The sequence below is a fragment of the Vipera ursinii genome, assembly GCF_947247035.1.
Source record: "Vipera ursinii genome assembly, chromosome: 1".
Classification (NCBI taxonomy): Eukaryota; Metazoa; Chordata; class Lepidosauria; order Squamata; family Viperidae; genus Vipera; species Vipera ursinii.
The window spans coordinates 200766379-200910557 of NC_139512.1; the positions used below are offsets into that span (position 1 = coordinate 200766379).

The following is a 144179-nucleotide window of genomic DNA, read 5'->3' on the forward strand; positions in this document are numbered from 1 at the left end:
ACAGTCAGAATTGGAGGGAAACTTGCTGCTTACAGGCTAATTCTTTCTATGGTTGTTGGCCAGATTTGCTGACATCCTCAGAGATAAAATCAAGACAGTTTATAAACATGGAGCAGAACCAGATTATTTCAACTGCAATGTGCCCAGTTAAACTTCACTTTGTAGTGGAGGAAGAACAAATTGTTCTGATGGTTTCAGTGATTTACAGTTGTGATTCAGGTTCTCATGTTTCTAAAACACAAAATCTAAACTAGACTTCCTCATCTTGGCACCCATCAAACATACTGAGACCACTCTCAGATTCTTACCCCATATGGTCCAGCAGGCTGAGAATTCTGGTGCTTGTAGTTGTAACTCTAATCCCAGTCCTGATTGTTCTAAACCAGGAGCAGTCCACCTTTTGGTATCCAGTACACCTTTTTTGTAAGCCAGGGGGTAAGGGCAAGGACAGGCTTGTGTTTGTTTGTTTGTTTGTTTATGAAGAGTGCTCTATTTTGCAACATGGCAGGGTGAGAAATTGAGGGGTTGGTGTGTTTTTTTGCTTTTAAAAGTGCAAGAACTCAAATTAGAACTTAATTTCATTTTGAGCTTTTTTTCCTCAAAACTAGGAGAAATTGGTGAGCTTCTGGAGAAGGTATGGTGAACTGAAGGTGGCTCTGCAAAACTGAGTTGATGACCACAGCAAAGCCCAAGGAACCAGTGAGTAGACTGGTTCCTTGGAATGAAATGAGAAGACGGGAGATCACTCACAAGTGCTCCAGATGGCTGTTTCTCATGAGGAGACCACAGGACAGCAGTTTTCCGTGGATTGGAGTGCCAGGAGAGAATGGGAGTAATCATCTTGCTGGCAGCTGCAACACAGACTTTTAAAGGATGCTAGGTTCGCAAACTTACACTTTCCACTCACTTTCAGAAATTGCTAATTAACTACTTCTAAGCTATTAAAATAAGGGATGCGGTGGCTCAGTGGGTTAGGACGCTGAGCTTGTCGATCAGAAGGTCGGCAGTTTGGTGGGTCAAATCCTGAGTGCCGTGTAACAGAGTGAGCGCCTGTTACTCGTCCCAGCTTCTGCCAACCTAGCAGTTCAAAAGCACGTAAAAATGCAAGTAGAAAAATAGGGACCACTACGGTGGGAAGGTAACAGCGCTCCGTGCGCCTTTGGCGTCTAGTCATGCCGGCCACATGACCACGGAGACGTCCTCGGACAAGCGCTGGCTCTTCGGCTTTGAAACGGAGATGAGCACCGACCCCTAGAGTTGAAAACGACTAGCACGCATGTGCGGGGGAACCTTTACCTTTACCTTAAGCTATTAGAGATGTTCAGAATGACAAGTTTGAAAATGCTTGGCGAGTCTGCCTTGGATGAACATTTTTTTTAATTTTAAGAATAAGAATATGAGAATACTGAAATATAACAGCAAAAAGCTAAATAAGATTCTGATCTTAGAAAGTTATAAACCGACTAAGCGCCGAGATAGAATTGGAACATTGAAACTTTTGCAATGAGATTTTGGAATCATAAAAATAACCAGCTTCTCTTAGGAAATAATTTTTGTTTTAGTGTTTTGAGAAACACAGAAAAACAATTTCATGATTTCAAAACTGGACACTAGAGTGGACTACCATTTTTATGTAGAGGAAAGATTTACAAATCTGTTGCAAAACATTGTAGCAATGAAAATATTGAAGGAGTCTTTTGAAGAATGGAATCAGAAAATAGTATATCCACATTATCCGTAACTATGTCTGCTTCTATGCATAGAACATTTATTTATTTATTTATTTATTATTTTATTTATTTAATTTATATACCGCCCTTCTCCCTAGGGACTCAGGGCGGTTCACAGGGCATATAAATTACGATACAAAAGTTAAAATATGATTAAACCAATGCCCAAATAAAAAACAATAATACAATAATAAAAACAACACTTTTAAAAGCCCATATTCCCCCATCAGGCCAGACCAGCTAGTTCGAATAAATGGGTCTTCAGGCCGCGACGGAAGGTTCGGAGGTCTGATGTCATCCGGAGCTCCACCGGCAGTTGATTCCATAGTGCCGGAGCGCCCACAGAGAAGGCCCTCCCCCTGGGGGCCACCAGTCGGCATTCCCTTACCGGAGGCACCCTGAGGAGGCCCTCTCTGTGGAAACGCACAGGGCGGAGGGGAGTTGACGCCGGCAGCAGGTGGTTCCTGAGGTAACCCGGACCCATGCCATGTAAGGACTTAAAGTTCATAACCAAGACCTTGAACCTCACCCGGAAGACAACTGGCAACCAATGCAGCTCGCGGAGCAAAGGTGTAACATGGGAGTACCGGGAAACTCCCAAGACAACTCTCGCGGCCGCATTCTGTACCAGTTGGAGCCTCCGAGTGGTCTTCAAGGGAAGCCCCATGTAGAGAGCATTACAGTAGTCAAGGCGAGAGGTCACGAGCACATGAGTGACCGTGCACAGGGCATCCCGGTCCAGATAGGGCCGCAACTGGCGCACCAGGCGAACCTGGGCGAAAGCCCCCCTAGTCACGGCCACTATATGGTCTTCCAGGGTAATCTAGGAGGACTCCCAAGTTGCGAGCCCTATCCACGGGGGGTAAGAGCTCACCCCCCATTGAAAGAGATGGAACATTTTGTGCCGGAATGCACAGCCACTCAGTCTTGTCAGGGTTGAGTTGAAGTCTGTTCCTCCCCATCCAGACCCGAACCGCCTCCAGGCAACGGGACATCACAGCGAGGGCATCACTGGGGTGGTTTGGGGTCGAAAAGAAAAGTTGGGTATCATCAGCATATTGATGATACCCAACTCCAAAACCACGAATGATCTCACCCAGCGGTTTCATGTAGATGTTGAACAGGAGAGGCGAGAGAACCGACCCCTGAGGAACTCCACAAACGAGAGACCTAGGGGCCGATCTCTGCCCCCCTGCCAACACCGACTGCGAGCGTCCCAGGAGATAGGAGGAGAACCACTGAAGAACTGTGCCTCCCACTCCCAATCCCCTAAGACGCCGCAGCAAGATACCATGGTCGATGGTATCGAAAGCCGCCGAGAGGTCTAATAGGACTAGGACAGAGGAATATCCCCTGTCCCGCGCCCTCCAGAGATCATTCACCAGAGCGACCAATGCCGTCTCCGTGCTGTACCCGGGCCTGAAACCCGATTGGTAGGGGTCCAGAAAATCCGCTTCATCCAGGACCAGAGGGAGCTGATGCGCCACCACACTCTCAACAACCTTCGCAAGAAAGCGAAGGTTGGAGACTGGACGAAAGTTGTTCAATACAGCTGGGTCCAAGGCAGGCTTCTTGAGGAGAGGTCTCACCACCGCCTCCTTCAAGACGGTGGGGAAATAACCCTCACTCAAAGAAGCAGATATGACCGCCTGGAGCCAGCCTCGTGTCCTCTCCCTGGCTGCATAAACCAGCCAGGAAGGGCACGGGTCCAACAAACATGTGGAGGAGCTCAGCCTCCCCATAATCCTGTCCACTTCATCAGGGGTCACAGAATCAAACTCTTCCCAGGTAACATTGACAAGACCGCCCGTGTCCTGATCGCCTGACTTTGCCCAGTTGGAGTCCAAACCGGTCCGAATCCGAGCGATTTTATCCGACAGATGTTGACTAAATTCCTCGGCACGACCCTGCAAGGGATCCTCCCTCACTTCCTCATTAAGAAGTGAGCGAGTCACCCTAAACAGGGCGGCCGGGCGATTATCTGCGGGCACGATGAGGGTGGAGAAGTAATTACACCTCGCCACCCTCATCGCTGCGAGATAAGACCTAATATAGGTTCTTAACCGCAACCGGTCGGGTTCGGATCGGCTAGACCTCCAACGGCTCTCTAGGCCCCGTTTCCGACGCTTCATCTCCTGGAGCTCCGTGGAGAACCATGGAGCTCGCTGGGATCTGCGCCGGGTCAGGGGCCGCAAGGGTACAACCCGGTCAAGTGCCTCAGTGGCTGCCCTTTCCCAGGCTTCCACTAAGGCATCCGCCGAGCTGTGAACAATGGAGGCAGGTGGGGACCCCAGCGCCGCTTGGAATCTATCAGGATCCATTAGGCGTCTGGGGCGGTACCATCTAATTGGCTCCGTACCCCCACGGCAGGGGGTGGCAAAGCGGAAGACCAGCCGCAGGAGATGATGATCGGTCCATGACAGGGGCATAATAAATGGAGAGCCCCCACCAAGATCATCCAACCACCGTCTAGATAAAAAAATCAGGTCAAGGGTGTGGCCTCCCTCATGAGTTGGTTCAGAAATTACTTGCGTCAGGTCCATGGCCGTCATGGAAGCCATGAACTCCCGAGCTAGCTCAGATGAACCTCCCAGGGATGGTAGATTGAAGTCTCCCAAAACTATAAGTTTGGGAAACTCAACCACCAACCCCGAGAGGATATCGAGCAGCTTGGGCAGGGCTGCTGCTGCGCGACTAGGCGAAATGTACACCAGCAGCAAGCCCAACTGCGCCCCAGAACCAAATCTCACAAAGAGAGACTCACACCCGACTATCTGAGAAACGGTGGTCTCCCGCAGACATAAGGTCTCCCCAATAGTAACCGCCACTCCCCCACCCCTACCATGAGCTCGTGGCCGGTGTAGCACCCGGAAGCCTGGTGGGCAGAGGTCAACCAAAGGGACCCCACCCTCTGGGCCCAACCAAGTCTCCGTGATGCAAGCCAGGTCCGCATGCTCACCCTCAACTAAATCCCTGACGAGGGGAGCTTTGTTAACCACAGACCTGGCATTCAGGTACACCAGCCGGAGCTCAGGAGGCTGCACATCCTCGCTCCCAGGACCTCGGGGAAGAAGCAGAGGGTCGGAGTGCCTCACCGCTTGCAAATAGCGGAGACGGCCCTCCCGGTAGCGATACGGCCCCCTGTCTATCCGCCTGCTGCCATTCCCCGTCGTGGGAATTGGTAGTCCCACGACCCGCTCATGAGCCCCGGAGTCAACGACACCCCGTTCTCCCCCCGCGCGGTTAGACCCAAGTCTGGCCTGAACTATGGTTGATTGGCCACCCCCCATAGCCAGACAACCCCCCTCTCCCACCCCTCTCCCCAACCCCATAAAAAATTTTGATAAAAAAAATAATCAGGGGCCTCTTATTAAATTTGTGTTGACGGCCCCTGCCCCTGCCCAGCCATCTCTCAGGGTCCCAACACTCGGGCCCTTCATCGAGGTTAGGAGGATTTAAAAAGGCGGGTCGCAGCCAGGCGAGGGGGGGCACCCCTGAGGGCGAACAAGTCCGTGCTAGTGTATTGTAGCATGTTGGTCCAGCAAGTCCAGGATAGGCAGTCCCAAGAATGATCATGTCCATAGGAGGGTCGAAGGCCGGAAAAGAAAATATCTGGATCCACACCCAACTGCACTGCCACTCAGTTGGGTGCCCCAGTAAACAGGCCACCCCCGCCCTCTCACGGCAGGTCCAAAAGAAGTTATTGATAGAACAAATTTTATCTGACAAGGTAGAGATGATTTTGAGAGAAGATTTACAATTGAAAGGCCAAGAGAATAACTTTAAAAAGGATGTTTCACTGGATCTGGTTTGCAGATAATACAGCAAGCCCTTCCTTAGAAAACAGATTTCTTCCTTTGTGTAAAGTGGGTGAACAGCATTCCTACGTACTGCCTATTTTCTATTTAATTTTTTTCTTTTTAAATAAATATAGTTGGACACAACAGCAGTTGCACCATTTTAATCCAAGCTATGCCTTTCAGGTAAGGAAGTGCTCTTTTCCTTACAAATAACTCTCTTTGCCACTCTCTGACCATGTTGCTCCTATTAGATACATGAACGGCAGTTAATTTATGCTCAAACGCTCACAGTTTGCCTCAGCAACTGGGATATAACATTACTCTAACGAGGTGCCTTGTAAAAGAAGTCTGTTCCTGCTGAATCCTCTTGAACCAAGAGCTCCCTTCCAGGTAATGGTGAGAAAGGAAAATTGGACAAGCTAATACCCACTTTATTGAGATCCTTAACAGAGAAGAGGGTTGTATTGAGATTCATGAATATTTTAAGAGAAATTCAAGCTGTTTTTATTAAGTTTCATTGAAGAATTTTGCATAATAAATAAATAAATAAATAAGTAATAAAGGAAATTATCCAAGTGTAAGGAAAAAAAAGAATAAATAAAAGTGGTGAACAGGTAGAAAAGAAAAAGAAAAAAAAGTGTAATGAAGTGCATTTCACCTGATAACCTTCATTATACCAAAAGTATAGCAAAGTGGATCTCACCAGAGGAGAAATAAATTTATCCTTTGCCCTCCCTCTTTTAAGATTCCATCATGATTCCCTTCTTTCCGTATCTTACCCTTTTTAATCATCAAACCCATAAACCACCAGGAGGAGCCAAGATGGCACCTTGGCTCAAGAAGGAGCCAAGATGGCAACAAACTAGCAGCTCCTGAAATAAGCTCCCACCCTCTCACTTCTCTGATTCAGTCCTATGGCCTAAAAACGTAACCAAGAGGCAAGTAAAGAACTTGGGCCAGCTCCAGTAATGATACCATGGGTCCATAAATCCAATAAAGCAGAGAAACAGATGAGGATTGACTCCTATCTCCACACCACGAAAAAATGTAAGTAACGGAACTATAGCTTCAGGATTCCCTTTATCCCTAAAGAGTATGACAACACAGGAGCCAGTAATAAGATGGGTTTCCCACCTGATCATCCTAAGCTTTGGTCCAAGTTACTTCTTGGAGCAGGATGGTAGCAGAGATAACCTTCTGGAACAAGTCTCCTGTATCCCCCACAACTACATTATTCATTCCATGAGCTCTGCCTTTTGCCTGCAGAAAACGTGATCCTCATTCTTCAATGATTAAGTGACATTTCAATCAAGGTGGACAGCTGCAAAATCTCCATGGCAATCGGGGTGGGGTGGGGGTTAAAATGGCAGCAGAAGCAGCCTTTCCCATGTCAATAGTGCACCCAGAAGCAGCCAACCACCACCATGTGCTCTAAAAGAGGCAATTCCTCTTAGAAATCCATCAGAAGGTGCATAGATGGAACAGCTGAGATAATTGTAACCTCCCTATTGCAGCTCCAAAATTGCCAAAACAGAACAACTGATTTAAAAGATTTTCACTACTGACCCAATTCAAGAAATTTTAAGTGCATATTCCTGGATTTCAAATAATCACCTCTGCCCACCAGATTCACACAAATGAGTGTGAGTTCCTGTGGCAGACTCAGCACGTCCAAACTGTCAAAATCCCTAAAGCTGACTTAGTTCACAACCTCATAACTAGGAAAGTGACAAATGATTGTAACACTGCAGACAATAGCCATAAAAATGGACAGCTAAAAGGGAGTAAATCTGCCAGATTTTGTCAAAACTAAGGGAGCTAAGCAAACTCCAAGGAGGGAGGAAGCTAAATCTATAAACCTGGAACTCATTAATTTGAGGAAGAGAGTAGCAGACATCCAAACAATTCTGACGTACCCTCCCATTGCTGGTAAGTGATATGGAAATCCAGCATTAACAATATATCTGCCCCATTGATGTGCTCATCTCACATTGCTGCCTCTGCCTTGGACACCAAAAGCTGTCAGCACACTACTATGCGTTCTTCACCAGTGATAAGGATACTGACAATGACTTCTTTGAGATCTTCAGCAATATCCAGGGATACCCCAAAGACTGCCTTGCAAACAAAACAATCCTCAGCCAAGAACTACAGGAACTGTCAGGCTCCCAAAACCGAGAAAGACACATGGTGATTCTTCCAAGTAGATTTCTTTATTGTTCCACACCAATAGACAGAATCTTGCTGAACAGAAGCACCCTACAATCTATAGGAAGCATATACTCTGAGAACTGCCATCACCTGTTTTCTTTCGCACAAATTATCTGAACTGAGCTGCCTCTTATTCCTTTAGAATGCCCTCCCTCCCTCCTGGGAATTCAGACTGCATTCCATCACACAAACCCAACTGGAGATACATCTTCATCTGCTCTCAAAATTCAGGAGCCTCTCTTGACCCTATGGGAACTCAACTCTCAGGATAAACAGATTGCCCCATCGCTTCTCTCACTGGACAAGCCAGAGAATGCTCCCCTTGCTAAAGGGTTGGGGTCCCTGCTTGACTGACTCACATTTTGCTGTCCGTGATGTTCTGATTTTTTCTGGTCTCTTTGCCAAAACTACACACCCTCCTGCCCATTCACAAGAAGGGAGTCTTGACAGACAAAGAGATGGCAGAGAAGGTAGAGCCAGAATATGATGATACCACCTTCCACCCCTGTGCGCAAGCTACTGCCACTACAAAAATTACCCACCCAGCTGCTGGCTCACAGTGCACCTCCTTGACGCCCAAGTGACCAGTCACACTTCTAACCTAGAATGTGATTGGGTGGTTTGCGTTATTGACTTCCTCTCCCGCCATGCCACCATATTGATTTAGGAAACATGGACTGCTAACTGCTATTAAATGGTTTCATTCATTCATTTTCAATCTAGACCAGCAAGAATGAGGAATGAGGCCGATACAGGAAAATGCCCCACTTGGAGAGACAATGCCTCTGTGATTCTATATGCCTAGAAAAAACAGAACATGTGTTCCTCCAATACATTTGTACTAGTCTTATTTTACCATTACTATATAAATACCCAGGGTGCCCAAGACAATTCTACACCCTGTGCTGCTTGCAGACATTCAGTCTTGGTATAATTGCCAGGTTCTGTGCAGCATCATTCAAGATGAGGATGACCTGTGCCATAAATTAGTCTTTGTACTTTGATGGATTTAGTTTCCATATACTTTTATGCTCCTCTATATCCATCTACACTCCCTGTAGTTTTTTGGGAATCTTGTTTTTATATATCCTTTTAATATTTTTAGCACTTTAAAAATTACTTGTTTGTACCCCACTTTCTATTTGATTTGAATCACCAGGTTTGGTTCCCCCCCCATTTTCAGCAAAAATCCATAAAGGATTTCCAGTTACAAATGAAAATAGCTGTTGCTTCTTCCCTAATTAAACAAGTCAGTTTTTCAATTTTTGAAAATTCTGTCATTTTCACCAATTCCTCTGCAATAGATATTTCTGAATATTTTTGTAGATGTCTTATAATGTGCAGCTTTGACCTATCAGGTTTTTAAGCAGTTTCATTGGACTTTCATTTTAACCTATTTATTTTTATGGAGTTTATTTTTTTAAATATTGCTCTCCTTGAACTTCTTTGGAGTGTTTGTAAACCCTATGAAAACGTGGCACATTTTAGGGTCCAAGTATATTAAACAGAGATCTTTGTTTCCAGCTTTGGAAACTGTTAGACAAATATTAAAATTCTGAGCACTGAACTCTTGTCCTTAATATTCTCATCTGCTGAAACTGCTTTGGTTTAACCATTATGGTCCTCCGATGCTTTCTTAAGTGAGACAAGTGAATGAATGAACTTTATTGTCAAAGTATAACCATGTATACATTGAGATTGGCTGAGCCTCCCTTCGTGCCCCCACCCACAACTCACAGACAACAAACCCATTTTGTTACACCATGTGAGCTAATTGCACAATACACCAGCCTCGCAAGTCAATCATACATAAAGTTTATAAAATTATTTCCCGTTCAAGACCCTAACAGCCCATGGATAAAAGCTGTTTTTCAGCCTGTTGGTACGGTTGGCTATATTCCTATATCTCCTACCGGATGGTAGGAGAGTTAAAAGATACCGACCAGAGTGTGAGTCATCCCTGAGAATTTTCCTCACTCTTCCAAGGCAGCAAGCCCTGGTGATGTCATCCAGTGGTGTCAGGGGACAGCCCACAATGTCTTGTGCTGTGCTCGCCACCCTCTAGACAGAAATGTCTTAGCTATGGCCAATCATTAATTTTCCCCAATAGGTTTTCTGGCCAGTTTTCTTCTTTTTCACCAAATAATGCTCTTTTGATCTGATTTTATAATTGCTGTATTTTGACATTTTAAATATTATTTCCCTGCTTTCAAAACATTGGAGCCAAGGAGCAAAGTAAAAGATTTTAGGGAGGTTGGCCAAAGTCCTCACAGTGCATTTCAGATGGCCTTGACAGATTTCTTTATCCTGGAAGAATAGTAGTAGTAGACTTTATTGTCATTTCAACAATATACAGTACAGTACACAGTGAAACGAAACAACGTTTCCCCAGGACCAAGGTGCTACATCAGATGACACAAATCAAAAAAGAACAGAACACAACTACACATAACTCTAAAAACTTTTAAAAAACTACAAATACAAGTATTTATAGTTCCAGTTTCTTTGTATTGAGAATTCTAATGGCTTGTAGGAAGAAACTGTTACACAATCTGGATGTCCGAGCCCGAATGCTCCTATATCTCTTTCCAGATGGCAAGAGTAAAAAGTGTGTATGAGGGGTGTGTGTAATCAGCCACAATGTTTCTGGCTTTATGGATGCAATGAGTGATGTAAATATCCATGACAGAGAGAAGAGCAACCCCAATGATCTTCTCTGCCATCCTCACTATTCACTGTAGGGTTTTGTGATCCAAAACGGTGCATTTTCCAAACCAGGCAGTAATGCAACTGCTCAGGGTGCTCTCAATAGTCCCTCTGTAGAAGATTGTGAGGATGTGTGGTGGAAGCTGTGACTTCCTCAGTTTCCTCAGAAACTAAAGACGCTGGTGGGCCTTCCTTGTTATGGAACAGGTTTTGAGGGACCAAGTGAGATTCTCCGCCAAGTGAACTCCAAGAAATTTGGTGCTCCTTACAATCTCCACAAAGGAGCCATCGATGTTCAGTGGAGAGCGGTCATATTTTGTCCTCCTGAAGTCAACCATCTCTTTTGTTTTTTCTACATTCAGAGACAGGTTGTTGGCTTTGCACCAGTCTATTAGCTTCTCCACCTCCTCTCTATATGCTGACTCATCGTTCTTGCTGATGAGACCCACCATGGTCGTGTCATCAGCGAACTTAATGATGTGGTTTGAACTGTGCATTGCTATACAGTCGTGTCAGCAAGGTGAACAACAGGGGACTGAACACACAGCCCTGAGGGGCCCCAGTGTTCAGTATGATGGTGTTATGAGGTCTTCCAGTCAAAAAGTCCAGGATCAAGTTACAGAGGGAGGTGTTCAGGCCCAACAGGGCCAGCTTCCCCATCAGGTGTTGGGGAATAATAGTGTTGAATGCTGAACTAAAGTCTATTAACAGCATACGTACATATCAGTCCTTGTTTTCTAGATGACTGAGAGCTAGATGGAGTGTAGTAGAGATGGCGTCATTGGTAGAATGATTTGAGCGGTATGCAAACTGCAGTGGATCCAATGTTACGGGTAGCAGGGTCTTTATGTGTCTTATGACAAGCCTCTAGAAGCACTTCATGATGATGGGAGTAAGTGCAATGGGACAGTAGTCATTGAGGCAAGACACAGATGGTTTCTTCGGCACGGGAACGATGATTGTTGTCTTGAAGCACTTTAGGACAACAGTGGTGCTCAGAGAAATGTTAAAGATGTCGGTGAAAACATCTGCCAGTTGGTCTGCACATCCTCTGAGCACTCTGCCAGAAATATTGTCTGGTCCCGCAGCTTTCCGTGGGTCAACTCGACTTAAGGCTTTCCTCACGTCAGCAGTGGAGAGACAAAATATTTGGTCATTGGAAGGAGATGTGGTCTTCCTTGCTGTCACGTTGTTCTGTGCTTCAAAACGGGCGTAGAAACTGTTCAACACATCTGGAAGTGAGCCATCGTTGTCACAGGCAGATGGTAATATTCTGTAATTAGTGATGGCTTGGATGCCCTGCCACATATGCCGTGTGTCACCACTGTCCGTGAAGTATTGGTGCATGTGCACGCTTTGCTCCTTTGATGGCCCGGGACAATTTGGCTCTCGCTATTCTTAGGGCTGCTTTATCACCTGCCCTGAATGCAGAGTCTTGAGTTTTCAATAGAGCACACACCTCTCCAGTTATCCATGGCTTATTGGGGTGTAAAATAATTTTCCTGGAGACTGTAACATCATCAATGCACTTGCTGAAATAGCTGTATACTCCTCCAAGTCAATGGAGTCACTGTTGGTTGCAGCCTCCCTAAACTTGTCCCAGTCAGTGCATTCAAAGCAGTCCTGAAGAGCAGAGATGGCTCCTGCTGGCCAGGTCCTCACCTGCTTCCATACTAGCCTTGAACGCCTGATGAGTGGTGCTGTATGCTGGAATTAGCATAACAGAGATGGGGTCTAAATAACCGAGGTGGGGGCGGGGCTTCGCCCGATATGCACCCGGGATGTTTGTATAAACAACATCCAGCATGTTTTCCCCTCTGGTTGCAAAGTCCACATTTTGATGAAATTTAGGGAGCACAGTTCTGAGATTTGCATGATTGAAATCTCTGGCAACAATAAATAATCTGTCAGGGTGTGTGTTCTGCAGTTCGTCGATAGTCTGGTAAAGTACAGAGTGCTTCCTTAGCATTAGCGCTAGGTGGAATATACAGTGAGTATAAAAGCAGTGGTAAATTCCCTGGGTAAATAAATAAAAAGGTCTACATCTCACAACCATAAACTCCACAAGTGGTGAGCAGTAGGTGGAAATGAGGACAAAGTTTATACACCATTCTGTGTTGATGTAAACACACAGTCCACCACCACGGGTCTTACCACACAGAGCTTCGTTCCTATCGGCACGAAACGCGTCTAACCCATCCAACTGAATAGTAGCATCTTGAACTCTTATCACTCAGCCATGTCTCCATAAAAACAAAGACACAGCAATGTCTGTATTCACGCCGTGTAGCTTGCTGGTGTCTGATGTAATCTAATTTATTGTCCAGGGAACAGACATTTGCTAGCAAGATAGATGGTAAAGCAGGCCAACTAAAGTTAGCCTTTAACCTAGCATTTACCCCTGCTCATTTTCCGCGCTTCCGCTTCCTCTTGCACTGCTTCCGATCCCCCCTCCTCCATCCATCGGCTTCTGGTGACGCCGGGGTCTGAAGGCCTGCGCTTTGGAGCAAGCCGAGGTTACACAGCTTTCTCTGCAAATCTTCGGTAATAAAGTTATTGAAGTTGTTGGAGTTGCTTCTGAGTTTCCATAATGTCTGACGATGGTACACGTAAACACCAGTTGCTCTGACATCCATATGTTGTGTAAGACAGCTACCACGTAAAAAAGATAGCACCACTTTGGTTCTGCAGTGGCCGCTGCGAGCTACTGCTGTGCCACCAGATTTAAGGAAACTTATCAAGGAATAATTTTGTTTTAGATAGTAGTTCATATAATTTGATGTTGGAATAATATAACTGATCTGTCCAACTTTCACTGTATCAGTACCATCTTTCATGTCACCCTATGATTAGGATGGGGACCCTTCTATAATTCTCTGCACCAGGGTGGGATTCAGCCGGTTCGCACCACTTCGGCAGAACCGGTAGCTAATTTTTTTGTGGCCCAAGTCCAGAATGGACTTCCAGAAGCGGCATCCACACAGAGAACCGGTTGTTCACATATTTGAATCCTACCACTGTGCCACACTTTTATTTATGGCTCTCTAGTCCTCTTGAGACCATGCTACTGAAAATCTTGAGAAAGAGGCAGATTTTCTTTCATGTGATTCCCCCCACCTCTTGTTCTTGGTCTTATCGGGCAAAATACATTGATTTCCACTTCTGAGTATGTTAACTCGAGCAAAGAAAAAAAATTGAAGTCACTGCATTTGTAAAACCTCTTTAGTGCTTTCAACAGGTCAGAAAACTAGATTGTTGTTACAAGCAGAAGAAGCTGCCCTATGTCCTAATTTCCAGAGGCAGTGAGAAGCATTTGATTCTGCTGTTAAATTACGGATGTGAAAATTAGTGCAAGTCAGGAGAAATTAAGGTGAAAACAGCAAAACCAGATAAGATGACTGCTTTTCTTTAAGTTCACCATTACAGTTATCATGGGACTGGCCATCCTGCACATGGGAACAAAAAAAAATGAAGACAGCTTTAACAACAAACTTCAGAATTCATTCAACACCCATTTCTTCTGCTTCAGGCAGCATAACTATGTACTGCATTAAGCCAGAGTCCTGCTTTCTTTGATCATGATCAGAGCAGCTTGCTCTTTCCAGCATCTGCTGTTACTAGACTGTTCCAAGCATAGAAATAGAGTGAAAAAGGCAAAAGCAATTGCTAGTGGTTGAAGAGAATTATGGAGGAAAAGACAGTGGGAACAGGGACTTCTGGAAATTTTGTAACACTTGTAAAACACAGTTTCTTTGTAACATATGGCCATTCATCAGGGGCGGATTGTTCCTGAGTCATTGTGCCAATTTTTTTTATGACCAAGAAATGAACCAATTTCAAATATTTTTAAAAACACACAAAAACATCCTTTATTTTTATACAGTAGTTTTAGTATAGTGCACAAACATGGGCCCGTTTAGTGTTTCTCAAGTTCATTCGCCAACGTGAACAATCATACAACACTGTACAATTCACTCCTTTTGCCCTCCTATAGTTCTGAAGCAGAGACCCGATATTCTGGAATGCACAGTGGTCCATTTTTAACATTATATTTTATGGAATTTTATTAAATTGAATAACAAAAAGAGACCTCAAAACTAGCCTTGTTTTATCCTCAAAGCTGCTTTAACAAGCATGGGAATCCCATACTGTAATTGGTATTCCACAATTTAATTGTTCAGTTCTTAAATCTAATTTTGCAGCTGTGTGTTAAGTGGATACCACAGCTTTTCAAGAACATGAAAGTGAAATACATCTGTGAAACAGAAAGCTATGCCATCTCTTCATCAGACATGTTTACAGTACCGTGAAACTTTCAGAATGGTTTGTATCTCTCTCAAAAGTGATAGAAATGCCTTTCACCTAGTTATCTTAGAGTACGTGTGTGCATATAGCTATCTGAGACCTTAATTGTTGAGGCTGGACAATAGTCTGAAGACAGTGGTATATTCTCATTAGTCTTGGTCTTATTCATTTGGTGAAACAGAAATGGAATTATATCCACTTGTTCCTTTAATCTCCAAATGCTGTTTTCAAATCAACCGGTCAGGTTTTAAGAGCAGTTAATAATTTTAACCTCAAGAAAAAGATGGGTATATCAACCTTCCAGAAAAGAACATTCACTGTGGTCTCCTTTATTAAGTATATCTCATTGAAGCAATAAAGTAAAAGGGCTAGTTCTTTCAGCCTGAAGATGTCAGTCACAAATGGTAAAATCTTTTGAGGATTATATTTTGTAAATAGCCTGAGTATTTTAATTCAGCAGTATGCTTGTGGAGCAAATAAATATTCTTGGAGAAAGAAGTCTTACAAATGACATCTACTTTTTTCATATTGAAAAGCTTAACACATTGCAAATAGGAAAGTGAAATGATTATTAAAACTGTGTGTGACAACTCTAAAAACCTACCTGAAAATTAAATAAGTAATCCTCCTTTAAATTATGAAATAATTCAAACAAATCAACAATGTTGAATCTGAATTAACATTGTTTTGGCTTATCCTTGGTTATCAATTGAAATATAAAAAGATTTTTTAAAAAATACCAAGCAGCAAAGATGAATTGGTTTTTTTTCTTTACTCAAAACTTTCTAACAATAATACTTAGTTACACAAAACCATGAAAGACCATTGACTACCCCTGAATCTGGCTCCTGTTTACTCAGTATGTCAAAGTATTTCTACTTGATGGAGATTTTTTGCCTAAATCCTGGTAAGCTGCAACGGAGATATACCTCTTCTATAAAGAAGAGGCAATTTAACAAGATAACTTTTGTTCAGCTAATATATTATATTCCAATTCACTTTAAAAAGTGTTATCATAATTAAATTTTTCCAAACTCTGCTCCTAAAACAGCAACAAGAGCTGTGTAATAGCAACCAATTTAGCAGTTAAAGTCTTTGGGGGGAGTCTAATAATAATAACAATAACAATAATACTTGTATTTCCTGGTGAGAGAACTGCAACCATGTTCTAGTCCTTTGCAGAGAGAATCCAATTTGGTAAAAACAGACATAAAATGCTTCTCTTGGATCAGTTTAACTGTGAAGCAAAACCATTGTTGGGAAAACAGAAATGCATTCTTGTTGTTGAGATCCCCATCTCCTCCTTGTATCATCATTATACGGTTTCTCTGTAATGGGAGGGAAACTTAATTTTCAAGTTCAAAGCTTGTTTCATCATACAGTTCAGGACGAGATGACCTAGCATGCCGGGAATATTTCAGATACAAAAAATCACCCAGTTCATCTAGAGTGTTCAGGACCTGAAATGCAATTTCAATATATTAGAGGAGACATGCTCAGCATTTTTAAAAAGACACAAAAAGTCATGCCTGTTTCTAGTCTGGCATTCAACGTTGAACTGTTATGAATAATTCATTCAATTTTTTTTCAGAACTTCTACAGAAATCCATGTATTTGCAAGTTTCTTGTGGTTTCTGAGAACTGCTTGATGAGGTCTGACAAGATCCCCTGGGTTACTAGAATTTTGCCTGGTTCTGATCTTGATGAAAAGGCATTGTTTTGAAAAGGGTAATACGGACCCTGTAGGGGCATAACACGTATTCAGTATACTCTTTGTGTGGGTATGCTACTTTCATAACTTTTTCTTTACCTGCCTTTTAAGCAGCAATAACATGTTTGGGGGAAGAAACATTGCACATGAGTATGTGTTTAACATTAGTATTAAACTAAATTAAATACATCTGAAAAAAATATTACAGCACTACACCATTATAAGTCAAATTATGTGGAGATACTACGTACATCCCTGCATCTTCCTTGCACCATCTTGAAGATGGCTTATTGAGTTATTGAGGATTTTTTCCTTACAGCGAACCTTCTACCATATTGCTAGGCTATAGCCAAGGTTGGCTGAATCTGGATCAAGGTCATCTAATAGGGGACGTGGTATTTTCCATATGGAAACTTTTTATGGACATTCTATATTGCAAGGAGGAGGAATACTGGAGGATCAGCACCCTTGCTTGGCTCCACCTGGCTTCCTACAGGATTGGTGCTTTCGTTCCAAAACTGGTGATTCAAATCAAATAAGAAAAAGGAAACAGCTGTACTGTGTCCAAACACTTTGGAAGAATTATATGGTTATAACACCGATTTTTTAAAACTTACTAATCCTTTTTTGTGGCCAAAGTATGTGCTTGCCTTCCACACAAAACTAACAGCCAAGTGAGGTAACTCCTATTAATTTTAAGATTAATTCACAGCATAAAATTTAGGGTTTTATTTTCAAATTACTGCAGAGAACAGGTCCTGAATGTCTCTAGCATTGTATTTTTATCAGTTGTCCATAATGTTGTGAATATCTATCCTAATGGGATTTCAGGATTTCTAAAGGGTATGACTCCCATCATTCATAAAATTATATATACGTTTATAATTCCGCTCCCTTTCCACTTTGACAATTTAAGAATTCTATAAAAACTCAAAACCTAATACAAGCGGGTTCAATGAAATACACTGCTTAATCTGTACTTCCTATCTTTTTAGCAGCAGTGTGTTCTGATGTTTCTAATTATCTAACTTAAAAGCTCCAAAGGCTCTGTGATCAAATGAAGCTTAAACAAGGAAGACAAAATTACAGCAAAGAAGAGAAATCTAGTGAGGCTTCTCCCAAGTCCATCCAGGAAGTGAAGTTCGCTTTGTAAGTCTATCCCTCTGTGCTTACCGTGTCTAGCATCTCCCGCGTGTGAGCAGTGGACACACAAAACCGAGCCCTGGATTCTGTGATTGGGGTAGCTGGGAAGCCAACTACAACCACACCAATGTTTTTGGCTAACAAGAGCCTTGCAAAAGCCCTGAGTAAAGAAACAAGGTGAAACAGAGCTTATTTTCTTAAAACGGCATTATATTTAAAAGAACAAAGAATAAGAATTGCAAAATAATACCCAAAACATGTACACATTCTGATGGTATATAAGAATCAATGTTAATTTTTTTTTAAAAAAAATCCTTCCAACAGGATTACAGCTACGCTTAGTTCTTTCTTATGGTATGTTACTGTGTATGTATGATAAGGACATTCAAAAACATTTATTTGGTACATTTAGTATACTTTAACAATTCAGTGGCATATGAATAAACAATAAGGGGCTTCAGGTCTCGCTTTCCTTCTCTGTGCTTGCTTTTGGCAAACCAGACTTGATAGGTTTTAATTAAATTGTCTAATTGTGGCTTCCATATGCAGTTAACTAATCATTTCTGAATCCTCTCCAAAGGATCCTTTAACAAATGCACCAAATTGGAAGCTAGATTACATTATCATCTGTCTGTCTGTCCTATCTATCTATCTATCTATCTATCTATCTATCTATCTATCTATCTATCTATCTATCTATCTCTATCTATCTATCTATCTATCTATCTATCTATCTATCTATCTATCTATCTATCTATCTATCTATCTATCTATCTATCATCTCCTTCTTTCCCTACCATCTCCCACTCCCTTGGGTGTAACCTTATTGATGTGCCAAGTTCCTGAGCATATACTCTTACATCGTGTAAATCTTTAAAAGGCTACTGATAAGCTTAGTAAAAAAAGGCCTGTCCTTTTTTTGGAAATTCATCTCCGTTAGGATGAGATTTTTATTCTGGCTGAAGGTGTGAGTCTCTTTGTGAGATTTGGTTCTGAGGCGCAGTTGGGCTTGCTGCTGGTGTACATTTCGCCTAGTCGCGCAGCGGCAGCCCTGCCCGAGCTGCTCGATATCCTCTCGGGGTTGGTGGTTGAGTTTCCCAAACTTATTGTTTTGGGAGACTTCAATCTACCATCCCTGGGCGGTTCATCTGAGCTAGCTCGGGAGTTCATGGCTTCCATGACGGCCATGGACCTGACGCAAGTAAATTCTGAACCTACTCATGAGGGAGGCCACACCCTTGACTGATTTTTTTATCTGGACGGTGGTTGGATGATCTTGGTGGGGGCTCTCCATTTATTATGCCCCTGTCATGGACCGATCATCACCTCCTGCGGCTGGTCTTCCATTTTGCCACCCCCCGCCGTGGGGGTACGGAGCCAACTAGATGGTACCGCCCCAGACGCCTAATGGATCCTGAGAGATTCCAAGCGGCGCTGGGGTCCCCACCTGCCTCCATTGCTCACAACTCGGCGGATGCCTTAGTGGAAGCCTGGGAAAGGGCAGCCACTGAGGCACTTGACCGGGTTGTACCCTTGCGGCCCCTGACCCGGTGCAGATCCCAGTGAGCTCCATGGTTCTCCGCGGAGCTCCGGGAGATGAAGCGTCGGAAACGGGGCCTAGAGAGCTGTTGGAGGTCTAGCCGATCCGAACCTGACCGGTTGCGGTTAAGAACCCATATTAGGTCTTATCTCGCAGCGATGAGGGTGGCGAGGTGTAATTACTTCTCCACCCTCATCGCGTCCGCAGATTAATCGCCCGGCCGCCCTGTTTAGGGTGACTCGCTCACTTCTTAATCAGGAGGTGAGGGAGGATCCCTTGCAGGGTCGTGCCGAGGAATTTAGTCAACATCTGTCGGATAAAATCGCTCGGATTCGGACCGGTTTGGACTCCAGCTGGGCAGAGTCTGGCGATCAGGACACGGGCGGTCTTGTCAATGTTATCTGGGAAGAGTTTGATTCTGTGACCCCTGATGAAGTGGACAGGATTATGGGGAGGCTGAGCTCCACCACATGTTTATTGGACCCGTGCCCTTCCTGGCTGGTTTATGCAGCTAGGGAGAGGACACGAGGCTGGCTCCAGGCGGTTATATCTGCTTCTTTGAGTGAGGGTTATTTCCCCACCATCTTGAAGGAGGCGGTGGTGAGACCTCTCCTCAAGAAGCCTGCCTTGGACCCAGCTGTATTGAACAACTTTCGTCCAGTCTCCAACCTTCGCTTTCTTGCGAAGGTTGTTGAGAGTGTGGTGGCGCATCAGCTCCCTCTGGTCCTGGATGAAGCGGATTATTTGGACCCCTACCAATCGGGTTTCAGGCCCGGGTACAGCACGGAGACGGCATTGGTCGCTCTGGTGAATGATCTCTGGAGGGCTCGGGATAGGGGATATTCCTCTGTCCTCGTCCTATTAGACCTCTCGGCGGCTTTCGATACCATCGACCATGGTATCTTGCTGCGGCGTATCAGGGGATTGGGAGTGGGAGGCACAGTTCTTCAGTGGTTCTCCTATCTCCTGGGACGCTCGCAGTCGGTGTTGGCAGGGGGGCAGAGGTCGACCCCTAGGTCTCTCGTTTGTGGAGTTCCTCAGAGGTCGGTTCTCTCCTGTTCAACATCTACATGAAACCGCTGGGTGAGATCATTCGTGGTTTTGGAGTTGGGTATCATCAATACGCCGATGATACCCAACTTTTCCTTTCGACCCCAAACCACCCCAGTGATGCCCTCGCTGTGATGTCCCGTTGCCTGGAGGCGGTTCGGGTCTGGATGGGGAGGAACAGACTTCAACTCAACCCTGACAAGACTGAGTGGCTGTACATTCCGGCATCCCGGGACATTCAAAATGTTCCATCTCTTTCTATGGGGGGTGAGCTCTTACCCCCCGTGGATAGGGCTCGCAACTTGGGAGTCCTCCTAGATTCACGGCTTACTCTGGAAGATCATATAGTGGCCGTGACTAGGGGGGCTTTCGCCCAGGTTCGCCTGGTGCGCCAGTTGCGGCCCTATCTGGACCGGGATGCCCTGTGTACGGTCACTCATGCGCTCGTGACCTCTCGCCTTGACTACTGTAATGCTCTCTACATGGGGCTTCCCTTGAAGACCACTCGGAGGCTCCAACTGGTACAGAATGCGGCCGCGAGAGTTGTCTTGGGAGTTTCCCGGTACTCCCATGTTACACCTTTGCTCCGCGAGCTGCATTGGCTACCAGTTGTCTTCCGGGTGAGGTTCAAGGTCCTGGTTATGATCTTTAAGTCCTTACATGGCATGGGTCCGGGTTACCTCGGGGACCACCTGCTGCCGGCGTCAACTTCCCTCCGCCCAGTACGTGCCCACAGAGAGGGCCTCCTCAGGGTGCCTCCGGTCAGGGAATGTCGACTGGTGGCCCCCAGGGGGAGGGCCTTCTCTGTGGGCGCTCCGGCATTATGGAACCAACTGCCGGTTGAGCTCCGGATGGCATCAGACCTCCGATCCTTCCGCCGCGGGCTGAAGACCCACTTATTTGAATTAGCTGGTCTGGCCTGATGGGGGAATATGGGTTTTTAAATTGGTTTTTTAGTACTTTATTATTGTTGTTTTTTAACTGGGCACTGGTTTAATTTCCTTTTAACTTTTGTATCATTATTTATATATGCCCTGTGAACCGCCCTGAGTCCCTAGGGAGAAGGGCGGTATAGAAATCAAATAAAACTAAAACTAAACTAAACTATTCATTATTTTTAATCACATAACAAGTGAGAGTTTACCCACTGCTGAAGTAACATAACAAAGAGAACTTGCAGCCTATTCTTCCTCACAAGATTGCATGGACGAAGGGGAGGGAAAAGCCCCAGTTTGCTAAGGGTGACTACCTATGTTCCTCTTAACAGCTTTTAAAAATAATTACAAAATGAAACCTGAGTTTAAAAATTATATTCTGAAAATTTTGTACAGTTTTTTGTGAAGCAGGAATTAACTTACCCAACTTTGCCAGGTAAATAAAGAAGTAAAGGCACAACTGGAGAATCGTCATTGCCATAAATAATGAATCCTAATTCATGTAATCTTCTTCTGAAGTACCTCGTATTTTCTGCTAGCTGACGGATTCGCTGACGTCCTGAAAGAATGAATGAATTACAGAATTCAGAAAAATCACGTGCTTTACTTGCTACCTAAAGACAAAAACAGAATAGATATTTACATTATAAAAGGACTAATGAACAATTTGTTTGAAACAAATGAGGAGCTCACCACTTCTCAGACAAACGGTGTAAACTGTAAAACGGATTTGTGTAATTATTTCCAACAAATAAGTTTTGCCTAAAATTAGTAGACAAAATAGCAATAATGATGAGACCGAGTGAGGTAGACATTCTACCTGTTGGCTTTTTAAGAGGATTCCGCAGTAACATAAGCAGGCAGAAGAACAACACATTTTTCTCCTCAGGACTAATTTTCCCTTTTGTCCAATCATTTTTCTGCATCTAGGCAACGTGTGCTGAAACCATTTTAGGGAAGAAAAAGAGTGGTACTAATGGAGAGGTTCCAAGCTCTGTTGACAGACTTCTTTTAATAGAACAATTCTCTTTGTTGCTTTATATTTGAAAGAAAGGGGTGTGAAGTGATCGCCTCGTTTCAAAGCATACTTTCTTTTTTTCCAGAAAACAGAGAACGCTTTTCAACTCCATTGAAAAGCCCCTTAGAAATATTTAGCCATTCAGAAAATTATGATCTACCTCTATACTGCTTGAATACAATAACCTTGGATATGTCAGGATATGCAAATCTATCTAAATCTGATCTCAGAACCCTTACCAGGTCCACCGACACCCTTAAATTCCTGTGCTGCCCTTTTGGAATATGAAAAAAGAATTTGAAGGTGCACACAAGATGTCATCTTATTCAATATAACTTTCAATGCAGCTGAAATCAGCTAGCTGAACATGTTTTTCAGGACCACACTGCCTCTTACGGATGAAAGTACTGATCTGACGGAATCATTATTCAGTCCGCTTCAACTTTTTGGGACCTAGTGAACATCATTTCACCAAGACTGTCTGTCAATAGCTGCTTTCTCTAGGTTCTTGTACACTCATATTTCATCCCTGATAGTATCTAGCCACCTGGTTTTCTGTCGGTCTCCTTCTGATTGCCTTCCATTTTTTGCCAGCATCAGGCTCTTCCAATGACTTTGCCTTTTATGTGTTCAAAATAGTTTGAGTTTTGGCTTACTATTGTTCACGAACTGCTTTCAATGAGTAGTTGGGAGGGGCAATTTTATCCCGTGGATCCAGATGGTTGTGAATGCCTTATGTGAGAACGGGTTGCCTTCCACTGTGAAAGAAGTGTTGGTTCTTCCAGGTTCTACAGGTGTTGGACAATTACTATGCGGTGTTCAATCTTACCTTAGTTGGGTAAAGGTAAAGGTTGTGGTGACAGTGATTCAGGACCAATTTGGGGCACCCTAGAACAGACATGTCAAACTTGCGACATCACGTGATGTCGCGCAAAGTATTGGGACGGTTTTGCCATTGCCGGCAATGGGGTGGGTGCAGCTTCCGGATGACACATCCGGGCCCACGGGCCGGCAGTCTGACACCCCTGCCCTAGAATGAATTATCTAGACCTTATCACCCAGACTTCAGGCCGAGGTAAAGGACAGTGATAGCATTTGTAACATTGTGAGATTCCTGAATAGGGATAACAGGACTTGCTAGTACTGCTTCTTAATCAGCAAATGTCTTTTAGAGGTTAGGTTTATCTATTCTGTTAGTTTAATTGTACAGAATTGTCACTGTTATTATTTTGAGCTGCTGGGAGTCTATGTACAGTTGTAATAAGATATAAATATGATAAATAAACACTTTAATTAATGTTGACACCCTCGTTTACCAATTTTGAACCATTTAGTTGCTCTCTATTTCATTAACTGTTGCTTCCTGGTCATCAAGTAAATTACTCAATCGGCAGATGAGATAGCCTGATACATATTTTAGGGTTAACTACAGGTTGTGGTGAACACAGTAGGAAGTATTTGAATAAGCAATAAATCAAAAGTAGCCATTTACAAAGACTTGCTTCCCTTTTCCATTATTCCTGAGATGTGTACAGGCTGTCCTTGAGTTATGATGGTAATTGGGATTGGGATTGTCATTGCTAAGTTATGTGGTCCTAAAGTTTGACATCACGTGAATGCATTGCTTAGCGAGGGCAGTTCAGGCAGTCCCAATTGGTGTGGTAACCCCAAGGTATGTGGGTTGTTAAGTGGAAAGCAAAGAGAGTTCCAGGTAAGGAGCTGGGGGATACTGCAGGGAAGTGGAGGAGGCCTATGCAGGCCACATGTGAGTTGGGGGGGGTGCCTAGAGTGTGGCAAATGCTCAGGGAGGCAGTGGAAAAGTATGCAGGATAGGTGCATGCGTGTATATGACTGCAGGGAGGCCAGGAAAAGTGGGTGCACGGTATGTGTATATGAGCACAAGGAGACAGGGGAAATAGGGTACAGGACACACGTATGTGTGTGAGCACAAGGAGGCCAGGGAAACAGGGTGTGCGAGCACAGAGAGGTCCTGGGAAAAGGGGGTACTGATGAATGCATGCATGTGAATGCAGGGAGGCTGAGAAAAGAGGTACAGACAGCCGGTTTGCACCACTTTGGCAGAACCGGTCGCTAATTTTTTGTTGTCCAGGCTCAGAATGGCATCCACACAGAGAACCGGTTGTTCACACATCTGAATCCCATCACTGGGTACAGGTGCGTGCAAGTGAAGAAAGGTCAGGAGAGGGAAGACTTATTCAAGTGACTTTTGATCTTCAATGCCAGCTTCCGCGTTGACTTTATTTGTGGGAAGCTGGCAGGAAGGTCCAAAATTATGTGGCCACGGGATGCTGCAACCAGTGATTAGTGCAAGTGGGTTGCTAAGCACCTAAATGTTGTTTACGTGACTGCGGGGGTGCTGGAACTTTTGAGGACTGGTCATAATTCCCGTTCACTGCCATCATAATACTGAACGGTCAAATAAATGATCCTAACCTGAGGGCTACTTGTGTAAGTATTAGGGTTGCACGAAGCATTTTTTCTGTGAAGTGGCTCTATGTGCACATGTATGTCAGGAAGCAGCCCTCAGGAAGCAGAATGTGACGTGTCGCAGCGGCGTGAACTTTGCAGAAGATAGGGCTGATTTAAGGATATAAAGAGAACAGCTCTACAGTATTTGTGCACTGGGGTGCAGCACCTTATTCTAATGTTTTTCATGGTCATTTTAGCTACACCTGGCTCAGCGTGTGTCTATCTAATGCCGACATGTCCTGCTGACCACTATGCCTGATTAGGATCAAGGATTGTAACTATTTTCCTTGATTAAGGAATTTTGGTTTTAGTTAAGTGATTATAAGCCAGTAATTAAGCCCCTGCCTTTTCTACAGTATATGGTGTTGCACATGCGCTACACTGACAGTAACTATATAACTATATATAACAAAATCAGCACAGAGAAATGATTTGTGGAACTAAGCTTGTGAGAACAATGTCTTAGTTCATGCGCTAGGACAGTGATGGCAAACCTTTTGGAGACCAAGTGCCCAAACTGAAACCCAAAACCCACTTATGTATCGGCGGGTGCCGGGTGGGTGTGGACAATTGGGTGGGTGTGGCCAAATGGGTGGGCGTGGCCCATTAGGTGGGTGTGGCTGCGGTGGTAACGGCAGACTGGGTGGGACTAAAAAGTTCAATCAATCAATTCTAACTTTGCAAGATCTTTTTTTTTTCCTGTGAGAAGTTGAAATTGATTGATTGATTAACTTTTTTTTTTTTTGCACACAGCAGCAGAGGCCTAAAGCGAAAAGGTATTATAAAACCCAGCTGAAGGGCTAGGTCTGGGGCAATGGCTCATGTGCCCACAGAGAGGGCTCTGTGTGCCACCTGTGGCACGCGTGCCATAGGTTTGCCACCACGGTGCTAGGATTTTATAGGATACCATCAGAGTGATGATAGTCAGAGCTGAAGCTATCTCCTAAAATTATTGTGAAAGTAAAGCACAATTAACCCATATAAGTTTGTCTTGGACATCTCAGAATGTGCAGGATAAAAATGTGACAGACATAGATATGCTCTATATGATTAGTGGCATATGTGTCTTACGCAGTAGACCAGGGGTGTCAAACTCAATTTCATTGACGGCCGCATCAGCATTGCGGTTGCCCTCAGGGGGCCGGGTGGGTATGGCCAGGGTGGGCGTGGCCTACTGGGTGGGCGTGGCTAGAGTGCGTATGGCCTACTGGGTGGGCGTGGCCAGCTCTACATCGTTCGCATCAAGGGGGCCTGGGCAGGAGTGGGACAGATCTGGCAGAAGGAGGGTCTCTGGGCCAGGGCCAAGGCAGTGGGGGCCGTTCCCTCACTGTTTCCAGGATGGCTTCGCGGGGCGCATGAAACCACTTTGCGGGCCAGATCCAGCCCCCGGGCCTTGTGTCTGACATGTCTGCAGTAGACTAAAGCACTCTTGAATTTTTCTGTAAAGCTGTCTAAACATGAGTAAGATGAGAACAAGAAATACACAGCACTATTCTGATTGGTTCTGAGTTTTTCTGTTCTTTAATCTTGAAGTTAAGTTCTCCATGTCATATGACACCTATAAGTTTTTATTAAAACTGATGATGATGATCCCACCAGAAAATACACATTCTAGAATCCAGGAGCAACACAAATGGACAAAGTTAGTGTTGGGATAAATGAAGGCCATTTATTTAAAAAAACAATATAACATGTATTTCACCTTCACTTGCCAATGTGGTATTCCTGCTAGCATTTTCATCCTCTAGGAGACAAGAATACCTTTTCTGGATTACTTTTAGTGCTAGCTACTAAACTGACAGACCTAAGCATGTTTGCAAGAGCTTACAGGCATTGTCTTTGCACATCACACAACAGTTCCTGTGGCATCTCTGAACTTTTTAAACAGCCTTGACTGAACATTTCTCTGTAAGGATGTCTCTTTGACAATTGCCATTATAGGAATTCATTCTTTCTAGAGAAGCAATCCACAGGCACATCCTGCTCCACCCTGGCAAGTATTATTATTATTTTACAATGTCTCTGTTGTTCTTTGTAATTAGCACTTCTCTTAGGCACAGTGTCAAGCCAGACTATTTGGCATTTCTTTATATTTCATTTTTGATGTTGTTATTTAAAAATCAGTAATTACTGCAATCTTGATCAAACTTCCTTTCATCTACTTTGGGTTGAGAAATAAGGTACTTAACATCCTGATTTTCAAAGCACTTATATGCCACTAACCATATAAACTTAATTAAGAGACAACAGTTAACTGGGACAGTTATGAAACAAAAATTTTGGTACTTATTTCTGTCCTTTAAGTTTGTGTTACCTTGGTCAGTGCATATAGTTGTTGCTATATGATCAAGGAACCCCTCATTTCAACCCTGAGCTACAAATAATTCTCCTCTATCAGAAAAATGATCGTATAATTTGGGAAGAATGTTTAAAACTCCATTTCCCCAAAATAAATCAATATGCAGCACCTTTTTAGATATTGCTGAAATCTAATTCCAATTTTCTTTTACCACAAACTTTATTAGCTAGAACAGGGGTCCCCAACCTCCGGTCCTTGGACCTGTACCAGACTGCGGCATGCCAGCAACCGGTCTGCACAAAGAAGCGAAGCCCCATTTGCAGGTTGTGGACAGCACACAAAACCACACACTCTCTGGTCCATGGAAAAACCTTCCTTCATGGAACCGGTCCCTGGTGCCCAAAAGGTTGGGGACTTCTGAGCTAGAGGCTGTTTCTAGGTGCTGCAATTCAACAACATCTAGAACCATGTTTTCCATACCTGGCAACTTTAAGATGTGGGACTTTAACTCTAGACTCTTATAAAGTTGCTGCGTTTGAAAAACATTGCTCTAGAGCACTGCATATGCATTCTTTCCACTATTGAACTACTCCTTGTAGGAGTCTTACTCATAGAGAACTGGCATGTTATGGATAAAGTTAAGCTGGAGCCTGCATTCTCAATGTGGAAATCCTCATCTTGGGTTGTATTCTGTCATATCATTATTGGCTGGGGTAAGTTGAAAGTATAATTTAGATACTTGATAGCAACTGGTAAGACTGAGATAAGAATAGTTTAAAGTCAGAAAAGTCTATCCTTAAGCAGTAACTACCATCACATACAAATTATATTAAATAGATCAGAAGGTTATTTTCCATGCAGACGATGATATATACCTAAACTGAAAGAAGGAAAAAAGCTACTGGTTTTTATCAAAAGATAACCAATACAATTACCCTAAAATTATCAGAAGTTAAAAAAAAATCTTACCAGTTGAAGTGACATGATGCTGGTATCTAACTGGTACATGGTATCTAACAACACAACCCCAAATATACCTACTCAGGAGTAACTCCTACCGAATTCAAAAAACTTTCTTTTTTTTTTATTGAAAAGTTTTGAAATACAATTTTCCTTTAAAAAAAACCCCTTCCCCCTCCCTCCTCCCCCCCTACCTCCCCTCCTCCCCCCCTACCTCCCCCCTCCCCCCCTACTTCCCAGAGCTGAATACAAGGTATATATATATATATAAAAAAAGCAAACCTAAGCAACCATATACTAACAACTATAAATTCTAAAATCCATCACTCTCTAGCTTATATAGGATAAAACAAACCTTAACAATATTAAATATATGTATAAAAAAAACTAGAATAAGAAAAGGACACTCTCTAGCTTATATAGAATGGAACAAACCTTAATAGTATTAAATATATATTAAAGACAAAAAAAAAGGAAAAAGAAGAAAAAAACCCCTTCTCAACCCTATACTTATCCTAAATAAACTCCATCCATTTTATCCATTCCATGATATAACATTCTTACAAATAATTTTCCAAATTAACCAAGGATCCCAAATCAAAAAACTTTAAAGTCAACTCTTCTGTAATCGGCCGTTCCTCTTCCAGTACCACAATCCAAAAAAGCTCACCCTTTCCACAGAACCACCAAATATAAAAATATATTGCGTCTACACCCAAATCTTTTCCCCCCTCCCCTACTTGACTACTTGACTATATCGTAAAAGTTCCATAGACTTCTGCAATTCCTGCTACTTTCTCTTCTTAGATCGTTTTGCAGCAGCACGCGTCACCCTCTGTTTTATAGATTCATCCGACGAGGTTGTATCTTGATCTCCTCCAACACCGTTGTCTTCTATCTGACCATCTTCGGCCTCTTGATGCACTCCTTCTCCAGATCCCTTTCCAGCTTCCAAAAGTGTTAATGGCGTTGCATTTAAAACATTATTGTAGAAATCACGCGCTTGCATCACAGTAACCAAACGGTACTTTTTACCTTCGTGCGTCACCATCAACCCCACTGGGATCTCCCATCTGAACCTTATATCTCGCTGCTTGAGCTCTTGCACAAGAAATGTAAAATCCTTCCTTCTCCTTAGAATCTTTGGAGGAATTTCTTTTAAGACCAAAACTTCTTGATTAGCAATCATAACTTTAGTATCATAAGCAGCTTGTATAACTTCATCTCTAGTTTCCCTTTTTGCAAAATATACCACCACATCTCTAGGCAACTTTCTCTGTCTGGCAATCCATGAATTCACACGAAACACTTTGTCCATGCCTCCTTTTATTTCAGATGCTGGCTGTTTCAACACTATTTCAAAAGCCTCAGAAACCAGCTGCTTTAGATCTTCCTTAGTATTCTCCTTTAAGCCTCTAATTCTAATGGCAAACTGCATCTGGAAATATTGAGCAAGACACAGTTCCTTTTCCATTTTATTTTCATTCTCCAATAGTTTTGCTTCTAATATAGCATTCTTTTGAGACAAGTCTTCTAGCTTTTCCTCCAATTCTTCCACACACCGAGCCACTTTAAACACTGAAGTCAAGATGTCTACCCTCATCGCTTTGAGCTTCTGTTCCATCCTCTCCTCCATTCTCTCCTCCAATTTCTCCAATTTCTCCTCCATCTGTGCAAATCTAATATTAATTGATTCCAAAATTACCTGGGTATGTTTTTCAAGAGCATCTTGTAAGTCCTTTGATGTCAATACATCAGGAGGATGCAGCGCCTGCAATAATGATTGTTGCACGGGAGAAGTTCCAGCACTCCGAAGAGTTTTAGGGGGTGGTTTAGCCGCCATCTTTTACCAAATATGACGCACTTTCACTTCAGATTTGTAATCCAAAAAAGTCCATCAAGCTGGAGAGTAAAACTTTCTTTTAAGTCAGGGGTGTCAAACTCGCAATGTCATGTGACGTGTCGCGATGTATCGCGACTTTTCCCCATTGCCAGAGCTGGGGTGGGCACGGTTTCAGCATGACGCATCTGGCCCGTGGGCTGGCAGTTTGACAACCCTGTTTTAAGTAAAAGGGCACAGAACTGCAGCCTCAATTCTTGTAAATGTATCATGCACAAGCGATGTATCTATTGACATCATCCAGATAGCCACATTCTGTAGCAGCCTTCTTTAATTAGTTTCCCTTGGATGGGCTGAACTTCAGCTCTCTTCAGCACAGCTAAATAATGTGCTAGTTAACGATGACAAACGTTGGGGAATGCTCTTCTAAAAATCCCTAAGAAGCTCAGTTCTGAAAGATGGTAACTCAAGCAACTCATACAACATTTTAATCATACATTCCCCAAATGAAAAAAGTAAAGACAAATTTGGGCAATGATTTAACCAAGAATTAATACCAGTCTAGGGTCTTTATAATAAAGAGAATAGCAATAAAAGCCTGTAAGGAACATATGGAATAAAGGAGCAAGACAGCTGCCATGATGTTACAGCGCTTGACCCTAGTAGTTAGCATGTGCAAGGATGTGGTCAAAAATAAGTCTTCTGAAGTATGAATCTAGGGCAACCACAAAAGAACCAAGGAGCCCAAATGTCACATATAGTACCATAAGGGGCTTCTTAACCACAAGTTCCCCTCTTCCAGGAAAAGATCTTAATCTTAGAAAACCACTGGTTTTACTAGCATGAAAGCTGTAGATGCTTGGAAATTTCCAGTTACCTATTGAATGCTGTCACAGCAATGTTCACTTTGCAACATCTTTATGGTCCTGGCTTACTTCCTTGCTGCTATCCATGAACTGAATTGAGAACCTTATATTTGCTAGATGCTGTGCTTGTGGAGTGATGATATTTGTAATATTGCCACTCGTTATTCAATTCTTATATTATGTTTTTTGCCTCCAGACTTACTACCTACATACCCCCCCATAATCATAAACAGCTACAGTAGCTCATAATAGAATCAACTATTGGAAGCCTGTGGTAGAAATGGATGAGTAGCAGAATGGGTAGCAGAACGGCCTTCCAGCCTTTCAACTGCTGTGCTAGCTTTAAAAAAATATAACCTGCAGAAAAAGGAACTGATCTTCACGCTATATGAAGATTATGGGAAAAATTAAAATTATGTAAAGATTAATAGCAGTTTTTAGTATAGAGTTTCTGAGTATAGCAACGGTCATAATTTAGCCAGAGAGTAAGCAGATAGAATAACTTCAACTCTGTATTATGAATTAGGCTCAAGAGGAAGACAACTAAAGTTAACTGAAGGCTATGATTTTGCAGTTAACAGATACAATATAGTGTGTCCATTTTTGCCTTTGGTCTTCTTGATAACCAAATTTTTTTTACACTTCTAACGTTCTTTGGTGTTTGATAATAAATGTGTCCCATTTTCTCCATTTTGGGAGTCTTCAACATAGAATGTTATTAACATGGCTATATATGCTTGGCCTGGCTTTGCAAATTCTTAATAATTTTGGAGACTCAAGTAGTTTGTGTTGTCCTGATTCAACAGACAAAATGAAGTTCATTCACTGACCCGGTGGTAGAGGAGGAAGAAGAAAATGGAATTGGGGTAAAGCAAATTCTGAAGTTCCCATTTACAGATTTTACTTCCACAAGTTATAGAATTAAAGCATATTTAACATTTGCTGCCATATAACAAAATGGGCAGAACTATACTCCGATATGCATTTTTGCTTGTATCAACCTACTACCCACTATTATTGTATTAGCATTTGTGCATCTACTTTCATGACCATTTCCCCCAAGATTTACTCCTGAAACTATCAAAAAGGTCTGTCCCATTTTCAGAACCTCTCATCACAGTTGCATCCTTTACTAATTTCCTCGGATTATTACTAGTAATTGTATTGCCTGATTCATTACTTTGCCATGTAGGCCAATGTTTAAATCATATATTCAAAACTAAAAAGGCAAATTTTTCTAGGCAGGTAGTCCACTGATCACCCTTTTAATTAATTTTGTTCTCCAAATGGCTTGACCATTTTTTCATCTTATTCCCATAGCATCCAACAATAACCATCCATGCATCCATCCATCCATCATTCTGGAGTATAAATTGGAATTACCGTCAACCTATGGATTCCTATTTGCATGCATCTAACTATAGATGCCACCAATTAATATTTTATGAAATATAATTTAGTTCTTTCTTTCACTCACACCATCACTCACCTTATATATTTGTCGATTGCACAAGATCTGATGCTAACAGATCTGAATGAAGGCTAAATCCCTTGCTTTTTTCATAGTTTCTCAAACACTGCACATATCTACTTTATTCCATTTAAGTAATTCTTAAGTAATTAATGCTTTTTGTCTAATTCTTCCATGTTGCAATCTCCACATGCCAGATGGACATGTGGTGATGACCTATAAAGCCCTAAATGGCATGGGCCTGGATTATTTACGGGAGTACCTTTTGCCGGCATTAACTTCCCATCGTCCTGTGTGCTCCCACAGAGAGGGCCTCCTCAGGGGGCCGTTGGCCAGGGAATGCCGACTGGCGGCCCCCAGGGGGAGAGCATTCTCTGTGAGCGCTCCTGCCCTCTGGAATCAGCTCTCTGTTGAGCTCCGGATGGCTCCCGACCTTCGCTCTTTTCACCGTGACCTGAAAACCTGGTTATTCAAGCTTGCCGGCCTGGACTGAGGGATTGGGATTTTAAATTTTAGAATTTGATTTACTTGGTTTGGGGCTAAATTTAATTTAATTTATTTTTAACTTTGTATGCAATGTTTTAATTGCCCTGTACAATGCCCCAAGTCCTTTGGGAGAAGGGCGGTATATAAATCTAATAAAATAAATAAATAAATAAATAAATAAATAAATACTGACATCTGCTACCTAACATAGTTTTAATTTTTTGAGGCTTTTACATAATGCTTTCTACTAATATAAAGACAATGTAGACTAGGTTATATTTGTGCCATATCTACATTCTCTGGTAACAGTAAAAGCAATACTGGTCAGTTTTGATCAATTCTGACCAGTATACCACCACAAGCACAAGCAAGCATGCTCACTGCCGATGCAATCTAGGATTTCTACATTACAAGTCATCTTACGGTTGCTTGCGTCCCTCTAACTAGGAGGTACTTGCACTGTCTGTACACACACACACACACACACACACACACACACACACACACACGGATTATTATTTAGAGTTGCTATTCAGCATCATTGTGACAAATTCCTTAAATTATGCAAACTGCAGATATCTTAGCCATTTCTGCAACAGGTCCAGAATAAATGCAGTTGTACCAGAGTAACCCCAATCAAATTCCCCCCACTCCTAATTTTCCTGCTACTAATGCAAATAACAGACTGGGGTTACTCCCCCAAAAATCATCTGCTATAGCATGTACTTAACATGCTTAAAAGACAGTGAAATGCTTAAAAATTTCAAGAATTTTTTATAAGCTTAAACAGTATTTAGCAAAATTAAATACTTAAAACTGCATTTTCTCTTAGGAGATCTTCAGAGAAAATAGAGAATAATGGCAAAGCTTGGGAATATACCATGCATAAGAGATCCATGTTCCTGCTGGCTATACAAATTGCCCAAGTTGATCTGCATTTACAAAGAGGCAATTGTCCAACATTCTTTCTTTTAAGTTGTTTTTCTTGCTATACTGTATGTCAAAGCCTTACTTTCTATTGTGAGCCTGACTAAATGTTGCCTTTGACTGTTGGACAGAGGAAATGTTTCAAGATTTGTTAGTGAATCAATGTGTTTGAGGCTATGGAGGTACAGTACCAAACTGCAGTGTGTACGTATGTGCATGTGTGTTTATGTGAATGAGTATATATTTATTTATTCATTTAAAATCTCTGGAAACAGTTGGCTTGCGAATCCACAGCCATTCTTCCTTGCTGGGATCGCATCTCAGCCTGTTTTTCCCCATCCAGACCTGAACAGCCTCCAGGCATAAGGCATAAGGCCAGGTCAGCCATTTCATCTCCTGCCTGAATTAATGCTAGCTGTACTCCCACGACTATTTTCTGGTTTGCTCTGTTAATTTGTTATGAAGGGAACAGCGTCCATGTGTCCCTGCACTGTCAACATTAAAAAAAAGCCAATAAAAATCCTGTCATCATATGTCCCTGATTTAAACCAACATGAACGGAATGGCCTATGGCAAAAGTAGCTTTAAACAGGAAAAATTGTGGGCAGGCAATGGGAAATAGCTCAACAGGGAAAAATTGTTTTCATTGCAAGATCAAAGATGTGACTTTTCACCCAAGCTTTATAGGGTCTCAATCTTAGGGCTGTTGGGCTGTAACTGCCCCTTCAGGTCACATTGTGCAATCCTGGTCCTTTCACAGCTAAGTTCAGGGCCTGCTTGCACCACCCCTGCTGTAGCTTCTCCTCGCTACAGCTTTAGGATGATGGCTGCAGCGTTAGTCCCTTGTTGAGGTACTACTGCAGTTAGGACTAGGGCTTGTCAGCTTGCTTGGTCTTAAGTAGTTTCATTTTTTACTTTTCTACTGATGTAGAAAGTCAGCACCCACCCACCCTCCTAGAGGAGGAAATATTTGGGGGGGATATTAAAAAAAGCAGAATATTACATTTCCCCAAAGGAACAATGGAGGAAACATCTTAGGGGAGGCAGAAACCAATCCACATTTCCCCAAGCAGAAACCTGAGGAGGAGACCAGTTTAAGAAATGCAGATTTGGTAATCCATTCAGGAAGACTTAATCTATGCATAAGCAAAATGCCTTCAACCACAGCTCCCACAGAAGACTGGAGCTGATGGGATTAGAAAAACAAAGACTCCTAGAATCTAGATCTCCCACCCAGGACATGATCTCCAAGCCACAATGGAGTCAGGCAACAATAATTAGAATACCAAAAGGGCACAGGTCAAAGTACATTGCACAGGAACTGGCACCTCAAAAACAACCCCCCCAAAAATATAAAAACCCACCCACTCTCAACTTTTGTCACCTGTCCCCAGAACCACATGCTGCTGGTGGTTCTGCTCATCATTAAACCTTCTTTCCAAATAGCCAGCCTCCATTTTATTTCCAGCGTCTTAAGACTCCATCTTGTTTACTCCCAGCTTGGAACTGGACCTGATGGTTTTTCTTTCAACACTGATGTATAAAAAGACTACATTGTTGTTGCCCTCAAGATAATGGATTAAATCTCATGTGGCACTTAGAGCTAAGTCCACTGCACTCGAATGAAACTGCATATAACCTAATTCTAACCCTTTCATAGGAGGGAAAATTTTATCTTAGGGTAGACATTTAATGATGCCCGAAGTTTTCAGATTATATATTATTATTTCTCAAATATATGTACTTAGAAACTTGGATATTAGCCCTTTGAGGAAACAAATGAAAAATTGTAGCATAAACTCTGAGATGTATTTACCCAATTTTTAAATGATCAAAGGGAAATTGCAGAAGAAAATTGAACGCTTTAGTTCCACTGTTATGTGTGATGTCACCCCATTTATTCTGCAACATTTTTCCACCTACTGTGGTCAATTCACCAGTAATATGTGTTACATATTCCCAAATAGCAAGAAGGACATTGGCACTTCTATCAATGGAGGAGAGTAGAGTGGAAAAAAGAGAAGAAGATCTCTTTTGGAGAAGACCTCATTAAAGAAGTGGGATTTAATATAATTAAACTTTACTTATGTTTATTTAATTAATTTATGTTGCATTTCAGAACAGACTATTTTTTTGAAGTAACCTACCTAAGCATTTAAAAATCAGTATATCAAAGAACCTTGAAATATGTCTGCCACAAGTTTAATAATGCCTCATTCCTATTTCATGACTTTAATGTGTGCTTTAATTGTAATGACATAAGTAGAGAGTAATATTAATATGCAGGCTGTATGCAGTTATCCAGCGTGAGATGCCTTTATGTTGTCAACCAAAAATACTTCAACTTCCATCTTACTTCTTTACTCCTTCCCTCCACGTTCAAATTCAAAGCTCCCAACTCTGATGTATTTCACTCAAGCTCCTCTCTTAAGACTGAATAATCATTCAAGAAACATCTATGACCAAGACAAAACATCAGATGGGTGTATACAAATCCATACTTCCAGAAATAGTCTTCTCCTTGGTTAAACAATTCCCTAAGATGTCTGTTTGTTATCTACTTTAGTATAGTTTTGGCACGTAAACTTGTGGGATTTGAAAACTACCTGTGTTATAGCACAGAATTGTTTCAATATGAGATGGGCAGAAATAAATTTAATGAATGAATGAATGAATACATTTTTTTAAAAAACCTTTACAAGTAGTTTCAACTTATGGCATGACTGGGACTTTGGTCACGAAGTGATATGGTTGTAAAGATAGTTGTTACATGACCACATCACTTTAACTATCACAATTCCAGCACTTCCTGTTCTTGTTGTTAACTGAGAATCATGGGTCATTTAAGTATTGTAATTCTGAACAGTCACTGAACAAATGGTCATAAATCAAGGACTATCTGCAATTCTTTGAGGTTTATTTCAAATTGTAGAAAATAATTGTTCCATTATGCATTAAGATCTGGGTTATTAATGGTCATCATACTTTAAGAAGGATTCAGAGAGTGAAAAACTGCAAAGAAAAAAACAGTGAGAAAGATCACAGGACACTAAATCCTGTGAGGAGAGTTTGAAGGAACTTAACATGGTTAGATTTAACAAAAGATACCAGAGACAAATATGAACAAATTCTTCAAGCAACTGAAGGATATGAACTGTCTTGTATTGACCCAGGGCATAATATATGGCAGTCTTCAATACAATATTAGGAAGTTTTCTAATAGTAAGAGCAGCTTGACAGTAGAGCCAAATAATCTGAGAAATGGATATATCCCAATTTGCTAGACAGATGTAAGTAGAGACTGGATTTCTTGGAGAAACATTAGCTTGGATTCCTGCACTGAAGAAAAGGTCAAACCTGATTGCATGAACGGCCCCTTCCAACTGGTTCCATATTGCTGGTTATTATAAGATTATGCTTCATTTTAAATTAATTATGTTATTGCCATGGTCTTGACTGAATTTATGCACAAGAATATTTGGATTTTCCTTGCGCAGTTCTTTGTACATATGCCAAAAATCTCTGCTAGAGAGCAAAAAAAGCATAGCAAAACAGCAGAAATCTGAAATGACATTCCTGAAACATGTTACATTTTTATGGAAAAACATTCAAGCAAGTCTTTTGTCTATTTGAGACATAAACAAAACACACACTATCCTTTCTTACACCAATACCATTGTGAACAGACATGGAGGAATTATGAAGGGATAATGTGTGTGTTTGACAAGCAAGCGGAGAAGGAAAGAGGAACTTCTGAACCAGATGATAAAAAGGATGTAAGTTGCTCCTTCCTCAGCCTTGCCACTTTCATCTCATTTTTGTTTGTGTGTTTTGCGGTCAGAGACCACACACACTTAACTGAAAACCTTCCCCACCCCCCATATACATGTTTTGCTGAGCTATTTTAACACACAAGAACAGATATTACAGTGATAGGTACTTTGGAAAAACCTCAGGGCTCGAACACAATTACAGACTCGCAGCCAGATGCAGCTCAACATTAAATCAAGGTAACTTAGCAAGGGGATGACATGAAGCTGAAATGGTGAGTGTATTTTGCCTAAAGCAGGTTTCAATGTGTCACTTTTACAAGTTCAAACTGTAGCTGGGATACTTAGGTTTTCATTTCTTAGTGTTCTATCTAAAGACTCAAGAGCACATCTGGTTTGAAGTCAAAGGAAGGGCTCATTATTGCCTCCACACCTCCTCCTTCCCCAAATATATTTTTGAAACGAGTGATTCTTTCTTGGTGCCTATAAACAGATGGCTTCATGCAAAGTCACTAGAAGAAGTAAGTATGTCTCGATATTTACCTACAGCGCCTGTCTAAAAAGCCTGTTCTTTCTATTAGAGGAAGAAAGATAAATTCTGTTGTGATTCCATCACATACATGATTTTTGAGTGGAGTCTGTTTAGGAAACCTACTTTTATGAAAACACTTGGTGAGCAAGAAAATGAAAGCGTGTTCAGCTGCAGGTGTAGTAGCAATTCTAGGCAAAGGCTAATTTGATCCTCTATACCAGGGGTGTCAAACTCACAATGTCACGTGACGTGTCACGACGTACAGCGACTTTTTTTGACATTGCCGGCAATGGGGTGGGCATGGTTTCGCTATGATGCATTCGGCCTATGGGCCGGCAGTTTGACACCCCTGCTCTGTGCTTTTCCTTGGAAGAGAGCTGGCTTGCTGGCTTCTTCGTGTTCCTTCAATTGCCTTTAACAAATGGGCTACTAAGTTCTACATGGCTTGAACACCAACTGAAACATCAACTGGTCCGGAAAACAGCAGCATGCACAGTTATTGGGGGTGGGGGGTGGGGGAAGAAGAGGTTTGTCCATGCACTGGCTCCCAGATTCTTTCTGGGTACAATTCAAAGTGCTGCTCATCACCATTAAAACCTTATCTGGCACAGGGTCAGGTTATCTACGGGACCAACTTCTCTAAGAACATCTACCCATCCCATCAGATCAAATGGGATGTGCATACTCCTGGTTCCTTCCCCTAAATATTGTCATCTTATGGGAATTAGGAAATGTGCTGTTCCTGAAGCCGCCCCTGACCTATGGAAGACTCATCCCCTGGCAGGCCTCCGTAGCCTTCCGTAAAGTTTTGAAGACCTGGCTTTTACTCCCAAACACTGGGATAAAATGAAGGTTTTTGTTTTCAATGTGCTTACTTTTTATAGATTTAATATGGCTTTTATGCTGTTTTCACTTTTGATTGTGAGCTGCCCAGAGCTGCTTATAAGATGGGTGGCTATAAAAATATTTTAAATAAACATCTGTACATACTTTGTAGATGTTTGTGCTCTGCGACAGGCAGATATTCTACATAAATACGATATCTTGCCTGTAATAAAACAGATTTTCTATGAAGCTTCTGCATTTAGCTGTTAACTGGATGCAAAGAAACTTCCAGACAGTAATATATTTTTTTCCATATCTGGATAAAGCCTGACACTTGACGTATGATGCAGTCAATGAGGAGAATCAGGGAATGTAATTCTTCCAAATCTGAGACAGATACAGAAAGAGGAGACATACAGGCTGTCACGTAAAAATCTAATAAGCAAATAATTTGCTCCCAAGATGATGCACTACTGAATTTGGTAAGTGGGTGTTTATGGGCTCTGAGTCTATTTCATGAACATCATGAAAACATGTAGTGGGACAAAGCAAGAACTTTTTGTCCATCTTAGTTATCTATGACAAAGTTTTAAAGAAATGAAAAATGAGCCAGACAAAATCTGAAAAGTACTGAGTTTTGCCTGAATGTTAAGAAATATACTGAGAACGTGTGCTCTGCCTTGATAACATGCAGATTATATTTACAACAGTTTTTTTAAAAAAAATAAAAAATAAAAACTGGTTTGGCGGAACTCAAGCCTTTAGTGTGCCAGAGATTAAATAAACTTCTGGTCTCACTGTTAAACCGAAGACAGATTACTACCCCACCAAACATTATTGTTAACAGCAAATGAGAGCAAGAGCAATCCAAAAGTTTCTCTTCTTCATTGTAAGGCGGCCCTCACACTTAATAAAAGCTACATCCACAGAAAAAAGTCAATTTAGTAGAGTGGTTAAAGACATCAACCTATAAATGGAAGATGGTGAGTTCTGGTCCTGGCTTACACACAGAGTCAGTTGGGTGCCTTTGAGCCAGTCACTCCCTCTCTCAGCCCTAGGGAGAAAGCAATGGCCAATCATTTCCAGAAAGGTTGCAAAATACTTATCAACAAGAGTTGCTCTAGTCTGGGCTCCATGCATCTGCAAATGCTGATCTGATCCAACGGAGGGGCGGTGCTCCCCTCTGCACAATATATATAGGGTGTAGGGTTCTCTGCCCGAGCAAGGGACTGGACTAGAAGATCTCCAAGGTCCCTTTTCAACTCTGTTATTTTGTTATTCCTATGAAGTTTGCAGAACTCTTCATAAGTTGAGCTGAGCTAAAGCGATTAACTTCGAGAAGAAGCCCAAGGAAACACTTTACATATCTCGTTGCAGCATTTCCTTTGGGACTGTGGTGCAGGTGTTTTTCATTTGCCTCCCAGATCCTCAATATCCCCCTTCTTCCTTGAAGTCGAGACACTGTAGTTGCATCTCCTCATCACAACCAAATTATCTGAGCGGTGACGAACATGTAAGAAAAGAGTACTACTTGGAATTATGCTATTTTGATTTTCCCATTGGCCAGTTGGAGGGTGAGCAGATTTGCTTGTGGGTCAGGGCAAATGCAACGATAAGAATTTGTTGGAAAAAGGTGGTGTACAGCCTCACAACCCCACCCCCACCCCCCCTACCCCTAAACTAGCTTTTTACATTTAGGAATCTTATTTTCCCATGCTTGCAATGCTAAGTAAGGCACTTTTAAATAAGATAACCACACCTTATTCAAACAACAAAAAGGAGCAGGTACATTCTAAACATTCTTAGCATTTAAGCAAATACAAGATGCCTGTGCACACACACACAAATGTACACTATACAAATTACCACTTGGTGTTGTAATGTGAATTAGAGCCACTGCATTTGTTCCAATGAGTATGCAGTAACAGCACAGATGTTATAGGAGAGCATTTTTGTCAAAAAATAGTGCTGAAATATAAAAAAAACCCTGTAATTTACTTCTCAAGCTTGGGAAGATACTGGAAAAATCAGGACAATATTGCCCTCCATTGGCAAGAATGCTTATATACAAACACACTTTGACCAGTCTATTTTTTATGATGTCAATTGCAAACTCTACCTATAAATTAAGTGTCCATGGCTTGGTGCCACTTTAGAAATGGTACAATAATTCTGCTCACAGCAGACACTCTGCTGTATGTCCATGGAGATTCTCAGTCATCCAGGTCACAGTTATCCCAAAGATGCTTTTTTCACGAGGCAACTGGACTTCCTTGTTTTTCTTTGAGGACGTTTCGCTTCTCATCCAAGAAGCTTCTTCAGCTCTGACGGGATGGTAGGAGTGGTGGGAAATTCCCCACCATCCAGTCAGAGCTGAAGACGCTTCTTGGATGAGAAGCGAAACGTCTTCAAAGAAAAAGAAGAAAGTCCAGTTGCCTCGTGAAAAATGCATCTTTGGGGTGTTACTTCTGTAATTGTTCCATGCTGGCACTTCATACAACTTACACTTAAATGTTATAATGGTTTCATGCAGATGTGGGAAGTAAAGCCTTGAGGTATGCTACCTTAGCAGGAGCCTGGAGCTAGACTCCTCCCCTCCCGCTAACACTGACAGGAGCTGAACATGGAGGAAGAAAGAACTACTGTAATACTATGTGTCCCGCCTCTAATTCCTAGAGCCAGTCCAGAAGTAACCTAGGGATTGATAGGATGAGAAGCCACTAAAAGATCAAAGAGAGCTAGGACGGATGTACGCCCCATTCCCATGAGGGTCATTGTCAAGGCTGTCCTTCTACTATGTCCTTCTCTTAAGCCAGATTTAATGGGTCCAATAACCATCCTCCAGAGGTCTCTGGAGCTCTAATGTGAGACAACCCCCGCCCCCAACATCCTTCCCTGAAATGAGGAATTTGAAGACAGCACAAAAAAACCAGGCTGAGGAGGATGTGTGAGAATCGGCAGGGTCTGTGAATGGCTGTTGCACTGTGAGTGCAGAGGGGATGGGGGAGAGTGCACAGGCGGAAGACATATATCCCAGCAATCGATGACCTTCTCTGCCGGCTTCCCCATTAACTCTCTAGGGATCCTGGCAGGAAAGATTGCAAATGATGGTCACAGGATTGTGGAGTGCTGCAATCGGTCATAAGCATAAACCAGCTGCCGAGCATCCAGATTGCGATCATGTGACTGTGGGGGGGGGCACTGGAATGGTTGGAGTGCTAAAGACCGGTTGTAATTGCCATTTGTTTAGTGTCATCATAACTTGAAATGGTCACTGAATGAATAGTTGTAAATCAACGACGGTCTGTATATTTAAATGTAAATCAGATAATAAAACACGGAACGAGGAGGGGACAAGGTAAAGCACGAAACATCCTTCAAGGCAGAGCATGCATCGTCCTCCAAGGAGAATTTTGTGAGTCAGATATCTTGGTCTGAAAATGAGCCTCTTGCTCATACTTGGACCATAGAAAAATCCAGTTGCACTCATTCATGATGCCAAATACGTTTACAGTATATGCTGTTATGACGATAATTCCATACATTTTCAATACAAATAAGACCAGGTTAGTGAAATATCCTACCTTGTGTGGTCCCATCTAGTCCCATGAGGCATTTCATTGCTCTTATAATTTGTTCTGCTACAGGAGGAGCCATAGATGTGGCATAAATTGCACTATGTGAATGAATTCGTAGGTAGTCCACTAATTCCTTAAATCAAAAGAACAATATTTCAGATTGGTCATCAAAAACCCTCTTCTGCTAGAATAAAAGTTTGGCAAATGAGATAAATAGCCTTGATCCTGTGCATAAAATTGCGGCTGGCATGATTTAATTTATTACCACATAATAATTAATTTTTTGTCGCCTTATCATTGAATTTTTCTCCAAACGTTGTTTAATAGTCAAGACAAATAAAGAAACAAAATCAGCACATGGCAAGAAAAATGTATTTCCAAATTATCTTGAAAAAACATAAAATGCCGTATCCAGCTCTCGTATTCGCTTCAAAACAATATAGGAATTGAAAGTTCAGAACGCCAACTTTACTATTTAGGCAAAATACTAGTTTGGCAAGCTCAGCAGGTATACTAAAAGAGACGGGTTCATTTGTTGGTACGGCTAATTAAACAGGGCAGTTTTCCTAGCAAGTTTTTAGGACACTTATACACTTGCATTTATTTTCATGATTAAATCTATCAAAGCATTTTGAAAGCGCTTGAGAATATGCAAATAGTTGCTGATTTTTCAACTTACAACAGGCTTTGACAACTTTAATTAGAAAAAACCTTACTGTGTGGAATGAAATCCTGACAGAGCTAACTACACAGAAGACAGGTTTATTCTTACCATCCTTAGGAATGACTAAAAATCCCTGCATTCTATGCCCGATGAGCACTCTGAAACCATTTGTCAGTCTTCAAAGGTGATTGAACTCTTAGCAGGGTGTAACCCAATGGTGTCACAAATGGCTAGTATGAGTTGTATGCGGAGAGACAGAGATCCCCATCCCCAACAGAGGGAAAGAAGGCATTCTGAGGTTGGAGTACTGATTCTGCTCCACAGCAGGGGTCTTCAGACTTGACCCTTTTATGACTTGTGTTGGACTTCCAATTCCCAGAATTCCTCAGCCAGGCACGCTAGCTGAGTGTTTCTGGGAGTTGAAGTCCACAAGTCATGAAAGAGCCAAGTTTGAAGACCCCTGCTCCACAGCGTATCACTTGAGATGGTATCTATGCACGTTGGTCCAGATAAAGATCTTTAGAGACAGAGCAGTAAGATATTCAAGGCTACAGGTCAGCATTTATTTATTTTTTGCTTTGGACCAACCTCCCACCCTACCCCCCAAAAAAACCTAAGAACTGCGTTAAGAATATCTTGATCGGAACAGCAAGATCATTTTGGACTATTTTCCTACGTTTAAAGATGAAAATGGATGCATGAAGCATCACGGAGAATTACAATTGCTCTGACCTTTAGTGGTAGTGCTTGCTTAATGGCCACTCCTTCAGTGACCCGACAAACTAGTATTTATGACCAGTCCTTGGACTTATGTTGGTTGTAATGTCCCCGCTGTCATAACATCACGATTAGGGTGTTTGGAACCCATCGTGCAATTATGTTGAAGCATCTCACGATCATGTGATTGAACTGGGACCTTCTTTGCTGGCTTCCTACAAATAAAAGCAATGAGGAAGCTGGCAGGAGGTTGCAAGTGGTGACCACGTGATTTCCTCACTTAACAACTCTTGAGGATTTGCTTAACAACAACAACCGGAAGTGCCAGAATTTCCATCCCTAAGTGATGCAGTCATGTGACATCTTACATTTCTGACAGTGATAGAAATTCCAGTCCCAATTCATGTAGTTAAGTGAAGACTACCTGTAATTTCCTTAAATCGGTAAAACCGAGCTACCAAAAACTGGCCATTTTGTCGTCAGCTTTTGGCAGTGTAATCTCAAGATGCTTGGAGATTTTCACAATGAAGCGGAGGGCTGCAAACCCATCCCAGCTGAGAGGGAAAACGTCTTGCAAAGTTTGAAAATTACTAAGATTTACAAAAGTTCAGGCCACTCTTGTTTCCTGACTCAATCCACAATTTGTGATGGAGCCATTTATAATGGTTTGGATATTGTTGAATGCCAATGGTTGCTGCTGTTACCTTTTTGCCAGCAATATAACCTCCGGCTGCTCCAAAACTTTTTGTGAATGTTCCCATCAATACATCAATATCACTAGGATCCATTCCAAAGTATTCCACAACTCCTCTTCCTGTGGGACCAACAGCACCTATGCTGTGGGCTTCGTCCAAGTAGATGTAGGCTTTGTATTTTCTCTTTAAGGAAACAACTTCTGGCAAGCGTACAATAGAGCCTTCCATGCTGGAAGAACAAGAAAGCTAATGAGAACTGAGTACATGTAATGCCTGAAACTGTATGAATTGATATAACGCCAATATTATGCCAACTGTTCCCTATCCAAGTATTTCCCCAAAGCAAATAAAAATTCTAAAACAGAATCATACAAGCAATAGAAGAAATAAATGAAGAAAAATCCAGTTTGTGGAGTATAATGTATGGCTTTCTGGTTACTGTGCTTAACGTATGCACAATATTGGAGTATTTTATATGGATTTTCTAGAATCTGCATACCCAGTTGAAATTATATATTTTACATACCTATAAATGCCCTCTACTAGAATAAGAATTTTTTTCCATGCTCTTCGGCTTCGAGGTTGTCCCTGTATTACTGCATCCTTCAAAAGCTTTTCTAAGCTCTGCATATCTAATTTCAAAAATACAAGGTAATGTGAAATATTGTATCAAATATATATATCTAAATTATATTTCTACAAACCGCAAATGCATTTTGTAAAAAAATTAAACCGAGTGTGAGATGCTTAGGAAAACAAACCAAGCTTCTGTATAAAATACTACTACTGTAACTTTTAGTATATGGACTGAATCTAGTGAAATATAAACAACAATGTTTTCTCACAATCTATTTTAGGGGGAAAAAACTTCATTAAACTTGACAGAAATATTAATGTGATACGCTTTAGGGTTATTGGTATTTTATCCCTGCTCAGCCATATAGTCTACCAAGTTTCCCGATATAAAGCAAGATACTTCAAATTAGTGTATTATAGAAAAATTCAAAATATAATGCTGTTTCAGCTTGGAGGGACAAAGAAACCAAATAGTGAAATAATAAATTTTAATTCACATTCTGTTTGCTTTTAAAAATTAATGGAGTTCCATTCATTGAATCTACATACTCTTACTCTGATACAGGAAAAGGTCAAAAGCATCTCAGAATCTATGCCAGAAATTTAGTTTTTGAAGTTTGATGACATCAAAAGCACCATTCCGATCTGATGCATTCATCATCTCCACCATCAGAAAAAACCTGCTGGATACAAAGCTACGAATAGTCTTTGAAAAAGTCTCTTTGCAGAACCTGAGGCGCACAGTTGTGGTTTATGCATAAAAAATACATATCTACACGGTTATCTCTAGCTACATACCGTATTTTCCAGCATATAAGATGACTTTTTAACCCATGAAAATCTTCTCAAAAGTCAGGGGTCGTCTTATACGCCGGGTGCTGAAACTTTAGGGACAGGGCTGGCTGGAAAACCTGGAGCGGATCTCCCATTTTGTCTGCGCAGGGAAAGTGGGACCAATTGAAGAAGAAGCTGCAGTCTGTGATTTTTTACAGGCTGGGGTCTGGGCATCTTTCCTTCTAAAGTTGAAGAGCAGCTGTAGTCTATCCCAACTTGAAAGGGAGGTGGGGAATGCAGCAGTCAGAGCAGCTGCTTAGCTCTAAGGACACATTTGACTCAGGAACTGGGCGGGCTGGCTGGAAAACCTGGAGCGGATCTCCCATTTGGTCTATTTTTTTTAATCCCATTTATATCCCGCCCTTCTCTGAAGACTCTTACAATTTAAAGCACAAATCAATGTGCTTAGCAATAGCCTTCATTCTATGTATATGCCTGCTTATTAGGGCTTTCGGGGGGCCCCCAAGTGGCATTATTACAAAGTCAGCTTATTGCCCCCAACAATCTGGGTCCTCATTTTACCTACCTTGGAAGGATGGAAGGCTGAGTCAACCTTGAGCCTGGTGGGATGCGAACCTGCACTAATTGCAGGCAGCTGGTGTTACTTAAGGCTCTACGCAGGGAAAGCTTTAGAGTGAATTAGGAAAAGTTTAATCCACTTGCACTGTTTTATGTTTACATGTTTGATGACAAACAGCCTTATGTTTATAAGTGACAGTTTTCCTACTAAGTACCTGCATGTATAATAATAATAATAATAATAATAATAATAATAATAATAATAATAATAATAATAATAATAATAATAAGTTGGAAGGGACCTTGGAGCTCATCTAGTCCAACCCCCTGCTAAGGCAGGAAACCCTATACCATTTCAGACAAATGGCTGTCCAGTCTCTTTTTAAAAACTTCCAGTGTTGGAGCATTCACCACTTCTGGAGGCAGGTTGTTCCACTGATTAATTGTTCTAACTGTCAGGAAATTTCTCCTTAGTTCTAGGTTGCTTCTCTCCTTGACTAGTTTCCATCCATTGCTTCTTGCCCTGCTTTCAGGTGCTTTGGAGAATAGCTTGGCTCCCTCTTCTTTGTGGCAGCCCCTGAGATATTGGAACACTGCTATCATGTCACCCCTCACCCTTCTCTTCATTAAACTACACATACCCAATTCCAGCAACCGTTCCCTATATGTTTTAGCCTCCAGTCCCCCAATCATCTTTGTTGGTAATTTGAATTAAAATTACCATATTAAAATAAAATCTGATGTTTTTTAACTTTTATTTGGTGTGCTTTGGAAGAGGGGTAGTCTTATACAGCGAGTATAGCCCAAACCCTATAATTTAACAGGAAATGTAGGGGGTCGTCTTATACACTGTCGTCTTATACGCCGGAAAATACGGTAGTTCACTTGGATTTCTGGTTACAAAATTGTTTTATATCAACACAGTTGTAAAGGAGAACTTTACACTTTTGTTTGTTAAAACCTGTTTTAATTATCTGATGGTGTACCGGCAATAAATGTAAACAGGTTAGGAAGAAGTTAAATCAGGTGAAAAATTATCTTTAAGCACTCATATTTTTATCATCCACACTCAAGAGATGTCAAGCTATTTCTCTTTACGTATTCAAAAAAAAGCAACCAAATTTTCAAAATTTCTATTATCAATTATTACCATTCAGCTTAAAGGGAATTCTCTATATGGATGATGTTTCCTGTCATCCTTAACATTGCAAAAAACACCGTATTTCTTTTCTTTTTTTAAAAAATAAACTTTATTAGATTTTTTTTTAAAAAAAACTGACAAGGACTAATACTTAGAATGAATAAAGAGGAAAAAAGAGAGAACAGTCCAAAACCAAAAGTACAGGAAATCAAAATAAAGAAAAAAGATTATAAAAAAGTAACTTTTAATTATCAAAGGCGTGGAGATTAAAACATATGAAGAACGGTTACGGGACTTGGGTTTGGCTAGTCTAAAGAAAAGAAGAAATAGGGGAGACATGATAGCACTATTCCAGTATCTGAGGGGCTGCCACAAGGCAGAGGGGGCCAGGTTGTTCATCAGAGCACCAGAGGGAAGGACGAGAAACAATGGTTGGAAACTGATCAAAGAGAGAAGTAACTTCGAATTAAGGAGAAACTTCCTGACAGTGAGGACAATCAACCAGTGGAACAGCTTACTCCCAGAAATCATGGGTGCTCCATCACTGGAGATTTTTAAGAAGAGACCAGACAATCATTTGTCTGAGATGGTATAGGTTCTTCTGCTTGAGCAGGGTGCTGGACTAGAAGACTTCCAAGGTCCCTTCCAGCTCTATTTTATTCTAGAAATCTATTCAGACATATTTAAGGGAAGAAGAAAAGGGCAGAAGGCATGGACAATTATTTGAAAAGCAGGTAGATGCATTCATGAGCAAAGATTCTGAGGAAGCCCCAGAGTGTGGAACAAAATTGTGGTTCACATCCAAAGGATCTTGAATAGTTACAACAACTGTAACTTGAATACTTACAACAACTGTAAAAGAAAACTGGAAGTCACTTCTTCAGTAACCGAAGTTGGCTAGCATATCTACTACTCCTTCCTCCTATTTTCCCCCACAAAAACAAACCTCTGAGGCGAGTTGGGCTGAGAGAAAGTGACTAGCCCAAGGTCACCCAGCTGGCTTTCAGGGTTAAAGTGGGACTTGAAGTCATGGGTCTCCTGCTTTCTAGCCTGTGACTTAACCACTAGACCAAACTGGCTATTTTATGGTTGTAGCATTGTTTGCATTTTCCTGTAATCTATCGTTTTTATTCTAATCATCAAAACCGTATACTATGTTTTCATTTCCCTCCACAAAAAGTCAATAATGGGTTTCCAGTCCTCCTCCTCCTCCTCCTCCATGGTTTTAAACTGATGCCATTTGTGAAATCAAGGCAAAGAGGAAGGTTAGTTCTATTTTTAAATAGGAAAGTACTACAGAGGGTGGTGAGCACAGCACAAGACATTGTGGGCTGTCCCCTGACACCACTGGATGACATCGCCAGGGCTCGCTGCCTTGGAAGAGTGAGGAAAATTCTCAGGGATGACTCACACCCTGGTCGGTATCTCTTTGGATGGATCAGATAGGAGATACAGGAGTATAGCCAGCCATACCAACAGGCTGAAGAACAGCTTCTATCCATGGACTGTCAGGCTCTTGAACGAGAAATAACTTGTGTGAATTTTATGCAGAATTGACTTGGGAGGCCGGTGTTTGGTGTAGTTGGTTCACATGGTGTAGTAAGATGGAGGGCTTGTTGTCACTGTGTGTTGGGCGGTGGGAGCACAAAGGGAGGCTCAGCTAATCTCAATGTATACATAGTTGTACTTTGACAATAAAGATTCATTCATTCATTCTGGTCAAAAGACCACAATATTTGAATACTCATGTTCGATTGGTTTTGCTGTGACTTGTGTTATTTTTTTGTTGAAACGAACAGCTTAAAAAAAGAGTCCTGTCTGTTGCTTCAATATGTCTCATTTTGGTTAATATAATGGAATTACCATCAGAACTATTTGTTGCCTAATTTAAATAGTATCCCTAGATTAGTTTATTGCAGTTCAGTAATGCAGTCCAGTCAATGTCACAGAAGTCACAGAAATAATATTGCATAATAATAAAAAATATGTATTCCGCAGCCACTATATATTGCTGAAAACACTGCTCACTTGACTCTTCAGATTTAGAATAGAAGGTTCAGTTCGAATGTATGCCAACATGTTTAAGCATTTAAATGAAAAAGGACTTTGATATAAACCTTTCTTGACTAGAAACTAACCAGCACCTTAAGGGTGAAAATACATAAAAACTCCACTAAGATTTTACAAAGGCAATTGTTTAACCAATTTTCCATCCAGTGAAGTGGTTTCTGTTGAACTAGGAAGAAGTTTTTGGTTTTAGTTCAATATTTACCACATTTATAGTTAGGCTTACCAGACATTGTCCGGACCTCTGATAAGATAATAGCTAGGTGGGGAAAATGGGTAAAAGTAACAGCGGTATCTGTATCTGAAGTGATATCTCTAGCATTTGTTCAATCTTGAAAACAGTGGTCTGATTTGATTCCAAAGTTAAATAATAATTTAATGCTATAAAAATTTGCTTTAGCCTCAGATAGCTTTTTCTATATTAACGTTATCCTTCTTAACTGTTGGTTATACTTTAAATTTCTTTAAAGATAAAGAAAAACTAAGGGCAATAAACATGAAATTAATTAGCATTTGGAGTCTCCCACCAAAAGATGACAGAAAAGGATCCCTGTCTCAAATTTTAGAGACATCTCTAAGGTTAGTCTTTTGTATCTTTTCTCTATCAACATGAGAATAAAAAAAAAATTCTGTAATACAGACAAGATTAATTAGTCTTATCCAAATATAGCATATGCTACAAACGCGAATCAAATTTAAACAACGTAACAGTTTTGGCAATTTCACTGTGATAACTTGAGGCCTTTCCATGAAAATAATAAAAAAGTTTTCTTACATATTAAAAGTGTGAACACATCATTTCCAAAGAGAGACAGCTACGGACATGAATGTCATTTTTTCATCAGTTAGCTAAAGCTGCCTCATTAATACTCACTGTTGTGCTTAAAGACTCTAACAGTAGCACCAGACAGCCTTGCACCAAGAACAAGTGAAGTATGGTTCAACTCATCACTTAAAATTAGACAACCCTGTGGAAATATATAGCAAAGAATTACAATAAACATTTAACTAACATAAATTAAACAAACAAACAATATTATTTGCCTTATTTAACCTTTAAACAAGATGGCTATTGCTGTCATCTCCCAGCATCCAAACCAGTACAAGACAACTGTCTTAATTCTTGTTTTAAGAGTGGCTGTCTGAGGTACACATAGGTTATCTGCCAACCTCCCTTTGTCCAGAAAGGTTCTGGAGACTTTAGAAAGGGCTGCACAGTACTGTGAAGCGGTATATAAGTCTAAGTGCTATTGCTATTGCTACTCATCAGCTCTTTATTCTTAATGTCAGTCATCAGCTCCATTTTTGTAGAGACATTTTTAATCCCCCATTCCTCCCTGGAAGCCAAGTTTTTTAAGCTGGCATGCAGTTTATTAACTATTAGCTAATGACAGATTTTGACATATTACTGTAATATTTACTATTTTAGAGATTGTTTTGGTAAAACTGTTAAATATGAAGGAGTGATTTAATTTGGTACCTGAAAAGAAGTTAATAGTAGGGAAGCCAGATTTGTTCCCATTTAAATTAAAGTTCCTATGCCGACTATGTTAATAATGTAAGGTTTTTTTTTGATCCTGACACTGTTACTGCTACTTGTAAAATTCCGTTACAGGTAGTCCTCGACTTATGATCACAACTGAACTCAAACTTTATGTTATTCAGCAAGACAGTCGTTAAGTGAGTTTTGCCCCATTTTATGACCTTTCTTGCTATGGTTGTTAAGTGAATGGCTGCAATTAGTAACACAGTTTTTACGTGAATCTGGCTTCCTAACTGACGAGATACTGCAACTTCATGAATATGAACCAGTTGCCAAGCATCTGAATTTCGATCACGCAACTATGGGGGGTTTTGCAATGGTTATAAGTGTGAAAATGGTCATAAGTCACTTTTTCAGTGCCACTGTAACTTTGAGTGAACTGCTATAAGTTGAGGACTACCTGTATTTATTACTGGTTGGAAAAGAATTAACTGAAGCTTCAGAATCAAAATCCTATATTCATAAAAGTAGTTGAAGAAAGTGGATGAAATCTGTATTAATTAGTACTAATTTAGGAATTAGAACATTCATTAATATATTTCGGATTTCTTCTACTATGGGCATATTTTGGTCTGAAATGCATCAGATATCTTTAGCATGATCAATATTTATTAAAACCCATATTTTCTTTTTTTGCTACATCCCTACATTTGGAATTTATCAAGGCATCAAGAGTGCTGGATTGTTCTTGCAGAGGAGTAGTAAAACAACAGCAGCATAACGCTAAAAAACCCTGATTTGCAGCAACGGAGTACTGAGAATGTACTATTTATCAACACAAATTAGTCTTTTTTGGTTTTGACAGAGATAAGAAAGAAGACTCAGCAAATGTATCTCTTGTTTTTGTGGACTTAAGACAAAAGCAGAAGCATCAACAGGTTGGGAATGAAAAACAACATGAATGTTTCAGTATCATAATCCTTGCTTGGTCATTTTGATTGTGTGGATGCCTCTGAATGAATGCAAATTCAAGTAGCATAGTTTCATATTTTCCTAATTATATAATCCTAAACAGACTTACAAAAATAATTTCAGCAACAATATACAAGAAACACATAGATTTTATTTAAAAAATGAAGTCCCTTGATTGAACAATAGGCACTATGATTTTTTTTAACAACTATACTTACCATCACCATTATGAGTTAATGCTTATTGACCACTGTATTGCCTCATCAATAAAAAATTAAGAATGGATAGGTCTATTTTCTAATGACCTGATCCCTGAATCATATAAATTCCCCATGAAAGCAAATAAACATTTTGACAAAACTATTCTACTATGTATAATTAAAAATTATAACACACCAATGGTTTCATTTATGTTAAACCCTAGAAACCTCTCTTAAACACTGCCCAAATGAAATTAGTCTGTTGTTGTATAATTGTGTTTAGTTCAGCCGTATTTAAGTAGAAGAAAAAGTTCCTAGTGGTTATTCTAATACGTGCTCCTTCAACATAGCAGTGTCAGAAGCACGAGTCAATTATTCAATCAACTAAGTTTAATGCAAAATATGTGGAGAAGTAAAATAAATAGGAAACATATATATTTCTATATACTTTAAGAACATTAAGGAGAATGTGGCTTACAAAGGGCTGATTGCAATTTATGATACCCTTGCTAAAGATTACCACCACAGCTTGCCTTGCCTTCTAAAAGAAATGAGGCAGCTTTACAATGATCTTAAATTTCCTGTATTTGGAAGGATATTCACTTACCTTCCCTACTAATGCTGGAATATTCATAGAATTTGTAGCAAATCCCATACCAAATGCCAGAGCTGCTTCAACACCAAGGAATTGTGCTACCGTATTTTCTAACTCTATATGTTTATCAAAGTTTCCTGTTACAAACAACAAAAATATTTTAAAGGATCTCATTAGTATCATTCATGAACATCTAAACTGTAATACAAACTTATTTACCTTCACATATTAACACCGATAATTTTTTAAATTCTTCATTCTAGAAATTATAATAAAACATGCTTTGTTTTTTATAGCAAAAATATGAATCGTATTACAATTAAAGCACTTGTATTCCAATCTCTAATTTAAGATAAATAGTAAAGTGATAGAAATACAAACAAAACTGGAAATGCATTGAGGACTTGAAGAGAAACAAACAAACAAACATCCTCTACAAAAAGCGGAAGTGTGCCACAAAATGAAAATTCCACAGAAACAATACAGCTTCATTGGATAATCTCAGCTATAATGCAGGTTTAAAATCCTTTGAAAAATAAGCAGTCTTTACTTGAGGCTGAGCAGAGCATTAGTTGTAACACGAAGGAAGCTTCCCGTGAGGATGAGCTTTCCATATCAGCTGAGAAAATCCTTTCTTCTGGGGAATAGTTGGACTTTTCATGAACAAGTACAAAAAGGCATATTTTGTTTCTTAATCAAATTAAACAATACTGGCTCGTTTCAATTTTGCCCTTTATTTTGCACATATATTTAAAATTTTAATTAGAGATAATACAATATTATTTGCATTTATTTAGTTTTGCTTACCTCTCTCGATTTTTCTATTGCAAAGCCCAACTATAATTAGATAATTTGAAGTATCATAGCTTTTGAATGTCCTCCCCCCAACATATTTTAAATTCTGAAAATATAGCAAATAATATAATCACTATATCTGCATGTATCTATTCTGCCCCCCAAATAAGAAAGGGAGCAAAGTATTTTTCATTTATTTCTTTATTCACGTGAGAAGAATAAGGGAACTTTCCTAAGCATCATATAAGAACATGTCAGGAGAAACTTTACAAAAATCTACTCAGAGTAGGAGTTTTTACTAGAGAGTAGCCATGATCTTGAAGATATATATATATATATATATATAAAGGGGTTTATATCCAAAGCTCCCCTTGAAAGTTTCTCATTTTTGGATTATATTTTGCTTCTGTTGCCTCCTATTAAATTAGAAACCCTAATACATGCACTGAATAATAATGAGCTGCCCCAATAAATTCACCCGTTCCGTTTATTTATTTATTTATTTATTTATTTATTTATTTATTTATTTGTTTGTTTGTTTGTTTGTTTTTATAAACCGCCCTTCTTCTGAGGGACTCGGGGCGGTGTACAGAGTAAGTTGGATATACAGATTGAAACAATACTGAAAAACAATAGTCAAAACAAACTGGGACCCCAATTAGAGCTATCAGGCCAGGCCGGACTGCTGGAACAGGTAAGTCTTTAAGTCGCGCCGGAAGGTGCGGAGGTCGGGGGCCATCCGGATTTCAGTTGGCAAGCAGTTCCAGAGGGCTGGCGCACCCACTGAGAATGCCCTCCCCCTGGGGGCCACCAGCCGACATTCCTTGAGCGGTGGCACCCTGAGGAGGCCCTCCCTGTGGGAGCGCACAGGACGGTGGGATGTTGACATTGGCAGAAGGTGCTCCCGTAGGTAGTCCGGACCCATGCCATGTAGGGCTTTGTATGTCATTGTTAGCACCTTGAATTTCCTTCAATTAGCAATAAAAGGGCCAAGTTTGAAGACCCCTGACCAAAACTCTTCTGTCATAAAATTCAACGTAACAAGCTGAAGATATTGTAGCAACGTATTTTGGAAAATGCCAACATGCAGCCTTATTTGTATGGCAATGGCTCACATAAACTACAGTGAGAATTGTTTCAACATTGCAGGCACCCAACCTGACCAACAAGGATTAGTAAGACTAGCCCTACTGATTTGCATATTTCTAATCAAAACGGAACTTCTGTGGGTGCAAGGGTGAGGTGAATGTTTGTGACAAAGAGATTCTGGGTGGGAATGAAAAGCCCAGTTCCGTTGCATTAAATTTCTCTTTTAATGCAGGAGGATAAGGCAAAGTTAAATATGGCTATCAGCAGTTCTGTCTCCCAAGGCTCACTGAATTAGGATAAATTTACATACGTGGACTGAAATAGCCACAGTATGTTCCACTCATTCATGTGGATTAAATCAAGGAATTGTGTCTTGATTGAAGAACACAGGTAGGCCTTGACTTATGAACATAACTGAGCCCAGAATTTATGTTGCGAAGTGAGAAATTTGTTGTCAGTTTTGCCCCATTTTACAACTTTTCTCGCCAGAGTTGTTAACTGAATCAATGCAGCCAGTGGTGGGATTCAGCTGGTTCGCACCAGTTTGGCAGAACCGGTAGCTAATTTTTTGTTGCCCAGGCCCAGAATGGGCTTCTGGAAGCGGCATCCACACAGAGAACCGGTTGTTCACATATTTGAATCCCACCACTGACCGCAGCTGTTAAATTAGTAACACAGTTGTTAAGTTGAATATGGCTCTGCTTGTCAGAAGGTCACAAAAGACAATCACATTACCTTGGGACCCTTCAACCGTCATAAATATGAACCAGTTGTCAAGTATCTGAATGTAAATCACAGGACCCTGGTGACTGGTGTGAAAGATGGTCATAAGTCACTTTTTTTAGTGCCGTTGTAACTTCAAATGGTCACTAAATGAACTGTTGTAGGTCAAGGACCACCTGTACACACTTTGCTTGCAAAAGGTCTCAGGTTCAGTCCTTGTGTTCTTGGGCTGGGCTGGGCTGGGAAAAGATATTTTGTCTGAGGAAAGGATCGCTATAAGTATAGTTTATGCTAAATGAAATGGGTGAATGGTCTGCCTTAATATAAGGCAATTTTCTCTGGCATTTTCACTGCTGAGACTCAGGGGAAAAATTTGCAACAAGCTAGGAGGCATTTGAAAATTTTGGTCATGTCAGAAGTTACAAAAAGATAACATGTTGTCTGATCTTTCATGTCTCAGATAATTTTCAAACTCTCCATGGTTTCTAATCTGCTTTACTTAAAAAGAAAATAAACACATCCAGAATAGTGGTTTTGCACCGAATGACAAATCGCTCCTCAAGCTTGAGACATTGACAAAGGAAGAGCTACACAAGCTAACTTTCCCACAAGGATAAATTACCTCTGAAACATCCAGAAGGTTCACGAGCCATTAGAATTTCTCTTATGGTGAAAAAAAAACACACACAAAGAAAGTTTGATCTTGAGAGCTCAGCTACTCTCGCTTTTGTGATATCTATTCTGCAGGGACTTCAGCAAAACCATTGCTAATGCTAACCAAAATTCATATTTCGCTTTAAGCTCAGGGGAGAGGGACTCTTGATTAACATTAGCTAAATACCAAAGAGAACAGAGGGACGCGGTGGTTCAGTGGGTTAGGACGCTGAGCTTGTCGATCAGAAGGTCGGCAGTTTGGCGGGTCGAATCCCGAGTGCCGCATAACAGAGTGAGCGCCTGTTACTCGTCCCAGCTTCTGCCAACCTAGCAGTTCGAAAGCACGTAAAAATGCAAGTAGAAAAATAGGGACCACTACGGTGGGAAGGTAACAGCGCTCCGTGCGCCTTTGGCGTCTAGTTATGCTGGCCACATGACCACGGAGACGTCCTCGGACAAGCGCTGGCTCTTCGGCTTTGAAACGGAGATGAGCACCGGCCCCTAGAGTTGGAAATGACTAGCACACATGTGCGGGGGAACCTTTACCTTTAAAGAGAACAGACCTTCCACTAGAGTAATATGTTCAGGTCTTACAATTGTACATACTGGATTAATTCTTAGGCTATTAAAACTACTTGGTGCTCTCCAGATACTTTGAGATTACAACTCCCACATTCCATTGCTATTGGCCACGTTGAAGCTGAAACATCTGGAGGACAACAGCTTGCTTATCATTACCCTGAGTGTCTAGCATATCATGTAACTGTCATCTTGGGAACATTAAAGGTAAACAACAATTGCTAAAATTCAACATATGGAGGGACATTACATTGATTATGTAGCCTTTGCATAGATCAATAGGCAAGCCAGTTGCTTTGATTATGCTACTAATTATGGGCATTTATCTATGTGGTTATATTCATATACATTTGTAATCACTCATAAACTATGTTAATCTGTAATCACTCATTAACTGTGTTAATCATCCAAATTATATATATTCGTATATAATTACATATTTCTCTAGTATAGGCATGTTAGGGATTACCAGTTGAATTCTTGCCAACAGCTTTTTTTCCACTGCTGTTCTCCATAAACTGCTACCTCTTAGAACTAAAACTGCTTTTGTTTGTCACTATGGAAAAGCTGCCACTAGTGAAGAAGAAGCATATTTGGGCAACGTAACTGCAAAATCAAAAACATTCAGGTGTGGGAAATGATTGCAGTGTCAAAACAATACTTAGGTACCAATTGGATCTTCTGGGAGAAATGCTTATTGCTGAGGGATGAAAAGTGTTACTCTGATAACAACAGCTGCTCAGAATTCTTTGATGACAAAGAGGCTATTCTTTAAATCACATGTGTAACACACTTTTGGATCTCTACTTACAACAATGCCTCTGCCTAAAAAAATTGCTGCTGTCTTCATAAATACAGTATAGTAGCTATGAACTACAACTGAGCACAGCTTGACATAGAATTCTTCATTCACTTATGTGCATGTTAATAGATGATGGACTTCCAGGCTGATGGAAAATATCCTTGAAATAAATGAATAGATATGCAAGGGTTCTACAACTATTCTCCCACTTCGTCTGTTTTCAGCTATTATAATAATCTGTTTGGGGGGAAATCTGCAACTGCATAACTTGACAGGATCACGATGCTACATCATGATATAATACGTCATATTTAAGGGAGCACCGGGAAAACAGCCATACAGAGTTTTAACTTCATTTGAACAAAAATGAAATTAACGTCTGGTATTAATAACTCTTCATGCCAATGTTATAATAAGGCAGGAAACCCTGTACCATTTCAGATGGCTGTCCAGTCTCTTCTTAAAAACTTCCAGTGTTGGAGCATTCACCACTTCTGGAGGCAGGTTGTTCCACTGGTTAGTTGTTCTAACTGTCAGGAAGTTTCTCCTCAGTTCTAGGTTGCTTCTCTCCTTGACTAGTTTCCATCCGTTGCTTCTTGTCCTGCTTTCAGGTGCTTTGGAGAATAGCTTGACTCCCTCTTCTTTGTGGCAGCCCCTGAGATATTGGAACACTGCTACCATGTTCCCCCCTCGCCCTTCTCTTCATTAAACCACACATACCCAATTCCTGCAACTGTCCCTTATATGTTTTAGCCTCCAGTCCCCTAATCATCTTTGTTGCTCTTCTCTGTACTCTTTCCAGAGTCTCAACATTTTTTTTTACATCGTGGTGACCAAACTGGATGCAGTATTCCACGTGTGGCCTTACCAAGGCATTGTAAAGTGGTATTAACACTTCACATGATCTTGACTGTATCCCTCTATTAATGCAATCCAGCACTGTACTGTGTTGGCTTTTTTGGCAGCTGTAGCACACTCCTGGCTCATATATAAGAGATTGTCCACTAGGACTCCGAGATCCCTCTCACAGATGCTACTATTGAGCAAGGTACTACCTATACCAGCCAGGGGTGAGCAACCTTGGCTCTTTTATGACTCGTGGACTTCAACTCCCAGAATTCCTGAGCCAACATGGATAGCACAGGAATTCTGGGAGTTGAAGTCCATGACTCATAAAAGAGCCAAGGTTGCCTACCCCTGATCTATACTATACCTGTGCATTTGGTTTTTCTTGCCTAAATGTGGAACCTTATTTTTTTCACCACTGAATTTCATTTTGTGAGATAGCGCCCAGTGTTCAAGTCTGTCCAGATCCTCCTGTATCTTAAGCCTATCTTCTGGTGGGTTGGCTATTCCTGTCAGCTTGGTGTCGTAAATGAAGTTAATTGAAATGCAATTTTAAAGCTGAATAAGTAAAACCACTCTCCTATTCTTGAAAGCTTTAAAGTGAATTCAAAGATTATAATCCAGGCAATCCTATACATGAGTTGTTTCAGCTGAGCAATATTTACTCATAGTTTAAGAGTTTCTGGTTAGGCAACAGGTAGTTACTATGGGGGTGGTTGGGTATCTAGGTAAATAAATATAAGAGCTGCCACCCAAGTGAATTGCTTTAAGATGATGTGTTAATGAATAACACATGAATGAAGTCAAATCTACACATGAATCGAGTGAAATATGCAGTATACTTCTAAATAAGATTTCTGGACTCAGATTTTAATAATAATAATAATAATAATAATAATAATAATAATAATAATAATAATAATAATAATAATAATAATAATAATAATAATTTTAACTTACCCATTTCCTGCCTGGTGCTACATACTCCTGTGCCATAATTATTTAACACTGAATTCACTGTTTTCAAAGCATTGTGGTCAGTTTCTGCAAAGCCAAGGTAATTATATGAACCCATATTGATTACATTCTTGATTATCCTTCCAGTGAACCTATAATAGTCAAGAAAATACAAGATAAAATCTAATTATTACTAAAAGTCGTGAATTAACCAAACCCTTTTTAAAATTCAGTTAATACCAGGAGACAGGAATCCTCCTTCCTTCCTGAATCAACTCAGGTAATCTTTTCTTCAGCCAAGGCTGAAGGAGGTTTTTCCATTTCAGGAAAGTATGAAGTAACAAATATTATCCAATAAAACTGCTTTCTATGATACCTCTAACTTTTCCCCTCCCCTCCCTTTTTTCCACTTTAACTTCTTTTAATTGCCATTTTTAAATTTATACTGAATGTATTTTATGTATATATGTTTGTGTACATGTGCGCAAACACACATGCAAACACAAACATATTCATCAGAGACCACAATAAAGGTTTATATCTTACTTTATATTTCAGGAAAGAATATAGCTATATTTTTTTATAGAAATAAGCTATATAAGACAACCACAACTTTCTACATAAATCCAGACCGCCTGAATATGCCTTTATGGTTGTCAGCACAAGACGTATTTTATAGAATGCTTAAAGTGCCTTTGTAATAAAATATTTACAGCAAGCTGAGTGGCAACACTGAGATAAACCAGACAGGAAGCAGTACCCCAAATGGTGGTAACCTTTCACCTACTGCTATTGGAAGATTCCTTGAACTACCTTTCTTCTTCTGTGCCTTTTTATGAGTACAGAGGTTATACAACATTCAACAATCCTTCAGCTCATCACTTCTCACTAAGTTACTATGAGTTCCAGGTCCTATCGGTCATAGTTTCAGAGATATTTCCTTACCAAATTCATTTTCTGACCAATGCACGCATTTACAAGCAGTTTTTGAATATCTGATGTGAAAGTAATGCGGGCATAGTTGTCTGAGAAAACTTTACCTGAATGAGATGGTAGCAACTAGTGATCTTTGTGGCAAAGATCTCTCTCTCTCTCTCTCTCAGTCATGTGTTCACTTAGTGACAATTTTGCTTAACAATCAGGTCGTTGGCATGGAACTCGGTCACTAAGCAAGGAGTGGGAGTATTGTGCTCACCATCAGAAAAAAAACCACCTGGCTTTTCATAGTAGTTAATATGGGGCAGCTTAGGAGTGGCATAATGACAACTTCAATATACAGACATTCTTCCATTCCTCTTTTGCCTTTCTCTACCTTCCTGTCTTCCTTGGAAAAAACGACGGTCTACAAATGCCACAGACTGGAGAAGAGGAAAGGGATAAAAGATCCTCTTTTTCCTAAGAACTTTTTTTAAATAAAAAAGAATGGAAAGCCACCTATTGTTAAGTTTGGAGAAAATGAAAGTCAACAGCAAACGTCAATTTCACCAAGTAAATTGACATCAGTCATGAGGAAGAAGGCAACAACAGTAATTTTTGGCCAAGAGTATAAAAAGAGTAGGTTCTAACTTTGAAACTGATGCAAACTCAGGACTACAAATATAATGTTTTGCTGTTAAGGTCTAAAAAATGAACACAGTTTTATTCGTATAATTAAAAACACTTTGTAGACTGACCCACCTAAATGTCCAGTTGTTGTCATCGGAAACACGCTCCAACAGGTCAATTTTTGGTCCGGGAGCACTGCAGATAGGGCGGTTCCAGTTATCTCTTATTCTCATATAGAAGTTTCTTGTAAAAAAGTTTTCAAAATCTTGATAAAGTGGGACAAAATCCTAAAGGTTTTTTTTTAAGAAAGAAAAATATCTGCCATGTTACATTTTTAGTATTTGCTTACTTTTTCTTAAAATTAAATAACTATTAAAAGTTGATAACTGTTATGTGTAACAGATCCCTTACAGCCAACCTTAGTTCAATTCTTACATTTTCATCTTTTGGGAAAATTAATATAATACAAGGCAACATAAACACATAGGGCATGGTATGCTTATGTGTCTTTCAATCCCTATGCTGTCATAATTAGATCTGAAAATTCTGAGTTCATACTCCTACTTAGCTATCAAACTGAGCAATCTCAGGCTTTAACTTAATTCATTTAACTTAAATAATTCTTGTCATTCTGCATAATGCCTAGACATTATATACAATGCCTAGTAAATAGCATATTAAAATGACAGATATTTTATCCTTTGCCTAAAAACATCACACATTCTATAGATTTCCTAGACATTCTGTACAACGCCAGCTTTCACACATTGCCGGTAACATATATATATGTATATGTCCACTATCCAGCAAATGAGGAAAGACTGAAAAGCACTTTACAAAATTTGAAAGTTCACCTCTGTCAAACTTCCACCCTGTTTGTTAAAAAATAGTGAAAGAAGAAATCTATTAGATCAATGGAATAACTCTTTTTTTCATAGGAAGGTGATCTGAAGATCGGGACCCAAATTAATATATATACATTTCTGATTTCACATAAGATACTCTTATTTTCCTGCAATTATTATGCACAAATATAATATCCATCCCTGAACTCTGAATGTCAGATTAGATGTTTCTTTATTACAGTACTTCCCCTCCTGTCTGTTTATGGTGCCAGAAAACCAAATCACATTTAGGGAAGGTACATTTGCTATAAGAAACAAAAACAATATAAATATATACTATGTATTTTTTGTGCCCATTATTAATGAGACCTGGGACAGAAAGGAACAGACTGAGACTCAACCTCAACAAAATGGAGTGGCTTTGGTTTCAAAAGAATTTTAATGAGAATCCATCGTAAACTTTGAGTGTAGTTGCTGATTCACAATTTGAAGAATTGTCTTGGATCTATAGTTCCTGCTTCAGGAGCAAAGAACACTGCACATCAATACGCCAATTGCAATCTTTTCTGAAATAGAATTACTCATTGTTGCTCATGCCTCAGTTAACTGGACTACTGCAAGGAGTTTACACAGCGCTGCCTGAAGAGCGTTCAGAAGCCACAGAGGGTCCAGAATGTAGTGGCTTAGGTAGCAACAGGTACAACTTCAGGCACTCATATAATCTCTGGGGTCTACGACAATTCGCCACAACCAACTCGCCATGGCCAACTCATCAAGGCCAACTCTCTGGAGGACAACTTGCCACAGCCAGCTCACCACAGGACAACTCGCTGTGGGACGAGATTTACACTAATATCAAAAATAAATAAATGGTGGAATAGAATCATTAAAGAAAGGATGCAAAAGGAGGGACAGAATGAAATGTGAATGGGAAAAATTAAAATATTTTTTATTTATTTTAAATAATTAAACAGAATTGTTAAATTGTCCTGCAGTGAGTTGTCTCGTGGCAAATTGGCTTTGGTGAGTTGTCTGTCAACGTTGCTAACATTGAATGTTATTGCTTGACAAGAGATGAAGAAATAGACATTTCATATGTTAAACTTGTGTATTGCTTTAAGAGATTGAGTTTAAGGTTGGGAGGGGGGAAGAGAACAATTGTACCTTCAAGGCCATCTCTAACTAAAGAAGATAAGACCTTGGCAGGTTTCCTAACGGAAGGGAAACTGATTCTTTAAATTAATTGGAGAATATGATTAATGACAAAATTAGAAAGGCGGAGAATTGTGTTTTAATATATTGTGCAAGGGGCGGAGATTTCAGATTCCAGCTTCCTTCGAGCAAGCATTTGCCGTTGTATTAGGCTAATAAAGGACTTTTAAGGTAAAAATGCCTCAGAGTCACTTGAAAAGCCCATACGTCGGAAACTTGACATTGTCCTGTGACTAGTTGGATGCAGCGAGTTGGCTTTGGCAACTTGGCTTTGGCAAGTTGTCCCATTCCCTAATCTCTGTATTATTGGTTACAGATGGCTTCCAAATGCAATTCAAGGTGCTAGTTGTCTTCCTACACACACTCACAAGTAGCAAATATCACCTTTAGGGCCCATGTAAACATTGCTTTTCTATCACTGCCCTCTCCTTTGGAGCAACATTGTTTTTGATGTGCAGTCAGCTCATTCTTTTCTGGCTTTTTAGGAAACAGGTAAAAACGGCCAGGGAGGTTGGATTGTTGTAATTGCCTGTTGGATTGTGAGATCATATCGATATTATTACTGTTAATACTTTATCTTCCTTTTCATGTTTCCCTAGAAGCATTATGTAGTTTTGAAACTGATTGTATGGTCATAATACAACTACCTACTGGGGAGTTATATGCCACTCAGTATTGGTAGACTGGAATGGCCTGTGGGTTCTATAAATAAAAGAAAACATATGTAGTTCATCAAGACTTATGTTTTTGAAGGTAAAAACATATCATTGCTTAAATCAAATTCATTACTGGACTGAATGATATTCTCAAAATAAAATTATGAGCTGTCTTTATTGTAAACATATTGTGGGAAATGTTAAAGCTCTTGTAATAGAAGTTAAACTGGACGTATATCGAAACCAACAAATTAACAATCTACAAATATCCACGCATATTTGCTCAATAGTGGATGATATTTGAACAGAAGCTAATAAGACAGAGTTATATTTTGTGAGGACAGGCTGAGATATATTTGATCTTATGGATTGTGAGGATCTGGAGAGGATTCTCTGTAGTATGAAATCTGCCACCTTCAAACTAGGAATATGTCCTGCTGGGCTGCCTATTCTGGGCAGTCTCACAGATTGAGTGGTGTGCAGCTGGATTTCAGAGATATTTTTTTTTAAAGTCACTCTTGTTCATTATAATTCTCAATTGAGATGTGGAAGCAAATAATTTGCTCCCCTTCCAGCCAGCCACATAAAACTCCCTTTTTATGACTCTGTAGTCCCTGTTTGGGGTAGAATTGGGGTGACTAGATGGAACTGAGCATTTATTGGTCAGATGCCCTTCCTGATACCTACGTGGAGTTAGCAGCAGATTTTTTTTGTGTGCCCTAGGAGAGAAACATCTGCTGTTACCTAGGATTGAACTCTCAACCTTCCAAGTGGGAGGAGAACACCTTCCCCTCTAGACTACCATGCTGCTCCCTCCCAGCCACATAGGAGGTAGTAAATAAATAAGACAGGGAAGTGTATGTGTTTTAAAGGAATTGGCACAGCTTGTCTTAGTGCATAACACCCAAAAACTGCGCTAAGCAAATAATCATATTTTGTTCATCTGTAGCTGAGCAGCTACATTACCTAAGAGAATCATGAAAACACGGTAAATTTGTTCCTCCCTATTAATTGCATTGAAGAGCTATTCATATCAGCTTTCAGAAGGTTTTGTACTACAACTGTTGTCTTCCTAAACACTGACATACAGGTTTGGGCTGATGAGTGTGAATCCTAAATAGTACTGTGCTGTTTGTTTTTAAAACTTGGGACAAAAAAAAATCTTATAATTGCCACAAACACTGTCAGGAAATACGCCATATTTACATATTTCAGCGTCCATTTTGTCCAAGCCATCCATAGGAGAAGCAATAGGCCTAATGCCTTTACTTGCCCGCTTGTTTCAGTCTTTTGTCCTTTCCATTCTGCTATGCTTTTTGAGAAGTAACTGGGATTGTTCAGATAGGTCAAATCTTACGTACCATTTGTTCCTCCCGTTCGAGAGTGCCAACCTTTTTGTGTATTCCGTGGTCTCTTAAGAAATCTCGCAAGTAGCCAAACAACGTTGCAAATAGAAAACCGAGAAATGTAAGCACAGAAATACACATGGATGGTTGTTCAAAGGATTCATTAAATGGCCGTTTATAGACAGTTCCATTTGCTACACCATTTTCCTAAAACAAACAAACAAAAACAAATAAAGTTAGAGTAATAAACATTCATCCACTTAAACGTATAGTGATTTTAGTGTATTTCATTACTACCATCTGTCCATTTTTTTTAAAAAAAACGTTTCACACAAAAGAACATACCGTATATACTTGAGTATAAGCCGAATTTTTCAGCCCACTTTTTGGGCTGAAAAATTCCACTTCGGCTTATACTCCAGTCAACAAAAAAAACTTACCGAGGACTTGTGCGCGGCCGAGGCTTTGGTGCTTCCGGGATCGCCCGCACCTCTCCCAAGCCACCGCCGTCCGAGACCTGCCGAAGTTTGGGGAGGTTTGGGGAGGTGCGCGCGCACCTCCCCAAACTCCGCGCCTTGCCTGCCTGCTTCTTTCCGCAGCGGAAAGAAGCAGGCAGGCAGGGCGCGGAGGAACGGAGACTTGCCGACGTTTGGGGAGGTTTGGGCGCCTCCCCAAACCTCGGCAGGTCTCCGTTCCTCCGCGCAGACCTGCCGACGTTTGGGGAGGTTTGGGCGTCTCCCCAAACCTCCCCAAACCTCGGCAGGTCTCCGTTCCTCCTGCCGACCTTTGGGGAGGTTTGGGCGCCTCCCCAAACGTCCCCAAACCTCGGCAGGTCTCCGTTCCTGTTTGGGGAGGTTTGGGCGCCTCCCCAAACGTCCCCAAACCTCGGCAGGTCTCCGTTCCTGTTTGGGGAGGTTTGGGCGCCTCCCCAAACGTCCCCAAACCTCGGCAGGTCTCCGTTCCTCCGCGCAGACCTGCCGAGGTTTGGGGAGGTTTGGGGAGGCGCCCAAACCTCCCCAAAGGTCGGCAGGTCTGCGCGGAGGAACGGAGACCTGCCGAGGTTTGGGGAGGTTTGGGGAGGCGCCCAAACCTCCCCAAACAGGAACGGAGACCTGCCGAGGTTTGGGGAGGTTTGGGGAGGCGCCCAAACCTCCCCAAACGTCGGCAGGTCTGCGCGGAGGAACGGAGACCTGCCGAGGTTTGGGGACGTTTGGGGAGGCGCCCAAACCTCCCCAAACAGGAACGGAGACCTGCCGAGGTTTGGGGACGTTTGGGGAGGCGCCCAAACCTCCCCAAAGGTCGGCAGGTCTGCGCGGAGGAACGGAGACCTGCCGAGGTTTGGGGAGGTTTGGGGAGGCGCCCAAACCTCCCCAAACAGGAACGGAGACCTGCCGAGGTTTGGGGACGTTTGGGGAGGCGCCCAAACCTCCCCAAAGGTCGGCAGGTCTGCGCGGAGGAACGGAGACCTGCCGAGGTTTGGGGAGGTTTGGGGAGGCGCCCAAACCTCCCCAAACAGGAACGGAGACCTGCCGAGTTTTGGGGACGTTTGGGGAGGCGCCCAAACCTCCCCAAAGGTCGGCAGGTCTGCGCGGAGGAACGGAGACCTGCCGAGGTTTGGGGAGGTTTGGGGAGGCGCCCAAACCTCCCCAAACAGGAACGGAGACCTGCCGAGGTTTGGGGAGGTTTGGGGAGGCGCCCAAACCTCCCCAAAGGTCGGCAGGTCTGCGCGGAGGAACGGAGACCTGCCGAGGTTTGGGGAGGCGCCCAAAGCTCCCCAAACAGGAACGGAGACCTGCCGAGGTTTGGGGACGTTTGGGGAGGCGCCCAAACCTCCCCAAAGGTCGGCAGGTCTGCGCGGAGGAACGGAGACCTGCCGAGGTTTGGGGACGTTTGGGGAGGCGCCCAAACCTCCCCAAACGTCGGCAGGTCTGCGCGGAGGAACGGAGACCTGCCGAGGTTTGGGGAGGTTTGGGGAGGCGCCCAAACCTCCCCAAAGGTCGGCAGGAGGAACGGAGACCTGCCGACGAGCCGCGGCCACACAGGGTATTCCTGTGTATTCAGGCTTGCAAAATGGCGGATCGAGCCTCTGCTGGCGGCAGAGGCTTGCAGAACGGCGGATCGGCTTATACTCGAGTCAATAACTTTTTCCAGTTTTTGGGGGTGAAATTGGGGGTCTCGGCTTATACTCGAGTCGGCTTATACTCAAGTATATACGGTACCTCAACTAATTGTTAACACAGTTTCTAGTTATTTTCCATTGCTAATATGGATATGAAAAATAGCCAGACAGATTTGATAACTGGCTCATTCTAAGAGTAAAAAGTAAATGAAAATCAGTTAATAGAGAATCTTGATATAAATGCAAGGAACAGAGAATGAATTTTTTTTTAAAAAAAAGTTGGTACAGTACATTTCTGCATCTCAGGATTTAAGGTTCTGATCTGAAGTATGCTTTCTAACTTAACCTTAATTATTATAGCAGATTGACAAACTGTGGAATTATGTTAGGGAAATTTCTATTCTTGCATAAGAAGCCCCCAAATTCAAATGATATAGCAAAGAAGACCTGATTACTCAAAGAGCATCATTCATAACAAGAACTGCTCCTCTTTTAAAGATATTGAAGAGAATGTATGTGAATATATAGAACCACTAGTCTTTCAATATGTCACTGTTTTTCCCCCTAAGGACAATAAGTTTAAATGGGTTTCTCTACTACTGAAATTTTCATATATGAATAAATCTATAGGTACTGTATTGCATGATACTTAATGTAATGTTCAGGGGCAACTAATGTATGTTAAGATTTTTATATCTTGCATTATGAGAAAGCCTTGATTGATCAAAATCATGATGGGTTATGAAGCTCAATATTAATGAGTCCAACTGTGAGATTATAGAAATAACAGGAGTCAGTATAATCTTTGTGCAAAGATCAAAGACACAATGGAAAACAGTTGCTGATCAATGGTGATGGTCTCAGAAAAGATAAAAAGATGAATCTTTCAATGAAACTCATTGTCACTACTAATGTTTGTCATTGTACTGATTCCTCTGTCAACAATACGAATAATTCAGACTATGTCTGTCAAATATCAAAAACATCTGCCAGGCTATCCCATTTCCTTTATATGGATGATCTGAAGCAACATTGAAAAAGAGCATCTCAAACAGAATTGCTGCTGAACATTATCCATATATATACCCAAGATATTGCAATGGAGTTTGTCACTCACATCATCAGCAGGGGAAAAATAGTGAAAACTGAAGGAATCAAAGATGCCCTATGAAAATAACATCAGGGGTCTGGATGAAGATGATTACTACAAACACCTGGGCATCCTTCAAGCTGACAACATCAAGCATAATGAAGTCAAGGAAAAGGTCAGAAATGAATACATCAAGAGAGTGAAGAAAATCTTAAAAGTCCAAACTCAGTAGAGGAAATACCATCCAGACAATGAACACCTGGGCAATTCCAGTCATTATATACATAGCTGGAATAGTAAACTGGACTTGAGGAGAACTAAAACTCTGAACAGGAAGACCAAAAATATAATGACAATGAATCATGCCTTTCATTCAAGCAGCAATGTTGACAGACTCTACTTATAGGTTGGTGGGGAATGTTGCAAGTATAGCAGATAGTTGAAGAATTAAAAAGAGCTTTGGAAGAACATCTGAAGGACAGTGAAGAAGACACACTGAAGCTGGTATAACATAAAGTCTTACTGGGTTCTGGAGAGACCAAATTGGCTTACCAAAAAAGACTAAATGAAGAACAGAAAAGAGATGTGGCAAGGCAAAGTATTACAAGACCAGTACATTAAAAAAAGGAAGGAAAAGCAGATAACAACAAGACCAGGCAATGATTAAGAGCAGGAACATTGATGAAAGAGACAGAGGGGCTAATTCTGGTTGCATAAGACCAAGCCTCAAGAACAAATGCATACAAAGTCAGAATTGCGAAGACAACAACTGACAGCAAATGTCACCTCGACAAAGAAGCTGAAGGAACAATGGGCCACCTAATTAGCTGCTGCAAGAACGTTTCACAGACTGTCTAAAAGCAATGGCATGACAAAGTAGAAACCATTATGCATTGGAATATCTGCAAGAAATCCCATTTGCTTGCAAGCAAGAACTGGTGGGACTATAAATAAACAAAGTAATAGAAAATGAAGAAGGTAAAATGTTCTGGGACTTTAGAATTTAAACAGACAGGCCCCTGCTACATAATAGAATTGCTAATAAGAAACACAAAAAAGTCTGGATACTGAACACCGCAGTACTTGGAGACTGCAGAATAGAAGAGAGATAAAGCGGGGGGGGGGACACCACATAGTAGAAGTACAACAACTGTGGCAAAAGAAAGTAAAGATAGCATCAATAGTAATAGGCACCTTGGGTGCAATCTCAAAATGACTGGAGCACTATGGGCATTGAATAGCAAAAGCAGCTTTACTCAGAACATCTTATATTCTGTGACAATACCACTAAACAACATCTACCTATCCCAGGTCCTTGGAAAGGACTTGATAGGTAGACAAAAATGCCAAATTCAGTCTAGCCATCTGGCTGACTATGTGACAAACCATAATAATTGACATAACATAATCACTAAAATGATTCACTATAACATTTATAAAAACTATCATGTACCATTAATGAAAAACTGATGAGAACATAGAGTTGAAAAAGTAATTGAAATGAGCCAGTTAAAGTATTGTGGGATTTCCGAATTACAGACTGATAAAGCCTTGACTCAAGATATCAGATATATCTGTGGTTGAAAAGAAGAATGTGTGGGGATAATTGATGTGGCAATACCAGGGAATGGTAAGACAAAAGAATTAGAGATCACAAAATATCAAGATCCGAAAATCAAAATTGAAAGATTATGGCATAAATCGACTGTGGTGGCCCCAGTGGATGTCATACTCAAAATGGATGTCATACTCAAAAATTTTGGACAACACTTAGAAAATCTGTGCATTGACAAAATTTCCTTTTATCAATTTCAAAAAGCCACAGTGCTTAGATCAGTATATATACTACACTGATACATTGCGACATGCTAGGTTTTTAGGAATAACTCAATGCAGTCGCTAAAGAACTGGCACCTGTGAATTCACATTGTTTTGGACAGATAATAACTCCTTGAGTCCAATTCCAAAACATTTGGAGCACCACTGGAATACTTAGGCTTTGACAAAGTCACCATCAGTCAATTGCAAAAAAGCAGCTTTACCTGGAACAATATACATCCTAAGCCGACACCTTTAATATGATTAAATAACAACATTCTGCCTATCCCGGGTGCTTGGGAAGGACTTGATAGGAGGACAAAAATGCTAAATGCAATCTAAACATTTGGCTGACTGCACAACTGACCATTATATCTTACTGCACTAAATGAAAAGCTGTGATATGTCCTTCTTTGCATATCTGTAAAAAGGCTTATCATACGCTAAAAAAGGTGCCTAGTTAAGAATTCATATATATTCCATGTTTTTTTAGTGTGGGAGAAAAGTTGCAACGCATCGCTATAAACCAGACATACCCCAAACCAAATATACCAAAAGCTTACATTGATTAGAGTATTTCCATGACTAAGCAAAGAAGACTCGAAAACATCTGCACTAGTGAATTAAAGTATTTATTTATTTATTTATTTTATTTTAATTCCATTTATATCCTGCCCTTCTCCGAAGACTCAGGGCGGCTTACAAGCTTAGCAGTAGCCTTCATTCTATGTATATGCCTGCTTATTAGGGCTTTCACACACACCCCAAGCGACATTACAGTATTACAAAGTCAGCTTATTGCCCCCAACAATCTGGGTCCTCATTTTACCTACCTTGGAAGGATGGAAGGCTGAGTCAACCTTGAGCCTGGTGGGATGCGAACCTGCACTAATTGCAGGCAGCTGGTGTTACTTAAGGAGGCATTAAACTCCTATTCCCCAAAACCTTACTGTCTAAAAAGATTGAAGCACAAATGAGTTTGGCTGGTCTAAAGAAAAGAAGAAATAAGGGAGACATGAGAGCAGTATTCCAGTATCTGAGGGGTGGCCATAAGGAAGAGGGGGTCACGTTATTCACCAAAGCACCAGAGGGAAGAACGAGAAACAATGTTTGGAAACTGATCAAAGAGAGAAGCAACCTGGAATTAAGGAGAAACTTCCTAACGGTGAGGACAATTAACCAGTGGAACAGCTTGCCTCCAAAAATCATGGGCACTCCGTCACTGGAGACTTTCAAGAAGAAACTAGACAGTCACTTCTCTTGAGACATATAGGTTCTCCTGCTTGAGCAGGGGGCTGGACTAGAAGACCCCCAAGGTCCCTTCCAGATTCTATTCTATTCTATTCTATTCTATTCTATTCTATTCTATTCTATTCTATTCTATTCTATTCTATTCTATTCTATTAAATCTAAATTTGCTGCATAAATCAGTAGAAATGATCAAAATAGTGCACTTTGATGCATGTTGAAATTGAACCAAATCTCATTATTTGATATCCTTAATTATAAGGATTTCTAAGCTGCTTCATGTATTGTATAGATGCCAAAGCTCTTTGTCACAGGGAAAATGTAGAAGACATATGTAAGCACAATTGCTTGGAGCATCATACAGTATGTCAAGTAAGTCTCATAGATAAAGTACAAAGAAACAAAAAGCCTTTTTATGAGAAGGATTGCCTGACAGGTTGCTTGAAAGTTCAACTGAAAAGAAGAAAAGGCAAAATCATCATCATCATCTTCATAATCATCTCAGTAAATTTACCAAAACATAGCACAAAACAAAACAAAGATTTCAGCAACCATATAATTACAAATCACCATAAAACATGCTCAGAACATACAGCCACAGTAATTTAGAACAGTCATAAACTTGGAATTGTCAGCTGCATAAGAGTATGGTACAATAATTAAGACTCTACACTAATTAATAAAACATAAAAAATAAAAGTATTTAAATTCTTTTTAAAAGCCATCATATTTCATAGAAAAGGAAGGAAGGAAGGAAGAGTCATGAGGCCAGTTTCCTAAAGGCCTGGAACCTGATAATGAATAATAATATTCCTGACTCTGTGATGTAGGGTAGATTCATGACAGCTGAAATATGATTATTTCATACTTAGACCAGCAATGATTGCATGCTGTGATATTTAAAGACTTCTGATGCATGGAAAGAGACTATGCTGATAAATGGTAATGAAATTTTAATATTCTTTTAATCTTTCACACATAAAAAGAATGTGAATAGGTGGCTTTCAGACCTCTCAATTAAGTCTGTGGGTTGATCAGGCACTGTACTTCAAACACTTATTCACAACACTCCTTTAGAATACTTTGGGTAACATAAAGATAACAGTATAATTTCTTTTCTTTTTTTTTGCACATGCACGTGCAGTGTATTTATTTATTTTTACAAATGTTATTGATTTTCTAATATTAAATTCACATATTTGAAAAGCAACGTGGTGGCTGAGTAGTAGTGATTCAATTACATACAGATATCATTAATACAGATTACAGATTGCTACCATAAACATTTCCTCTCTTTTTCCCTTCATATATACTGTCTATTTGTAAATTAAGACACGTTTTATCTTATCACACATAGAAAATAACCTTCATACAAATATCCAGTTTTTAGTTTACACATATTCTTGTTGTTTTAACATACAATCTTTTAGACAATCAATGACCTAATAGATTTTTCAGTTTTAATTTCCACTAACATTTAAATTTAACGTTTGATATTTATCATTCCCAAGATTTTTAATATACTCCCAATTCATCTATCACCATTCGTCACAACATCTAATATTCAAAATACACATCCTGTCTACTTAACTTCTCACCCTCTATGTCAACAAATTAAGGATACAATATGACATCCTTCCTTTTTGCTAATTTTCAGTTTTTTTAAGTAGTAATCAAAATTTCTTTTTATTTCAGTATTTAATACTTCCTCTCTCTTCCTCTTTGTATCTGTTATCTCTTGCTTAAACTAATAATTTTCATTTTTAACGTTCCATATAAACCTATTTATTATTTTCAACAATATGTTTTTAGCTTATCTACATTATTCACCTTTACATGATCTTTATGCACAAATCAATATTCAAATTAGCTATTAGTATTTATACTGCTAAATTTTAATGACCAATTTTTTTTCTTTATCTCAGTTCATAATAATGTCTTGTGTTCAACATGCACATCTTATCTATTTAAGTACATTCTGTTTTAGATTTCAATAAGATGGTCGAAACTCCATTCTTCTTGAGTCTTATTCTGGCTTTTTTCCTTTGCCAAATCATCTTCCATGTCCTTGTTTTTGGGTCATCGAACCAATCTCCTTGTAATATCATGCATATTAATTGATATTGGCGAAATCATCCGGTCACCATTTTTTTGAGAGGACTTGTAGATCTATTGGGTCGTCTCTTTATTATTCCATATCGACTTGGTTGTTCTGAATTGTTTATCTTCTCATCCAACTGTTCTTTTTCTAGATCCTCTAATTCTTTCTGAGTTGTATAAGAAACATTTTCCTTTTTCCAAGTTGTCGATGTCTTTTCTGGATTTTCAAATGTCAATATTTGTTTAATAGTAGATTCTTCTGTCACCGTACTTGAATGTTTCATTTTTTCTATTGTATTTTGTATAGATCAGACATGTCAAACTCGCGACGTCATGTGATATTGTGCAACATATCGGAACTTTTTCCCCATTGCCGGAAATGGGGTGGGCGCGGTTTCTTTGTGATGTGTCCGGCCCGTGGGCCGGCAGTTTGACACCCCTGGTATAGATGGTTCTTTAGTTGTAGTCAAAGTTTGGGCTTTCATATCTGGACTGTCTTCTTGTTCCTTCCCATAGCCTCTTAGTATTTCATTGGTTGTGGTAAGAGTTTGAATTACTGTTTTCAACATATAGTTTGTTAATCTTCATCCACAAAGAAATTTTGTTCCTGGTCTTCTTCCATATTGGTATTTTAGACTAAAGGCTTAACACTTAGAAAATCCAAAAGAGAAAAAGTTTTGTTTTTTTTTTCTAGGTAGGGAACACAGAGCCTTTCACAGCTGTTGTTTTAAAATTCTCAAGGTTATGTATCTTATTTATTTTCCTGGGCAGTCAGCCCGGCTCCTTTTAAAGTTTCCCTTTGAGTCCCAAAGTCATTTCAATCTTTTCAGGGTTTTTTTTTAATAAGAAAAAACCCAGATTTCCAACAGAAGTAAATAAATGAAAAATAAAAAATGAAAAATCTTCAATCCACATGCTTTAAGAAATAAGGTTCCAATTGGGATTGTTACTTTTTCAATGTTTAAAACGCCCCTGGGTACTGAGTCGCTGCTCTTTCTGGAGAGAGGGCTAAAGTCCCCTCACTGGAGGGGGGAGAATGCTTAGCAGCTTAAGGAGGTACAGAAAATAATTAGGGTGTAAAAGAGGTAGATCTCACCCAGTCTCTTCCGCGCTGCTTTAAAAGTTGCCTGATGAAAAATGTGACTTCGGCTGTTCACAGCCTAGGGACGAGCCATAATGGCTGGTCCTTTCATCCACCGATTTGGAGGGATTGCCAGGTCTAACGGGAGAGTTGCAGCTCTCCCGCGATCCAGCGAGAGCCCCTCCTTGCTGGTCGCCTCTTTGGGGGGGCTTTCATCCCTTTTCAGGGGCCCCCAGTGATGCAAAACTTGACAGGGGAGAGAGAGCAAGTCTCCCAGCCATCCATAGCAGCTGCGTGGCAAATCGGAAGCCAACAGTATAATTTCTAATTACTGCCATAACATGCTAAAAAGCCATATAGTAAGTTTTGGGAGTTGTTCCACAAGTTTTCGTTAAAAACTGACTTCTTGAAGCATTTTGCAAATAATAAACCAAGTAACATGAGAGGACAATAATTTGTTGATAGATAAAGTTCATGATATGGTACTTTTGGATATAAGCTCCTAAGTAAATAATACCATAATTATTTTCATATTTTGTGTATCTGTTTAGAAAAAAGTTTTCTAGAAACGTTTTTTTTCTGACTATACAGTGCAATGTTACCTCAAATTTGAACAAAGCAAATCAATTTCCTGTGCTGAAAATACAGCCATCTTAGTTTTACAATACATTAATTAAATTTGCAGTAGGTTAAAAAAAATCAATTTCCTGTGCTGAAAATACAGCCATCTTATAGTTTTACAATACATTAAATTTGCAGTAAGTTAAAAAAAAATCAAGTGGGTAGCCATAATCTAACATTGAAATGTTGGCTGGTGGGGACTAGGCAATCTGCCTTTTCTGCCATTGAGCCTGCTGCCCTCTGGAACATCCTTCCTTCTGAGATTAGGAGGCCCTGACCCTGTTGGCCTTTTGGAAGGCTTTGAAAGTCTGGTTATGTCCCTCACCTAGGTCTCAGCTTCTGAGGTGCCCCCATTTCCTAGTTATGTCGACACCTAAGGATTATAATATCCCTTGACTGCTATTTCAATTTAATTGTTAATTTATTTTTTATTTAACTGTTTCACTCTTTTTATGACTGTTCATACCTAGAGTCACTGGTTTGAAATGGACAGCTATACAAATGGAACAAGAGCCCCTCTGAGGGAGATGGGTGGATTAGACATAGGAAATATAAATAAATAAAACAATAAATTAATTGGGATATGGTGACATTTGTTGAAAGACAGCTTTAGGGTATGATAAAATTGATGTATATTACAGCAACAATCCTAACACAAACACACTTTCTTTCTTTCTTTCTTTTTCTTTCTTTTGCCTTTTTCTTTCTCATTCATTCATTCCATTTATACAGCCACCCATCTTTCACCCAACTCTAGGCAGCTCTAGAATCAAAAATTAAAAGACATATAAAATCATATTAAAACCATAAAACAAAACTGATTAAAACATTAAAAACAACAAAAACCAAATGATACCAAATAAACCTTCTAACATACAGCTTTCCAGTCTTCTCCCAGAGCTTGGGGGAAAAGCCAGATTTTCAAAGCCTTATGGAAGGGTAAAAGGGTAGAGGCCTGCCAAACTTTAGGGGGCTGCCATGGAAAAGGCACACATATTGAAGTTATTAAATTAAATTATTAGTAATCAACTTGGAGCAAGGAATGTGGCCTACAAGAACTGTCACTTGCAGAAGACCAACAAAAGTGGATAACTGCAAGAAGAACAGCAAAGAAAGCTGTCACTGAAGCCACAGCCTAGGACTTTTACCATCAACTGGACACAAAGGAAGGCAAGAAAAACCTCTTTTGACTTGCAAAAATGTGTGTCAGGGCAATAAAAGAGATGAAACACTACACGTGTGTTAAGGATGACAATTGAAGTTTAAAATTCTGAAATGCTAGGAGCAGCAGCACTATGATGAAATCTTTACTATCCAATTTTTACACCCACCAATTCCTGATGACTTGGTTAATGCTGGCCCAGCCCTATGAATTTCACCTGAAGAGATCATCAAAGCTATCAACAGCATGGAGAATTTGAAAGTACCTGGCCTGGACAATCCATCAGTAGACACCAGGAAACTGAAAAAACTTTGCAACATAGCAGTTGACTGGCTGACAAACTTATTCAATGCTATGGTGATCTGTGACTGTGTGCCTGCTTGACTGGGCCATGAATATTAGAGTTCTCGCTTCAGGAATAAAGGCAACCTGCAGACCATTCTAACTATTGACCAATGCACACATAATGTCCTGTCACACACAATGAAATTTTTTGAGTGGATCCTTAATCGGTACCTCCATGACATCATTGAATCAATCAGTGTGGTTATGTCAAAGGCTTGAGTGCCAACCATTTTTGTGGCTCGCCTGCTCATGGAGAAGCATGAAGTATACCTGGACAATCCTCAACTTAAAAAAAAAAGACTTTTGAACACATTCTGCACCAGCTGATGTGGTAGGCACTATGCACTCACCTGCCCTCCTGTCTAAAGGCAAGCAGCCCGGACTGTTTGGAGGAGGCACTGTTTACCCCTCCCCAAACGGCTGTAGCCAGTACTCCTGCTGGCAGCATTGGCACCCCCGTCGCCGTTTCTCCAGGGACCCGGAGGCGTCCCTGCTACTGCATGGTGATCTACCTGCCCCGGGCCCGCCACTTCCCTGTCCGGTGGGTCTCCCCTTGCCCTGCTTCACTGCTGCTTTTGCTAGCCTGGAGGGAGGTCACTGGGGGTCTCAGAAGCTTCCCTTGTCAGCCCCTGCCTTTTGGCCGTCCCGCAGGCAGGGGATCTTCCAAGAGATTCCCCCGCGGTGCCTGCCAGACCTGCTGACCTTGGCAGCAAGTCCAACCATTGGTGCGCCTCCCCCGTCTCCATTTGTGCAGGGACTCAGAGGCATCCCCACCGCCGCACGAGCTTAGGACTGCCCCTGATTTTTGTTCGTTTCGCCGGGACCTGAAGACCTGGCTCTTTGAGCTTTCCGGTCAGGACTGAGGATTTTTTAATTTTTTAACTTATTGTAATTGGGTTTTTAATCAGAGTTATAGGGGTTTTAGATTTTAATTAAGGATAATTTAATCTATTTTAATTGTTATTAATTTTTGTATTGTGATGTTGTTTTAATTGCCTTGTGAACCGCCCTGGGTCCTGCGGGAGAAGGGCGGTATATAAGTTTAATAAATAATAATAATCCGTCTGCCTGGGGCTCAGTGATAGAGGCAGCGGTTCCTCTCACTGCGTCCTGTTGGAGGGGGCACAATTTACCCCTCCCCTCCCTGATGGTGATGCAGCACCTTCAGTCTCCAGATTGTGCTGTGATGTCACCTCCGCCTCCCCCTTCTCTCTGCTGCCTGGCCCGAAGAGGAGCCACCGCCGCCGCAGCTCCAGCAGCGTTCGCCTCCTCCTTCTCTCTGCTGGCTGGCCCAAAGGAAGAGGAGCCGCCGCCACAGCTCAGCCACCCTCTGCCTCTCCCTTCTCTCTTCTGCCTGGTCCAAAGGAAGAGGAGCCGCCACCGCAGCTCCTCCAGCCTCTGCCCACTTGCTGAGTACTGCCTGCTGGGCACAGCGAAGGGACTAGGCCACCCCAACAGCAGCTGCCACCTTCCTGTTGCTGTTGTCTGGTAGCCGCAGCTGCCAGAACGATTGCCCGGCCCTTGGGGGCTGCTGCCACCACGTGGGCCAGCACGCAAATTTGGTTCTGCGGGGGAGGCAGAGCTGCAGTGGCAGCTCCTCTTCTTTCGAGGCAGGCCGCGGAGAGAAGGGAGAGGGGAGACTGGTGGAGCTGTGGCGGTGGCTCCTCTTCCTTCGGGCTAGGCAGCGGAGAGAAGGGGGAGGCAGAGGTGATGTCACGGTAGAATCTGGAGACTGAAGGTGCTGCATTGCCATGACAGAGGGGTAAACGGTGCCTCCTCCGACAGGGCGCAGCGAGAGGAACCACTGCCTCTGCTGCCACCAAGCCCCAGGCAGGCAGATCCCCATGCAGTGGCGGGGACACCTCCGGGTCCCTGCACAAATGGCAACAGGGCAGGAAGTACTTGGCAAGCGTGTGTGGGCGATGCCACCGGCAGCAGAAGGAGCTGTGAAGAAAAACTCCTTGCACTCCAATTCTTCCCAGAGAAAGTCCCAGAGAGGGACTTTCATTACTTCAGAGATGTTGTTTTTATTCGGGAATTAAATTTTACATACGTTTGGCAATGTTCATGCCCAAGCAGGACACGTTTGCACGGTACTGTAATCAAAGCCACACGAGGAGTCGAGCTTAGCAAAAGCACCTCCGATGCCTTTTCCTCTGCCCGAGAAGCAAAATAAAGGGTGGCTGGGTGCCCAGGGCATGCGCTTATGCTCAGTTGTATGTTTGGAACCCGCATGCTTTGTTTGTAGTTGCAGCATCCTCAGCTCTACTTGGGCAGGCTCTTTATTGCTCGGCCCGCCTGCCTTGCGAGGACTTTTTCTTCACAGCTCACACCTCCTTCTGCTGTTCGTGCACTACCGAAAGGTGGTGATCCTGGGAAACTGCTCGGTCAGTGAGTGGTGCTCTGCCCGGCCGGAGGAAAGCGGAGGGGGCTGTCCGCGGGAGGCACCACGTGGCAAGAGATGCAAGGCAACTGCTCTGCTGTGAGTGGTGCCCCTCGGATTGAGCTGCAAAGAGCTAGACAGGGGGGCAGGGCCAGTGCATGTCTCGCCTTAGGCTCCACTCTTCAATGAAGACTGTTGTTCTGCGCATGCGCGCGCACACATGTGCATGTGCATTCTGCGGCTCCCACTTTTTTCTTTTGTGAGGGAACCGGTTCCAAGTGGCTCTTGTTGTGATTCAGGGTCAGCCTGTGGGTTCGGCAGTTGGGTCGGACGATTCAGAGTAGGAGGAGGGGGGTGTTGGAGACCTTGCTGAGGATAGTATTGAGGCTCCGCAGAGCCCTCAGCCAGGCCCCTCCCATCTGGTCACGACGCAGACCCAGCTGTGTGAGCCTGACAGCATGGATGAAGATGACCCACAACTGGCCCTGTTCAAGGACGCCCGACGCAGGAGGCAGTCAATCAGGAGGAAGGCAATGGGGCACCTCGGAAGGAGGCAGAGAGAAGCCACGCCCTGAACTGTTTAAAAGGGGAATGTGTGGGAGGGCTGGTTTGCTGAAGGCAACCGTTTGAAAAGCTCCTGTTTCATGGTTCGTGTTTGCTCTCTTTGCTCTATTTTATGTTAATAAATTTGGCAGGCTTAGTTCCAGCCTCTTGCCGTTTTGTAAAAGGGGTTGTCCCTGCCTTTTCTGCAGCGCCGGTAGTAGGCTGGTACAGAACAGCTCTTTCACCGTTTCAGGTTGCCGACCCCTGGTATAGAATGATGATTCACCCAGTAGAATTATGTGGTGCTGAGTGCTGTCCAACTACCAAAAGTGCTGAACTATTTTCTACATGTCATGTAGATGCATATGGCCCATTGCTCATTAAATCTTTCCCTTTTTGACCACGTAGCTCATGTTATTAGACTGCAGCAGATGGAAAAATGTGGGAAAAACACACCATTGCTTGCATTGCCAACCAGTTAAAACTGATGGCAAATGCCTACTCAGAAGACCAAAACAAAGGTGGCAGGACACACTTGACATGGATATGACAATCACTAATTGGGTCCAATTCCTATGTCTCATCACATGAAATGGCAGTCAGTTGGGCTGAAAATTGGACGCTGCATTTGCAGGTTAATGCTAGATGAAGATGAAGTAGCTTTTGTAACCTTTTCTTTACATCTAAGTAACAAAATAGTGAGCGTTCAGTTCAAAGATTCACATCCTTTTTATATTGTTCAGACAAATCAATATAATATATTTATTTTTACGATTAATTTATCAACCATATATTTAGCATTAGTTGGTAAATCTTGATAACTCCCTTGCCCACTTACAATTTCTCTACTTATAATTCTGCATCATTTTTTCTCTTTTTTTTGCTTGTTTGTCCTCTCTTTTACTTATTTTTTTTTAAAAAAATGATTAATTAATTAATTAATTAAATATTAAACAAAACAAGAAACTACAGCTGGCCCAGAATGCAGCAAGTCAAATATACACCCAAGCAACACCTTTCCTTTGAGTACTGCACTAGTTACAAGTTGGTTTCCAGGTGCAATTCAGTGAGTTGCTGTTACCTTTAAAGTCCGTCATGATTCCAGGCCTGGATAACTGAGTGACCATCTTTTCCTAAGGGCACCTGTCCACAGGGTAAGGTAACTAGGTTGAGTCAGAACTGCCATCAATAGAAGCCACAGAACCCTTTTCAATTGTTTTCCAATTGTGGAATGCAGAAATAATCCTGACAAAGGTATGGAAGAGCCATTAAGAGAAAATAAAAGGCACCTTGGTCTTGGGAAGAAGGAAGGTGTGAGAGAGAATCTCAAAATAACCCCATCTCTATTTGGTATAAGTAGGGCAAAGGAAAACATTGGCAGTCTTTTAAAATTCTGTTATTCTACCCTACAACAATAATAACATTCTTGTAACCCTTCAGATTTCTGTTTCTTGATCTAGCCTTTCTCAAAAGGCTGACCAACATCACAGAATATTGAGAGGCAAGTGGCTTAATTAATTCCAGTTAAATTTACTACTGTTCAGCTGAGTTGACAATTGCAATAATAACAAGGATTGTTTTTTTATTGAAAAGTTTTAAAATACAATTTTCCTTTAAAAAACCCCCCTTCCCCCTCCCCCCCTACCTCCCCCCCTCCCCCCCGACTTCCCAGAGCTAAATACAAGGTATATATATAAAAAAAGCAATCATAAACAATCATATACTAACAACTATAAATTCTAAAATCCATCACTCTCTAGCTTATATAGGATAAAACAAACCTTAGCAATATTAAATATATATAAAAAACTAGAAAAGAAAAAGAAAAAAAACGAAAGAAGACTTATTCGAATGCTACATAAAACTTCTTAACCCTATACTTGTTCTGGATAAACTCAATCCATTTTCTCCATTCCATAATGTAACGTTCTTGCGAATGATCTTTCAAATAGGCCGAAATCTTCGCCATCTCTGCCAGGTCGGAAACCTTTAAAGTCCACTCTTCTATGGTCGGCAGTTCCTCTTTCTTCCAATATTGGCCTATCAAAAGTCTTGCTGCCGTAATTAAGTTCAACATCAACTTGGAGTCCACAACTGTAGCGTCAACAATTATTCCCAACAAAAAAAATTGCGGACAAAACTTTATCCTCCGTTTAAAAATCTTCTGCATATTCCACCAGACTTTTATCCAAAAAGCCTTAACCTTCTTACATGTCCACCATATGTGAAAATATGTTGCATCTTCATCACCAATAACAAGGATTGTTGTGACTAATTAATTATTTCTCAAGGACAATTAAACGAAACTTCATTCTTTATATCTCAAACACTATTCTAAGGAATAGTATGGAAGATAGCAATTCTCCCAAATGACACTATAATACTAGGGACTTAGCAGGGAATCTGTATGACTATGATTATTTAAAATGCATAGTCAAGAGAATTCATCATCAAATTAAGAATGAATAATATATTAGGTGTTTCCTAAATTTGCAGGTAGCATTCCCTGCTCCAGCATGATCAAAATAAGCAACTATAACAGAAGCACATGATATCAATTTGACAGGATGTCCTGGAGAATTTGTATTAATCTCTCAGTGAAGATTCAGAACATACTTATATACATGGAATAGTTTTATGATCACTCAGACACTACAGCTTCTTATTCTGAGTGTCTCCTCCTAATCTTACTTCCAATTATGGAGTGAAGACTGCAGACAGGAGAAATATTTTTATCTTTCTACGTTTATCATTTTATTTAGAAAATGATTTAGAAAACTTCCTTAACTGCTTTTTAGAAAATGATTTAGAAAACTTCCTTACCTGCTTTTTAATTACCTCAAGGAATCCCTATCAGCCCATGTATTGAACCATTACAGAAATTAAAACGCATAGAATAAAGTACCGTAATACGCCATGAAATCTATTTCTTTATATAGGATGTGCTTTTTCTAATAACCCTTATAGCATTCTACAGTAATTGCTTTCATGTTGGAAGAAAAGAAAAACAACTAAAACAATGTGCTACATCATGCTGGCCTTATGGTGGCACAATGGGACCAGGTTGTCAAAAGTTACAAGCCATTCTTCCTTTTAATGTCAAATCTAGTAATCTAGAATACTGTTTTATAGAAAATAAAGATGGAGTACACTATTTTTTGCTAGTTCCTAGCAGGTGAACCAGGTGCAAAGTAAATAGCACAAGAAACTGATTCCATCTCCACCCCACTTAAAATACATTTAAATTTTGCATAAAGTTCAAATCAACTGGTTTCTCCTGAGCTCAGCAGCTTAATTTAGTGGGAAACCAGTAGTGTTTAATATCACTGCTGTAAATTACAGGAGCTACAAGGGGAAAAAGTTTTTTTAGGCCAAGGTTGACATCTAGTGACTATTTAGGCACAAGGATTTAAGTTTCTAGAGACCATAAGTCCTTGGCAGTGTAAATCAAAACAAACCTACCATAATTCGCACCAAAGTATACTAACAAAGCCAATTTAATGAAGCGGTTTAATATAATGGAGTAAAAATGACAGACTGAAACTTCTAATCTTTTGTTAGGTACAGAAGCCAACTGTGTGGGCCAGTCACTCAGTCTCAGCCCAACTCAACACACAAAGCTGTTGCGATGGGGAAATAGAATTGTATAAAATAAAAAAAGGATATAAATAAAATAAATGAATATTCTTCTGCCTATCCTGGCTATTTGTCTACTTTAATAAAATTTTTTACAAGTCTTTTAGTTTCTATTCCACAAATGAAACTTAGATCTCTGACACAGAAATATTTCATAAGAAATATTAGATTATACATTGCACAGCCTTGGCAGAACACATAAAATAAAAAAAAACCTGTTAAAGTTTTAAATATGTAAACTATAACTATAAACTATAGTTGTAAACTATACCTATAAACTGTAATTCAAAAGTCAACTCCTTCTCAAACATACTTGTAATACACTAACTACTTCTATTTATATTATAGTTCAAAAGCATTATTTAGGAACATGTTCCAAATTACTGTCATTTGGAAATGATGAGTATGTAAAAGTAATGCTATTTTAAAATGTTGCCGATGGTAATCATACATTTGCCAGCAGAGATGCTGGAATGAACCATGAGTTTTGTTTTTGGTATTAGAAACAAATTAGTGGCAACTTTTTTACACCACTATTATGGTAACACTATTTTATCTTGTTGCTAAACTGTAATTATAATTATTTACATGAAAAACATCCACTTAAACAAAGAAATATATAATTAAAGAAAGAACAAAGATTTTAAACTGGAGAATATTTACTACTTACAACAGTTAACAAAAAGAAACCCAATTTAAAGAGAAAGATATTTCTCCTCCCCACCTTTAATAAATCCACAATTTCCCAATTTTAAGGAAGCAATCTTTGTTTGAATGTGTTGCTCAAGAAAAGCATTAAGTGACTAACTGAATATTTATGTATTATTGTAATTCTCAACTCAAACATTCATGGTCTCATGAATTCTCTGTGTACTGAAAAAGGATGTTTCAGGTGCTGAACAGAATAAATTTTAATTTATATAGAACATGGGTCTAAAATTACATGTTAGGGGAAAGCAATAATACATACTAAACTAGTTGTTCATAATTTATACAATAGCAGGGAATAGGAAATTCATAGCCCTTTTTATCAGGCAATCCTTAGCTTGTTCGCCTTCCATTTCAAATCTAATTTTATAAGATTACAACAAATTCCAGCTTTAAGAATGTGACACTGATGTTAGACGTTGAAAAATATCTGATAAGATATCCGATAGCTGTATCTCCGTGCTACATTAAAAACACTGCCACCCCTGTGCTGGTTCTCAGAACAAGAGATTAATAGCAACTGTCACTTGGAGAGTTTTGCAGAGTCCATCTTGGGTGCCAAGGGAGCCCTGTTAGTAGTCCCTTAAGCTTTAATCACCCTGCAACTGGATTATTACTGTTTCCTCTACATGGGATTGTCCTTGGTGATCGTTCTGAAGTTAGATAAAAATTCAATTCAATTCAATTCATTGCAGGGTCAGTTTATTTGTAGGAGCATCTCTCTTTGGATAGGTCTACCCATCCAGCAAAATGTGGCAGGGTCAGCATGCAATGGATCCCATCGCTTCGGTAATGTCATTTAGTGGGACATTAAGAGAAGGATGAACCTTCTTTCCTGGTCTCCTGTCTTATAGAATCAGTCACTTGATTCTAAAGGCCCAAGTGTCTTAGAATAGCATGGCCCCTTAGATTCAGTGGGACACCAACCTTGCCTGCCTTTAAAAAGTAATTAATATTGGGGGGGGGAGGATTTCTCACAGTGCTTCTGAAAGTGGTATGACCTGTTGCATTATTTTTTTTTCTTGGCAGTGTTCATATCATGTTGCTCTGGATTATATTTTACGCTTTGTCCTATTATGTGGATTTTATTGACTTATTGTTTAATGGTGATGTATATCACTCTGTGCAATGTGCTGAATACAATAGTAGCTCCATCAAGCAATAAAATAAAATAAAATAAATAAATAATAGATCAAGAAGACTGGTTTCTTAGTGCGTGTGTGTGTAAAATGGATCTGGAGAGCTGAAAAGTGGAAGAATCGCTGAGATAGAATATTCCCTCAGAGGCATAAAATGTATGTGACTTTAATGTTTTGCACAACCATTGTGTACACCAATTCTAATCCACTATTAGAATTAGTCTAATCCATTATGCTGTAGGGAGGGTTTCAAGTAGAAAACCTGTAAACTAAAACAATCTCTGTGAATGTGTAATATGATTGCAAGTCTTGAGCTAATGACCTTAGATAAGAATTTCAAAATGCTTAAAAATACCTCCAGAATTAATATGGGCTCTGTTGCTTATATTTCTGTGTGTGACAAAAAAAATAAAAAAAATCAGATCTTTGAATGAGCTCATAGCAGGTAGTAATGGAAAACTATTTCAAAATGTTATGTAAAGACTTTTTAAATGAAAGCACCAAAAATAGTGCTGTTTTGAGAGAGATGAATGGTTAAAGTATTTGGCTGAAATAACTTTTTATAACAATTAGTATCCATTTCTTTCCTTTTGTTGACCAGATAACTTAAATAAACCAAATTAGCAACTATTAATCCATATAGGCAGATATTATGGTATGAATGATTTATTTCCCTTGGAAGTTTTGTAGTCTTATCCTAGCAAACAGAAATCATTCTTTGTGGTACTGTATTCCATTGAGAATTATCCATGCTTGATTTACACCTATAACTGTATCCTCAATATTGCCAATACCCCGCATGTATATTCTTACACTAAGAATATGTGTGTTGTTGCTGTTTATGATGATGATGATGATGTTCTGAAAGTATTCCAATATTCTATGTTAAAAGAATGAGAGTCATAATAGAAAACACTTGAGTTTTAAAGTGTAAAGTGTAAAGCCAGGTATATAATCAATGTTGCCAACATAAGATTTCACCCCAGGAAAGTAGATTGTTAAAGAAGGAAGTCCCAAGCATGATAGCCTCAGAGGAGAGGAAGTCACTCAGCAGAGTTGATAAAAAGAGACAAGAGCAATGATCTGAGATAGGGGCACCGATATAGAATGGAAATCAGAAGTAAAACTAACGAAACAGAATATTTCTTATGTGATCAAAATTGGTCTAAATTTCACAAAACACCTCTTACATCACCTTTCTCTTCTGCACTGTCCAAAATCCCAAAGGGATTTTCATTTTTTTCCCTGCTAATCAAAGATGTCCATCAATGAACTCCAGCACAGATGCACTGCATTGTAAAAAATAAGAACTATACATGAATTTTAATTTTGAGAAATCCTAATAGAGAAATGCCCCTTCATGGATTACTGCCTTGTCGTGGCGAAGGGGCTTGCGTAATACAATGAAGCTATGAGCTATGCCGTGCAGGGCCACCCAAGACGGAAAGGTCATAGCAGAGAGTTCTGACAAAACGTGATCCACTGGAGAAGGAAATGGCAACCCACTTCAGTATCTTTGCCATGAAAACCCCATGGACAGTACCAAAAGGCAAAAAGATATGACGCTGGAAGATGAGCCCCTCAGGTCAGAAGGCGTCCAATATGCTACTGGGGAAGAGCAGAAGGCTAGTACTAGTAGCGCCAGAATGAAGCGACTGGGCCAAAGCCGAAAGGACGCTCAGCTGTGGATGTGTCTGGTGGTGAAAGGAAAATCCGATGCTAAAGATTTTTTCTCCATAGGAACCTGGAATGTAAGATCCATGAATCAAGGAAAGCTGGACGTGGTCAAACAAGAGATGACAAGACTGAACATCGACATCTTAGGTATCAGCGAACTAAAATGGACAGGAATGGGTGAATTTAATTCAGATGACCATCAGGTATACTACTACGGGCAAGAATCCCTCAGAAGAAATGGAGTAGCCTTCATAGTCAATAAAAGAGTAGGAAAAGCAATACTGAGATACAATCCCCAAAATGACAGAATGATCTCAGTTCGAATCCAAGGCAAACCATTCAATATCACAGTAGTCCAAGTCTATGCCCCAACCACCGGTGCTGAAGAGGATGAAATTGACCAGTTTTATGAAGCCCTACAGCATCTTATAGAACTAACACCAAAAAACGATGTCCTTATCATCATGGGGGATTGGAATGCTAAAGTAGGAAGCCAAAAGATAACCGGAATAACAGGCAGGTTTGGCCTTGGAGTACAAAATGAAGCAGGGCACAGGCTGATAGAATTTTGTCAATAGAATATGATGGTCATAGCAAACACTCTTTTCCAACAACCCAAGAGACGGCTCTACACATGGACATCACCAGACAGTCAACACAGAAATCAGATTGACAATGTGCTCTGCAGCCAAAGATGGAGAAGCTCTATACCAGACATGTCAAACACAAGGCCCAGGGGCCAGATCCGGCCCGCGAAGTGGTTTCATGTGGCCCGCGAAGCCATCCTGGAAACAGTGAGGGAACGGCCCCCACTGCCTTGGCCCTGGCCCAGAGACCCTCCTTCTGCCAGAGACCCTCAGATCTGTCCCACTCCTGCCCAGGTCCCCATAGGCACCCTTGATGCGAACGATGTAGAGCTGGCCACGCCCACCCAGTAGGCCATATGCACTCTAGCCATGCCCACCCAGTAGGCCACACCCACCCTGGCCACACCCACCTGGCCCCCTGAAGGCAACCACAATGCTAATGCGGCCCTCAATGACACCACTGCTCTATACAGTCAGTAAAAACAAGACCAGGAGCTGACTGTAGCTCAGACCATGAGCTTCCCATTGCAAAGTTTAGGCTTAAACTGAAGAAAGTAGGGAAAAGCGCTAGGCCACTCAGGTATGAATTAAATCATATCCCTGTTGAATATACAGTAGAGGTGACAAATAGATTTAAGGAATTAGATCTGATAGACAGAGTGCCTGAAGAACTATGGACAGAGGTTCACACATTGTACAACAGGTAGCAACCAAAACCATCCCAAAGAAAAAGAAATGCAAGAAAGCAAAATGGCTGTCTGAGGAAGCTTTGCAAATAGCTGAGGAAAGGAGGGAAGCAAAAGGCAAGGGAGAAAAAGAAAGATACGCCCAATTGAATGCAGAATTCCAGAGAATAGCTAGAAGAGATAAGAATGTCTTCTTAAATGAACAGTGCAAAGAAATAGAAGAAAACAATAGAATAGGGAGGACCAGAGATCTTTTCAAGAACATTGGAGAGATGAAGGGAACATTTAATGCAAAAATGGGCATGAAAGGACCAAAATGGCAGGGACCTAACAGAAGCAGAAGAGATTAAGAGGAGGTGGCAAAATTACACAGAAGAACTATACAAGAATGAGCTTAACATCCCTGATAATCACAATGAGGTGGTCACTGACCTTGAGCCAGACATCCTAGAATGTGAAGTGAAGTGGGCCTTAGAAAAGCTGAGCAACAACAAAGCTAGTGGAGGTGACAGTATTCCAGCTGAGCTATTTAAAACCTTAAAAGACGATGCAGTAAATGTGGTACACTCAATTTGCCAGCAAATTTGGAAAACTCAACAGTGGCCACAGGATTGGAAAAGATCAGTTTACATTCCAATTCCAAAGAAAGGCAGTGCCAAAGAATGTTCAAACTATTGCACCATTGCACTCATTTCTCATGCTAGTAAAGTTATGCTTAAAATCCTACAAGCTAGACTTCAGCAGTATGTGGATCGAGGACTACCAGAAGTACAGGCAGGATTTCGAAGAGGCAGAGGAACTAGAGATCAAATTGCCAACATACGCTGGATCATGGAGAAAGCTAGAGAGTTCCAGAAAAACATCTACTTCTGCTTCATTGACTATGCTAAAGCCTTTGATTGTGTGGATCATAACAAACTGTGGCAAGTTCTTAAAGAGATGGGTGTACCAGACCATCTTATTTGTCTCTTGAGAAACCTATATGTGGGCCAAGAAGCAACAGTGAGAACTGGACACGGAACCACTGATTGGTTCAAAATTGGGAAAGGAGTCCGGCAAGGCTGTATACTGTCGCCTTGCCTATTTAACTTATATGCAGAGCACATCATGAGAAAGGCAGGGCTAGATGAATCAAAAGTTGGAATTAAGATTGCTGGGAGAAATATCAACAACCTAAGATATGTAGATGATACCACTCTAATGGCAGAAAGTGAAGAAGAACTAAAGAGCCTCTTGTTGCGGGTGAAGAAGGAGAGTGCAAAAGTTGGGTTGGAAACTTAACATTAAGAAAACCAAGATCATGGCATCTGGCCCTCTCAATTCCTGTCAAATAGATGGGGAAGAAATGGAGGTAGTGACAGATTTTATTTTTCTGGGCTCCAAGATCACTGCAGATGGGGACTGTAGCCAAGAAATTAAAAGACGCTTGCTCCTCGGGAGGAAAGCCATGGCAAATCTAGACAGCACACTAAAAAGCAGAGACATCAGCCTGTCAACAAAAGTGTGTATAGTCAAGGCTATGGTCTTCCTAGCTGCAATGTATGGCAGTGAAAGCTGGACCATAAAAAAGGCTGAGCACCAAAGAATTGAGGCCTTTGTACTTTGGTGCTGGAGAAGACTCTTGCGAGTCCCTTGGACTGCAAGGCGATCAAACTGGTCAGTCCTACAGGAGATCAACCCTGACTGCTCTTTAGAAGGCCAGATCCTGAAGCTAAAAGTCAAATACTTTGGCCACCTAATGAGAAGGAAGGACTCACTGGAGAAGAGCCTAATGGTGGGAAAGATTGAGGGCAAGAGAAGAAAGGGACGACAGAGAATGAGGTGGCTGGATGGAGTCACTGAAGCAGTAGGCGTGAGCTTAAATGGACTCCAGAAGATGGTAGAGGACAGGAAGGCCTGGAGGACCGTTGTCCATAGGGTCGCGATGGGTCAGACATGACTTCGCAGCTAACAACAACAACATGTGTATATATGTATATATGCACACGTACATACATGTGTGTATATACACAAACACACACACCTCAGGGTAACTTTGGGCACTTACAATATTAACAAATAAAACTATAAATAGAATACTACAAAACTATTAAAATACAAAATATGATAGCTAAAAGATAGGGAGGGACAGAGTAGGATCTGATATTAATCTATAAGTTACCTGCAATGTGCTTTGTTGAAATCTAGATGTGTTGCAGCTACACTTTCGCAATCAAAAAATAAGATTAGCCTGATTGTAGTAAATATGCATTGTTCTCAGCAGTCTTTGCCTAATGATCGCAACTGGGACTGTCACTGCTAAGCGGGTATAGTCATGCAATGTTTTGCTTAATGACCGCTTTGCTTAGCGATGAAAATTCTGCTCCCAATTAAGGTTGTAACCCAAGGGCCCATTATTATGCAATAGGCAAAAACATATTTTCTACATTACATATTTTAACATCAAAAAACTGGTTCAGAAGATTGTTATATTCAGAACATTCCGACGCTCAGGGTCAAAAGGCTTCTACTAATTTCAGAGATGAAGAAAAGACAGATAATAAAGAGACATGGTGGGGAAAAAAATAGCCTTCAGATAACACTTTAAATAAGCAGCTAGTATATGCCATTATACATTAGAATATTAGTTTGGAAGAGTCCAGTTATAGTATTGAGATATAGCCAATTTGCACTTAAAGGATTTAAATCATATTCTAATACTGCAGTGAAGTTCATTTTATCGGCAGTGCTTTTTTTGTAAAAGAAAAAGGTGCCGGAACTTACACGTCATACAACCCTCCTTGACTACCCTACAAGGTTCCATTCAAAAAGGTGCCAGAACTCCGTTCTGAGCATTCTATGACAAAAAAGCCCTGCTTATCGGTATAATATAAGAATCAATAGCAGAGCCATTGTAAGTACTCATTACAGAAGAAGCTAAAATTAGAGCCTCCGATATTTTTTCTTCTTCCATAATTTAAATCCATTTTCCTATTTGACTGAATCCTCCCTTACTAAACCATGGGAAGTAGTAATTTATAACAAGGGTCAATGCTGTAGATTAGATAGTAATTGGCAACAAATTTGGGGGTATGATTGAAAAACAAGAATCCCTGTCATTTGGGATCCTCTTTGCTTGTCCAAACAGGTCCAGAGTAACTTTCCAATGCAACTCCTTCCCCCTTTTCTGAAGCTGGGTTTCATCACCAGAAATTATTAATGTCAAGATAAAGGTCTTCTCTCCGCTCTCGGGAGGAGTCTGGTAGCACCTTTTCCAAGTAATAAATGTTATTAGAAGGCATAAACTTACCAGACTCCTGATTTTTTGCCATCACAGACTAACATGGCTCTTCTCCTACAATGTCTCCCCAACAAATCCTCTGGTCACGAGGATGCTTTCCTAGAAACATAAAATTGTGGCTTTGGTTTATACACCTGCAACTTTGATAGATATTCTGGCAGTCTAAACCTATGTTCCACTAATAGCAGTGGTCTAGATTGTACAATACTTAGCTAAACCATAGGATGTTTACTTACAACTCCCCCTCAGTGAGTTTCAAATTCAACAGATAAAATATAAATTTGGACTTCACTCACAAATAGCAAAAAATTGGCCATTTAGCAAATTAATATATGAAGATTTAAATAATTTACATATACTACTACAGTCATGTCAGGAGCACCGAACTGCCTCCATGTTGAAAGAGTTAGCCAGTGCCATCACCGTTGCTGGTTGTCCCTATTTACATAAAATTTACATACAGGCAATTATTTAAAAGTTACATAAACCACATCAATTCAAATGTAATGAACACATCACTCCACCCCAGGGCTTCTGATGAACTCTTTCTTTTCTTTTCTTTTTTCCCATTTGTTTTTTTTTTATTAATTTTCCACTATTACAATAATATCTTAAAAAGCAATGTGGTGTCTGGGTTACAATAGTTCCATTTCAGACAAATACATATTATTACAGATTTCTAAGTTGTTGTAACTAATATTTCCTCTCTCTTATTTCCTTTAATACATATTATCTCTTATCTAAATTAACATACTTCTCATTGCTATCCATCAGTCATTTAATAGTTTTCTTATATTTATCAATACCTTAGTATATTTTATATTTTAACATTCCATTTTTAAGATATCAAAACTCCTTATATATTTTTCCAGTTTTAATTTTACATTAATACTAAAATTAAACGTTTAAAGTTTCTCATTTTCATATTTGTAAATAACCTCCTTTCCCTTTACACAGTTTTCTCCAATACCTAGTAATGTAAATACACTTCTTATTTATCTCATTTTCATATCGACAAGTTAGTAGTACAATATGAGAATAGTAGTCATTAGAATACCAATTGCAGGGAGGAGGAAGAGGACGGGGACAATATAATATTATTTCTCATTTATAATTTCCACATATTGAAAATTAACCAAAATTTCTCCATTTCAACATTTAACATATCCTTTCATGTTACTACATCCAAGTATATTAATTACATTGTATCATTCTTAACATATATACATCTTAATCCATTTCATTTAAGAGGTCAGTATTTCAATGTTAGTATTCATACATCTGTATTTTATTTTTGTTTTTTTAATTAATCAATATTTTTATCTACTCATCAAAGCAATCTCTCATAATCCAAGTACAATCTTATCTATTTTGGTGTTATCTATCTCTTAAGTATGTCCATATTTCTTCAATCTTATTCTTGCTTTCTTCCTTTGCCATGTCATTTTTCGCTTCTTTGCCTCAAGGTCATCAAAACATTCTTGTATTGTTGTATCATATTTAAGTAGCTCTCTAGTCTCTGTTTTTGAAGGATTGAGGGGTCTGTTAACACCACCAAATCTTCTCATTATTTTAGCCTCTTTATAGTTGCGCTGGGCTGAATAAATTTTGTTCAAACTGTTTCTCAGTTTTGTCTTCGAAAACCTGTGTTTGTTGAGTAGTTAATTCTTCCGCCAATGTATTTGATTCTTCTGTTAAGTTCTGTCCCGATAAAATATTAGCTGTAGTCACAATTTGAGTTTGTTTCTTCAAGATACTTTCTATTTCTTTTCCAAAAGCTCTTATTTCATCGCCAGCTGCAGAAAGGAACTGATAAGTTTGGTAGGATATTTCCCACATAGCATAGATTTGTTTTTGAAACAATTCCATGGTGGAGTTTTACATCTGGTGTTCAAGGTTAATCTTATCTTATTTTTCTTAAATGTTTTCTTAATTTTTTTAAAAAAAGAAAATCAGATTGCAATTTCAGGTTTAGCCACTGGGTATCCCCAAGCGCTTTGAAAGTTCTTTTCTTTTAGTCCGTTTCTCTTTTAAATGTTTTAAAAAAAACCCTGAGCTTGCTCACCGCTTGTTTGAAGGGAGGGTTAAATTCCCCCTCCCTCTCCACAGGGGGAAAGGTACTTAACAGCTTATTTAGGTGAGAAGAAGAAGATTAAGGTATAAGAGGAATCTTACCCCGTCTCTTCCACACTGCTTTAATTTTGCCTGATGGTAAATTTGACTTCTGCTGTCTGCAGCCTAGTAACTGGCCATATTACTATGGCCAGTCTTTCATCCGCCAGTATAAAGGGAATGCAGGCACTAACGGGGAGGGGGGGTTGCGGCTCCCCTGCATTTCTGCAAAAGCCCCTTCTTTCTGGTTGCCCCTCCAGGGTGACTCTTCGGCCCTTTTAGGACCCCCCCAGTGATGCAAAACTGGACGTGGAAGACGAGAGCCATCCTCCAGATGTCCATGCCGGCTGGCTTGGCAAACCGGAAGCCTCTGATGAACTCTTTCCTTACAATTCTATTCAAGGAACAAAATCATCCCAGATCTGGCAAATAGTATAGCCTGTTCTGTTCATTAAAGAGTTTCATCTGGAAGGATGAAAAAAAAATCTTTCCAAAAAATCTATTTGGAACATCACCTCCTTTCCCCATATCAGATTAGCCCCCAAATCTGTTGGCTTTTTTAAGGCCTTGAAGGATTGGTTATGTCACCAGGCTTGTGGGTTGGAATGTCTGGCAAAGCTCATAAATTATGTTGGTTATGTTAAAAGATTGCTTGTGGTTTTATTTTGGCTGCCAATTATGTATTTATTATAATGTTTGTTGCTATGCTATATTTGTAACCGGTATTAATTGCCCAGAGTCACAATGATAAGATATGCAGCCATATAATTTGAAATAAACAAATACATCTCAAGAACAGTGTGTCTTGGCTTCGGTTGTGAGTCACGACTGATTGAAGATGCCTCTGAGAATAAGCAGAGATGATTCCCACAGGTCTATTCCAACCGGTGGCAGAGTCTTTAATAAGGTCACTAAGCAAGCCAAACTCACTTTTAATCACATTTAGAAATGTTCCAATTTAACTATGTTATGTATATTAGATATCTATCTAATCTTCCAAATGCTGAAGGGCAAAAAAAAGGAATATATAGTTGGACTATTTGATCAGGCATGAACTATTTGTTTGATATTTCTGGTAGGTCCTAATGGATTTTTTGCTGAACCAGTACTAAAAAGATGATGATTTCTGGATAAAAGCTGGGCTATAGGGAGAAAAGTATTTTTTTATTTGTAACTTTAAAAGAGGGTGAAACTTATTATATTAACTTATGGTTAATGCACTAAAAGATTGCAAGCCACTTTATTATTATGTTTTTTTTCTCTGCACTAACTGAACATTTCTTTTTTCTTCTAGTTTGTACTATGTTTATTAAAAACTTCAGTAAAATTATTTATGTGTGAATGTACGCATCTTTGTACACACACACAAACACACAGAGAGAGAGAGAGAGAGAGAGAGAGAAAGAATATAATATCTTGAAGATTTGTATCCGAACTATCAACCTAAATGTTGGAGATGTGGTGGCGAAGATGCAACGTATTTTCATATATGGTGGACCTGCAAAAAGGTTAAGGTTTTTTGGATAAAAATTTGGTGGAATATGCAGAAGATCTTCAAGCAAAGGATAAAGTTTTGTCCACAATTGTTTTTATTGGGCATAATTACAGATGCTACTGTTGTGGACATTAAGTTGATGTTGAATTTAATCACAGCAGCAAGACTCTTAATAGGCCAATATTGGAAAAAGGAGGAACTGCCGACTATAGAACAATGGACTCTAAAAGTTTCTGACCTGGCAGAAAGGGCAAAGATTTCGGCTTATTTGAAAGATCATTCGCAAGAACGTTATATTATGGAGTGGAAAAAGTGGATTGATTATATCCAGAACAAATATGGGACTAAAAAGTTTCACCTAGCATTTGAATAAGTTTTCTTTTTTTTCCCTTTTTTATGTAATATTAGTATTGCTTGTAGTCATTTCATATGAGCTAGAGTGTGATAGACTTAATAGTTTATTGTTGTTAGCATATGGATGTTTATGATTGTTCTTTGTTTTTATACCCTGTACTTAGCTCTGGGAAGTCGGGAGGGGGGAGGGGGGAATGGGGGGAGGGATAGGGAGGGTTAGGTAGGGGTGGGTGGAGGGAGGGGGGATTGTTAAAGATAAAATGTATTGTAAAACTTTTCAATTAAAAAAAATATCTTGAAGATTGACAGAGACCTCTATGAGCAGTTTAGCATAGTTTTTATAATTAGACAAATAAGAAGACACAGTAAAAAAACTAAAACTTGATATTGAGGTTTGGGGGAGCATATCTTTCAGCCATACTTCCCCTAAAAATAAATGGTAAAAATATCATTATTCAAATTGATTTTACTTTGCATTTTGGCAATAGGAAAGAGGCATAAAGAGACTGAAAAAATTAAATATTAAAAACAAATTTTCTTTACTAATATTTTCTTACTATGTTTTATATTAAATAGGTAATATAATTCTAAAACCACTATTTAGAAAGAGGCCAAATAGCCATCATTGTTGCAGTAGTTTTCTGCTTAGCCTTACTGTACACATGAAAAAAATACCAATCATAGGTTTCAATTGTTTATATTTATCTAATTAAAACTATGCTATCCATATATATTTCATAAGAATAACAACACTAATAACCACCATGTATAAAGGAATAAGTAATGGGGGAATTAAAAACAGGTAAATAGGAACTTGGTCAAGTTTTGTAGCTACTGAATGTCAAAAATGTCCTATATCATTAACTTTGCTATAAGATCAGTTCTTTCAGATTTTTTTTTTCCTAAATAGTTTCATGTTAAGAACTTCTATTTAACTTACGGGAACTTATGCCTCTCCTTCCTATCTCTTTTTTCTGTTTTTCTTTCATGTTTGATTAGTTAGGAATGTCTTTTTATTGGCTGTAAAAAAACAACAACCTCCAGAAGCTATTTTTGGCTTAGAAATATAATAAAAATGCCTTTAAGTAAATACTGTAACTCCCTCTCAAAATATGAGACCATCAATATCAAATATGCTGCCTGGACTGTAGAGATTCCAGGTAGGAAAGACAGTTATCATGAAAGCTGCAGCACTTTTGACAGAATCCATATCATTGCTGGAATTGCAAAACTATGCGCACAATGACGGTGATTTTATTCCCTTTTCCATAACTGCAGTATATGTAAAAATATGTTAAATAACATTTTCAGAGAAGTATATTCCAATCCAGAGGGACCCATGACCAAGACTGAGTAGTTGTCTTGTGTTTATGTTTGCTGGGAGCAATGTAGTGAGAACAAGCTTTACAACTAGCTAGCCAGGCAAGTACATTCCTACTTCCCAGTCCCATAAATTGGTACCTGTACAGTGGCTTCCAGTTTCCCCATAGCGTGTTTTTAGTCTGGAAGCTACACGAATAAAAGTGCTAGTCACATTCAACAGCCAGGAGAGGAGAGGAGACACACCTGGCTCCCAATACTATCTGAAAAGTAGCAGAGCTGGTAATGTTGTAATGCCATGTGTAGTAATAAGTTGCAAAATACACAAGTATAAACCCTTTCGACATTGCTGTACAACTGGATGTGCAATTGACATAAATAATGATCAGATTGTCATAAGCAATTCAAGTATTATTAGTGAGTGAGTTATAAAGGTCTGGGGGGAAAAATGCCCAAAGGTCCCCCTGAACAGAGATGGGCAGTTATGGGAAGATTACCAAAGACAATTTTAAACACATATGGGAGAGGTATTCCTCCAGAAACTCTTGTTCCCAAGCTATGAAACCTATTATAGGTGAATATCAAATCTCAAACTATGATCAGAAATGAACCGAGAGCCAATAAAATGTGTGAATCTAGTGCAATACAGTATGTTTACATAATACCCAGTTTCATTCAGTTAAATCTTGCTGCAATGTTTTGCAGTAGTAATTGTCTACAGTCAATGAGGATTGAGGTAGTAAATAAATTACATTAAAAGATTAATGTAATTAATGCATTAGCTGAAGTTTCCAGGCTATCTTCTATGTGCAATGCACTGCAGTAATGCAGACAAGACATAATCAATGAATAAATTACTGGCGGAGGGTAAACTCTCTGTCCAAACAGATCCATACTCATGCAACAGCCAGGCTTCTAGAAGGTACTACATGCCAAAGAAGATACTTGTGCCTTAGCAAATGAACCTAAAAGCACAACCAACTTAAAAATGCAATTTTGGGGACAGGGAGAAAGGGCACAACCTTTTCAAACTCACTGAATACAGATAAATATTCCAAATAATCCACTGGTACCACCTCTGTTTTATCTGGATTAAGTTTCACTTTCTTGACAGCTAGTTCATTCACATTTTTTACTGACGCACCTGGATTTGTAGTTTTGTTGGCATACGTTTGATGATGCTTCATTTTAAATTTCCAAACTATCTCACTAAGCGATTTTAGGCGAATAGTAAACAGCACGAATGAAATCAAATTTGAGAGTTTTCCTCCACTAGCCAACTCTCAATCTGTTTCATTGTCATCAGGAGAGATGTAAACTAAACGGCTGAATCAGCTCTGTACAGTGGGAGAAGATATTAGAACATAGAATAACAGAGTTGGAAGGGACCTTGGAGGTCTTCTAGTCCAACCCCCTGCTCAAACAGGAGACCCTATACCATTTCAGACAAGTGGCTGTCCAGTCTCTTTTTGAAAGACTCCAGTGAGGCTTCTGAAGGCAAGCTATTACACTGGTTGATTGCTGTAATCAGTAAGACTTTTCTCCTTAGAAATTTCAGGAAATTTCTCCTTAGTTCTAGATTGCTTCTCTTCTTGGTTAGTTTCCATTATTTCTTGTCTTGCCTTTTGATGCTTTGGAAAATAGTTTGACCCCCTCATATTTGTAGGAGCCCATCAAATATTGGAAAACTACTATCATATCTCTCCCACTCCTTCTTTTCATTAGAGTAGACATACCCAATTCCCATAACCATTCTTTGTATGTTTTAGCCTCTAGCCCAGGGGTGTCAAACTGCTGGCCTGCAGGCCGAATGCATCATCCGGGAGCCACACCCACCCCATTGCCGGCAATGGTGAAAAGGCTCCGATATGTAGCGTGATGTCACGTAACGTTGCGAGTTTGACATCTGCTCTAGTCCCCTAATCATTCTTGTTGCTCTTGTCTGCACTCTTTCCAGAGTCTCAATAGCTTTTTTATAATGTGGTGACCAAAACTGGATGCTGTATTTCAAGGCTTTGTAAAGTTGTACTAGAACTTTATGTGATCTTCATTCTATCCCTCTATTAATGCAGCCCAGGATAGCATTGGCTTTTTTGGCTGCTGCTGCATTGGCAGCTGCTGTACATGGTTAGCTCATATTTAAGTGATTGTCCACTAGGACTCCAAGATCCCTCTCGCAGTTACTGGTATTAAGCCAAGTTTCACCTAGTCCTAGTCTGTACCTATACAGTTGGTTTTTCTTGCCTAAGTGTAAAACCTTACATTTCTCTATGTTGAATTTCATTTTGTTAATTAAGGCCCAATGTTCAAGTCTGTCAAGATCTTTTTGGATCTTGAGCTTGTTTTCTGGGGTGTTAGCTTGGTGCAAATTTAATAATAATAATAATAATAATAATAATAATAAGAAGAAGAAGAAGAAGAAGAAGAAGAAGAAGAAATAGTTGTTGGAAGGGACCTTGGAGATCATCTAGTCCAACCCCCTGCTCAGACAGGAAACCCTATACCATTTCAGACAAATGGCTGTCCAGTCTCTTCTTAAAAAGTTCCACTGTTGGAGCATTCACCACCTCTGTAGGCAGGTTGTTCCACTGATTAATTGTTCTAACTGTCAGGAAGTTCCTCCTTAGTTCTAGGTTGCTTCTCTCCTTGGTTAGTTTCCATCCGTTGCTTCTTGTCCTGGCTTCAGGGGCTTTGGAGAATAGCTTGATGAGTTCCCCTTCTATTCCTCGACTAAATCGTTTCTGAAGATACTCAAGAGTACTGGGCCTAAAACAGAATCTTGGAGTACTCCACTGCTTACTTCCCTCCATGTGGATGTGGCTCCATTCATGTTGAATACTATTTGTCAGCCAGTTACAAATCCATCTGATGGTGGTACTGCATATCCCACATTTTTATAGCTTGCCAAGAAATAGATTGTGATCTACTTTATCAAATGCTTTACTGAAATCTAAGTGTACTATGTCCACAGCATTTCACTGATTCACTAATTTAGTCACTTTGTTGAAGAATGATATAAGATTTGTTTGGCATGATCTGTTTTTGATAAACTCATGTTGACTACTGGTTATAACTTATTTTGTTTTTAGGTTTTCGCAATTTGTTGCTTGATTATCTTTTCCAAGATCTTCCCAGGTATTGATGTCAATAATTCAATAATTGATTGAATTATAGTGTTAACCATCTGATTCATTTTCATATTCCACTTTTGAGGAGACTGCCTGGCATACTACCTAAAATAATCCATAGGACCTTCTGGAATCCATCTGAATTCACTACTGCAAAATTGGATAGTTAATACAAGTCTAAATTTCAATAGGAAGTTGTCTGACCATAACAAAAGAATATATTTATTTTAATGTTGAGAAGCACCCAAATTGGCAGGGAGGAGAGATCAAGCAGGGAGCTAGTTTAGAGTGAGTGTGCAAGTGTAAAAAGACAGAACCAACCTTCCCTGAATTACTTGGAGCCTTATCTAATTGTTCCCAAGGAAGAGCTGTCAGACTGGGGAGATTCCTGTATTACAGGAAGAACATAATAAAATAGATGAATAGATAAATAAAATAGGATGTTCCACTTGTGAGCCTGGTTGTTTGCGCCTGGCATTTGTAGTATTTATAACCTGCCCCAATCCCAAAGGGGCAGCATACATTAAGCAAAAGAAAAAAAAACCAATAATAATAATAACAACAATAATAAATAACTAAATCCTAATAGTATCAAAAACAAAAAGTAACTACAGAAAGCAAAGACAGAACTTAGATAAGATAAGATGACCTTTATTGTCATTTTTTACTGTGGGCACAATGGTGCACATCAAAAATGAAATTTAGTTGCCCACTGTTAAAGTGAGACACATACATGACACCCCCCCAAAACATACTACATATAACATATGTATAGACCCACTGTTCTGTACCAGCCTGCTACCGGCCTTGCAGAAAAGGCAGGGACAACCCCTTTACAAGAAGGCAAGAGGCTGGAACTAAGCCTGCCAAATTTATTAACATAAAACAGAGCAAAGAGAGCAAAGAGAGCAAACACGAACCATGAAACAGGAGTTATTCAAACGGTTGCCTTCAGCAAACCAGCCCTCCCACGCATTCCCCTTTTATACAGTTCAGGGCGTGGCTTCTCTCTGCCTCCTTCCGAGGTGCCCCATTGCTTTCCTCTGTTTACTCCTGATTGACTGCCTCCTGCGTCGGGCGTCCTTGAACAGGGCCAGCTGTGGGTCATCTTCATCCACGCTGTCAGGCTCACACAGCTGGGTCTGCGTCGTGACCAGGTGGGAGGGGCCTGGCTGAGGGCTCTCATCAGCAAGCTCTCCAACCCCCTCAGCAACCTCTCCAACACCCCCCTCCTCCTCTGAATCGTCCGACCCAACTGCCGAACCCACAGGCTGACCCTGAATCACAACACCCACAGCCCTACATATACATAACAATAAAATATTAAATACCGTCCAACTTGAATATATAACGGAAGGAGGAAGCCTGAGAGTTCACAAGGTTAATGCTGTATGGAATGAAACGATGTTTGAATCTGGATGTTCTGTTACGGATACCACAAAGCCTCCTCCCAGAAGGTAACAAGGAAAACAGGTTGTGAAGAGGATGAGTAGTGTCCCAGATAATCTTACGAACCCTGTTCAAACAACGCTTCTGTGCTATGTCCTGGATGGGAGGGAGGGAACTGCCAATGATCTTTTCGGCCATCCTCACCACTCTCTGCACCGCCTTCCTGTCTGAAGCAGTGATGCTTCCAAACCAGACTGTGATGCTGTATGACAGGATGCTCTTGATCGTCCCCCTGTAGAAAGTGGTCACAACAGGGGAAGGAAGATGAGCTTTTCTCATGAGATGCAGAAAATGCAGATGCTGCTGTGCCCGCTTCACTAGTTTCTCACTGTTGAGCGACCAAGCCAGCCTACTTGTTAGCTGCACACCCAGGAATCTGATGCTGGTAACCATCTCCACAGGTGAATCATTAATGCACAGAAAAGTGTGGCTGTGCCTGCCTTTTCTGAACTCGACAATGATTTCTTTGGTTTTACTGGTATTTAAAACTAGGCTGTTTTCTTTATACCAGTTCACCAACTCAACATCCTTGTGATAAGCTTCCACATTGTCATCATGAATAAGGCCCACTACTGTTGTATCATCTGCAAACTTTACAATATGGTTGGTGGCTTAAAACTCAAGATGGGCCCTCATAGTTAATAGACTTTGTAGCAAGGTGGGAGATGCACATAATTCTCAGGGGCAGGGGAGAATATTTCACAAGATGGAGCTATTACAAGCAACGCCTTATGCCCTAGGGATCTTATAAACATTCAGTAGGCCCTCTCCCTCCTTCAGTAGACCAGATAAGCAGTTTTAGTTTAAGCAAGATGTTACCTGATGTATGCCAGTGGTGTATCAGGACTTGAAAAGTAATGACTAGGACTCTTAATTAGACATACTGACAATTAATGAATAACTTTAGTGTAGTTGTAATTCTGTATTGGTGCAACCAATAATCTTCCCTCAAAATATCTCTGGCCGCCAGAACTGCTGCTTTGCTGCTTTTATTGCAATGGCATAAACTTGATTATCACACTTGTACAAGTATAGTACTCAGTAAACCAACAAGCTGCCCAGGAGTTGGTAAGATTGCTAATAGGAGCAATCTCATCCAGTGTTCTGACAGTCCTGAATTGGTCAAACCATGGCAGTCTCATTGTGAATATTGAAATCTTTCAGAAAGAACAAAGTGTCCATACAAAATTCATTATCAACAGGTAAATGGTACATCAATAGAGTCCATGAAGATAGAAACATTAGAATGGCATTTGAATGAATAGGTAGCCTGGAAAAAGAAAGGAAATTCATAAAGTTTTATCCCTACAAGGTAGACCAGACTAAGACTATGAGCCGAATGCTACTTTTATTAAAAGAAAAAAAACAGCTTCAATAACAGAATTTGCAATTCTGAATTACTTAATTCTACCTCTCCCTCTTCATGTGAATTGGGAGGAATGCTGTCTGAGGCATTTTTGTAAATCTCTTTCTTGACATATGCTCAAGCTGCTTTTATCTGATCTGGTAATAGATTTTAAATCTATCCTGTATACCAGGGTGTCACACTCGCAACGTCACATATGTGTCGTGACGTATCGTGACTTTTTTTCCATTGCTGGCAATGGGGTGGGCATGTTTTTGGCATGACACATCCGACCCATGGGCCAGCAGTTTCACATCCCTGCTGTATACTCTCTACATCTAGATTATAAGCATTCTTTCCCCAATTCAGTTAGATCTAGGCGGCAGCGGCCTGGAAACACCTCTAGAGTCTAGATTGGGTTGCGGAGGGGTGCAGAAACGATCCCTGGCCTTAGATCCAGCCAGCAGGGGCCTGGAAAATCCCTCCAAAGCCTGGTTCTGGCCACAGGGGGGGGGCACGGAAGCATTCCCTGGCCTGAGATCTGGGCAGCAGTGGCCTGGAAAACGCCTCTGGAGCCCGGTTCAAGCTGCGGGAGGGCACAAAAGCATTCCCCAGCCTCAGATCTGGGCCACAGCTGCCTGGAAAATGCCTCCGGAGCCTGGTTCTGGCTGCAGGGGTGTGTGGAAGTGCTCTCCGGCCTCAGATCCGAGTGGCAGCAGCCTGGAAAATGCCTCTGGAGTCCGGACCAGGCTGTGGCAAGGCACAGAAGCGACCCCTGGCCTTAGATCTGGGCAGCAGCAGCTTGGAAAATGCCTCTGAAGCCTGGAATGGGCTGTGGGGGGGGGGCGCAGAAGCGTACCCCAGCCTGAGATCCAGATGGCAGAAGCATGGAAAACACCTCCAGAGCCCAGTTCAGGCCACGGGTGGTGGTGGTGGTGGTGGTGCGGAAGCATTCCCCAGCCTTAGATCTGAGTGGCAGTGGCCTGGAAAATGCCTCTGGAGTCCAGATCAGGCTGTAGCGTGGCGCAGAAGTGATCCTCAGCCTTAGATCTGGGCAGCAGTGGCTTGGAAAAGGCCTCCAGAGCCCCGATCCAGCCTCTGGAGGCATGTGGAAGCATTCCCCAGCTTCGGCTTAGTTCTAAGTTGCAGAGAACAGAGGCCTAAAGTACCATGAGGTCATGTGAGATCAGTAGCGCGAGATATTGCCGCACTGATCTCGTGTGATCTTGTATTACTTTAGGCCTCCATTCTCTGCAAACGCCCTGAAGGCCTGGAGCAGCCAAGAAAACAAAGGATCTTTATCTTTGCAGAGTGAGTATTGAAGGCCTGGCGCCTAGGGAGACCCAGGGTGGGGGTGGGGAGGGAATAACCAGGGTGAATGTTGCAGAGCCAATGTGGTCGCTTGTAAGGGCGAATGACTACCATGGTGCTGCAATATTTGTAACTTCAGGACTTGCTCGTAACCAGTAGGGGGCACTTATCACATAACTTTGAACAAGCGTTAAGTAAATGCTCGTAACTCGGGGATTACCTGTACACATGTTTAGTGGGCCTTCTCATCCACAAATGAATCATATAGGTGAGATCTTATTATTCACTAGTATTTAACTATAATATCTGCAGGCTAGCAAGACACATGGTTGCCATAATTCAAGTGTTGGAGGCAAAACATGTCTATTTTTTTTATTTTCTCTGGGAATCGTGACATCGATTCATGACCTCCTATTGCTTCAGAATTTTGAGAAATGTTACACCTTTATTCAATGAATAATTACCTATTTTGGAATTATCCTGGCTACAAGGATTTTATGTAGCCTTGATAAATAGTCACAAGTCAAATATGCAAAATTTTCAGAGAAAAAAAACAAAAACCTACAATCCTAAGGCACCCTATTTATACATAAAGCAACTCATGATAAATTAATGATAAATGCAAGCTTGCAACTATGTTTAGGAATGTCTCTAATTTTTTCAGTCTTGCTTTATGAATATAATTACATGATCATGGTTCCTAGAAGTCTATCATAATAAATGAACTAAGAACCTAGGGCCTTAATTTGTTAAGTTGGCAAGTATTCTAATTATGAATTCCTGCATCATATTAATTAACTAAAGCAAAGAAACCACATACATTCACACTGTGATGTGAGCTACAACAAAGTCCAAGGAACTATCTAATTCAGCTTCTTCAAACTGAAAGAATGACCGGTAGTTGCACCTGACAGTAAACATACCATTACAAACAAATTAGTGATATCATCCAGTGAAATGTGGTTGACGGAACTTCATATTTCTAAAACTATTATGATTTATACCTCCTATGTATGCAACTGGGCACAACACAATACACTGTTCAATATAAGAAGCCAATAATTATTAAAGAAAGCTACATGGGAATCCTATCAGCAGTATCTAAAAAAGTTTAGCTTCCACCCAACATCATACAAGCAAATCTTGGTTTGCACTAGTAGATTCTGCCTTCTCCATACCATCTCCAAATGAATTCTGCAGTGCATCCAACCTTTAAAAAAACCTGAAAAGTTCACTGGGGAAGATTCTCCTAATAGTGTCCAGGCAACTAACAGACATTGCTGGCAAACATTATTTTAAGAGGAGATGCTTTCCTTAATTATTTACAATGGGAAATCATTTTGGGGGTCAGTATTACTAGACCAGGGGTCAGCAACCTGAAACAGTGAAAGAGCCACTCGGAACTGGTTCCCTCACAAAAGGAAATACTGGGAGCCGCAAAAAATGTGTGCACGTGCATGTACATGTGCACATGTGCAGAACAGGGTTTGACTGAAGAGTGGATCCAAGGCGAGTGGATCCAAGGCGAGATACCCTGCATATTTGAATTGATTGGTTAAACTTTTTTAGTCCCACTTTTTTTTGGGGGACTGCACATGGCAGAGGACTGGGAGCCACAGGGGATGGCTGAAAGAGCCGCATTCGGCTCTGGAGCCGCGGGTTGCAGACCTGTGTACTAGACCATCAGATTCTTCCCTAGCAGCTCATTTAATCTCTTTATTAACTTAAAGACAGCTTGCTGGAGACAAGTCAAACTACTTTTATTTGTACTTTGGAAACACAGACATGGATTCTTCTATGCTCCTATGATTATATGGAGCATTTTTCTTTCTTATTATCTAAAATTTGGATTGCCTCAACTCATGGTATTACCGCACATAACAGTTAGTTAGAGTGGCCAATTTATGTAGTATGGCCTTATGTAGTATGGAATACAAAGAAAACTGTAGTGCTGACTTGCTTACCTTGAAATTATTGGTTACCTTGAAATTATTTTCAGTTCAAATGGCTATCTGATTAAATAGCATGCAATTAGGATTTCAGATAAGGATTCAACAGTAGTATAATTTATAGAAGTACTATTCTATGCCATAGAATAGATTAACTCAAAGAATATAATTTAACAGGCATGATACAAAATGATACAGGTGAGGAAAATATATTAAGGAACTAAGGCAATGTTACATTTGCTATAAAAAGTAAGGAGAATAGTCACTAAAACCAAAAAAACCCAAAACACCAAAGCCGGGCTAGTGGAAGCAGGTTATCACAAATGACACATTTTATTTTTTATTGAAAGGTTTTACAATTTTTAAATACAATGAACTCCCTCCTCCCCCTCCCCTCTCCCCAACCCTCCCCTCCCCCCTCCCCGACTTCCCAGAGCTGAATACAGGGTATAATAATACAAACATAAACTACAATATGCTAACAACAAAAATAAAACATTAAGTTCTATCGGACTTTAACTCTCCATAGTCATAATATTAATAAAGTAACAAATAACTAATCATACATCATAAAAATCCACTACTTATTCAAATGCTAAATGAAACTTTTTAGTCCCATATTGATTCTGAATATATTCAATCCATCTTCTCCATTCCACAATATATCTCTGTTGCGATTGGTCTTTCAAATATGCCGAAATCTTTGCCATTTCCGCCAAGTTGGAAACTTTCAAAGTCCACTCTTCTATAGTAGGCAGTTCCTCCTTCTTCCAATATTGTGCTACTAAAAGTCTTGCCACCGTAATTAGATGCAACATCAACTTAGTGTCTATAACAGTAGTCTCTGTAATAATACCCAATAAAAACAATTGCGGAGAAAACTTTATCCTTTTCTTAAATATCTTTTGCATATTCCACCAAATTTTAATCCAAAAGGCTTTAACCTTTTTACAAGTCTACCATATATGAAAATATGTTGCATCCTCACAACCACACCTCCAACATTTAGGCTGGCAGTTCGGATACATGCTTGCTAATTTTTTAGGGTCTAAGTGCCACCTATAAAACATTTTATAAAAATTCTCTCTTAAGTTTTGGGACTGTGTAAATTTTACATTTCTAACCCATATCTTTTCCCAAGTATCCATTGTTATAACTTCTTGAAAATTCTGGGCCCACTTTATCATACAATCTTTAACAAGTTCCGTTTCTGAGACCATTTCTATCAATGCATTATATATCCTTTTAATATATGCTTGACCTTGATCTCTAATTTGTTTTACCAAATTTTCATCAGTCATCGAAAAGCCAGCTTTCTGGTCCTCTTTCCATCTTGCCTGTAATTGCCCATACTGGAACCAAGTTTGTACAATCTTTTCTTCTTTTAAAATATTATATGGCTTTAATTGCCATACATTCCTTTCTAGACTTAAAATTTCCTTATATGTAGTCTCATCCTGTTTGAATCCCACATTTATATTTTCTATTGCATGTTTAGGTATTGCCCAAATTGGTATCTTATAATTTAACTTATGTCTATACTTTTTCCAAACTCGCAACAGAGCATACCTTAAAATATGTATCTTAAACACATTATCCACCTTCTTATCATACAATAAATATGCATGCCAACCAAATAACAAATGCAAACCTGCACTAATTGCAGGCAGCTGGTGTTACTTAAGAAGGCATTAGCCCACTGCTCCACCAAGGCTCATTCTTTAATCTAATTGGATTTGTATGTTGCTGAAACTTAGGGACCAAAAATTTTCCTATTTTTATTGGAGAATTTTGCTTTTATCTACAAAAAAGAAATAAAATTGGAAAAAGGATTATAAAAATTTTGGACTTAAAAAACTTTAAACTGCATCGGTGACATCTTGTGGCGAAGTTTGGTATTACAACTTGTTATTTCCTAAAAGAGACTTGGCTCGAAGCCCAGACCTTAGATAAGACTCTTCTGACCTTGGCATCACCTGTGAGAAACCTATCTGTAAGAGAACAGCTGGGTGGCATAACTGGCCTACTTGAACTGTGAATGTAAATCTTTACTGACTTTCAGAGTTATATGTGGGGAATTGCCTTCCTATATCTTTATTTGAGGAATATTGGTTACTATATGAGATGATAAAATACCTTGGATTATAACATCTTGCTTGACAAACGATTTCTACTATAAAGACTATTTATAAACACATGAAAGAGGACCAGGAAAAGATTCTTTCCATGTTGAAAGCAATACATGAAACCAGCTTGTGATGAAATAAGATGTTACAGAAAAGAACAAGATGTCAGCTTAGATATACAAACTCAAATTCCAACTACAACTAATAGAACTAACTACAGAGAAGGTAACAGAAGAAGTGGAACAATCAAATATTAAGACATAGGACTCAATAAACCAACAAATACAGTCAATGGAATATCCAGAAAAGGGACTGACAACACTGAAAATATATAAACCAGAAGAAATTTGAGGAGCAAGAAGAACAGACTGAATGGAAGATAAACATACCACGACAATTATGGGGTTGTGGAATAATAGGGAGATGATTTAAGGAATACAAATGGACTAGCCCTTCCAAGAAAATGGCAACTAAATGGTATCTTATTCCAAATAATATATATAATAATAAAGGGAGATCTATTTGATGATTTAAAAGCACTGACATGTAAGGCTAGTTGGCAAAGAAAGAAAGCCAGAATAAGGCTGAAGAAAATTGTTTTGATTTATTAGAGGGGATTTCATATTACTAATTAGAGGGTCAAAGGGAGAAGTTGACATAAGGGTCATTAAATTTAAAACATTTGGAAATTAGTCAAAAATAAGGATGCTATTTGTTTAATACTTAAAAATTAGACCCAAAAGAAAAAAATGAGTATGTTTGATTTACTGATTAACTCAGACAATATATATATAATGGGCTTTGATTTACTAAAGGGGACACTGTATTATTAATTAGATGATGTAAGATGATGTAGACAACTTTTAGGAAATAGAACAAGATTATACCCAAATACATAAGATGCGTATTTTGAATATTAGATTCTGTTATGAATTGAGATAAAGGAAACTTTGGTTACCTAAAACCTGGAAATTATAAATATCAAATGTTAAATTTGAATATTGATGGGAAACTAAAAAATGGGTAAAACCAATAACAGGACATTGATTGAATGTAAAGATTGAATGTAAAAGTAATTAAGATATGTATAAGCTAAAATTTATTGATAAATGTAAAAATGATGTTTTTATTTAGTTGATATAATAAGAACTGTATTAGCTTAAATATGATAGTAGATATTAAGGCAAAAAGAGAGGAAATATTTGAGGTTACAGTTTGAGATTTGTACTAAAAAAATTTGTCTTAGTGAACTATTGATTAACCCAGCCCCATGTTGCCTTTTAAATACCTAAATGTAAAATTAGAAAATTAATAAAAAATATTTTTAAAAAAGAAAACTGTAGTGGTTAGGTACGGAAATAAATGCCAGTGCAATTACATCAGCATTTGTAATTTGTTGCTTTACTAACCATGGGATGAGACAGCTCATGTGCAGGAATTATATTACTATTTCATGTGGAAGTCTCAAAGTCATCCAATAGAAAACATAAAAGGCACACATTTACCATACACAATTGAATTATTTGTGCTGTAGGCATTTTTCAGCAAGATTCATTATGGTCTATATTACCTTGGGCAAGGGTGATGGATTTATTTCACTCTAAGTTCTGAACTGACTCTAAGCAACCAAACAGGAATCCTCAATGCCAACAAAAGGTGTGGCCAGAACACAAAGGAGATGAAGACAATTCACTCTTCTGCAGATGTGACCACAGCACACTTTCCTAGATACAGATATCATTCATTCCACTTAAGACTTTCAAAACTGCAAATATTAAGAGAAATGTACAAGACAAACATAAAGTGTCCAATTGTTGGAAAGAGAAAGATTTGTCTCATAAGATTTCCCACAGAAACTCACCTCATCACACACATTTGGGCACTCCCCAATGCTTTCCTCCAAATATATGGCTCTAAAATAGCTTCTTTTAACACATACCAAGTTTATCTTAAAGCTTCATTGAAATACAATTTTGTAATTGTAATGTAATTTTTAGTCCTCTCTTCCTCAGCAATAACCAATTTCAAAATGTTGCTACCTGCTTCAACAAGTTATTAGAATGAAAATTAATTTAAAACCACATGAAGAATAATTGTAATATCCATCTTAGAATTTTTCCTCTCTTCTGTGAATGACAAGGAGTGGGAGCAAACTGTGAGAAATAGGGCAAGGCTTCATAAAAAGTATTAAGGCCTTACCAACTGTTGGCAGGGCGGCAGAAAACCAAAGTTGATTGGAATTCTCCTGTCTTAATCTCTTCAAGTAGAAGAAAGAATATTATTACGTCAAAACAGAGGCTGTAGATCCCATGGGCTTTTAGTCCTTTCCCCAAGTCAAAGTCATGAAGACCACAAAGTAATTTCCATTTCATTATATAAAGGATTTAGCAGCCAACTCAAATTTGCATGCTCCCCTGGTTAGGTGGAATAACCCAAAGGAGGTATTATAATGGGATGCTGGTCTGGACATTTTGCACGTGTGCATAAAGGATACCTGAACCTATGCTGACATCTTGTTTCTCCCTATGCCTTTTACTATTAAGTAACTCAATTGGTATTATCTTTCATAAAAGTTTTCATGCTCCTTCTAACCCACGCTGATCTGAGTAATGGCAAATGCTGGTGTGTTGTATAACTGTACAACTACAGTACAATACAAATATAACAGAACTGAATACTACAGAAGAACATAGATGTTCTTCTGTGGTATTCAGTTTTATAGTACAGTATGACCAATACTGTACTGTTATACTTGTATTGTACCGTAGAACATATGTTCTTTCGAGTTTTAACAGTGTACTGGACAATCTGTGCCTGATTAGGCCATTGTTTTAGAGTTAGTTCTTTTCCCAAACAGAGAAATAATGACCAAAGATGGACAAAAACCATTGGGAATGGGAGTGACTTCCAACTTCTTGCCAGGTTCCTCATTGAACTTCCTTATGTGAGTGAATCTGGCCGAAAGCATTAAAAATCTTCTTTCCCAGATATGTGGGTCCTGCTTGGGGGGGGAACGAAGTGAGGGATTGTGAGACTGGACGGGACGCTGCCATGGATTGTTGCAAATGAAGATCATGGCCAGCAGCAGCAACCCAGCAACACCCATAATTCTTCCAAATTTTATTCCCTCAGGAATCACAGGCTCTGGATTTTGGGCACATTCTATAAGTTTGTCTATTTGAGATACCTTGGTTCAAAAATTGTTGCTCTATGACATACCATTTTGCCCAACTAAGGTCATGATAAAAAGAGTTTTAGTGGTATATAGATTTTGGCAGTATATAGATTTCTTGCTCTTCTTCATCCACAACGTCTGTTATCTCCAAAACTCCTCAGCTCTGGTAATCACATAAAACAAAAATCTAACCATCCCACTTTATTTTATGGAGTCCCTGGCGGTCTCCGAGCTTGGTTATTTTCTTGCGGTTGTTTCATTACCCAACTTTTTGATAAACTTCCATGGGTATTCACTTTGTTGGAAGATATTGTATAGGCAGCCTGTTTCGTTTTTTGGATGCTCTGCGTTGTTACAGTAAATTTGTGTAATGTTCTTATATAGCTCCTTTTGTGGAAAGCTGGGCTCTTACTTTGGCAGTGGAGTATTTTGTTAGTGTGCATGGTTTTTGATAGACTTGTGTTTCTAATTTGCCAATGAGGATATTCACAAAGGGCAGTGCGCTATTTTCTTTTTCTCTTCTGAATTTTATTCCTTTGAAGATGTTGCTTTATCTGTCTCCTCTAATTTTTCCTTCATTATGACAAAGGTGTCATCCACGTACCAGAGCCATACTTTTGGTTTTATCTGAAGGAAGGCTATGGTTTCTAGATGCTGCATTACAGTATCTCCTATGATACTGAGTGGTGATCTTGTGGATGTTCCCATAATTTGTTGCTATATTTATCCATCAAACTGAAAGTAGGTTGTGAGTCAGAGGTTGCTGAGGTCCATGATTCTGGGTACTTTGATCTTAGTGTATTTGATTTAGGTTAGGTATGTTGTGAAATACTGCTGTCATGGAATCTTTCTCTAGTTCTGAGGTCTATGGAAGTAAAGAGTGCTATGTGATCAAACGAAACCGTAATCCCATTTTCTATTATTAAGAGTTTGATTTTCTGGAGGCACTGTAGTGGGACGTTGATGGAATATTTGCTTCTCAAGTTGAAAAGCATAAGGATACATGGGTAGAAAGTAATAGCCCTGCTGAGCACCTCTGAATAAAGTGATACTAAGATAGATGATATATGAAGAGATAGGTAGCAAACTTTGTACTATTGGGTGCAGGGTGTTGGGGAGGCAGCCGAAGCATGCAGCACAGGGGATAAATTATGGGGATTTATGTTTGCGAAAGGGGGAACGGGTTTTACCATATTGTGTTGTTGTTTTGTTGTTAGTTGCAAAGTCGTGTCCGACCCATTGCGACCCCATGGACAACGTTCCTCCAGGGCTTCCTGTCCTCTGCCATCTTCTGGAGTCCATTTAAAGCTCATGCCTACTGCTTCAGTGACTCCATCCAGCCACCTCATTTTCTGTCGTCCCTTTCTTCTCTTGCCCTCAATCTTTCCCACCATTAGGCTCCAATGAGTCCTTCCTTCTCATTAGGTGGCCAAAGTATTTGAGTTTCAACTTCAGGATCTGGCCTTCTAAAGAGCAGTCAGGGTTGATCTCCTCTAGGAATGATCTGTTTGAACGCCTTGCAGTCCAAGGGACTCGCGGGAGTCTTCTCCATCACCATAGTTCAAAGGCCTCAATTCTTTGGTGCTCAGCCATACATTGCAACTGGGAAGACGACAGCCTAGACTATACGCACTTTTGTTGACAGGCTGATGTCTCTGCTTTTTAGTGTGCTGTCTAGATTTGCCATGGCTTTCCTCCCAAGGAGCAAGCATCTTTTAATTTCTTGGCTACAGACCCAATCTGCAGTGATCTTGGAGCCCAGAAAAATAAAATCTGTCACTACCTCCATTTCTTCCCCATCTATTTGCCAGGAATTGAGTGGCCGGATGCCATGATTTGGGTTTTCTTAATGTTAAGTTTCAAGCCATGTTTTCAACTCTCCTTCTTCACCTGCAACAAGAGGCTCTTTAGTTCCTCTTCACTTTCTGCCATTAGAGTGGTGTCATCTGCATATCTTAGGTTGTAGACATTTTTCCCGGCAATTTGAATCCCAACTTTTGATTCATCTAGCCCTGCCTTTCTCATGATGTGCTCTGCATATAAGTTAAACAGGCAGGGCGACAGTATACAGCCTTGCCGGACATATTGTGTGCTCTGAATTAATTACAGAGTTCAATATAAAGCTGCAGTCATTATGTGCCATTTTTCCCTGACAGGCAAAGTATATACCTGCACAAAAGGGGGGGGGGGGTAAGCATCATATTTTTCTCAATTTCACAGTCTAATCTACAGTTTGGGGATTCCTGATGATCTCATACTGACAAAAGTTATTTGCTTAGCTCAAGATTGAATGGATGCTGTTACCTGATATTAATTGTTCAAGCAGTTAAATATTCCCTATTGAGGAATTTGAATCAATTTTGATAACTGGGGAGGGTAGCTGAATATTAATAGATTAAAGACAAACAGTATTCCACAGAACACAGAGGCCATCTATGTCAAAATTGAACAGCCCTCTCTCAACAGAGGGGGAGCGATATGACATCATCTATCTCCAGTCTACAGCACAATCTTTTCAACAGTTTCAAGAAAGCTCCACACCTTCTGTGACCCCGAAGACATAGTTAAGCCTCCAGATAGCACTAACAACTCGCTAAAAGAATGTAAATCTCCAGCTGTCTGTAAGGAGTATAAATCTTTCCATTCCCCACCATTCAGTCAGAGCTGAAGAAGCTTCTTGGATGAGAAGTGAAACGTCTTCAAAGAAAAACAAGAAAGTCCAGTTGCCTCGTGAAAAAGCATCTCTGGTTTAAAACAAGTCATGATTTAGTATTGGTGAACTAAGTGACTATCTTTTACCTGGTAAAATAAGGCAGTCTTGTCTGGAAACTTCCTTTATCTTACTGCATTACTATTGGAACATGATTTCCATTGGGATTTCCCCCTTGAGAGAGGATCATAATAATAAATAATAAACCTTTATTGTCAAAGTACATGTGTACATTGAGATTAGCTGAGCCTCCCCCCATGCTCTCTCCCCCCAACACACAGTGACAACAAACCCTCCATCCCACCACACTATGTGAACCAACTACACCACACACCGGCCTCCCAAGTCAATTCTGCATAAGATTATGTCCCATTTAAAAGCCTAACAGCCCACGGATAAAAGCTATTTTTCAGCCTGTTGGTACGGCTGGCTATATTCCTATATCTCCTACCGGATGGTAGGAGAGTAAAGAGATACCGTCCAGAATCTTCCTCACTCTTCCAAGGCAACGAGCCCTGGCGATGTCATCCAGTGGTGTCAGGGAACAGCCCACAATGTCTTGTGCTGTGCTCACTACCCTCTGTAATACTTTCTTATCCGTGGCTGTCAGAGAAACATACCAAACCACAATACCATACGAGAGGACACTCTCTATAGTAGACCGGTAAAAGAGGGTCATTAGCTGTTGTTCTACCCTGTTCTTCCGCAAGACCCTAAGAAAGTGAAGCCTCTGTTGGGCCTTTCTAGCCACCTGAGTTGTGTTAACTTTCCAGGTCAGATCTTCACAGAGGTAGATTCCCAGAAATTTAAAGGAGGAAACTCACTCTACACAGTTCTCTCCAATGTGAAGTGGGGCAGGTTCCTCCTTTTTACTCCGGAAGTCTAACACCATCTCTTTCGTCTTGCCGATGTTTAGGTGCAAGTTGTTGTTACTACACCATATGGCTAGTTTTTGTACCTCCGCCCTATATGCTGTCTCATCCCCACCTGTAATAAGACCCACCACAGTTGTATCATCTACGAACTTGATTATTGCAGTGGATGGGTCAGATGATACACAATCATAAGTGTATAAAGAGTACAGGTAGGGGCTAAGCACACAGCCCTGAGGCGTGCTGGTGCAAAGCTTCAGGGGGGTGGACAAAGCAGAGCCGACCCTCACTGTTTGTAACCGATCCCTAAGAAAGTCTTGAATCCAATCGCAGATGGCGGGGGAGAATTTCAAGTCAGTCAGCTTCTCGATGAGAATGCTCGGCAAAATGGTGTTGAAAGCCGAGCTGTAGTCAACAAAAAGCATCCTGACGTAACTTCCAGGCTTCTCGAGATGACTTGCTACAGAGTGTAAAGCAGTAGCTATGGCATCGTCTGTCGACCTATTTCCCCTGTAGGCAAATTGATGTTTATCATACTATCAATCTTCATTAAGAAACCTTCCTCATACTCAGCAGTGTTTGATAAGTATACACCAGTTGACAAACTACTTTTGACTGAACATGTTTAGATTCAACTGTAGAAAATTTGAGAGAAAGTTGATTACGTGGTCCCTTTTCAGTCAGGATAATGAACTGGGAATGGGATGGAGACAACATTGCTCCAGTCGATGGCCTTTATTGGGACCCTGATATGGGAAAATGTGACCCTCTTGTCCTATGTGACAAATTTGTAGATTTTGATAGTTTACCATGGTATCTTCCGGGGATTCAGCGCAGTGTTCTGAAGTGGATTCTTTCCTATCTCCATAGGCAATTCTAGTCAGCGGTACTGGGAGAACAAAGACTGGGGACTCATACAGACTAGTCTTTACACTGTTCTTTAATATCTATATGACACCATTTTGAGATGTCATCCCACAGTTTAGAGTATGATACAGTCAATATGCTGATATTCAGCTTTATATTTCTACCCTGGATCTACTAGAGATGATGCTGAAGTCTTATCTCAGTGCCTGCAAGCTGCTGAAATTTGGATAGGAGGAAATGGATTAAAGTTGAACCCTAGCAAGATGGAATTGCTGTTTGCTCATTCTGGTTTCTGTCATCTGTTGAATGGACTGCTCACAGCTAGGGCTCAAAAGGCAGATTTATTTGATGGATTTATGAGATTTTAGAGGATGCCTGATTACATAATAATTTCACAATGGTTTTCATTAAAATAATAAAAGGAAAGCAATAAAAACATACTTTCTCTAACCAAAAAGCATTACCAACAGGGCTTCACAAACACTTTACCTCTAGGAGCCTTGGAGAACAGCCAATTTTTTAAAGACTTCCAAAACATCATGAGGATGGGCTGGATGCTATGGCAGGGAAGACTTATGGGTGAGACATTTTCAGCCCTCTCTTTTGCAGATTGATTCAGCTATGCTGATTCATGTCCTTGTGACCATGCAATTAAATTATTGTAATGTGCTCTTCATAGGGTTGCTTTTGAAGACCATTTAGAACCTATAGTTAGTCCAAAATACAGTAGCTCACTTGTTAACATATGCTACTTGCCATAATCAATATTATATCATATTGTGGGTCCTGCAATGGCTACCAGTGTCCAGGTGCAATTCAAAGTATTAGTTTTGACTTACAAAAGCTTTTGCAGTTTTGTGTCTAGGTAATTGCAGTATCACCTATCAATTCTGCTAAGGTGATCCTCCCAGGAAAAAAGGTTCATAGTATCCTAACATCCATTAAGTGAGGAGATCTAAAGTCAGAAAACAGTGCTTTTCCATCATGGAACTAATATTATGGAATAGACTCCCTCTAGAAGTTAGGCAGGCCCACCGCTACAACATTCTATTATTATTTATTATACACATTTTTATTTGGTATATTATTATAAGTTGCTGTGAAAATTTGACAGAATTCAGTATTACTTTGTAAATTTGGTAAATACATAATTTGTACTGTTAACATACAACATATAACATGCATTGAGAGGGGATGAACTGTAACTGAAGAAACTCCAAGACACCTTTGTCAGTTGTGACCAAAGAACAAGAGCGTATACTTCCAGCAAACTGTAGCTCTTTTAAATTAGCATTAATAATAGATAGCATTAAGAATTTCAACCATATAAGTTTGTTTGTACAGTGACAGTCTAGAACTTACAAAAACCAACTGAAGATCTAAAGATCTAATATATGATAAGGTTAAGCAATTACGTAAACATCTGACTATTATATTATGGTAAGTCCTTAATTTTCATTCTTTCTGGATTCTTCCTCCTCATTAGGCAACTAGCAAATATACACCAATAACGTTTTCAAAATGATTCAGTAATTAAACAAATTAAATGTAAATTTAATAAATAAAAAATAAATAAACTGAACTGAATACTTAAAAAAATCAGCAGGTATTAAAGAAAACTTTAGCTAGTTAGTAGGTAAATAAGTTTATATAAATCTGAAATATTAATAAAGATTTCAACAGGCAAATTTCAGAGATTTCCTTTCTTCTGAGCAGCATATGTAAAAACATTTTTCCATTAATGCATATTTAAATCACAAATGTACTTATAGCACACTGAAAATAGACATATTTACATACTATTACGTTCAATAAATTTTATGTTTTTGATAACAAATGTTTGAGGTGATCTGAAGTCAGAACACTGTTAACTCTAATAAAGGAAACAAAATATTATTATACAATAATTTATCAAATATTTTGCTTCCTATAATCCCTTCAGTATGTTATGTATTATATTTTACAACATAATTTTTCTAAGGAATACCATCGTTCTTTCCCCTTTTTTAACCCCTCAAGCAATTACCACCCACAGAAACTCCTTGGGTCAGGCCCTGGATGGATCTGTTTAATAAACCATAGTAAAATATGTAAATTTTGGTGATAAGAGCATCAAGATAGGAAATACTTGTGTGAAGGTCAGGTCTGAGCAAATTAGTCAGCAGCAACTGTTATTTCACCAGACATATTTAACAATGTCAGGAAAGTTGGAACAAGCAACTAACTTAAGAAAGGTCCATGCCACCTCAGCTGAGAAAACCCCTGGGTGGCGGCTTCGTTTTTAGTCTCCTCAGCTATTGATTTATAAGAAAAGAGAAACTAACTTTTTACCTCAAAGGAAAGGATTGCAGCACCGGAGCACACACTAGGTTTCTGGTTCAACCTCTATCATCTTTAGGATAAAGATTTTTATGGGGACTTCTAGAGAGCTGCTTACCAGCCATCATATCCCTAGCATTCATTCAAACCTGATCCCATCTTTAGATCATTTGGGGCAGCAAAAGGAGGGGAAGCCATGTTTTGTATTACAACCCTGAGCATCAACCACTACTTTAAGGTCTATGACACTGGATTAGAATAATCAGAAGAGTTAATAAGTTAACTGACCTGCGATCAAGGATACCACATTCCACCTTTTCCCTCACTCCAAATAAACCTTTCCAAATCCCATCTTGTATGAGAAAATAACACCCAAACAAGAGACAACCCTGCTTCTCCAACCATTGCCAAGACCTGTTTGGCAGGATGACACCTGAAAAACCCGTCAGGAAGCATCCGAGAGGTGTGACTACCAATGAAAAGTTGAAATCGAGGAAGATAAAGTGAGGAACGCCAGGAATACCTCAAAAATAAGGAAGATATTATCAGTTTACTTCCAGCGGAGATGAGCAGAGAAGCGAGCTGGTGTGCGAAACCACCTACGAAAGCATCTCACTTGCATAGACTGATGGTGAATTTATAAAACGGAGCCCAAAACAGGTAACTGATCTGGCATTTATGAGAAAGGGTTTGAGGGTAGGTTTTTTTTTAAGGAGCAATGAATAATATCACACAGGTTTTCCGATGAAAGATGAAACAAGACAACCACAAAATTATCCGCAATAAATGAGAAACAGGAAAACGGGTTCTTCTTCCTGTCTTGGTTTAGACAAGCACATCCCGCGGGGTTGAAAAACTTTTAACGCCGGGAAAGAGGAACAAGACCGTACATCTAAAAAGTTTCCATTAAAATAATGGCGGGAAAAAATATCACAGGCAGGCAAGTTGGGAAGCCGATCCTGGAGTGTAACGCTTACCTTAGTTTCCTTCACCACGCCGTTTTTTTTGTGGATCCTGTGTTTTAAGAGGTTATTTTTTTTCTGACGACAGTGTAGATGTCCATTGGAGAGATCTTTCGGGTGAGCCATTTGCTTTAAACCCACCAGGTTTCTAGTCCCTTAGGAGTGCCTCGGTACTTCAAACTTCCAAAAGCTGAGCAAAAAACAAAACAAAAGACCCCTATTCCTTCAGAAAGATCTGTACAAAAGTATCCCACTGGTCTGGCTGGCGGGTCGAAGAGCTTTTTGTCACTTCATCTAATCTCAACCGCTAAAAAGCCAACTCTCTCCGGAGTCCCAGGCAGCGAAAACGGCAAAACGTGGATTTACTGAGTTGGCAAAGCGTAGAGCCCATGCTGCTGCTGCTGCTCCAGAGCGCAACCGAGCTGTGTGAACTGGAGAGGAATTAGCAAAGCGGCTAAAAAAGGAGGGCGGAGAAGAAGGCGGGAACGCTTCGAGGCAGGCTGCTTGCTAAAGGAGCTTAAAATGCGCGAGCTGGCTTTGTTCAAGGTATTAAATGCGCCTATAAATATTTCACGTTCAATCTTAAAAGGCTTGCTCTACTTGTATGACGAGGAGTCTCGCAGGGAGAAGCCTCCCTTTCCACTCTCTCAATCGGTACAAAAAAGACTGCTTACTTTTAAATTAAACTTTCCTCTCCCTCCCTCCCCCCCCCCGCCTCAGCCTCATTGTCAGGAGAATTCTCAACCGATCTGGAGGTGCTTTTTTCTGGAAGAGAAGCGTTGGGGCTGACGATCGCCTACAGTAGCCCCACAACGAGATGGGAGGGCCAATAAAATTTCACAAACAAACGAATAAATTACATCAATACATAAAACAAATTTCATTGTTAACTACAGTAAAAAAAAACCTACCAATTATTTTTCCGGGAAAGAATCCATTTGGGTGCCTGCTCTTAAATAATAAGAACCTAGGCCGATTTTAGGTGGATCTGCAAGTCACAAGGATTAGTTAAGATTTCGATAAAAAGCAAAAAAAATCAGGAAAGTGAGAGGCAAAAAAAAGTTACGTGCGGGGGCACTGCTGGTTTCCTCCTCTTAAAATTAAAAACCTAGGCCGAGTTCAGGTGGCCCCAAGAATCATAGGATTAGTTGGATTTTGACAGAAAGCAAAAAAAATCAGGAAAGTGGGAGGCAAATAAATTAAGGGCACTGTTGGTTTGTAAATCCAAATATAGCAACTTTAACAGGTGTTAGGCCTGCTTCTTCCTGCTGGTGTGTAGTGATGTGTTGAGGAGCCAAACCTTGTTTGTCTAGCCACTTTTTTAAAAAGCAGGTTGTAGTCCTGGTTCTGTAATATTTTGGTTAGTTTAAGCACATTAACCTCATGAATTCCAAAGCCTAGTTTCTACCAAGTGCAGTGTCTCCCCTCATTATACAGTGCTGTGAGAAAAGTATGCTTCATGAATAATGCCCAAAGCTCAGGATTGTCAACCCTTGAAATTATACATGCAGGAATACACAACTATTTGTATTAATATAATTACTACGGACAAAGAACCAGTTTGGTGTATTGGTTATGGTGAAGTATTAGGTATTGGTTAAGGATCGCTCTGTGAGGGAAATGGACAGTTTCTATACGTTGATAAGTAAACAAAAATAAGGCATCAAGCTGGTTACTAGACACAAAGCTGGCTGGGTGACCTTGGCCCAATCACTTTTTCTCAGCTCTAGGAAAAGGATAATGGCAAGCCACTTAAGAAACCTGTCCAAGAAAACTGCAGGGACTTGTCCATGTAGTCGCCAGGTGTCAACACCGACTCAGAGCCCCATATGTCTAAGCACGCACACTTATAATAGTACAGCTAAATCTTGGATAGAAAACTCATGACAAGAACTTGACACAGCCACACAGTCCCTATACAATTGCAGAAGGATCTCTGGCAGTATTTTCCCTCTCCATACAAGGGGAGAAGAAATCTGCTTTGGATCCACTAGATCTTAACTCTGTTCCTCTGAGAGGGTCTAGATTGACTACATCATCAGGAAGCTGTGATATTCCCCTCCCACAGTCATCATGGTCCAGATGCAGCAGCATAGGCAGTTACAGACATGCCAAGGTATACCCACATAATACCTTTGCTTCATGAGTGGTATGGTTTACCAGCGGGCTTCTGAGCGCAATTCAAAGTACTGGCTATCACCTATAAAACCTTTCATGGCATAGGGCCTGGCTATCTGAGGGACCCTAATAGTTTCTGCCAATCTTTGATGATCAGGCAGAGCCAGCATGCTTTGGATGTCACTGAGGGAACCCAGGAAAGAGGTCTTCTGGAATGACATCTCTCAAGGAGATGTATGACCACCACCCTGACCTAAAAACATGTGTCTTCCCCCAACCTTGGGCTGGAGTACTTGGTGGAGCTCTTTTGGGATGTTTGATCTGGCAGTGTTTGCATTCTTTTTCCAGACAATTGTTTTTGTACCTTTTTTACGTTATTCTATTTTTAATTGTTTCATATTGTACACCACCTAGAGTCATGATGTAGTCGGGCAGCCTATAAAATAACTAACATAATAATTTGAAAGCAGGAGTAAATATGGTATGCATTAGTGAGATTTATGAAGAAATGTGTGACTCACCTATTCAATGCCCGGCTTTTTTAGGATTGATTTTAAGTGCAATTAAATGCAAAGTATGTTGTCATTGCATTAAAAAACCAACCCCATCTAAATAAATTACAATACTGAATTAATAGAAATAGAAGGTTGAATTTTAAATATGTTGGTACTGCTTAAAACTAAGGCAGGTGTAACTTGTAGCACTCAAAAGTATTACACTGTATTGTAAATTTCCTTTTTAAAAAAATTTAGAATTTCAGATAATGCAAAATTATTTATAAAAGAGTAAAAAGAAAAGCAGCAACATTAAAAAGATCATTTACAGATGTGGCAAATCTATGCAAATTTGATAGACTGAATTCAGAAAATATAATCACTACCTATGGTAACTCAGCACTATATGAAACTTCATATTCACTTCTGAATAAATATGTATAGGATCAGATTGCCAGGTGTTACACCTATCTAGCAAAGAGTGTATTCAATACAAGTAGATGGGGTGGGGAACTGAACTGAAAATCCCAGTACAGTAAATCACTCTTGGTTAGTAATTTGGTTAAAAAGGAGAAGCATTTGGAAAGCTACAGACCAATCAGCCTGATGCAAACATGCAAATTAACATGATATTAAGTAAATATAACCCGTTCTTCTTTCATTTTGGAGAATTACTACAAATAACTGCAAACAGATCATCTAAAAAACCATGTATATAAGATAGTTATTCAGAAAAAAGCGTTGCTTACAAGGCCTTGCTCAAATATGGATGTGTTTTGCTTCTGCTAATAGGCATATAATTGGTTAAACAATCAGTATCCTTCAATAAGCTGTACACTTTTGGTATGAAGTATAATATTAGACTAGGTATGTAAAATTTATAATTGATTTTGAATATCTGTAGAGAGGAGATATTTACAAAATGTATGAATGCTGAGAGCAATAGCTAACACAAGGTACAAGAATCAAGAATTACAATAAATAAAAACATTAGAGTAACCCACCCACCCCCAAATATTTTTGTAGGGTTAGAAATAAAGTCTTGTCCTCCAGTACCAAATAAATGAAAGGGACAATTATTTGATGGGAAAGAGCCCACATGGCCCCAATTTGTAAGAAAAATATCTTGAGAGCCAGTTTGGTATACTGATTAAGGTGCTGGTTTTATTATGATCAAATAAAATTTTTTCCTCCAAAGTTATCTTTAATTGGACCTTCAGCTCCTCATGAAGAGGTTATTTCTTCTGCTTCTTCACAGCCATTATATACCCCCATGAGGCAAATTTTAGAGGAACAATTAGCAAAAGTGGGGGGGAATGTAGAAGAAATTGCTGATAGGTTTGGTCCCTTTGTTCCAGTTGATGCTGAAGTTGTTTTACCAGCTGCTACTTTACAAGTTTCTTACCAAGCATTTGGAAAAGTACTTGTTTCTGGCAAACCTCATCAAGCCTTCTCTAACATCAGGCAGAAGGCTACTGAGCCGTATCCTGATTTTGTTAACAGATTACAGGATATAGGAACAGCCTTTTATCAAACCAATTTATTGGCAGCTGCTTTATCACAAGGCAGCAAGCCTCAAGGAAAGTGTTATAACTGTGGAAAACCCGGTCATTTTAAATGTCGAAATCCAGGGGGTGGCATGTCTGCAGCATCTCGCAGCCCTTTCTATCAGAGGTTGAAACCAAAAGCAAGTTTTTTTCTTCTGTCTTTTTCTTTTAATCTGGCTCTTTGGACTATTTGATTCTTTTGTCGGAGGTGAGGACTCTTCCCACTTCACACCTACAAAATATCCCAGGTTCAATATTCCTTTTAGTCTTTCTCCACTGTCTTTTGAAGTTGGTGGGATAAATTGTAAGTAACCATAAAAGTTCCTCTCCTTTTAATTAAAAGGGGAAGCTTGTTTTGGCTTCAAACTCCAAATTGATGTGTGTTTTGTTTTTTTATACTTATATCTGTACATTTGGAACATTAAGCTTGGACTTGGAATGGTGAGAAAAATGGGAGATGGTTAAAGGGCCCTATAAAACCGTATTTGGTTGGAATCACCTCCTGGTTTTTCTTGCGGGACAAGCCATATGTCTAAATGAATGTTGTTTTATTAGTATCTGTGTATATACATCTGTCTATGTTGTTCTGTGTTATTCCAAGACTTGGAAGAGGGTCTAAATCCCCTCTGATAAAATAAACCAAAAGGCCTTATTTAAAAACAAACAAACAAACAAAAAGAGATTTGGAACAAGGAGCTCATTGGCTTGTAAACAGCTCCCTGAAATTATAATAATAGTGATTGGTTTGCCTGGAGAAAGTATGAAATGAAATTTTTGTATGTGAAATTGTTTATGCCAGCAGTTGGAATGGACGTGAATGAGTTAATTTGCTAATGTGTAAATGTGTGTGTGTTAGCCCTAAAAAACAGTAAATTGCTGATTTTATTGTTGTGTTTGCATGTGAAGAGTTTATGGGAGATCTGTGAGTGAATTTGTGGAAAATGCATGTGAAGGAAAATTCCTTTTACCTTTTCTTTTCCCCCTCCAGTCTCTTTCTCCCCCTCTCCACGCTGTGTTACTTTAAGAATGAGAGAGACAGAAGAAGAAGGGGGGGTACTGGTCGTTTTAACTGTTTTTTTTCTCTCTGCTTAGAATTCTGGTTTGAGAAAGGGAGGGTGGATGGGAAGTTTAATACCCACTCTTGCAGTTTCAGCTTGCAGTTTTTTTTTCCTGGAAGGAGGAGACAGTACTTGTTGGACAATTCTTTTTGAAATCTTTTGAGTTTTCAAAGAAATTACTCTGCATTGTTTTGTTTAGATTTGTAAGTTTTAACCTACTTGACAGAAGTTTGTTTCCATCTTATTGGAATCTGATTTTCAATTTTATTTTCAGAATAACCTATCTCTTCAGTGTGCTTTAACTGACTATGTGAGCTGTATTGCATATCATTTGCCTAAAGATCCTAGGCTTGTGTGTTTAATGACTTCTTCCTTTCCTATCCGCCCATTGCTTTCGTCTTCTCTGCTTTTGCAAGCTCTGACTGTTTTTTTCAGATGGAGGGAGAATGAGAGGAGCGATTGCTTACAAGGATGATACATGGAAGGTGTCCTATACTGAAATACAGTCGTCTCCGCAACGCTCAGAATTGTGTGCTGCTATTTTAGCTTCTTATACTTTTTCTCAACAGCCTTGTAATTTAATCTCTGACTCTCATTATGTGTGTCAATTTATTTTTAATCTTCCAGGTGCTTACATCACACCCAGGATTGACTCCAATCTCATGGCTCTGTTTTTAACTTTACAGCAATTACTACAAGACAGAAAGCATTTATATTTTGTTTCTCACATACGCAGTCACTCGTCTCTTCCTGGACCTCTTTCTGAAGGCAACAGCCATGCCGATACTGCTGTTCATGTTTTACCCACTTTGTTTTCAGATCCTTTTTTCAGTCACTTTTTTTTTCATCAAAATTCCATGGGGCTGGCACAAGCTTGCCATATTCCACTTGACCAAGCCAAGCAAATTGTTTCATCCTGTCCCCAATGTTCTGGGGCATCCCCTCAGGGGACACAGGAGTTAACCCCCTTGGTTTCGCCTCTAATCAACTATGGCAAATGGATGTCACTCATGTTCCATCCTTGGCTCCCTGGAAGTATATTCATTTATCTATTGATACCTATTCAGGAGCACTTTGGGCCACACCTCAACAAGGGGAAATGGCTAATCATGTTATTTCTCATCTTTTTTCAGCCATTACTGCCTTGGGCAAACCCTCTTCTTTAAAAACTGATAACGGCCCGGTCTATTCTTCATCGGCCTTTTTGCAATTTTGTACAACCTGGAATATTATTCTTACCCTACAATTCCACAGGTAAAGCCAGTGTGGAACATGCTAATCGGTCCTTTAAGGACTGTTTTCACAAACAAATAAAAAAGGAGGGATTTCGGGTACCCAATTTGTCATGGGTAACACAACAGGTTTAAAAAGTTTTATTTACCTTAAATCAGTTGAATGTCTCTATTCAAAATTCGACCACTTATCAGAGACACTATTTACCTTAAATCAGTTGAATGTCTCTATTCAAAATTCAACCACTTATCAGAGACACTATTTACCTTAAATCAGTTGAATGTCTCTATTCAAAATTCAACCACTTATAGGAGACACTTTCAACAGAAAACAAGTTTGCCTCCCCCTCTAGTATATTATTGGGCATTGCCAGACAAAACATGGTTAGGGCCAATTCCTCTAATTACTTGGGGAGGAGGATATACTGCTATGCTTGCTCCTACAGGACCTTTGTGGATTCCAGCATGTTGCGTCTGCCCAGCTAAGGATGTCGTGGAACCAGTCCCAGAATCTGGTTCCAGAAATGGCCAAAATGACTTTACAGATGGCACAGTGGCCAATACGATCTTGCCAGACCAGCCGTCCAGTAACGTGGGGAGATATGAAAAGCCTGACCACCAAAGCGCAGGCAGTGCTGCAACAGCAGCATGTGGAGCAAACACCCGAGAATTTATGCACTGTCATTAATTCCTTAGCCATTATTTGTTTATGCTTGATTATTAATTGTTGCCCTTTAGTGTCAGCAGCTGTCATCTTACCCAAACATTCACTTAGCAAATGAAGCAAAACCTATGGGTGCAGCTAGCTAACATCACACAAAATGAATTCTTTTGCTTATCTGAATTGTATGATATGGAAAATTTGCTTTCTACATGTCTGATTCCTGTCTTTACTCCTTCTGCAGTAATTCAAAACTTCACTGGCTTGAGCAAATTTCTGTTGTATAAAAACTTTAACTTTGGGACTATATCTAGTTGGGGGTTGACTGCCTATGATCTACCCCCTGATGTAATTGCTTTGCACACCCCGATAGTAGCAATCCCTGAGAATATAACATGTGCTAAAATAGTTAATTGTACGTCTTCAAGTAAAAAACCTCACTGTTTTCGTATTAGTTCACCTGTTTTAAATTGTACAGCTTTTGAGGAAACTTCCTTTAATTTTGCTCATGTTTGGCTCCCGCAGGGATGGTTTTTTACATGTGGTCAAGAAACCTTTAATTACATTCCTGCTAATATTAGTGAAGCACAGCGTTGTCTCCGCCGGTTGATTCCTGTTTTGCTTTCCAAACATCAAATTCACTCAAACCGTTTTCAACGAGGAGTCACACTAGATAGCACTTCTGACTCTGAAACAGCTTTACTTAATAAAGCAGAATACGTAGCTTTGGCTATATCTATAGTGGGTGTGCCAGTGCTTGTTGTTCGCGCTCATTTTAACATTAACACTATTGCGTGTAATTTGGCAAAAACAATGAATGCTACTTCTATAGCTATTTCAGCAATCAACCACGAGCTGCAAGCTTTGCGTAAAGGTATTTTACAAAATTGTGCTGCTATTGATTATTTGCTTCTGCGTCAGCATTTGGGTTGTGAAAGTTTTGAAGGAATGTGTTGTTTCAATCTTTCAGATGAATCAGGAACCATACAACACCAGCTCAATATTTTACACAATTTGGCCTCTGATTTTTGAAAATTGACCCTTTAAAATCTTGGTGGGAGAGCCTATGGACCTGGCTACCCACAAATTTATTGGGGAATATCCTACGCTATTTAGTCATTATTTGTGCTATTTTGATTGGTGGATGCTGCTTTGTTCAGTGTCTCCCTTCCTTTTTCAACATACTGTATGTATCACAGCTTTTTGCCCTAAACCCCCTCCCACACTGCCTCAAGGCCAGGTATATACCTTGTATAAGCAATTGCAAGGATATTCCTCTCCTGATTAGGACCCCTCCATTAATCCTTTTTACAAGTCCTTGGCAAATAAAAAAGAAAAGAGTGAAATGTAGAGATGGAGGTCAAGGATAGGAAAGGACCCTGTGCAGAAAACTGCCTGCCTCAGTATCTTGTTATTCACATGTCTATGAGCTCATTCCAATTAGCACTGCCAAGGACTGCAAGGAACCAGCTAGATAAGGAAGACTCTGCCCTGGCTTGGGATGTTCAGATGTTCTCTAAGATTGACTAGGAAGTACACCAATAAACAATGCTTTTGCTTTGCCTAATTTCCTGCTTGTTAAAACTATATGAATACAATAAACTCTGCATAGGCAGACAGACATATTTGGGACACCCTGCGTTGACTGGTCTCTGAATCCCACATGAGCCAGTCATTCTCTCTCAGCCCAACCCACCTCACAAAGTTGTTGTTGCAGAGAAATAAAAAGAGGAAGGAATATTATGTACCTTCTCCGCCTTGATTTATTTATAAAGTCTTATAAAGTAGAACTTATAAAGGATAAAAATCTAATCTAAAAACCAATTTGTATGAGAAACTATGTCTAGCCTGGAAAAGAGTAGGCTTGGGAAGTTATAACACATTTCATATACTTTGGAGTATTCCTTAATCCCCAGATGTTACTAGATTTGCTTGTGACATCTGTGGTGAAACACATATTTGCATAAATATGTCTAGTGTACCAACTCTGATTTAAAGAGGTGTACTCAGGGCTTTTTTTCTCATAGAATGCTCAGAACGGAGTTCCGGCACCTTTTTTGGATGGAACCTTGTAGGGTAGGCAAGGCAGGTTGTATGACATGTGTGAGTTCCGGCACCTTTTTCTTTTACAAAAAAAGCACTGGGTGTACTTATCTTACTTTGATTTCGTTCTCTTTTGACTATCACACTGTGCATTACATGGAGTTGTGCTTGAAAAGTATTTGGGAATTATGGTATAATTGATGCAAAATAAATTGATTAAGCTGCTAATGGACATAACAGAATGCAATACCTGTGTAATCCTTTGCTTACTGGGCATAATATATGGTCCTGGTAATGGCCTTTAAAAGTCATAAATGGCTTAGGATCTGACCATCTGTGTTCTGTACCAGCCTGCTACCGGCCCTGCAGAAAAGGCAGGGACAACCCCTTTTACAAGAAGGCAAGAGGCTGGAATTATGCCTGCCAAATTTATTGCTACAAAAACAAATAGAACAAGACACGAACCAAGAAACAGGAGCTTTTCAAGCGATTGCCTTCAGCAAACCAGCCCTCCCACGCATTCCCCCTTAAATACAGTTCAGGGCGTGGCTTCTCTCTGCCTCCTTCCGAGGAGCCCCATTGCCTTCCTCTGTTTACTCCTGATTGACTGCCTCCTGCGTCGGGCATCCTTGAACAGGGCCAGCTGTGGGTCATCTTCATCCACGCTGTCAGGCTCACACAGCTGGGTCTGCGTCGTGACCAGATGAGAGGGGCCTGGCTGAGGGCTCTCATCAAGCTGTCCAATCCCCTCAGCAAGCTCTTCAACACCCCCCTCCCCCTCCTCCTCCTCCTCTGAGTCATCCGACCCAACTGCCGAACCCACAGGCTGACCCTGAATCACAACAATCTGAAGGGATATTTCTAGGAATCTCCCAGTCAGATCAGGAGGAAAAAAACTAACTAGAATAGTGGTATATCAACTTAATAAGTAATAAATAAATAATACCTCCAAGGCCTTCATGCAGAAGAGAATGCATAGTTCAAGAAAGAATGGAATATTCTATTGCTTCCAAAGACAAACCAATCAGTGAAAATGGCTAGAAAGCAAAATCTAATTAAACATTCAATGAAACTTCTTAATGATAAAAATGGCTTGACTATTAAATAGAAAGCCTGAGAGGACACTGTCACTGAAGTTAATTACACATAACAAAACAAACAAATCTGGAGAGTCATATATCAAGGATACTGTAAGTGAATCCTGCATTGCTGATCCTGGATTGAGCATAAATTAGATTAGATAACCTCGGAGAATCTTTCCATTGTTCTAAAATTATTTTTTCCCCTGTTGTAGCAAAAATCATGCATTGTAGGGAAAGCAAGGTTTCTAATGTCATTTTTTAAATTACTTGGAAGGATGATTGATTAGCATCTGCAGGCAAAAGCTGTGAGTGTGTGAGTAGTTGGTCCTTTCTCTTTGGGTGAATATGCAGAACAAGATGTCCTACTCATTACGTTACATGTTGCTATTTACTTAACTGTGGACTACTGGCTGTCACTTTGTAAAATAAATCTATAATCCCCATTGTGGAGTAGTGGAGTATTTTTGCTCTACTGAGTATGGGACCAGACTGTTTATGAGAACCTCTGCCTTTGCCTGCTCCACTATGGTAAGTCTAGCAAGGAGGTTAAGCTACAGAAAATTTCCATCAAACAATACCTTCTGTTTCGACCCTGGAGACACTCAATAGTGTAACTGTATGGGTTTTGTACTATTTCCTGCCTTAAGGAAAGGAATAGTTATGAACTGGTTCCAGTGATCTGGCACTCTTGAAATATGTTGTTAATGTGGATAAAAATATGGGACCAGGGCAGGAGCCCACCAGTTCAGGTGGTATTTGGTTGCTGCCAGGGATTTTCTCACTCTTCAACTGATTTATTAATTTCAAAATCTCCAAGAGGGAAGCTGGAAGCCATGAGGAAATGCTGTACATTGTACAAATAAAGGAGAAGATTGGTAACTCAGGGTTGAAATGAAGGCTCCTTGGTGCTCTCTGAACTTGTTTGTTTTCTTGCAGACGTTTCATTACCCTAACTAGTTTGGGTAATGAAATGTCTGCAAGAAAAGAAGCAAGCTCAGCTATAAATTGTCTTGCTTGGAGGCCACTAGAGAGGAATATTTATTTATTTATTTTTTAGAAAAGTTGTATTGATTTTTTACAATAACAATCTTTAGTGCCTAGTGTGCAGCATGTTGCTTGGTTCATATATTTTTTGGGGAAAAACACAATAGTAATTAACAGTCAATAATTATTTTTTGTAAATCCATAATTAGTATATTAATTAATGGTGTATTTCTTTGATTTTCCCTTCTTCCAATAGTATTTTCCTTCTTCAACCTTAAATTCATTTCTTAATATTTTCAATGCATAAATGGTTAAATATAAACATTTTTTCATGTTTATACAAATAATAATAATGTCCATGTATGACATTTTTTCTTACCAACTTGTGTTATTTTTATAAAAAACATTTTATTAGTTCACCATATATCCTATTCTCATAATTCTTATTTAAGCTTAATTTCCCCTTAATATTCAAACAATTCTTATTAGTCATAATTTGCTCAACATTAATCATATAAATATCCAGATTTTCCATTTAGATACATCATCCCAATGTTTTCATATTTCATACATTATAAAAATACTATAACTGCTTATCTATCTTATGATATCTACCTATAACATCTTCTCTGATCAGTTTATATTTCACTTATATTTGTAAAATCACTATACATCTTATTTTCAAAGTTCTTATTTAAGCTTAATTTCCCCTCAGTATTTCAGTCAGTCCTAATTCTCATTCAGCTTAATTTACCTTTAAATTTCAAACTTTTCATTCACATAAATTATCCCAATATTTTTACATTTTATATATTATGAAGAATACTATATTACTTATATCTCTTATCCCTTTTATTGTAGGGCCCCTTTATATCCAAAATTATCTGTTCTTTTAATTGTGTTCAAACAAGTGTTTGTTCATGTAATACTCCATCTGGTAGGGCGAGTCAAATCTCTTGAATCTGTCTCTTGCCTTCTTCTTTTGCCAAGTAGCTTTCCAGGTTGATATATTCTGCTTGCCAGGAAGTTCTAGTATTTTGTAAAGTAAGTAAGTAAGTAAGTAAGTAAGTAAGTAAGACAGGGTGCATAGAATATATGTTTTTTGTTTCCCAAACTCTAATGATTCTCCTGGCAGTTCTATAGCCCATTTTGTAAATCTTCTTTCTTATCCTCAGATTTATTTTGACATTCTGATTATTCTGATTATTATCTTTTCCATTTTTATTGTTATGTCAAAGTCGTATAGGTTTTTTCCTATTTGTGTTAAATTATATTTCTCTTCATTTGTAGCTTTGCTGATTAAATTATTTTCTTATAATTTATGTTCTGTTATCTAATTTGTTTGTTCATTCTTTACCATCATGTTCTGAGTGTTTTTTGATTGTAGGTTTAGATTAGAGATGTGCTCATTTATGTCATCAAAGTTATTTTTGATCTCCTCGTGGTTTGAAGCTATTGTCATTTGTATCTGTTGTGGCATTGCATACATTTCCTCCTGGAAAGTATTTGTCTTGCCTTGAAATCTTGTTTATGGTGGTGTTTGATATTCCAGGCTAGGTCCTTCGGGAATAAGTATTAAATGTGGTTTTCTGTCATTTTTTGATAAGTATGCAATGTCCATGTTGTGTCCCCCTTTCAAATAGTCCTTCATCAGTGCCATAGTCTCTATAATTAGCCTTATCAAACCAGCCAAACTCAGAATCCAAACAGCCCAATTTGTATAGTTCTTATCTTTATATATAGTTTTTATAATCCACTGTATTTCCAATTGTCAAGGCATCAGTAAAATCAGTATTTTATAACAGTTCTTTTATTCAGGGGTCAGTAGTCAGTCAAAATTGCAATTCAGTATATTTAGCCACCTTTAGTCCTTCCTGTAAACTCCCCCCAAAAGATTAGCCCAGAATCAAAGTTTTTTTCCCTGTAAACAATTCTTGAGTTTAGACAACAGTCAGAGTATTTCTTTTTCTTCAGACAATTTTTAATCTTATGGCTGGCCCAGTATGTATTCTTTCTTTGTTCTCACCCAGCTGTCTTCTGAGGTTTTTAAAGTTCAAGGGAACAGATTATTCTTTGTTTCTGGGTGTCTTGCCAATTTCTGAGTCAGTATTGTTAATGCACAATGTAATATAGATATTCTAGTTCTCCACTAGGTGTCAGTAGTTATTTGTTTTCCAGCTTTTTCAGATGAAAGATTATTATTATTTATAATTATTTTTATAGTTTCACCAAACCCTTTAAAGTATAATCTTAGCAGTTTTTTTAATTTCTAGATTTATCCAGACTGTAGTATTTTAATTTTGATTCCAATGTATTTCTTTCCCCCTTAAAGGTTAATTCACTGCTTCTGTCTATGAGGGATTGGGTTTATAGTCCCCTCCCTTCACTTTTGGAGGTTTTCTTACTTTGGGGATCTTTTCCAAGGACTTAGTTACAGAGTAGAGGAGAGAAGATCAATACTCTCACCAGTTCCAAGCAGGCTGTTCACCGTTGTTCTGGTTCATGCTCTTGGACTTTGGCTGCAAGTAGCTTGGGCTAGATGCTCGTGTGCAGCTAGCCTTTCTCCTGTTGGGTTAGAGGCTCCAGATTGAGCAGAATGGCCACAGTCATTCCATGATCATCGGGGCACCCTCTTTCTTTGTCACCTCTCCGGGACGACTTCAGACCCATTTAGGGTCCCCTGGCAGGGTGAAATCAGCCATGGGGTATGAAGCTCCTCAATCTTGTGGCCATGCGGTATGGCACAAAACCCAGAAGTCCTGAGTAAAAACATTTGTTCATTCATTCATTAAGGAAAATGATCCAAGGCTGCATATTTATTTATTTATGCCCCTCTTAGGCAGCAATAACAGCAAGTAAAGGTTTCTGATGACTATTGGTCAGTTAGGGACATCAGCTTGGGGGAATTTTAACCCATTCCTCCTTACAGAACAGCTTTAACTCAGGGATGTTGCTGAGCTTCCTCACCTGAATTACCCGTTTCAGGTCCTTCTGTAAAATTTCTATAAGATTAATGCCAGGACTCTGACTTGGCCATTCCAAAATATTCTTTTTCTTCTGCTTTAACCATTTTTTGGTTGTAAGGCTTGTGTGTTTTGAATTGTTGCCTTGCTACAATACCCATTTTGGATTCAGTTCACAGACATATAAGCTAACATTTTCCTGTAGAATTTGCTGGTACAATTCAGAATTCATAGCTTCATCAATGATGATAATGCATCCTTATCCAAGTCATAATATTGCCACCACCATGTTTCATACATGGGATAAGGTTCTTATGCTGGAATGCAGTGTTTGCTTTTTGTCAAACTGAACACTTTTCATTTAAGCCATATATTTTTATTTTTATTTTTGGTCTCGTCTCTCCTTCTTCCAATACTCTTCTGGCTTATCCACATAAACTGTAGATGAGCAGCAATGTTCTTTTTAGAGAAGAGTAGCTTACTTTTTGTAACCCTGCCATGCACACCAATATTGTTCAGTGTTCTCATGAGGGTGGGCTCATGAATACTGACATTCACTAATGCATCCCACCAGGCTCAAGGTTGACTCAGCCTTCCATCCTTCCGAGGTAGGTAAAATGAGGACCCAGATTGTTGGGGGCAATTAAGCTGACTTTGTAATAATGCCGCTTGGGGTGTGTGTGAAAGCCCAAACAAGCAGGCATATACATAGAATGAAGGCTACTGCTAAGCTTGTAAGCCGCCCTGAGTCTTCGGAAAAGGGCGGGATATAAATGGAATTAAAAATAAATAAATAAATAAATGCGAAGGAGGCCTTTTGTTCCTTAGATGTAGCCCTGGAGTCCTGTTGTGATTCAGTGTCAGCCTGTGGTTCCGGCAGCTGGGTCAGATGATTCTGAAGAGGAGGAGGAGGAGGGGTTTGGAGAGCCTTTGGTGTCAGAGGGAGGTTCTGATGCACTGCAGGACTCTCAGCCTGGCCCCTCCCATCTTGTTCAGACTCAACCGTGTGAGCACGAGGGATTGAAAAAAGACGATCCACAGCTGGCTTTGTTCAGGGACGCTAGGAGCAGGAGGCAGTCTAGCAGAGCAGAACAAAGGAAGGCAATGAGGCAACTCGGGAGAAGGCAATGAGAAGCCACACCTTGGGACTGCTGATAAAAGGGGAAGGTGTGGGAGGTGCTGGTTGCTGAAGGCAACCGTTTGAAAATCTTCTGCTACAGTCCTGGTCTGTTATTCTTGTTTAACTCTTGTTTAACCTTTTGGTTTAAGTCTTGTTTGAACTTTTCATTTCACTTTTGTTTGAACTCTTTGGAAATAAATTTGGTTGGGTTTTTTTTTCCAGCCTGTTGATTATAAAAAGGGGTTGTCCCTGACATTCAAACAGGGCCGGTCGTAGGCTGGAACAGAACAAGTCCTTTAGGACTTCCTTGAATAGTACATGCCTTGCTTTCTTCTTGCTTTGATTTTGGTTGGTCAACAACTAGGGAGGGCATACACTGTGTGTGAAAGTTTGTGTCACATAAATGCAAAAACATTTTAAAACAATAAAAAACAGTAAAATCAATAAAAATACTAAAAACATCCAGATTCAATATACACAGGTGCAAGATACTGTACTTGGCCAGTTAGCAATATAACCAGGAAATGGGATTAGGAAATAGCCAAATTTTAAGGCCTTACGAAAAATTAGCAAGGTTGGGGCCATTCTAATCTCTCAAGGGAGGATGATCCACCAAGCAGGGGTCACTGAGGACAATCCTTGTCTGCTGGTCAACATCAGCTGACATTCTTTGGCTGACGAGATCTGCACCATACCCATCCTATTTTATCTGGTTAAATAGGTAGAAACTCTGGAAAAAGGTGATCCCTCAGAAAACCCAGTCCCAAGCCATGTGAGGCTTTAAAGGTAACAACAAGCCCCTTGAACTGCACCCAGAAACACACCAGTAACTAGTGTACCTTACCAATAATTTATTACCATTTACTACCCATGCAGCCACATTCTACACTAGTTGGAGTTTCTGAATGGTTCTTCAGGAGCAGCCCCATGTAGACCATGTCACAGTAGTCTAACCTCAAGGTTATCAAGGCCTGAGTAACTGTGAGCAGGGCCTCCTGCTCCAGGTATGCACTTGTTCTGTCCCAGCCCACGTGAGTCCTTGTTATGCTCACAAGAAGAAACCTCTCTTCCAAGAAACAGGCAGGAACCGCAAGAAAAAAACCAACCCTTTTTATTCACACAGACTTGTTCAAGGCAAATAAACAGTCTACAGAAACTTGATCCTCAACATGAACGATTGCCTTTGGCAACCAGCACCTCCCACACCTTCCCTTTTATAATTCAGCCAAGGCGTGGTTTCCTAATGCCTTCTTCTTTGCCTCTTGAACTGTCTGAGGTAGTGCAAAATCAGGAAACCATAGAACATTCATTCTCTAGGTTTATAAAGTCACTGTGATACTACTTGGTCAGGCTTTGCACAGCTGATAGTGCTTTTATAGAGCTGAAAAACAGCCTTCGGTTGCTTTTCTAACGTGCTGCTGTACTCTGTCAGAAGGTAAAATTCAAATATTTTGTCTGCCAAGGAGTTCTCAGAAAGCCCTTGATAGTGAACGATTAGTGCTCCTTTTTCTTCTCTTCTTCATTCCAATTCACAGCTGACTGGATCATCTCTTCCAATTCATTGTCTGGGAACTCCACTTGATAGGATTTAAGGAGATTTCCACACAGCTCAATGTTGCCTAAGCCTTCCCCATTAGCATGGCATTGAAAATGGATAATCAGATCAGCTTTGTCCATTACTGATAGAATTGATTCAGGATTTTTCTTATGCCTGTTTTGGGTGTTACTCTTTGGTTACACTAAGCTTGACTATCTGCATTATTATCCTTCAGTATGGTCAGTTAAATACAAATTTCAGCCAGCAGTTTGTATTCTATTTGTTTTGTCTGTACTGTAATATTGTTGGCTTAGTCCACATCATAGTATTATTGCAAGGATAAAATGAAATGTGAGTTCTGTATAAGTTTATTTACAATATGCTCAGGATTATGGAAAAAAGATATATTAGGAAAAGTAGAGAAGAAGAATGCATCACAGCGCTTTTATCCAGTTCGGCTGTTTTCATGAATATATCATACCTTACAGTAAAATCTGCCTCTAAATTTTAATCAGGAATACATCATCTAAATTTTGTTTAAAAACACTCAACAAATTCAGCCAACATGGCCGGTGATGAAGAATGCTGGGAGCTATAGTCAGCAACTTCTGAAAAGTCACAACTTCTTTGTATCTTTTAAATTGTTATGGTCTATACACTTTTCTTAAACTTCAATTGGACAGTAGTGCCCTCTCTTTTTCTCCCTTAAAGTGCCCATTCAGTACTTATCTACTGAAAAGAATGCCAACAAGTACAAAGTTTTCTTTAAATTAGTAGCAATGTAAGTGCATTTGAATTGTTTTTTTTTCCTCAGTGGAGATTGCAAATGAACAAATTCTACATGAAACAATCATGAGGGTGTGGAATTTAAAATATTGTTTAACTAAGTGAAACATAATGTAAAGTTGCTTTGGTGTTCATGCTTTTAAAGAACTCCCATGTTGCAAATGATTCTGAAATACACACCAGCATGCATTTTCAATCTATACAGTCAGGTTTCTTGAACCTTGTGGTTACCTGACAAATGAAGTTTCTCAAGCCAAACATGGGCAACTTGGTATCATCCAGTGTTTTGAATTACAATTCCCCAAATTCCTCTCTTTTAGCCACGGTGACTGAATGCCACTTGAAATCGAAGTCAAAACGCCTGGAAGGCTGATTGCTTTCACTTGTCTGTTATGAAATTAATATTCAAGAAAAATAATTAACAGCAATATCATTTATACTTATAGCATATCATCCTTGCCTCCTCCTGGTAAGTTTAGTCCCCATCCCTGTTAGTTTTTCAGAAGATTCTGAAAAAGTGGTTCTTCTAGCAATCTTGGGGACCCCATGGGCCTATACAGTGGTTGTGTTGTGTTTAGATGGGTGTTCTCCCACAATCTTTTTTTTAATTTTCTTTTCTTTTTATTTATTTTTATAGACTTTTAATCATTGTGATATTGTTTTAAGTACTGGTTACATGCCACCAGTTTAGTAAGATGGGTAGCCTTATAAATGTGTTAAGTAAATAAATAAAATCCCAAACTTCCTTTTGAGGATTACTGTTCTTCCCACTAAGGAATTAATGACAAGACCCAATGATCTCTAGGGATTATAAACATACAAAGAGAAAAGAAGCCAATAATTATTTTATCACAAAATGTTCAAAGGTCAGTGCTTTTTTTGTCATAGAACGTACCAGAATAAGTCAAATTGTTAGGACCCACCCCAGTTCCGGCACCTTTTTTCGACGGATTTTCCAAATTTTAAAAGTAACTTTTGAAAATTTCATGTTTTGTCCATGTGAACTTGAATCGCCCTGTTGAGCATAGCAGGTCGGCGGCAAAATCATTAAAATGGTGCATACGGGCTGCTTGTGTGTCGAGTCCGATGCGTGCGTACTTTGTCCACACTGGTTGTGATGGTGCTGCTTGACTTGTGGCACTGCTCGGCTTGTTATTGGTCATATGGTTGCGTGCTGAGTGCTTACTGCGGGTGGCGACCATTATGTTTCATTACACAACTGCTGTGTGTGTGTGTGTGTACAGTGATTGACTATGTGTGAAAGGTAAATAATTTCTTTATTTTAAAAAATCATTGACAAATTGTAAATCTTTTTTAAATTTTTAGTGTAAAATTTACTATGAACATTTGCCTTAAATACAATAAATTAAATTTATCTTAAGAACTGAATATATAATTTTTTAAATAAAAGGTTAACAAGATGTGAGTTCCGGAATATTTTTTTACAAAAAAATGCACTGGCTCTAGTAATGGATTAGATGGATACATACATACAAACATTAAGTTTATTAAATAACAAAATAAAGAATATATACATAAGTTGAGGAGGTGACCATATATAAACTAAAAATTACCACAAATGAAAACAGAACAAAAAAAAGGAAGGAGGAGAAATGTTGGAGAAAAGCCTGTAGTTTTAATTCATAAAGTAAAAATTGACACCAGATTGTTCAAAATACCTTTTCTGGCATTGCAAAATACTGCATTAAGGGGGAAAAAGGAAATAACAATTTAAAAGTTGCGAGACTACAGATATCATTGATTGCTATAAATCAGGTGCAAATCAGTACAGATTTATACAGTAGCCAGATACATTATCATATATTTGTGAAATGAGATATATTATATATTTAACTGTTTATTTACTTACTTCAAAGATTTGCACACTTCCCATCTAGTCAATTCAATTTTGGATGGTCAGCATAAATTAAAAATTATAAATATTGCTAGCATGGTCATCCAAAGGATGAAGGTCACAGCCTAGGAGGTGAAGATATCAATTCATACTGCTTAGGAGAAACCAATGATAAACTATTCCTGTATTTTTACCAAGAAAACTAAATAGATAGAAAATATAAAATAATTTGTGATGTACTGCTGGATGAAGGTTAGATGGCACTTAACATGCTCCTGAGGAGCAACTGAGGATCTTGGAAATCACTAATAGTTCATAATGTGGCTAAATTAAAGCCTTTAGGATTTGTATTGGTTGTTGTTGTTGTTGTTGATGATGATGATGACAATAATAATAATAATAATAATAATAATAATAATAATAATAATAATAATAATAAGTTGGAAGGGACCTTGGAGCTCATCTAGTCCAATCCCCTGCTCAGGCAGGAAACCCTATTCCATTTCAGACAAATGGCTGTCCAGTCTCTTCTTAAAAACTTCCAGTGTTGGAGCATTCACCACTTCTGGAGGCAGGTTGTTCCACTGGTTAATTGTTCTAACTGTCAGGAAGTTTCTCCTTAGTTCTAGGTTGTTTCTCTCCTTGACTAGTTTCCATCCGTTGCTTCTTGTCCTGCTTTCAGGTGCTTTGGAGAATAGCTTGACTTCTTTGTGGCAGCCCCTGAGATATTGGAACACTGCTATCATGTCACCCCTTACTCTTCTCTTCATTAAACTGCACATACCCAATTCCAGCAACCGTTCCCTATATGTTTTAGCCTCCAGTCCCCCAATCATCTTTGTTGCTCTTCTCTGTACTCTTTCTAGAGTCTCAACATCTTTTTTACATCGTGGTGACCAAAACTGGATGCAGTATTCCAAGTGTGGCCTTACCAAGGCATTGTAAAGTGGTATTAACACTTCACATGATCTTGATTCTATCCCTCTGTTAATATATTATTATGCTTGCTATGTTCCAAATTATTAGCAAAATAAACCTCTGAATCTTAAAGTAAGAATTATTGTTTTGTGTTGCTGTCTCTTGTCTTTTTCATTGGGTTTTTCCATGACAGATGTTGTTGTTGTTAGTTGTGAAGTCGTGTCCGACCCATCGCGACCCTATGGACAACGTTCCTGCAGGCCTTCCTGTCCTCTACCATCTTCTGGAGTCCATTTAAGCTCACGCCTACTGCTTCAGTGACTCCATCCAGCCACCTCATTCTCTGTCGTCCCCTTCTTCTCTTGCCCTCAATCTTTCCCACTATTAGGCTCTTCTCCAGTGAGTCCTTCCTTCTCATCAGGTGGCCAAAGTATTTGAGTTTTAGCTTCAGGATCTGGCCTTCTAAAGAGCAGTCAGGGTTGATCTCCTCTAGGACTGACTGGTTTGATCACCTTGCAGTCCAAGGGACTCGCAAGAGTCTTCTCCAGCACCATAGTTCAAAGGCCTCGATTCTTTGACGCTCAGCCTTTTTTATGGTCCAACTTTCACTGCCATACCTTGCAACTGGGAAGACCATAGCCTTGACTATACACACTTTTGTTGACAGGGTGATATCTCTGCTTTTTAGTGTGCTATCTAGATTTGCCATGGCTTTTCTCCCGAGGAGCAAGCGTCTTTTAATTTCTTGGCTACAGTCCCCATCTGCGGTGATCTTGGAGCCCAGGAAAATAAAATCTGTCACTACCTCCATTTCTTCCCCATCTATTTGCCAGGAATTGAGAGGGCCGGATGCCATGATCTTGGTTTTCTTAACAGATATTATTCTTGACAGAGATTATGTTTTAAACAGGGCTCAAATCAGTGGTGGGATTCAAATATGTGAACAACTTGTTCTATGTGTGGATGCCGCTTCTGGAAGTCCATTCTGGCCTGGGCAACAGCAAATTAGCTATCAGTTCTGCCGAAGTGGTGCGAACTGGCTGTATCCCACCACTGGCAAATATACATTTAGACAGGGACGATACAGTGACTGTATCAAAGAAAAGAATTTACTTGACATTCCAGCTAAGTTAGTGAACTTTCCTGCTTTTCCCACGAGGAGGGAAGAGATGGGTATCTTGACAGTACAGGTGGAGCTCTCAGAGCCTGTTCTTTGCAAGGAGTGGCAAAATGCAACACTAAGCATGGCAGTGTTGTGAGGGATGGGAAGAACAGGGAGGGAATGAAACCTGCTATAGAGAAAAATGGGTTTCACATTTTCCTTAGCCCAGCATAGGAAAGATAAAAATTTTCCCCACAGGCTGTTGCCTTAGTTAAACTGGAAACTATTTTAGCCAGACTGTTCAATTACCAGTATTGTTGTCATTATTGTTCTATGTCTTGAGGGAAATTTGTTGAGCAACAATGCAGAGCAGGGTTTGGCTTGAATGATCTTTTCTGTATGAACGTCAGCAATTCTACTTTAGTTAAGCTGGTCTGTGCTGGATTTCTCTGAACCCAGCTTGAGAGCTGTGCACAGGTATAATCCATCGTTCTGTGGATTAGCAGAAAAATGTAACTCTACAGTCTGAACGGCCAGATCCCATTCTGACTCAGTAACTAGGCTGGTGAGAAGTTTAGTATGTGCCAATTTAAGGAAAGTGAGCAGTCGATTTTCTCTCCTTTGCTTTCCTTCCCCTTGAGTGTCACCTGCTGATGGGAAAAGCCACCACTAATGTTGTGGGTTGGAGCTGGGCACATGTAGATAGCTGCTTGGCATGGCAGGTTTATCCACCTCTTAGATTAGTTGTCTAGCAAGCACCAAGTGAGATAGTGTTCTGTGCCTGTGACCTGCTGCTAGGGTTATTTCCGAACACAGGTCTAGCATTCGTTGGTGCTAGAGCTAGGTTCAAAACTGTTCCAACTGACGGATCAGAGACACAGAGGAGAACTGAAAGGAGCTTTTGATCAGAGTCCTGTTCTCTACTTCACCTCACCTTCTTCCTCTGTAGCGATGACCTGTCCAATAAGGCGATCAGAGAGACATGGCACATAGGAGGAGAGAATGATTGGTTACAAGCCAGCCACATCCTTGATTTGTTCTACAAGGGGACAACAGTGCTGGCAGTGAATGGTGATGGCCAATAGCGTGAGGTTGTAGTTTATGGATTAGGCAAAATGGCATCAGCCCCTCAACCAAAATAATAAAGATAGCAATAACGTGGGAGAGTGAGACGGGTGGCATATACATTTTGTAGTGTATGCAGTTCCAGCATACACAAACTGTCAGCACAGCAGGAGGCGCGGGGCTGGACAGCTCCAGGCTATAACCGCATTTGGTGGGAAAGCCTGGTTTAAACAGGTATGACAGCCCCGGGCTGTAGCCAGACCTGGCGGGAAGCCAGGGTTTAAAACGATTGGCTACCTGCACTGGCGGGAAGCCCAGGTTTGAAGCTATTGGTTGGCATTCACCTGGGCAGGTATAAAAGCACACCAGGTAAGCCCCTTGCAAGCTTGCGAGTCCTGACTTCAATAATGAATCTTTCACGCCCACCTGAGTGTTCCTCTTGTGTGACCACGCGATCTTACACATTTAATGAATGAAAAGCAAGCAAGCCAAACCAAGCCTCTTATTAGAGAAGCAGTGAAAAACCTGAAATAAACCTGTCAGGAAATGAGTCTCTTTCCCTATTTCAACTAAGCTTGAGTAAAGCCCTCGAAAGCCTTGTTTTTTGAGCACTGGTATAGTGTTCAAGATATAGTGTTATAGAAGAGGGCTAAACCTGTACAAAGAAGGCATAGCACGTTTCCAAAAAAAGTGCACAACCTGTACATATTAGGAACTTGCTTAAGACTGAACAGAACTTTGGGAAACACGTTACTTGGACAAACATTTCTGCAGAAACCAGATGTTTCTCTTTCTCCTTTAGGCCAAGCCCAAATGGTCATAGATGGCAGTGCTCAATGGCTGGAGAGGAGGAGACAGGACTACAGACCTAAATTGGCCAATCGGATCCCAGGCATGATGACGTTTTCAACCATATAGTTGAGGGAGCACACTAAATTGTCTTCATAGTAGAAAGTGTCAGAAGAGAGAAACACTACTTTGGAATTGGAACAGCTGAAGACAGCTTTAAACTGATTCAAATGTGGGCTGGGGATGAGACAAAAAAAAATCACAAGGATGTTATATGAAAAAATGTTTCATGCCCTGGTTAGAGGAATATGACACTGCCTTTGGTAGTGTTTCCAATGAGTTTTCAGAGTAATTTATGCCATTATTCCCACTTGCCTTTTGCACAGCTGTGATTTCCTGTGATACCCAGAACTTTGATATAACCATTTTCCCCTAGAGATTTTGTTCAATATTCTTTTAGTGTACAACGTGAATTTATTCTGTATGAACATTTGTTTCTCGTGTTCTGGTGGATTACCTCTAGATGTTCTATATTCCAAGTTTTCAATTTATTTTCAAAATATTATTTCAGTTATAGTTTACTCATTCTCAAAGTGCCATGATAGTGACCATTCTGAATAAAGCCTCTTATTTTTTTTTAAAAGGTATAAAAATAATTGCTGCTTAATTTTGCAGAGGCTGGAGTCTGTAACAGAATATCGTAAAATAAAAACACTCCTCATCACAAAAAGATATTAAGTTTTATTTTCAGAATTTCAGATCTTATTTCCAAATATACCTTATTCATTTTACTCTATAATTATGTAAAGCTTTCCAAAGATTATATGATCTGCATGTTTCTATATTACTTTTTAATAAAGTCACCTATCAACACATAGTTTAAATACATTGTTTCTGCCTGTATGCTGAGATATCTTGTTGAACATTTGTGTCAGAATCCATTTATATCACATTTCATTAATGTATGGGTAGAATATTGTGCTTATTCTGGGGATTCTGCCATCTCTCCAAGGGTGGGGGAAGAGGATGGTTACTCAGATTGCAATAGGCTGTCTTCAAAGACCAGGGAAGCTTTTGATCTGGGGGGAGGGACAGGGGGAGAGAGAGATCTGGGTTGCATCTCCATTTGCAACTGAAAAGGAAGAAGCAATAACAATAAACACAAGGAGAGTTCCCTTTCCCATGAAAGGGCCTGACACCTAAGTAAATGATGTGAGCATGACCAAATGGATGAGGGAAGGGGGCTGAAATGGGAATGCTTTATATAGGATTGAAATGTAACTCTGTTAGATCCCGTCTTGTATTGCCACAACCGATCTCATCCTAGTAAACTTTTTTCTTTTGGACAACCCTGGCTCCAAGAGTTCTTATTTCCTAAGATGTGGATTGGGGTGGGTCCTAACAATTTGACTTATTTGCTGGTTAATTACATCTAGAACTTTTGTGAACCGTGCATCATAATTCCCTGCCTGCTACTTAATTTGAATGATTTATCACTGTGTTCAAAATGTTTATTCTCATATATATACATGCAAGATTATAGACCTCTAGCACAATGGTGCCTACATTTACTGCTATTTTCGTTATAAGAGTACTTAAACCTAATTACCTGTGTGAAATGGCACTGGATATTACAGGTATTCTAAAGGTTACTGTAATGCTTTGGAGTAGGTGCTGAAGATTTGATTTATCCCCTAGGTTTCTTTCCCTAAGATGGGAATAGCTGTATTGCAGAAATCTGGATAACTTTTATGGGATTCAAAAGAGATAAAGGGCATTCTGTAACTCTTGGCTACCACCCAGTGGTCATAAATGTAAAAATGACACATGTTGTCATTATGTACATTGTACATTCATGACTTCATGAAACTCACATATATGTGTTTGCAGGCCATATCTTGATGCCAGTCATGCGGAGCCATTTTACTTCAGTTTTTAAATCCAGCTCTAGTTATACCACTTCTGCAGATACTTTTTGTTAGCAATTATCACAAAAGTTGATGTATGTAGCTGAGAACTGTGAATCCTAGGTCTAATAGCCTTAGTGAATACAACAGTAATTTATTTCACTCTGGTACAAGTAAAGATCTGCAGCAACTCTTCTAAGAGGTCAGCTATGAACGCTCGAAAGTTAAATTGGTGCTTACTCTTGATTAAGTATTTTTAACATCTGTGTTTTTACATTTTCATTATTATTTTACCCAGTGCTTTTTTTTGTCATACTGTAGAACTCATAGGAATGGAGTTCCAGCATCTTTTATTGACGGATTTTCCAAGTTTTAAAAGTAACTTTTGAAAATTTGATGTTTGGTCCATGTGGACTTGAATTGCCCTGTCGAGCGTAACAGGTCGATGGCAAAATCATTAAAATGGTGCATGCGGGCTGCTTGTGTGTTGAGTCTG

At 39.9% G+C, this 144179-nt stretch overlaps 1 protein-coding gene across 1 annotated transcript; it reads right to left on the minus strand.

Annotated features, from left to right (window-relative positions):
* Positions 1–16098: 16098 nt before the first annotated feature.
* On the minus strand, positions 16099–118548 carry SPTLC3 (serine palmitoyltransferase long chain base subunit 3; the record flags this gene model as incomplete). The annotated part of the gene is made up of 12 exons (XM_083349754.1): positions 16099–16212; positions 17637–17766; positions 21555–21690; positions 42200–42326; positions 44279–44498; positions 44796–44901; positions 50281–50374; positions 52669–52793; positions 59105–59253; positions 60779–60933; positions 64721–64912; positions 118438–118548. 12 exons carry the CDS (start codon positions 118546–118548, stop codon positions 16099–16101), a joined length of 1659 nt encoding a protein of 552 aa, XP_083205880.1.
* Positions 118549–144179: the final 25631 nt, after the last annotated feature.